The sequence below is a fragment of the Nuphar pumila genome, chromosome 8, assembly GCF_984573655.1.
Source record: "Nuphar pumila chromosome 8, dmNupPumi1.hap1.1, whole genome shotgun sequence".
NCBI lineage: Eukaryota > Viridiplantae > Streptophyta > Magnoliopsida > Nymphaeales > Nymphaeaceae > Nuphar > Nuphar pumila.
This window is the reverse complement of record NC_143256.1, coordinates 120,163,164-120,307,342: the sequence shown is the minus strand read 5'-3', so window position 1 is coordinate 120,307,342 and position 144,179 is coordinate 120,163,164. Positions and strand designations below refer to the sequence as shown.

The 144,179-nt window shown below is 37.0% G+C and overlaps 2 protein-coding genes across 2 annotated transcripts; one reads left to right on the top strand and one right to left on the bottom strand.

Annotated features, from left to right (window-relative positions):
• Nucleotides 1–25,610: 25,610 nt before the first annotated feature.
• Nucleotides 25,611–67,215, bottom strand: LOC149830430 (serine/threonine-protein phosphatase 7-like). The gene is made up of 5 exons (XM_090015811.1): nucleotides 66,729–67,215; nucleotides 61,528–62,022; nucleotides 55,102–55,248; nucleotides 26,963–27,070; nucleotides 25,611–25,958 (listed from the first exon to the last, which is right to left on the bottom strand). The coding sequence occupies exons 1-5, from the start codon at nucleotides 67,197–67,199 to the stop codon at nucleotides 25,881–25,883; spliced, it is 1,299 nt and encodes a 432-aa protein (XP_089871937.1). The 5' UTR covers nucleotides 67,200–67,215; the 3' UTR covers nucleotides 25,611–25,880.
• Nucleotides 67,216–69,641: 2,426 nt separating this feature from the next.
• LOC149830429 (OVARIAN TUMOR DOMAIN-containing deubiquitinating enzyme 5-like) lies at nucleotides 69,642–98,139 on the top strand. The gene is made up of 4 exons (XM_090015810.1): nucleotides 69,642–69,685; nucleotides 69,841–69,914; nucleotides 70,003–70,178; nucleotides 97,079–98,139. Exons 3-4 carry the CDS (start codon nucleotides 70,024–70,026, stop codon nucleotides 97,950–97,952), a joined length of 1,029 nt encoding a protein of 342 aa, XP_089871936.1. The 5' UTR covers nucleotides 69,642–69,685; nucleotides 69,841–69,914; nucleotides 70,003–70,023; the 3' UTR covers nucleotides 97,953–98,139.
• The last annotated feature ends 46,040 nt before the right edge of the window (nucleotides 98,140–144,179 follow it).

Below are 144,179 nucleotides of genomic sequence, written 5' to 3'. Positions count from 1 at the left end.
TATTCACTTTATTAAAAATATGATTTGAATGTAATTCATTCAATTAAAAAAAATGAATATTTTATCATCTAGTTTTAGCACTATATGTGTGTGTCTGTGCGCTTAGAGAATGGGTGTAGGCATGGTCATTCATCCACAAGGCCAAACTCGTACCATATTGGGCCCATTACCAATTACTGATCAGGAACCAGACCCACATGTCCACTCCTAATTTTGGCAGCGAGACGGCAGGTTTTTCTCCTATAAATGATCAAGTTATAGGTTTGTGATGCTTCAAACAAGTCCACACGTCATTGGATTTCATATTCTACTGAACCGACCCAATAAACCTTGTGGGGCCACTTCGATCAGACCCCATCTTGTCAGGTTATAATTGGGTTGGGATGCACCTAACCCCACAAATAACATCTCTCTCTCTCTCTCTCTTTGTTCATGGTTGTAACTATTCCAACGTAGTGCATACCTATGTCATGACCATCTTAGGTAGGGATGTCAACGGGTCGGTTCTAGTTCGGTCCTGATCCGTACTGATTCTAGTAGGACAGGACGTCATGAGTTTGAAACCCATGAGTACTAGCTTTTGCCCCGAGACTGAATCTGGGTAAGCCCCTCGATAGGCAAGAAGGTTTAGTGTTTTTTCTATTAAATTTTTTTTTCATGTTAATGAACTCGTTGAGAAAGGCGATATTTTCATGGTGATAAAAGGACATTAACATGTGGTTTTTCACGTTTAAGTAACGATAAAATTGCCATCCATATCGTCTAAGTATCTAACCCTGGAATTTTGCATCCCAAATTACCAAACTTCTTTTTCATTTATTTACTGAAGCTTGTGCATGTGGTTCTACGTGCAAGGGCACATCAATATGACTGGTGATGATTTTACTATTACCAACTGCTTTTCAGGTAAGAACCTTGTCCATATATGCCTGCCTGCATGAACACCGATGTGCAGATCAGAACAAGATTCTCTTTTGAATGGTCCTGCCCTTGTTTTCGTTATGTCCTCTTAGGACCTTTTAAAAATAGTACTTTCAAGTATTTTTGCTCGATCTGAACAGTTAGATGCACTGGCTGAGCCACATTGAGATCGGGGTAGGCCTGACCCAAAAATACTCTAATATCAGGTCAGGGGAGAGTCGAGTGGCAGCAGGCTTGGAGAGAAGGCGTTGATCCCTTTGTCTTAGGCTTGACCACTCCCACAGGGGAGAGGGTGGTGTATGTTCTCCCTCGATGATTCATTGAATCCCACATCTGTATTCGGGGGTCCGAATGAACGCCATGTATGTAAGCACATGGGGCTCTTATTCTCGTGTATGTTGACATCACTTAGCATCGGAGTTTGGTGCGGTTGCAAAGACTTAAGTACCATTTTTTGCTATTCTTGCCATAAAATGATGGTTTGAGAAAATGATAAAAAATGTCCATTCAAAAAAAGGGAAACAAACGGTTCAAAAAAAAGACAAACATGTCCTTCATCTAGAAAGTCGAGGATGATGTTGACTCTTCAAAGTCTACACAGCGAAACGAACCTTAGTCGGCGATCCGATGGTGAGTCAGCGATCCGATGGTGAGCCGACGATCCGATGGTGATTCGGCGAAACAAACCTGAACCATCAAAAATATCTGTTTGAACTTTTTGTTGTCATCTTCTTCTTTTTCTTCCTTCTCCATAAAATATTGTAAAACCCCCTCTCTCTCTAGAGAAGAAATCAAGGGAGGCAAAGAGTCGGCAATCCGATGGTGATTGTCATCCTCTTTCTACTTGTAGTGGTCGGAATGCTGCTCTCGTCCAGCTGGCAACCGACTGCGACGGCTCCTCCTCCGCCTTCGAGGGACACCTACAACTGAATCTTCCTCCAATACACCTACAATGAAGTACAGCCTCCGGCTTTCCCATCATGAACCCCAAGACTGCCATCGGAATAGTTGGTGACTACAGTCTGATCATGGTAAAGATCGTGCTCAAGGAGGCGGTGTTCGGCATCGCGATTTATGAAAATCGCGTGCACAAAAAAAATGGCAAATCGCAAAATCGAGTAGCAATTTATGAAAATCGCGTGGCAAAAAAATAAATAAATGGCAAATCGCTAGGTGATTTTCGTAAATAGCTATATCGAGTAGCGATTTACGAAAATCACGTAGCAAAAAAAATAAATGGCAAATCACTATATGATTTTCGTAAATCGCTATATCGAGTAGCGATTTACGAAAATCACGTAGCAAAAAAAATGACAAATCCCAAAATCGAGTAGCAAAAAAATAATTAAATGGTAAATCGCTATATGATTTTCGTAAATCGCTATATCAAGTAGCGATTTACGAAAGTCACGTAGCAAAAAAAAAATGGCAAATCACTATGTGATTTTTGTAAATCGCTATATCACGTAGCCATTTACAAAAATCACGTAGCGAAAAAATATCAAATCGCTAAATCGAGTAGCGATTTATGAAAATTGCGCAACAAAAAAAATGGCAAATTGAGTAGCGATTTATGAAAATCGCAAAGCGAAAAAAAAAACAGAAAATTTGTGGGAAAGAGTGTTACGAAAACCTCGAGTAAGAAACAACAAAAAAAAACATGAGCACCGCGATTAAACAAAATACTTTATTGCCCTTTTTCGATAGTTACAAGAGGGAAAGAAAAGGAAAATTTTATACAAGGCACCGGAACCCGCGACGGGGGGAGCCCCCGGACCCCCTCCTATAAGGGCAAAAACAATGAATCAGGCTCCACGACTCATTAAGTTGAATGATGCTACCCACACCGGGGGAGACCCCCAGACCCCCCTCTTGTAAGGGCAAAAACTCTGAATCAGGCTCCACAACTCATCAAGTTGAACGATGCTACAGTCAGTGTGCAGGTCAATCAGTGCTTGATGGAGCAATGTAGGATCGTCTGCTGGATGTGCACAGAAGCAGAAAGAGAAGGGAGAGAGAGTGAGAGGGTTGATGTTCATGGCCTTCTCCAGGGGGATTCCTTTCTCGGATAATCCTGCAGTGCAGGGACTGGGTCTTAAATAACCATCTTCGGGGTACTTAAGTCTTTACAACCACTCCTTTTCTAGAATCATCATTTTTTTTTGCACCAATGGAGGAAAGGGTACTTAAGTCTTTGCAATATCATCAAACTCCAACGCTAAGTGATGCTGACAAACATGGGGATACGAGCCGCACATGCTTACATACGTGGTGCTCTTTGGGACCCCCGAACATGAGATGTAGCTACCTGCCCTGTTCGGGGGGGGGGGGGGGGGGGGGGGAGAACATATAACCTGCTTCACCCAAAGGGTGTGTGGATGCCTTTAATTGGTGGGTTCCGTATGGGCTTGGGTGTTGATGACTGCACCCCCGAGGGGTTTACTTCACAAGGGGCAGGCCCATTATGTGACCTGGTTTCGGCGAGAGTTCCTCTTCATAAAAAAAAATACCACTTAATTATTTAAAAATTATTGTGAGTCATTGTGATATTAATCAGTGTTGTGAGAGGCGAACGCCTCATTACCTGAAGCGTACGCTTCAGAGGCGAAGCGCATGCTGAAGGTACTGAGGCGTTATAGTGAAGCGTCTGAGTCTTGAAGCGCACGCTTCACGTGCGCCTCGCATCGAGAAGCACTTCGCTTCTAAGGCGTAAGCATCAGCGTCACCAGGCCCGACCTCCACGCAGAGCTCAGCAATGAAAAAAATAACGCAAATTCTCTGCTAAACTTTAAAAAAATGCCAAAAAAGGAAATCTGCCTCATAAGACAGTATAAAATCCCCAAAAATCATACTGATTTTTGCTGAGCTTTGCAACTTCCAACTTTGAGGACGACGAAGAGCGAGTTCTGATACAGAAGGCACTCTGCCTACGTAATAAAAAAAATAACGCAAATTCTCTATTAAACTAAAAAATAACACCAGAAAAGGAAATCTGCCTCATGAAACACTAAAAATCCTCAAAAATCTTACGATTTTTGCTGAGGTCTGCAATCTCCAACTCTGAGGAAGACGACGAGTGAGTTCTGAATCTTCTTATACAGAAGGCGCACTACCTACGTAACAAAAAAAAATTGCAAATTTAAACTCAAAAAGAATGCCAAAAAAGGAAATCTCCCTCACGAAATCCCCAAAAATCTTACAATTTTTGCTGAGCTCTACAATCTCTAACTTCGAGGAAGACGGCGAGCGAGTTCTGAAACAGAAGGCGCTCTGCAGGAAAACCCCTTTTTCTTCTTCTGTTGCTTCTCCTTCTGGTGTTGCAAGAGAGGTTGAAAGAAGGCGGTGAAGTCCCGACGAAGGTTTTTGATTTCGAGATTTTCCAAGCAGGAGAGCAAGGAAGCGGCGTCCATCATTGATTGGAGATGCGAATTAGGGCAAGAACGATAGATTGAATCGATGATCAGAAGCTGCTTCTCCATCGAACCTCCACCCACCGGACATCCCATGCCGGTGGTTCTAAAGAGGGACAGGTCGAGCCTGTCGATGGTGCCGGAGATGAGGACGGTGTTGGCCCCCCGACCTTCCATCTTCTCTCAGTTTTCCCTTTCGTAAAAGGGGGAAACCAAAGGGCCTGCACCGTTTATAAGAGAGGGTGGAAAAAGAAAAAAAAAGAAAAGTAAAAGGAAAAAATGAAATAGAAAAAATAAGAAAAAAGGCCTGCACCGTTTATCATCTATGTTTTACGGTAAAATTATTAATAAAAATTCATTATTTTATTAATATTATATATTTTATTATTTTGATCATGAAGCTTAGGCTTCAATGCCTCGAGGCTTACGCCTCGCTTCATAACAGGCTCAACGCCTCACTTCGCCTCATGGCATTTAACAACCTTGATATTAATGCAACAAAAACGCTTTCTATGATACTTTTTTATATCTTTTATCTTTTCTTTATATGTTTACACATGCTTTAACATTTCTAATTGTTGATGTGCCGACGTTTTCCCTAGAAAAGAACAAAATCTTTTATTCTATCGTGAGATTTTCTTATATAGATTTTCCTGAGAAGAAATTTGTGCCATTAATGCATACTACATAGTATACGCGTATTTTTAAAATTTTCACAGCATTTTTATATTTATTTAAAAAAAAGTGCTGCTATTTTTGACAGACTGATTTGCTAGTAAAGGTCATATTCAGACTAAGATAACACATTCAATTCCTATTTTCATACTGAGAGTCAAGACACACAGCTTACGCCCTTGCAGAAACGGCACCTAATGAAGGTCCTGATTCTTTGCTGCCCTAAATGGAACGAAAGCACAGTTCTTGCGCATAACCAAACAAAGAAGTTGAAACTCAAACATGCATTTTTGTAACTTACATGACAGACAGCACTATGGCCACATTTGCTGTAATGACAACGAAAGCTGAAATCACTTGGTGGAAAACTGGATGTTTCAGATGACTTGAGGACTTGACAGTTTCCTCGAAGCTTCTCTTGTTTTATATTATTGGAAGGTTTCAGTCCTGTGACAATGAATGTGAATGTGAGAACTTGCAACAGACCATATGTGCTAACCTATACGGCTTAGATTATTCTAAACTCTCTCTCTCTCTCTCTCTCTCTCTCGCTCGCTCGCTCGCTATATATATATATATATATATAGTAACTAGAAATATGGCCATTTTCAAAAATCCAACCACGTGGATGTACTTGGCATGATGGATTTGCAAGGAATCAACCATTGGATCATGTATTTTTTATGAAAATTGTGATTTTTGAATGCTTGAATATTTATGAAGATTATGAGCCATTGATTTTAAAACCTTAAAAAATCACATTTATGCATCGAAATTGGATGATTCAAGAGCGGGTTTTCATAAATCTAAGCATGTAGATCACATCCGTACGGTTAGATTCAAGAGAAAAGGGCAAAAAATCCATGAAAATAGCGGTTCACAATTAGTTCTCATATTTTCAGTTCTCATATTCTAGTGATTTTATATATATATATATATATATATATATATATATATATATATATATATATATATGGTTGATCTAATTTTGAGCTAGTTATGTTAACATGAACAACGTTCAGATAATTTAAATGACCAATCCACTTGTAAAAAAGCCATAACATCTAATTTGAAAACGTATAATTAAATTTTGAGATAAAGTGAGTCCTTTATTTTATAAAAAAATTTAAAAGATAACAAGGTGTGCTTTAGTAAATTTCAAAGGTGAAAGTGACTTAATTTTTTTTACCTCAAAAATGTGAATATGTATTTCAAAAATAGCATTAATTTTGAAAGTATTTTGTCAGTTTCAATCAGTTGAGCAATGTTAACTTTAACATGACAAGTTTAAAGTTAGATAAAACACACACACACACACACACACACACACACACACATATATATATATATATATATATATATATATATATATATATATATATATATATATATATATATATATATAGGGATAATCCTGATCCCTATTTCGTTAGGTCACCATTAGGATCATCCAAAAATCATAGTTCTAGGTGTTTCATGCTCAATCAGAACCTTTAGATGTGTTTATCATTGTTTACTCAATGAAGAACGTGTATTTAATTAAGCATCCTTTTGCATAGATATGTACTTTAATGAAGTAAAAAAATCAATGATTAATATTATACTAAAATTTGATGATAAAATATTCACATTTTCTTATAATCAATTTGAAACAAAGCTTGTTTATTAATAAATAAGCAATGATAAACACATCTAACATTTTAGATAGAGCATAAAATACCTAAAACTATGATTTCTGGGTGGCCCTAAGGGTGATCTAACAAAAATGGGGGCAAGATGATTCTTGTTCTCATATATATATATATATATATATATATATATATATATATATATATATATATATATATATATATATATATATATATATATATATATATATATATATATATATAATTTGGTGTTATTGAAGGCACAAACTATTGAGTTGAAAATCATAGGTTTCAGCTTCATTGACTGAATCTGACCACATAGATGTATTAAGCATGTTCAGCATGGTTTGTTTGCTAAGGATCAAACTCGGATCATGTTAATGTGATCTAAAAAAATATATAATTTTTTGAGTTATAAAATTTTAATGCATTATGGGCTATTGATTCTTAAAGCTCTTAAAAAGCCTGTTAACATGTTACAATCACATGATTTAAAACTCATTTTCTATAAAACAAACCTTGTTGCTCACATCCGCTGATTTCCAAAAAAAATCTAAAAAATATGAAAAAAAAGTCTTAATAGTTTTGTGCCTTCAATAGCAATATATATATATATATATATATATATAGAGAGAGAGAGAGATATGTGCAGGTGAGAAATTGATAAGTGCTAAATGTGTTGGGCATGGTCTATTTAGGAAGAATCCGCACCTGGATCATGTGTTTTCGATGAAAAAAATGATATTTACAGCATCAAAATTTTAGAAAGATTTTGGACCGTTGATTTTTTGAAGCTTATAAAAACCCACCCATGTGTCGGAATCAAACACTTCAAGAGCTGATCCCTATAAAACCAAGTAAATAGATCACATGTACGGTCAGAATTTAAAAATAAAATGAAAAAACCCAAAAAAAATCATTTAGCTCGTATGATATCGCACCTACCCATTACTCTCTCTCTCTCTCTCTCTCTCTCTCTCTCTCTCTATATATATATATATATATATATATATATATACGGAAGTCAGTAGCAACCGAATAGATGTTGCCACTTGGATCTGAGTCATCCTTTTCAGGTCTATGCCGTGTGGATGAGGCATCTAAAGATGCAAGCAACTTTCTCTCATAGCTATCAACTATTTATGCATTTTTTCAAACAATAAACAGTCGAGAAAGGTATGTATGAAATAGTCATATGTTAACAAGGACTACCCAATGTGAATGCTGCTATAACTTCCAATAACATTAACCAGTTAAAACCATTGAATTCAATTCTAGTTGGAAGATAGACAGCGGTTGAAAAAAAAGCTGCGCATGTCTCCACCATTTCCGAACCCTTTAGTCAAGCCGACAATGTTTAAAAACTTGACATGTCTAAAAATTTTAGAAAAATATTCAAGATCGTTCAAGAAAATATCTTTATTCTCTCTTGGAATAATAATTCAACTCACGGAATTACCAGAGTGCTGTGCATATAGATTACACACAACTAATAAAAATGAAAGGTTGGACATATTTACAATTACTTATCGTGATTTTTTTTATATTCGATGATATCCCCTTGATTGTAGGAATAAAGTTAACACTTTGCCTTCATGGTCGATGATATCCCTTGATTGTAGCAATAAAGTTGACACTTTACCTTGATTGCTGATAACAACTCTAACCATTTAACGCATAACATGGTTATCAATATAACAAGGCTAACCATTTCCAGCCATTTCCTTGACTATCAATAACGCCTTGATAATAGATAACAAGGCTAATTGTTACCTTGACTATCGATAAAATGTACACGTGTACAGTAAAAATCTTTTATTCTCTCTCAAGTTGGAGTGTGCGGATTGAGAACACCCAACTTGGTTTTAAGACGAGTGAAATGATTAGTGCCAAGCGCCTTGGTGAAAAGGTCTACGCGAGAGAATGAATTATGTTTGAATTAGACCACTTCGAATTTTCTTCTGCACGATGTGGCAATCAATCTCGCTATGTTTGGCGCGCTCGTGATAAACTGGATTGGGGGCAATGTGAAGAGCTGCTTGGTTATCACAATGTAGCATCATGGTTTGAGAGTGATCAATGTCGAAGTCAACAACAGGTATTTGATCCATGTGAGTTCACAACATGCTAAAACCATGCATCAATGTTCGGCTTTGACCGATGACTGTGATATCGTAGACTGCTTTTTAATCTTTCAAGAAGCAGGGCTGTCCTCAATCATGATGCAATAACTGGATGTGAATCTACAAGTCATTGGGTAGGAGGCCCAGTCTGAATCACAGTAACCAACTACTTGAATCTTGCTGATGGACAACATTAGAATTTCTTGTCCTTGAGAACCCTTGATATATCAAAGACATTGCATGGCAGCATCCATATGAGGCTATCGCAGTTGACTGCTAAACTGACTTAAAATATTGATCGCAAAAATGATATTGGATTGAGTTATAGTAAGATATAACAACCGACCCACTAGGCATCTATATGGCCTTGGATCTTCCAACAAATCTCCATCTTTATTTCTGAGTTTGATATGTGATTCCATAGAAAATTGACTTGGCTTGGCTCCAAGGTAACCCATGTTCTGCAGGATATCAAGAGCATATTTTCGTTGAGATAAGAAAATATCAATTTTAGATCTTACAACTTCAATGCCGAGGAAATATTTTAGTCGCCCAAAGTCCTTTAATTAGAATTACTAATTGATTTGCTCGATGTATGTAATATCATCTCCTACAATGATGATGTTATCCACATAAACTAGAACGAAAATGTGTATTGCATAAATAGCTTTTGAAAAAAAAATGAATAATCAACTTTAGGATGGGCGAATCCTTCTTGAAGCAAATAGCATGAGAGCTTGGCAAACCAGTTTCTAGAGGATTGTTTGAGTCCGTACAATGATTTATGCAACTTGCAAACTTTATGCTCCCCCTGATAAGAAAAACCTGATGGCAAGTCCATATACACCTCTTCATCAAGGTCTTCATGAAGAAAGCCATTGTTAACATCTATTTGACAGATATGCTAATTTTTTATTGTTGTGATAGCTATTAAACATCACATTGTTACCAAATTAGCAACAGGAGCAAATGTCTTATTATAATCCAATCCTTTAATTTGGGTTTATCCCTTGGCCACGAGTCAAGCTTTATACCTTTCAATGGAGGCATCAGAGTGATGTTTAATTTTATACACTCATTTGCAACCAATAGGGTGTTTGTCCATGGGTAGATCCACAATCAACCAAGTGTTGTTCTCCTCTAACACCTTAATCTTTGAGGTCATAGCATCATGTCAATACTAGAACTTCATGGCATGGGAAAAGGTTTTGGGTTCTGAGTGTTACAAAATGGCACTTAAGAAGACATAGTGTCCTTTGTAAAAGTAATCATAACTTATAACTTTGGATAACTTATGATACATGTTGTGGACCTTCTCTCTTGTGTCGATCGATTAGAGTATGGGAGCAACCGTGTAACAGTCGTAGTCTTTGAGATACAGTGGTGGTTGACGAGTTCTTTCGGATCTTTAAAGATGAACTTGAGTTGGTTCAATGGCTCCATGATTGAGAGATTCAGAATTTGAATCAAGATGATTGGGATTAGGAAACTCACTAACTTGAATATCATTAGGTTCTTGAATCTCATGAGGCTGAGTCTCGAATATGGAGATGGGTAGGATACACCCTTCCCCTTTATCCGGATTGTTTTGATCTTGAAAGAGAAACACATTTTCATAAAACTTTACATCTTGACTAACAAAAATATTTTTTGTTTTAAGATCATATACTCGATAATCAACTTGACCATATGGATACCCTAGAAAAACTCATTTTCATGCACGATTATCAAATTTATAAGAGTGATGTATGTTATGAGCATAACACAGACATCTAAAAACACAAAAATGATCATAAATGTGATTCTTCCCATGAAGTAACTTGTAAGGGGTTTTGCCCATTAACGGTTTGGAAGAAATGCGATTAATGATGTATGCTACTGTTAAAATGCATTCTCCTCAAAATTTAATGGGTAAAAAGGCTTGAAATCTCAAGGCTCTCACAACATTAAGAAAATCTTTGTGCTTGAGCTCGATTACGCTATTTTGTTGGGGGGTCGCAATGCAACTACGTTGGTGTTCAACACCCTTTTTCTTTAAAAAATTTTGCATGTCATTTGAGAAAATTTTAGTTTCATTGACCGATCTGAGACTCAAAATTTTGCTATTGAATTAATTTTCAACAAGTAAAAAGAAATTTTTGATCTGGACTATGACTTTTGATTTATGCCGCATAAGATGAACCCATGTGGTTCTAGAATAGTCATCCACTATGGTCAAGAAATATTGTGCTTCAGATAATGAGTTCGTTTGATATCCTCCCCATATGCCATAATGGATTAACTGAAAAGATGTTAACGAAAAAATTGACCCGCTAGGAAAAGAAAGACAAGTTTTTATGGCCATATGACAGATATCACAATGATTATGAGGAATACAACCACATAATTTGCTATCATTTATAAGAGTTTGCAATATATTATTCTAAAGATGTCCAAGTCTTAAGTATAAGATATTGGAATAAAAAGATAAACTACTTAAGGAAAAATTATCATCGATCTCAAAAATATAAAGTTTATAATGTTGCATACCCACTCCAATCTTCCTCTTCCAGAGATGGTCCTGAAAAATACAATGATCATAATAAAAGAAAATGTTACATTTTAGGTCTTGAATTAATTTATTCACAGAAATAAGATTAAATCTAAATTCTGAAACAAAAAGAACATTTGAGAGAAGAAATTTTGGCACCAATCGAACACTACCCATGCGAGTCACATGTGTAGATAATTTGTTTGATAATTCAATAGGAGAAAAAATGGTGGGCTTTGGAAGCATTAGATTTGACAAAGAATTTGTAATATGGTCTGTCGTAGTCGTGTCTATGATCTAATTTTTGAGAGATATGGAGCAAACAAAAGAAGCATCAAGATTACCTGTTAGGCTAATAGCAAATGCTGATTTGAAATTACCTATTTTTATTGCAGCTAGTATTTGGTCAAGTTGTTTCTCTGTAAGTCATTTGGGGATTTGGATAGACATTGACTTGTTGCCTTCAGAAGACACAAAATTGGTGCTAGTCTGGCTTCATTGACAGGTGTTGGAGGGTGTACCAAATCGATTTTGAAATCCATAGAGGTGAAAACATTTAGCCTTCACATAATATAATTTTCTGCAATAATCGCATTTTGAATGAATACAATTTTTTCGATTTTTATTTGGATCTATGTTGATCTGAGCATTGGATTCGTTTGCGATTGTTGCCACCGGTTCTTGATTTTCCATGAACTTGCGATCATGTTGTCTTTCTTTCTGCACAAGTAGTGTGAAGGCTTTAGATATGTCTGTCAATGGTGTCATCAAGAGCAATTGGCTTCTTATGGCACTGTAGCTCTCATTCAATCTCATTAAAAATTATATAAGTCTTTCTCAATTTTGTTGCTAATTAATGGCCTTCACAGTTTTGCATGTGCACGGCGGAGTGGTCATGTATGTAGACAACTCATCCCATAGACTCTTCATTTTTGTGTAGTATGTTGTCACGGAGGTTTGCATCTACTTGAGATTTATAATTTTTAGTTGAATTTTATACATGCACGAAGCATTCGACTGAGAGAATCAGTCACAAAGTTTGGCTCATACTTCAGCAGTGGTTTCAACGTAGACAACACTTGAGAATAGATCTGGATGCAACAAGTTAAGTGGCCACAACATGATCATGTTGTTGCATCGTTCTTAGGTAGCAACAAATTTTATGAGAGAAGTCAATTTTGTGATGGATCAATCTACGAATCCAAACTTATTTTTCATAGATAATGTCATAGTCATAGCGCGACACCAATTGGTATTGTTGTCGTTGGTTAATGGTTGCAATACTAGAGCCATACTAGGGTTATTTGAGTGATTGAGAAAAAATGAGCTCTCAATTTCTTCAGGATTCTGGCTTGATACACTTTCAATTTCACTATCCATCATATCAAGATGTCACCTGAGTGCTCTGATACCATGAAAGAAAAATGAATTCAAGAATGCAAGAAAATATCTTTATTCTCTCTTGGAATAGTAATTCAACTCATGGAATTAGCATAGTGCTGGACATAAAGATTACTCCCAACTAAAAAAAAATGAAAGGTTGGATACATTTACAATGCACTACTTATCGTGATTTTTTTATATTGGATGATATCCCCTAGCAATAAAGTTAACACTTTACCTTCATTGTCGATGCTATCCCTTGATTGTAGCAATAAAGTTGACACTTTACCTTGATTGATGATAACAACTCTAACCATTTAACGCATAACAAGGTTGTCAATATAACAAGGCTACCCATTTCCAGCCATTTCCTTGACTATCGATAATGCCTTGATAATAGATAACAAGGCTAATTGTTACCTTGACTATCGATAAAATGTACACGTGTACAATAAAAATCTTTTAGTTGGTATTGACAAAGTGTACTCTTTTTTAGCATGAACCTCTCTCTCTCTCTCTCTCTCTCTCTCTCTCTCTATATATATATATATATATATATATATATATATATATATATATATATATATATATATATATATAGTAGGGGTGGCAAAATCTGACACGACCCGCCAACCCGCTTCTTAGCCGGGTTCGGGTTTGGCTTAAATGGGTTCGTGTCGTAAACGGGTCGACCCGCCTAACCCGTTTATTAAACGGGTCGGGTTCGTGTTGGGGGTATGCGAAGCCGCCAAGCCGGCTGACCCGTTTAATAAACGGGTTAGGCGGGCGGGTCAACCCGTTTACCCAAACCCGACCTGCCAACCCACCCACCAACCTGTTTATCTGACCCAACCCGTTTACCCGAACCCGACCCGCCAACCCACCCTCCAACCCGTTTACCCGACCTGACCTGTTTATTAAACGGGTTAACTGTGTCGTGTCGGGTTACCCATTTAATAAATGGGTCGGGTTCATGTTTGCCACAGCCGACCCGTTTAATAAACGGGTCGGGTTCGTGTTGAGGTATGCTGACCCGCCAACCCGACCCGATTGCCACCTCTAATCTAGAGTATCACATTGGGTAGGTTTGGCCACAAACAGAAATGGAACAACCAAGGGCCACACTATTTTGGTGTTTTGCGTGAGACCATGCCTTTAAAGCAATGTTGTCAAAATAGTATCGGCTATCGAATCATTCGGCCAACGATTCAGGTGAATCAGCCGATACCAATTCTTAAATAAAATTAAATTTAAGCATTTTTTATATTTATTAAAAATTAACCGATCCAGGTTAGTATAGTATCGATTTTCTGCCTATACCAATATTGCTTTAAAGTATTTGTTTGATTTAAAGTAAGCTTCATCTTTTGAAAAACACAGCGTCACCATCAAATCCTCACTGTAGACTTTGGTTTATAAATTGAGTAGCTTCTTACTTTAAACACCACATTTTCAATGCATCACGTCATCATCATTAAATCACCAGTACTTATTATCAGCTTAAATGGTAGTTTTTTTTATATTTAGAATGATGTATTCATACAATGATAATAGGATAGTAAAAATAACTGTTAACATCAAAGAATCCATGAATTATATATATTATTTGCACGATTAAGAGTGGCATGGCTGGAGAAAAAGGTTGGTTAATACCTCTTGCATGTTTTCTGTTAATATCCCAAGAAAATACTATTTCTTTTTTCACACTTTTTTATTAATCACGAGGAACCTCTACATTGGGCTCCACTAAGAGTGGTAAATCTCGAGAATAAAGTTGGCCCCACAATCGCACTCTTGGTAAGGTCACAGGCGTGCCCATTAGAAGACAACCTTGAGATGTTGAGGGTCTGTTTGATTGCTTGTTCAAGATTGGATAGAACAATAGAACAGAACAAACAGAACACATGTTAGTGCCCACGTCCACCCACACACACGGGACAAGATGGAACAAGATAACTTTGAAAAAAAAAAGTCCCCTCCGTCCTTGTCCAGTGCTGTCCACGAAAAGGCCAGGATATGGTGTCCTTGTCCTCCACTGTCCACCAATCAAACACCCCCTTAAGGTACAATATAACCAATTATTGTTCTCCAAAAAAGTTCATGGGTAGGTCCTATTATAACATGGACAAGGAAAGTTGACTGGGAACTTTAGTTGGGAGTTGTTTCTGATATGGGCAAAAAGTGTTTAGCTCAATCTATGAATATTGTTTGTTACTAGTCCTAATCTAATCAGGTTGATACATAATACAATCTTGAACCACAAAATCAGGATGTATGGTATTCTACAGCTGCCTAGCTTGATCAGTTGGACAATCTCATACTTAGTTGAGCTAAGTCGGCCAAATCGAGCCACCCCAATCAGCTCAACGCTAGATCCATCCTAATCATGCAGTTAGCAAACTGAAGATCTAATCTAAAACATCAAAAGGGATTTTGTCCAAAACTCCGACCCTGGTACACTATTTTAAATATTACCTTCTCTTTAGGGTGTAGGGGTCATGATGCAAGAGTGGAGTTGAAGACCCGGTTTAATAAGGATTCATTTGGATTTAATTTATATTTTAAATTTTTGTATCATTTGGTTCTTTTGTATTTAGATCATTTTAGTATTTGGTTCATTTGTAATAGTTATTCGATTATGTATTAAATTCAATATTCAGATTTTATTAGATTAGGATAAGTTTTATCTTTATTCGAAAGTTTATTTGAATTATAATTAGGAAATTTGTTATCTATTTATAGGTGAGGGGACCTCTGTACTGTTAAAAGTGAAGTTGAAATATGAAATTCAATTATTTTCTTATTTTTTAGTTATTCATTTATTTCCATAGTTAATTAGCATATAGTTCATTATCGAATCATGTGGGGTTCAAGAGAGACCCTCTTGTTCACTGCATTACACCACCATTTTTTTTCGGCCAAGAAAGTTGCGGTTTATTAACAAAAAAAAAATACAAGTCGACATGGAGGAGATCCTATGATACCACGGCATGCCATTTCAGCATCTGTACCCATGACACACTAGCTTAGTTCTATAAAATAATTATGTGATAATTTATATTAAATTAATTTATGAATTTGATTCTTTAAATTTATTTTGTATTTATATGATATTTAATATAACTTGTTATTAGTTATGTTAAATTAATTTATGAATTTGGTTCTTTGAATTTATTTTATATTGATATGATATTTAATATATATATATATATAGTGTTCTCGTACCCAGATTATTTTAAATTGCCGTGCCGTACCTTCCATACCCTCACCCAGTCATGAAGAATTCAATCATGATTTGTGTTCGAGCAGTGTTTATCCTCCTCAGATATTACCAGGGTAGCAAGGGATCGAGCTAATCCATTACATTCTTTAGTAACGGAACGGATGATCACTCTATTTTAGACATTATCTTCTGAATGTCGTTTCCCAAGTTATGTACTTGAATTCTTTCCTGCACTTTTTGAATGTTAGAGAGAGAGAGAGAGAGAGAGAGGGGGGGGGGGGTGTCACCACAACATTATTGGGAGGTAGCAGTTGGGGATTGAAAATTATGGATTGTACTGAATTCATATTTGGTGATGGAAGTAGGAAGAAAACTGAGGGAAGAGTCGCGGCTAATTAATGCATGCAGACTTGCTGACAAACTTCAGATGAATAGGTAAACCTTCTTCCACAAGGGTTGCAACCTTCCCCCTGTGGGGCATGTACGTGCTCCCTCCGTTCTTCCCATCCTGATCATCAGTCTTGAGAATGATCAAATTTCTTTTTTATTGGTTTTTCTTTCTAGAAATTTTCAAAGGAAACGCACCTAAATTTTTAAACTTATTAAAAATGCACCTAACTACTTTCAAGGTTAATTAAAAAGCAACAAAGTTCTCTTCGGTCTGGCTCTGCTTGTACTTATGATCGTTGTCCTGGCAGCGTAAAACTTTGTGTGGGCTTACCACTAATCTTCATTTACCAAAAGAATTATCTTTCTCTCTCTCTATTTCTAAGATCTAGGGTAAGGTGGTCGTCCTAACAGCATAAAACTTTGTGGGCTTACCACTAATCATTCATTTCCAAAAAGAAATCTCTCTCTCTCTCTCTCTCTCTCAAAGATCTAGGGTTTGCAAAGTTGCGGATCTCTATTAATTCTAAAATTTTACAAAAAATATTCTGGACGCTTTAATGGTGATCTGCTCCTAGATTTCTGGCTCTCAGTGGTTCCATACCGGTTAGTGCGATACGTGGGTTTGTATTGAACAGGCTTCTCTGATGTATTTTGAGAGTTGATGCTTTCTGTTTTTCTTTTTCCATCGGTTTATACTTTGTAGTCTTAGCTGGTTGGGAGAGAGCGGTGGACATCGGAACCAGTGGATGTGAGAAAGCTTAACAAAGAGAAAATGGGAGTTTTGAGCCTAAATTTGTGAATTTTAGGCTTTGGATTCAACTTGGGTTAATGATAACACAAAATAGACTTACAGGAATTTGCTTCTGATTAACGGCACAAAATCCTGGTGTGGTTTTAACAATTTCTAAATCTTTGGTTTTTTTATTATTGAAAAAATTTAGATGCGTTTTTTTTTTTGTAATTTTTTTCCTTTTTCAAATCAAGGAGAGGAACCCTAAAAGTCATCGTTCAGAGCAGTTTTTTTATGGGTTCACAAGCATTATGGTCTCACAGGTTTTCCATGATCACCAAGGACTGGAAAACTACCTTAGATTCAGAGACCTAATCATGCTGGCTAAGTCTGCCTTACTTATGATCGTTGTCCCAACAGTGTAAACCTGTGGCACACCCCTTACTTTCGCCAAACTTTGGCTGAGCAAGAGCTTCATTAATGCAAAGGGGAATGAAATGCTCCTTCCAGTGCATCAAATCCCTTGGGGCTTTTATACTCTTTCATCTAAGCAGAAAAGATATCACACTAGACGACTCTCTCTCTCTCTCTCTCTCTCTCTCTCTCTCTCTCTCTCTCTCTCTCTCTCTATATATATATATATATATATATATATATATATATATATAGGGGGTAATACATATGTGCTAAATGAAATATGTTAAATGGGGTTTCCAGGTTTATTTTATTTATTTTAATATTCTGACTATACAGATGATTTATGTACTTGATTTTATAGGGATCAATTCTTAAAGCATTCAATTCTGACACATGGACATATTTTTTTAAGGTTAAAAGAGTCAATTACCCAAAATTTTTATAAATTTTTGTGGCTCCAAAATATCATTTTTTCATCAAAAACACATGATTCAAGTATGAATTCTCAGTAAATCAACCATGCCAACACATTTATAGGGTCGAAACAGCAAAAAAAAATACCGAGAAAGCCAAAAAACTAATTTAGCATGTTTCATTTCGCACGGATGTATTTACCCTATAATTGATTCCTTTTAACTCTAGGAGGGTGTCGATGCTGCTAGGTTTATTTGAGCCTTGAATGAGGGCTAGAGCTTCAAAGAGCCCGAGCAAGTATTCTCTTCCACTTCCTTTTATTTATTTATTTGTGAATTTGCTTTCCTACTCACGGATCCTTGTTTGAGCCTTGAATGGGTCCACCTCTATAGAAGGCTTTTGAAGGTCAACTTTTTCAAGAAATCTCAACCATAGTCATAGTCAGATTATCCGTCATTGCTTAGGGAGAAACAGTTTGACCTCATCAGCGAGGAACTCGCAATTATTTGTAAAGAAGTCCGTTTTGTAAAAAAGAAAATTTCAAATAAAATCTTGTTTTTTTTTAGAATTTGGGTTATATATATATATATATATATATATATATATAGAGAGAGAGAGAGAGAGAGAGAGAACGGTCATGAAAATTGAAAAGGATAACAATATGATCCATGCATGTTGAACCTTCCAAAAGATTAAGACCTTGGTAATTATTTAGATAAAAAACTCAAAATAACAGGAAACAACCAAGACTTTGGATGCCACCTTATTAACACGTTGGTAAGTAAAGTCCAACGATCTAGAAGTTAAAAGAAGTCATGACTTCCTTCAGTAGACGCCATCCCATTGCTATTGTTTAATCTTGCCAGACTACTCTCTCTCTCTCTCTCTCTCTCTCTCTCTCTCTCTATATATATATATATATATATAGAGAGAGAGAGAGAGAGAGAGAGAGGAATTTGTTTTCATGAGGAGAAACCTTGGTGGAGACGGGTCAGACTAACATCGATTATTACGTTCTCTTGCATAGTGACTTCTATGATCCTGGTGCAGTTTCTCTGTGTAAATATCAAAAGTAAATAAATAAGTTTTCATATTATTTTGTATTATATATTTTCCCAAAATTTTCTACCGTAGAGATGACTCTTCTCTTAACAGTAGGAGGGTATGAACAATCTTAAATTTTTAATTTTTACTATACTTTTTTAAACTTGACCTTACATATGTGATCTAGATGGTCCGATTAGTAGGAGCCTTTTGGATCATTTGATTATGGCATATGAGCTTGGTTTTAAAGTTTCAAAAATTGATGACTTGGAATTTTTATCGGCTTAAAAACTCACAAAATCATAATTTTACAATGAAAAAACACTATCTAATGGTCAATTCCTAGCAAATGAATCATGTTGAATACATCTATGGGGTTAGATTTGCCAAACATGACATAAACATTAACAATTGGTACCATCCACACCATATGGAAAGGTAGGAAGAATCAATCTCTCTTTATATATATATATATATATATATATATATATATATATATATATATATATATATATACCAACCAAATATATTTGCTGGTATGAATCAAGATTTTCATAGGTCTTTTTGCAAATCTAACCATGCAGATGCATTCAGTGTGGTCCATTTGCTAGGAATATATTGTTGGATCATTGTAATCAGAGGACATGGCATTGGATAGAAATGATTGGAGGAGAAGGATTCATGTGGAGGACCCAGAATGATTTTCTTTTTTGGTTCATATCGCCGACCCCAATTGTTTTGGGATGAAGGCGTAGTTGTTGTTGTATTGTAATCAGATCAAAAAAAGTGATTTTTTATGCTTGAATATTTATGAAAATTTCCAGGCATTGATTTTGAACCCTTAGATGGTCTTTCTTATAAATCATAATTGGATGATCCAAGAGTGTGTTTCAATAAAACCAAGCATCTAGATCACATCCATGTAAAATTTTCAAAAAAAGTAAAAAAACCTATGAAAATCTTGGTTCATACCAGTAAACATATTTCAGTTTTTTTTATATATATATATATATATATATATATATATATATATATATATATATATATATATATATATATATAGGGTTAATATTTGGTGTCATTGAAGGCACCAAATTATATGGAATTATTGAGCTGAAAATCATAGGTTTTAGGTGTTTTTTTGTAAATTAAATTTTATGGATGAGATGAGTTTTGAATAAATATGATTGTAACACGTAAGCAAGTTTTGGAAGAGCTTCAAAATTTAACTGTCCACAATGCACTAAAATTTCATGACTCAAAAAAATCATATTATTAGATCAAAATAACATGATCTAAGGTTTGATCATTAGCAAGCAAACCTTTCTGAACACATCTATGTGATCAGACTGAGTTGATAAAGCTGAAACCTATGATTTTCAGCTCAATAGTTCTATATAATTTGGTGCCTTCAATGCGACCAAATACTGACTCATATATATGTGTGTATGTATTATGGCAAGAAACTTCTCCATGACCAACCACACATTGGCATGCCTTAGACCTCCTGTTTGCAAAACTCTGGGGTTCATCATTTTTCTCCAAGGAATACATTCAGTTTTGACTTTGCAACAAACCGTGCCCTTCCTTTTCCATGTGGGTTTTGAACACGTGACATCCCCATCAACTTGACTAAGACTTCTTCTGAGGAACCCTCGCCAAAGCAAGGAAAATGCTATGTGAAGCCCCACGACCACCCTGCCTTATGTAGCCCACCTCTGAAAGCTATGAACACCAGTGCACCAATAAGGTTTGATCCTATGTCTTCATCTCCATTCCCTCACAAACACCCTGCTGGCCACGCAGGGGACCCGTTGTGGTAACTTGATGGCATTTACAATTTGTCCCTACCAAATGAGTAGAACCCTTGTGATGATTAAGAAAAATTTTAATCCTTGTTTGGAACACTTTTTTAAATTAGAATATGTGAATTAGTTTTGGACCTCATTTTAATGTACAAATGAATCAACTGCCTCTTCTTGTCATCATCATTTCATTATCATGAAAGGCTGATTACCATTAGAACATCCTTTAGTAAAAAATGCCTACATGTTATGATCACTATGGTTATTATTATCATCAGCAGTTTTATCGTTAGATGTTTTAATCATCATTAACAACAAAGCAGCAGGCACAGTTAAACTAAGATCACTATATATCATCGATGGCAATATCATTATCATCATAAAAAGTATTATTATTTAATAAATTATCACCACAATCATTTTTTTTTTAGAGAGAGGATCACGTCAGAGGCACCTCCAAAGGTAGCACAATCAAAGGCACCTTGGATGTCGTTTATCTTAAAAATGAACGATGCCAAGTTTTGGATGTCGGATCAGGTCAGAGTATACTCTGATGGTAATACCGTTAGAGCTCCTTTGGGTGCCATTGATCTCTAGATGAACAGCATCCAAACCTGTACGGATGAGATGTCCATCACTTGGATGGGCCCCACCTTTTAATTTTACCCATGTCATTTGTGTTAAGGATGGATGGCATCTAAGCAATTTAAAATAAATGGCTCGTAATGAGTCCTATTTTCGGTTTGATGATTGTCGTTAGGGATGCACACGAGCCGAGCTTGGCAAGTTTAAGCTCGGCTCGCTCAGGTAAACTGGTCTCCCCGCTCAGCCTGAGCTTGAACCACTGGTGTTCAGGCTCGGCTCCTACCGAGCATCGAGTCGAGCACCACCCCTTGATGAGCGTCTTGTAGCTGGCATTTTTTGGGAAGAGTCGATTCATGAGGGACTCGGCATGGCTGGCAAAACTATGGTCATAGAGCGCTGATGTCGATCTCTAACTTGAAGGTATCGATCTCGCCAAACGGTGGCGGAGGATCAGCCGAAGGTAGAGCACTGCCTCTCATTTTCCGATGAAAGAGAGAGAAAGAGAAAGAGGAAAGGGGATCGAGGCGGAGTGGAGGCTCGAGGTAGGGTGGTGGTGGAGGCGAGATGGGAGACCAAGGCGGGATGAGGGGCTCGAGGTAGGGTGGGGGGTCAAGGCAAAGTGAGGGGTCAAGGCAGGACGGGGGGCTTGAGGTAGGGTGAGGTTCGAGTCGAGGCTGGGACTCGATGAGATGCAAGGTGGGGCAGGGCAGTGCGAGGTTTCTTAATATATATATTATTTTATATTATAAAAAATATAATATGAGCCAAGCTTTATCGAGCTCGGTAGGCCGATCAAGCTTGGTTCACTTGTTCGGTCGAGCCTTAGAGCGTAGTTCAAGCTCGGCTCATTTACGGGATGAGCCAAGCCTGAGCTTTACTGAACTGAGCTCGTTGTGCATCCCAGGTGTCCTCTCTCTCTCTCTCTCTCTCTCTCTCTCTCTCTCTCTCTCTCTCTCTCTCTCTCTCTCTCTCTCTCTCCGTGGCATCATTAATATATGGTTTATCAACAATGTGATGAAGCTCATATCAACCACAACAATGTCATGAGCATTATCATTAATCATCACATGACATCACCAACACTAACAATATCATGACCATTAATTGATATGATAAAGATGACCCTCAACACTACACCGCCATCACCATCATCCTCTTCATCAAATACGATTGCCAACAAATTTGAACATTATATAGTCACTAGAATAGGAGAACCATCATGTCAACCGGATTTTCATGAATTTTTTGTTCTTTTATTTTAAATATCACCATACGGATGTGAACTACATTCTTGGTTTTATAAAGACCAACTCTTGAATTATCCCATTATGACGAATAAATGAGGTCTTTTTAAGGCTTTAAAATCAATGGCTCGTAATCTTTATAAATATTCAAGCATTCAAAAATTGCATTTTTTATTGAAAATACATGATCCAACAGTTGGTTCCTAGCAAATTTACCTTGCCGAACACATTTACATGGCTGGATTTGCTAAAAACAGTGGGAAATGCCTATATTTTTAGTTCTCATACTATATATATATATACAAAAAATGATAGTACTGCATGGCAAATATGCCGTATTTTCTTAAAAAACCTATAATTTTCAATAGTCTCTCCATATTCAAAATCGCAAATATCTAAATTTAAAAAAAAATTTACCCTTCGCACGTGATTTTATAAATATATGTAAATTTTATATCAAATGTGGTTATTTTTTATATAATAGTCTCTTTTCTCCAATCTGTATCGCTTTGCTCCGATGTCAAAAATTTATAATTATTGAAAAGTTGAGACATCTGTAACTTTTTTGTTTTGAGTTAGACCAAAAAACTCATCTAGGATTCCTATTTTTTAGCTCCAAAATCAAAATAAAAGCATGCTCTCCAGACTGGAACATACGTGGTTATACCTTTTCTATATGTTCTATGCTATTTTTTACTTTCTTATGTTGAAAATTAAGAAAAATAAAAAAAATGACAAAGACATATCAAGATGTTAGCTTTCCAACGCCACCAAAATCACCTTGATCTAATGAGCGATGTGGAGAAATGTCATCCAAAAGATAAACTTTTCGATTATTCTAGTTTGCAGAGCATGCTTCTATTATGGTTTTGGAGCTAAAAAACAAAAACTCTAGAGGGGTCTTCGGCTCTAACTCAAAACTGAAAAGTTATAGGCTTATATCTCAGTTTTTCAACGACTATAAAAATGCAGGTTTTCAATATTGGAGCAGAGAGATACAAACCTAATAACAAAGATTATTCTACAGAAAATATATATGCAATTTTTCATATATCTTCTACGATTTTCTCTTAAATATATGTGATTTCCTTCTATATATGCAATTTTTGTATAGATTTTCTATCATTTCTTAAATATATATGATTTTTCTCCTAAACATATGATTTTCTTCTAAATATATGCAATTTTTTTATATATGTAATTTTCTTTTAAATATATACAAATTTTCTCCTAAATATATGTGATTTTCTTCTAAATATATAGAGTCTCTCCTATATATGTGATTTTTTATTCATAAAAATTATATATATTTAAGAGACAAATCACATATTTGAGAGAAAATAACATATTTAAGAGAAAAATCACATATATAAGAAAAAAAAGTGCATATATTTTGAAAGAAATCGCATGTTTAGGAGAAAAATCACATATATAGGAAGAAATCACATATATTTAAGAGAAAATCACACATATAAGAGAGAATCACATATATTTAAGAAAAAATGATAAAAAATATATGCAAAAATTATATATATATATATATATATATAAATAAATCACATATATTTAAGAAGAAGAAAATATATGTGAAAATCGCATATATATTTTTTGCAGAACAATCTGAATTCTCATGTTTGTATCTCTCTTCTCTAATATCAAAAATTTGTGTATTTATAGTCATTGAAAAGCTGAAACATAGTCATATAACTTTTTTTTTTTTTGATTCAGAGCTGAAAACTCCTCTAGAGTTCCTGTTTTTTAGCTATAAAATCCGAATAAAAGCATGCTCTGCAAATTGGAACAACTGAATAGTTTATCTTCCAGATGATGTTTCTCTCCATCGTTCATCAGATCAAAATGATCTTGGTAGCGTTGGAAAGCTAATGTCATGATCTATATCTATCTTTTTTTATGTTTCACGATTTTCAACACAAGTAGCTTAAAAATAGCATAGAAGTTGTGTTTATTTCTGTAGAGTATACTTCTATTTTAATTTTTGAGCTCAAAAATGAGAAAACCCTAGATGGGTTTTCAACTTTGACTCAAAACAAAAAAGTTATAGGCCTATGTCCCAATTTTTTAACGACTGTAAAAATGTAAGTTTTCGACATCGAAACAGAGAAATACTGACTTGAGAACAGAGATTGTTCAAAAAAAATAGTCATATATTTGAGAGAAAATTCACTTATATTTAGGAAAGCACATGCATGAAGGGTAAAAAGATCTTTTTAATTCTAGATATTTATGATTTTGGACATGAAAAAAATATAAAAAATTCCAAAGTTTTTAAAAAAATACATCAAACTACCCGTACAATATGATCATTTTATATATATATATATATATATATATATATATATATATATATATATATATATATATATATATATATAAAGAGAATAATGTGTAAGGTACATGCCATTTATCTCACATACCATCTTAGACCCTTTTAAAAAATTCAATTACATGTATTTTTTGCTTAATTCAAACTTATAAATGTGTTTATCATTACTTATTCACTAAGAACCGTACTTTGAATCAAATTAATTTAATAAGAATTCTCCCTTTTAATTAATCAAGTTTTTGGTGTATTTTATTTTTTTATTAAGCTAAAAACACGTAATCTGTAAGTTCAGGACGGTCCCAGACTCCTTTAAATATATATAACCCGTAATGTCGAACAGGTAGATTGTCAAATGAGAATCGGATGCACTTTCACATTAATTTTGCATAAAAACCCATATTACGCTTGTGCCACATCTCACCTTCGCATCTGAGATCCGAGGCTCTCAAACCCTGCCTTAATGATATCTTCTCAGGATTGTTCTACATTTTTTTTTGAAAAGGAAAAGAGTTGTAAAAAAATTTAGGTCATTGTATTAGATATTCCATCCATGATTGATTAATGATTAAAAAAATAACTTTCAGGCTACAAGGTTGTATGGTACCACATCCCACTTCTAAGGAAAAACAAATATATAAAAGTTTAAGTTTCACTGATAGACAATTAGACACCAAAATAAACTGATCCATTTATGCATAATTATGTACTCAACAGCTGGTCAAAAAAGATAAATACTCTGAAAATGATATAAATTATGCATTTGAGGTTTAACAAGGATACTTAAAACAGAATATTAATTAAACAGCTGCCGGGAACCCAAAAAAAAATCTAAGAAATCGGAGAGAGACAAAAACTACAAATGAAACACCCATTCCCATCCCAACAAAAGGACACAAGAATTACATAAAAACTACAAATGAAACACACCCATTCCCATCCCAACAAAAGGACACAAGAATTACATTTGAAGTACCATACAAAACTCTTAGCGTGCTAGCTCTGCTCCATTGATCCTAAATCGAGTTCTTCATCAGAGTCGATCACATCCTCATAATTATAATAAGCATTGCCCTGAACAATTTGCAAAAACAAGAGAGTCAACACAAGTAATTCAGAAAAATAACAAAACTAAACTATAATTGAATGATGTCATAGTAAGAAAGATGGAAATGAAAAGACAACCAACAATCAAATTCGCACTATCAATGGAAGACGCAAACTAAGCATTCACAGTAATCCCAATAAAACAAACAGATGGGATCATCCATCTAATACAGGTTGTCATTGAATTATGAAATGCTCTATGGAAGAAAGGCTACACCAAGGTTGCCAAACTAGGAAGCGAAAAAGGGAAAAGCAGAAGCGAGATCCAGCCATTTTAAAACTTAGGAAGAGGGAACGAAATGATCAATTTTAAAGTGAAATATGAATAAAAAATGAAGCAATATGGTAGCTGAATAGGAATCAAATAAAAACTAAAATAAAATTGATCATTCTTATATTTCATGATTTTTCATTAAAAGAGTTGATTTTTTGTTAAAATCTAACAATGATGGTTACCTACATCAAAATTGAGTGGAAGCATGAGAGAAAATACACGAAAAACATGAAAAAATGTGAGAAAAGCATATAGGAAGCATAGAAGAAGCGTAGGGGAATTGAGATTCCCAGGAAGTTTCAGAAGTGAAGAGTATCATGCTTCCGAAACGAGTTTATGAGAAGCGTGCTTCCCACCTACCAAAGAAGCTTTCGGTAACTCTGGGCTACACTCCACTTGCTCAGTGGCATTAAATAGACCAGTGACTATCAAAAGGAGCTGCTCGCAGCCATTGGTTTGTAGTTAAGTGCCTATGCAGTTTAACATCCATTGGTAACTGAATGACAAGATAACGATGAAAACAATCCTTGAGGAAAATTATGAAGCGAAACTATTGTCGAAGAAATGAAGAATCAACCATGATGCAAGCTTTCATAGTCCAAAAATATAAAACACATACAAATATATATCTGATAGCATAAAAAAGAAGCCAAACAACGATCTGGTTGATTGTTCACTATTCAAGAAAATAATTCACCTTTGGTCTGGGTCTAACAGCTTCAAAACTGTGGAAAACTGGAGTAGCAAAATCAGGAGCTTCCAGCAGGATATATGCTCCCATGTTATTGTATCTCTCTTCTGAAGCCTGAAACATTGGGAAAAAATGGTTAGGGCAAAAATTAAAATGAAACAGAAATCAGTATTAACAATAGAAATACAAGAAAACTGCTATCAAATGTAAATTTTTAGTCTAAGTTGGCACAAGGATTTGGTTGCAGGGTAGACTGCAAATTATAGCATTAGGAAGCTGTTTTCCTGCAATTCTGGCAAACTCTTTAACAGGCACATTACCCACTCTACTTTTCAGGCACAATTGCATGCTGCAATGAGGATTACAAGGTTGATACATGTTAAGACAAGCTTATAATATATATATATATATATATATATATATATATATATCCATATTATGTAAACCGAAATACCCTGTCAGGGGTATTTCAGTCATTTTAGTGTAATAGAAGTCAGCCCATTAGGGGCTGACTGTATAATTATTATTTTTGTTGTTTTATTTTTTGCTTTGGTGCTTTTGAATGGGACAGCTCCAACTAACTGTTGGAGGCTCCCTATCCCTTTTGCTGTTATAAATAGGACTTCAAGCCCTTGTAAAAAGTATTGCTTTCCGAGCATATTGTGGAATACAAAAGCATTTATTTTTTACCCTTGTGTGGGTGGTTGGATCAATCAATTAGTGTTCTTATTATTGGTTGATTGTGTTATTGTAAGTCCATAAGAGACTTGTTTTTACTTTTGTTCTTATTTCATTATGTGGTATCAGAGCATTGGTATCCTTGGGTTGTTATTCATTGGGAAAGGCCAAGAGAAGAATCGTGAGATTGGTGGAGCATTGGTTCGTGAGAGCATTGCATCGGAAAGCGCACCATTAAAGATCTCCTCAACAAAAGTCATGCTACATTCCCTCTCTCATTATTGTAAAAATATCGAATAAAAGAAAAGTGATCGTCTTCGTTCTCATAAGACTCAATGATACTAACTATGTGATGTGGGCATCCATAGTGAAACATAAAATATAGGAAAAGTGTATACGGGGTTTGGTTGATGGGACCGAAAGAGAGCCCAAACTAATACTTACTAAGATTGAAAACAGAAAGGAAGTGGATCTTCAAGGAGAATAGATGTCTAAGGCCATCACCGAAATATGAGAAAAAAATGAAAAGAGTAGAAGATGGGTCATTCTAAAATAATTGGATGGCTCATCAATAGTGTTGACATCAAAAAATACTCTAGCTTAGCGAAATTTGACTTTGTTAGTGACGCATGAAAGAATCTTAAAGATATGAATAGTCTCAAGGATATTGCTCACATATGCAATGCGCAAAATAAAGTGAGAACTATGACCCAAGGAGAGATGAACATTAAGAAATATTATAATGTTCTCTCTCTTCTTTGGGATGAATTGACTCTTCTAGAGCCAAAATGGCATTGCCCCCAAGATGTAAAACTTTGTGAAAAACAAATTAAAACGGGACATTTCTATCAATTTGTTAATGAATTTAGACTCAAATTTGAAGGGACCAAATCGGTTTTTCTTCATAGAGGAGGTGTACCTACCATAGTTAAAACTTTTGAAGAGTTAACTATGGAGGAAAATAGGTTAAAAAAAAGTATCATCTTCAAAAGATGAAGAATTCATGCTTGCTATGTCAAAACCCCAAAATCACACTAGGAGTTATAAACCACCTCACTTTATAAGAAATGATGAGAATGAAAGAAATTTCAATAACTATGGAAGAAGTCAAAATGATAAAAGAGGAGATCATGAATACAAAAAGAGTGGCAAAATAATGTTATCATTGTTATGAGTCGAGACATATCAAACATTTTTGCCCCAAAAGAAGGAAAGAAGATTAAAAAGATGAAAAGAAGGTGGTTTCGTTGAGACCATCTTTTAAAAGAAATTATATAGACAACTCAAAATGCATCGGCTCATTAGCCTTGGCACAACTCATGGAGGCACTACAACTACAACAACAACAACAACAACAACAACAACTACGCCTTCATCCCAAAACAATTGGGGTCAGCGATATGAACCAAAAAAGAAATTCATTTTGGGTCTTCCACATGAATCCTTTTCCTCCAATCATTTCTATCCAATGCCATGTCCTCGGTGAGGTTCAAAGCATTCATATCCTTTCCTATCATCTCCATCCAAGTCTTCCTAGGCCTACCCCGACCTCTTTTAACTAATATATTTTCCCATTTCTCCAACCTTCTAACTGGAGCATCATTAGGCCTTCGTCGAATATGTCCAAACCACTGTAAATGATTCTCTCGCATCTTATTTTCAATGGGTGCAACACAGAGTTACCGGAAGCGCCTAGGCAAAAGAAGAAGCGCGCTTCCGCGAAGCGCGAAACGTCGCGCTTCCGAAGCGTGAGGGGAAGCGTCCCCCTTTTATGGGAAGCGCGCTTCCCTTTTATGGGAAGTGCGTCCCCCTTTTATGGGAAACGCGCTTCCCATAAATGGGAAGCTCGTTTCCCCCACGCTTCCCCCTCGCTTCCCCCATTTTTTCATTTTTCGCTTCCCCCTCACTTCCGGTTCGCTTCCGGTTCGCTTCCTAGGTCGCTTCCGAAACGGTTCAGAATTTTCTTCTAAGTGGTCCCACGCTTCCCCGCTTCCTAAATTTTTTAAAGTGCCTCGCTTCCCGCTCCCGCTTCCCGTATCGCTTCCCGCTCCCGCTTCCTCGACTGGTAACTCTGGTGCAACACCTACCTTCTTACGTATCTCCTCGTTCCGAATCTTATCTTTTATTGTATTTCCACACATCCATCTAAGCATTCGCATCTCAGCTACACTCATTTTTTGAATATGATGTCTCTTGGCAGCCCAACATTCCGTACCATATAGTAAAGCGGGTCTAATAGTCGTCCTATAAAACTTTCCCTTCAACCGCAATGGCATTCTACGATCGCGCAGCACTCCAGTTGCACTTTTTCATTTCATCCACCCAACCTTTATCCTATGATTTACATCTCCATCAATTTCTCCATACTTTTGAATGATGGATCCCAAATATTTGAAATAATCATTCAACGGTATTTCTTGCTCACCAAGCTTCACTACACTCCCATCACTACTTTGTTGCTTACTAAACCGACATTCCATATATTCAGTCTTACTCTTACTCAACTTAAAACCTCTAGCTTCCAATGTCTGTCTCCATAATTCTAACTTAGCATTAACCCCAGCTCTAGACTCATCAATCAAAACAATATCATCAGTAAACAACATACACCACGGTACATTTTCTTGAATTGATCTCGTAAGCTCATCCATCACTATCGCAAATAGGAAAGGGCTTAAAGCAGATCCTTGATGTAACCCAACCGTTACTACAACTAATGTTCAAAAATTAAGTTTTTTCCTTCTCAAGTGCGGCCATATCTACAAGTGGTGACCCCGATAAGACTTCTTGGATTCTTGATTTCAGTGCTTCTTTCCATATGACCTCAAATGAGTCCATATTATCAGAATGTCATACTAACCCAAATGATTCTTATGTTTCAACCACCAATGAAACTTTCTTAAAAATTAAAAGTTTTGGAGCTTTTAAAAACAATAAACTTTCTTTATACCAAATATTATAGTACCAAAATTGAATTTAAACTTATCTGATTTCCAAATTGTATATCATGGATGTAAAATTTTGTTTTCATCTAATGATTGTTTGATACAGGATCTCCAATCCGAAAAGTCGATTGGGTGAGGCCATAGAAGAGGACACCTCCATGTTATGGACAATCTTGAATTATCAAAACATATTTTTTATAATTTTGTGAAAAAGAAAGATATAGAAAATTGGCACAAAAGACTAAGAAATCTTAGTGTATCCAAATTACATTTGTTTTCATTTCTTACAAGTTATGAAGAAAGGGATTTTGTTTGTGAAGATTGCATCCTTGGTAAAATGAAATCCTTACCCTTTGGGCCTAGTCATTCTATATCTAAACATCCATTTGAGTTGGAACATTCGGATATATGGGACTGGCTTCAGTTATATCCAAAGGAGCAGTATCTTATTATGTTGTGTTTGTGGATGGATGATTATAGTAGATACTCTTGGATATATTTTCTTTAACACAAATCTGAAGTATTTGATTGTTTTAAAAAATTTATTGTTATACAAAGACTATATTTAAAACCAATATTAAAATCTTTAGAACCGATTCTGGAGGAGAATTTGTGTCAAAGGAGTTCACAAATTATCTTAACTTACATGAGATTATTCATTAAAAATCATGTCTTTATATTCCTTAACAAAATGGACTAGTCGAAAGAAAGCAGACATATTATTAAGACTACTAGAACACTTCTTATATCAAAGAATGTTTTAATAATGTTTTGGGCCGAAGCCGCTCTTACAACGGTTTATTTGATAAACAGAATCCCTTCAAAAACCATTAAAAATATTTCTCCTATTGAAAAATTATTTAAAACATCTCCTGATTATAAAAGGTTGAGTCTTTGGTTGTAAATGCTTTATTCTTACTAACAGAAATGACATTTTTTTCTCAAAAGCAATTTTTTGTGTTTTTCTATGCTATGTCGAAAATCAAATGGGATATAGATGTTATGAAATTAAAATGAACAAATTATATGTTTCACGAAATGTTATTTTTCTTGAAAACAAAAATGGATTTGGTAAAGAGAAAATACAAGAACATTGTAACTATTCATTTCTTTTCGACCTTATCAATGAGCATGAAAGATGTGAAAACATTCATGATATGCATGAGAGTGGCAATCAGAACACTCATGATGCACATGGGAATGTAAATGAGGGTCTCCTATCTCATAATGAAATTCAAACCTATACTCGATGTACCGAAGACCATCCACCATGTGCTTTATAAAGATATTCTCAAAATCACGATACAGATTTCTCTAGTATTAGAAAATTCATGAAAATCTCAAAGGCTCCTAGTAGATTCACATCTTATAACCCTTTTGAACCTAAATATAGAGTTTGTTTAATGGCTATACACTCATATGTAGAACCATTATCTTATCATGATACTAAAAACCATCAAGAATAGATTAAAGCATTGAATAATGAATTAAAAGCTTTAGAAAAGGCAAAACCTTGGAAAATTCAAACATTACCTAAAGGAAGGAAAACTATAGGATATAGATGGCTCTATAAGATAAAAACTAAAAGTGATAGGACATTAGAAAGATATAAAGTTAGGTTTGTAGCTAAATGATATAGTCAAGAATATGGAATATACTATGACGAGACATTTGCTCCAATCACTCGAATCCACTATTATAACCCTTATTTTTATAGCATCAATTAAAAAATGGTTAATCTTTCAAATAGATGTAAAAAATGCATTTTTGAATGGTAATCTCAATGAAAAAGTTTACATGGATCCCTCGTGAGGTTTAAATTTAGCACATAGAAAAAAAATCGGTTACGAAAAGCATTGTATGGTCTAAAGCAAGCCCCTAAGGTTTGGAATGATCGATTTAGTAGTCTTATGACACAACTTCACTCTAAATCTTGTTATACCGCCACTACATTATTTGTTAAGTCTTTCAATGTAGGAATGGTGATATTACTTCTCTACGTAAATGATATGATTATCACACGAGGTGATAAGCAGGAAGTTAGTCATATCAAAGATGTGCTCAAAGTTATCTTTGATACGATAGATCTTGGTTTTTTACAGTATTTTCTTGGAATAGAGTGGCTTACTCACCTCATGGTTATTTGTTATCACAAACTAAGTATGCAGCAGAGTGTAAAGAATCCTTACAAACAATCAAGTTTTCAAATAACTTGATACTTCAAATACTCAAAACACAAAATAAATGCACATTGTTTATAAGCTTTACCCCACAAAAGAAGTGCAATAAATGCATAGTGTTTATAAGCTTTACACCAGAAAAGAAGTGCAATAAATGCATAGTATTCATAAGCTTAAGGAGACAACTCCTTACTATAATACATTTCTTTAATGGGCCCACATAGCCCTTATTTATAAGCATATTTAAAGAGTTGTTGGGCTATTCCCAACGGCTCTTAATAGAGACGTTGGGAATCAGCCCAACGTCTATCTTTTAAACTGTGTACAACAGTCAGTGGTTGACTGTTGTACATTGTACACAATCAGCCACTGACTGCGTACAGAAATATTACATAAAAAGGAAAAATAAGAAATGAAAAAGATTACAAAAATAAGAAAAAATAAAAAAGAGAAATTACAATCATATTCAAAAACATGAATATGCGTAAAATGTAGAAATGACTAAAATACTCCTACAGCTAATACAAGAAATATATATTTTTATATATATAAGTAGATGAATACATGTAGATATATATGAAATATATATATATATATGTATATGTATCTTCTTTTATATATAGAAAATACATTGTCGTTTGAATTACAATTTAACACCCCCCCTCAAACTTAGGGCAAGATGACCGAAAGATTGCCAAGGAGGAAATTGAACCGCGGAGCACACAAAGCTTTGGTGAAGAAATTTGTCAACTGATATTCTGAAGTTACATATGGAAGATCTATAACTCCTTTCAGATACGCTTCCCGAAGATAGTGACAGTCCATCTCAATGTGTTTAGTCCGCTTATGAAAAATATGATTTTTGGCAATGTATATTACACTTTTGTTATCACAACATAGCTTGGTGGGCCCTTCTATTGAAATCCCCATGTCTTCTAATAGTTGATGAATCCATACAATTTCTATGGTAGTAGTCGTCATGGCACGATATTTAACTTTTGTTGAGGATAGAGACAATTTTTGTTGATTCTTATATTTCCATGAAATCAGTGAGTCTCCTAAAAACACACAAAAATCAGTGGTGAAGTGACGGTTATTTGGGTCACCTCTTCAGTCAGAGTCAGTATAAGCAATTAATTTTAATTCAGAAGAAAATATAAGAATACTCCCTTTATATATCTCACAATCCGTAAGATGGCATTCATGTGAACTGATGTTGGAACTGACTTCCAGTATGAACTGCATGAGAGATATTTGGTCTAGTAATACTCAGATACATCAAAAATCCCACAAGTTGTCTGTAAGGGGTGGGATCGGAGAGAGGAATATCATCATCAATCTTCATTTTGGCTCCTACTATAGCAGGAGTTTCACAAACCTTATCATCCGTAATACATGATCTGTCAATAATCTCAGAGGCAAGCTTAGTTTGAGATAAAAAATACCCTCTATGAGAGTATGCTACTTCAATACCCAAAAAATAAGTTAGAAATCCCAAATCGGACATTTCAAGCATATCATTCAAAATTGATTTTATGCTTTTAACCTCTTTATAATCACTTCTGGTTATAAGCATATCATCCACATATAAGAGCAAAATGACAACCCTTGCATTGGTTTTTCTAACAAATAAGGCAATGTCAATGAAACAGAAAAAAAAACCATTTTCTAACATTACGGAGTTAAATCTATCATACCAAGACTTGGGGGCTTGTTTTAAACCATAAAGTACTTTTCGAAGGCGAAGCACTTTCCCTTTTGGAGTCTCCATTCCTGATTGAGCATCTATATATACCTCTCCATTCATATCATCATTTAGGAAGGCGTTTTTAACATCCATTTGATAGATGTTTCATTTGTTGATTGAGGCAACGGTAATGAGACATCGAACAATGATCATTCAGGTCATAGGGGCAAAAGTTTCTTCATAGTCAATCTCGTATTCTTGACTATATCCCTTTGCAACTAATCGAGCTTTATATCTCTCAAGAGATCCATCACTCTTAATTTTTACCTTAAATACCCATCTACACTCTATTTTTTTTACCCTTAGGAAGATCTTGAAACTCCCATGTCTTTGCCCGGTTGAGAGATGAAAGCTCACATTCCATTGCTTTCAGTCATTCATCATTCTTTTTGGCTTCTTCAAAGTTTCTGGGTTCTATATAGGAATGAATGGCGCTAAGGCAGACTCTATGTTTAGGAGTAAATGAGTCATATGAAATAAACCTAGAAGGCATCTTTCTACTTCTCTCAATTCTTCGTAGGTTTTCATCATTTGTTGAATTGGAACTACTAGGTTCACTGAATTTTTCAATTGCACTCTTAAAATTGTTTCTATCTCTATGGGTATATGTTATAGGATCTCTCAATGCTCCTTCATTTCTATGTTGGGAGATAGGTGGATGGGAAGAGCCATCTTCTTTATCATTGACGTCATTATGAATGAAATCGTCATCACTATCATCATCATGTGCTAACATTTCAAATAAAAAAGAGTAATCCATGTTTTCTTCAAAGGGTTCACTCCTTTCAAAACCATTAACATTTTCCAGAAAACTCATATTTCTGAAAACATATAGCTTGTCATTCTTAATATCATAACAACAAAACCCTTTTCGGGTTTCAGAATATCCAAGAAAAGTGCAGGCAATGGCTTTTGCTGAAAGCTTGTCATTCTTGTCAGTAAGAATGAAGCATTTACAACCGAAAAATCTCAACCGACTATAATCGAGTTCTTTGGTATGCAATTTTTCAAAAGGTAAGATATTGTTCAAGTTTTTATAAGGTAGCCGATTTATCAGATAGACAGATGCTAAAGTCGCTTCAGCCCAAAAACCTTTTGGGATGTTTTGAGAAACAATTAATGTTCGAGTTGTCTCTATTATATGTCTATGCTTCCTTTCGGCTAATCCATTTTGTTGAGGGGTTTTCGGACAAGATTTTTGGTGAAGAATATCATGACTTTCAAGATAATTTTTGAATTCACTTGAAAGGTATTCTCCACCAGAGTCAGTTCTAAAAATTTTTAGGTTCCCATTAAATTGATTTTTAATCATCATATGATAGGTTTTAAAAATAAAAAAAACTTCATATTTGTGCTTTAAGAAAATAAATTCAACAATATCTCGTGTAGTCGTCAACAAAAATGACATAATATACAAAGTCTCCTTTTGATAGGATGGGTGTCGGTCCCAATACATCCGAATGGATAATTTCAAAAGGTCTTGTTGTAAACATAGATCTTTGACAAAAAGGCAATTTTTTCATTTTTCCAAGAATACAGTCGTTACAAGTGAAATCACTTCTACATAGACTTTTAACAAAAGGTAAATGAGAATTTTTTGCAATATTTGGATGTCCAAGTCTCTTGTGTCACACATTAATATTCTTTTGTTGGACAACATTACAAAATGGGTTCTTTGGAATTTGAAGGGAATCGACATAGTATAGATCGTCCTTCCTAGAGCCTTCCACAATCAATCTCTTGGACCGGCAATCTTGTATCTAACATTTGTTAGATGAAAACTTTATATCACACCCATGATCCGAAAGTTGAGAAACGGAAAGCAAATTTAAGTTTAATTTAGGTATAAATCTAATTTTTAGGAATAAAGAACCCTTGTTTTTCAAAATTTCCTATTCCTTTTACTTCAAGAGATGTTCCATCCGCGATTGAAACAAAAAATGGAGAGGTATTTTTTGAGTATTCGGAAAAAGAACTAAAACTCGGGGTTATGTGAAAAGAAGCACCTGAATTTAAAAGCCAAGAGGTCTTACCAGGAGGAGAAGAGGTTGACATGGTGGCTCCGGAAATAGCCCTTTTTAGAAGAGGTTAAAGTGCATCTACAATTTGTTGCAATGAGAGCGTTCCATTTGAAGATGACGAGCACTCTTCCTTTTGAGGTTGGGATGTAGTAGTCATGGCAAGTAACTTTTTTCATTTTGGGAAAATAGGCTTGATGTGCCCCGGTTCCTTACAAAAATGGCATAAAAGCTTGTTATAATCCTTCTTCCCTCCTTGTCCGCTTGAGTTTTGATTCTTGAAGTGAGGAGGCTTGTAGATCCTTAAGTTGCTCCTCAGTCTTGAGATGGCATTAACTCCTTCATTTTCTTTATTATTGGAAGGTGTAGCTAGAACACTTGGGTTGTTCTTGCTTATACCCATACGAGTCTCTTCCCCACTTAGTTTAGTAATTACATCTTCAAGAGAGGGGGAAGTGAAGGCGGATAAAAGAGAAGACCGGATTTGTTCAAATTCAGGCCTAAGCCCATTCAAAAAATTAAAAAATCTATCTTCTTTCAATTGTTTATGACGAAGCTCTATGGCTTCTCCACTCCACTTGGGTTCGAGCATAGCAAGTTCATCCCAAATAAAAGAGAGTTCGGCAAAATACTCTCTTATAGTCATCTCTGCTTGATTAAGATTTAGCGCCCTCTTTTGGAGGTAATATTTATGGGACAAGTCCCTAGAGGTGTACATCTTCTCAAGGTACTCCCACGCTTGAGAAGCCTTTTTAAACTTGATAATATTGGCGTTGATTCTTGTTTCTACGAATGAGAAAATCCATGAGAGGATTTTAAAATTCCTCATCTCCTATTCATAATGCTTTTTGGTGTAGTCTTCAAGAGCCTTGGCTCTTTCTTCGCCTTCAAGAATTTTTATTTCTCCTTTCTCCATCAAGGTTATCTTTGGCTCTGGTTCGAGAATTGCGGCTTGGACATAGCCCCAAAGCCTTTTTTCCTTTAATATGAGCCTTCATGTTTCCGACCCAAACGTGATAGTTGGACCCATTAAGTTTGAAGCCGAGAGAAAAATGAGAATTTTTCACCCATTAGAGAGGAGAGATGATGAAAAAGAATACGTACCACAAAGGATTTTTAGACCTTTCTTGATAGAAGAGTCTTCTAAAATATTGGATGAACAAGAGGATCCACTCCAATCACCAAAAAATCGAGGGCACGCTTTTCGAGGCACTCAAAAAAGTGAGAATCCACACGATCTTTCTTTCTTCAACCATGCTCTGATACCATATAAAGAATCCTGAAAACAATCAAGTTTTCAAATAACTTGATACTTCAAATACTCAAGACACAAAATAAATGCATAGTGTTTATAAGCTTTACACCACAAAAGAAGTGCAATAAATGCACATTATTTATAAGCTTAAGGATACAACTCCTTACTGTAATACATTTCTTCAATGGGCTCACATAGCCCTTATTTATAAGCATACTTAAAGAGTCGTTGGGCTATTCCCAACGGCTCTTAATAGAGACATTGGGAATCAGCCCAACGTCTATCTTTTAAACTGTGTACAACAGTCAGTGGCTGACTATTGTACACTGTATACAGCCACTGACTGTGTATAGAAATATTACATAAAAAGAAAAAATAAAAAATAAAAAAAATTACAAAAGTAAGAAAAAATAAAAAAGAGGAATTGCAATCATATTAAAAAACATGAATATGCGTAAAATGTAGAAACGACTAAAATACTCCTATAGCTAATACAAGAAATATAGATTTTTATATATATAAGTAGATGGATACATGTAGTTCATATATATATATATATATATATATATATATATATATATATATATATATCTTCTTTTATATATAGAAAATACATTGTCTTTTGAATTACAATTTAACACAGAGATCGCTGAACGGTCAAGACTTTCATATGAAAACGAGTTGGCACTCCAGAGGTCATCAATGCAAAGATGATGAAAGATAATGGGGAACCTCTGAAGGATCCAACTTCATATAGACAAATGATTGGAGCTTTGTTTTATCTCTCTATTACTCGTCCAGTTATTTCTCATGCAATTCATTCTATTAGTCAATTTCAGCATGCTCCAACTATAGTACATATGAGTGTTGTAATGAGAATTATTAGAAATTCTATTAATTATGGGTTATTTATTTCATCCGCTTCCCCGTTAGAAGTTATTGCATTTTCTGATTCTAATTGGGGAGAGGATGTGAATGATAGATGCTCAACCACTAGATACTGTGTTTTTGTAGACGAATCTCTAATTTCATGGAGATGAAAAAGCAGCAGAAGGTGAGCCTCTTTTCCACTGAAATAAGGTAGTGTGTCATGGCGACAACTACGTCTGAGTTAGTATGGTTGAGACAGTTAATTAGAAGATTTGAGAATCCACATTGCAAAACCCTCAAGATTATGTTGTGACAACAAGAGCATAGTATACATTGCAAGCAATCATACATTCAATGATAGGACCAAACACATTGAAATAGATTGCCACCACGTTCGGGAAGAATTTCTGAAGAAAATCATCACGTTACCTTATGTTTCATCTGAGTATCAACTGGCAGATTTATTCACTAAAATGCTCCTGTCACCTAGATTTCACTTCTTACTTGGCAAACTCTCGGTTGTTACGCCTTGAGTTTGAGGGAGGGTGTTAAGACAAGCTTCTAATATATATCTATATGTGTATATATATATATATGTCTATATTATGTAAACCAAAGGGGTATTTCGATCATTTTAGTCTATAATAGAAGTCAACCCGTTGGTAGCAGCCCAACCCCTATCCCTTTTGCTGTTATAAATAGGGCTTCAAGCCCTTGTAAAAAGTATTGCTTTCTAAGCATATTGTGGAATACAAAAGCATTTATTTTTTACCCTTGTGTGGGTTGCTGGATCAATCAATTAGTGTTATTATTGGTTGATTGTGTTATTGTAAGTCCATAAGAGACACTTGTTTTGCTTTTGTTCTTATTTCATTACACTACACACCAACTAGTTGTGAGGTGATAACTACAAATACACGCGTATGAGGGGGATATGGGAGCTAAAGAATAGGGATAGCAGTGGACTAGGACATGGGAAGGGGACAAGGTATCCACCACTGCCCGCCTCAAAAATTTTTCCTCCATCCCCGCCTTCATTCCCACACAGGTTTTGATTTTAACCTCCATCCCCAGTCCAAACGGGGCGAGACGGGGCAGGGCCTTAGTTGACAAAGGCGCTAGGCGGAGCCTAGGCTATGAGCCCCTAAAAAGACTAGGTGAGGCCTAGGTGATACCCCAAATAAAAAAAAATTTAATCATACAAAATATGTAAACAAACTACTAAAATTAATAACAAACATGTATACAACATAAAATCAATCAACAATAAGCAATAGACAAATAATAACATGTTGTCGAACACTTTAAAACAATTATATTACATAAAAGCAATCAAATAGATAACTCATACACTTATAGATTATATATGAACTAAGTATACATGTATGTATATATAATATAAACACAAAATATTATAAATTTATAATATATGTTTATGATAAGTTAATATATATAATCATATATATTTACATAGAAAACATGTATATGTGTGTGCAACCGCGCATCAGACCGAGAGATTACATCGACTAGGCTCCACCTTTGACAACTAAGCAAAGGGGTGAAAGGAGAAAAAAAATAAGGTAAAAAAGAAAAACAAAAGAAAAAAAATAAGAGAATAAAAAAAACTTTTGCGGCGGGAGGAAGAAGAAAAAAATAAAGAAAGAAAAGAGACAAAAAAAATTAAACATGATAACTTGTCCCTGCGACTTAGGCATGGACAACCTAGGCAGCCTAGGTAAAAGAAACAGGGCCCTGCCGCCTAGACCCATAAGCCTAGGCAGTGGCCCTACGCCTAGCCAGCTTAGGCATTGCTTTTGACAACTAAGGGTGGGGCCCCGTTTCTCCAATCCTTTTGCGATTGTTGTCTTCCGCCATTAAAGGAAGGAGATGAAAGAAATGGAAACTCGTGTGACTCGTTAGATGAAGGAGAGATGAGAGATTCAAGAAAGGGTTTCACGTTAGGGTTAGGAATATATATATATATAGGATTTTATAATATGTATAAGGGTATAATAGTAATTTTGTTAATGAGGATCAAGGACGGGACGAGGTGGAGGCAAGGGTAAGTCTATCCCCACCTCCATCCCCGCACGGGCTATTCTCCGTTTCATGTCCTCCATCCCCGGTCCAAACGGGGTGAGGCGGGGCAAGGCCCTGTTTCCCCCCCAATTGTAACGCCCCAAAATTTCGACTTGTGATTTCGAAAACCTTATCGAAAAACCTTTCAAAGATTTAAAGTTTTATATTTAAAAACAACAGCGGAAGACATTTAGAAAGGAACACAAGTCAACAATCCTGGGTACGTTAGCTGAAAAATCATCATTCACATGTACAACATCTTAAAGGAATTTAAGAAATAAGACAATCGATTAAAATCTGCAGTTTATTACAAAATGAGCATTTTATTCCAAAGTTTAATAAATCTAAGAAAAACTCCAAAAAGTCCCAAAGCTAAGCCGTCAGCAGAAAGAAGATGAATCTTGATCCATGTTGCACCACGCCATCGGCTGCCCGTAAGGTCCTACTCCTCACCTGCCCATGAAATGGGTCAGTTTTACAACAAACCAGTAGGTGCACGAACAGATAAGTAGAATGAAAATAAAACAAGATATTCATGAGATAAGCAGTTATTATATTTAAGCAATTAAAACAATTGTAATCTATTCTAACAAATGTAATAAGTGCAAAGAGAAGCAGTGTGAGTCTCAGTCATCTATATCTATTCATGAATATATTATTTAAGTTCTGATATTAACTGGCCTGTGGGTACGCACAGACGCGAAACGTAGAAACAGCCGAGACCAATCCGGGGGTTTATTATGTCAGGTGTTTTCATTAACCCGGATGGCTGACTGAGTCCGCTCCTAAGGGGACGGTCAGTGACCAAGAGAGTAAATCCCCAAAGGCATTCGTGGCCCATGGATGCATCCAACTTCTGCAGAAGTGCCTGGGAGTTACCACCTAGGATAATTTACGGTAATCCCAATGCCCCTAACTCCGATGACTGGGGAAAACCGAGTCTTTTGCTCGTGGGGTGGTTGTTAACAACCTGTTCATCGGAGTCTTTGTACCATCCATCCTCTCCCTTGATGAACCGTGAAGATCGGATGGGTACGACGGGGGTTTCTTAACCGTCGTCCCATCCTATATGCTCTGGTCCATTAGACCCACTCGAGCATCTTGCCTGTGAAGGCGAAATGGTCACCATTTTATATGATCTCAGCATTTTGCTAATAGCATTCATCGAGGTTGCCACAACCTCATCATCCCACCATCGTAACCCACATGGGACATACTTGTCCAAAAGTACGATCGTACCTTCCTAGAGGTACAACTACGATGGAAGGGCAACATAATGGTATATGATTCTTTTGGTTCCTATATGACATGTTTTGCTTTTCTGAGCAATTGGCCTGTGGAGGCCGATATTACCATATCAAAAATCAGCAAAGTATAGATTTCACCCTTCAATTACCCTCCATGATCTTACATAAAATTCATACCGTACCTGCCTTAAGGTTTGGTTATAATGGCAATTGCAGTGGTTTTGAGTCTCTTCACAAAATCTATCTTAAGTATGCAGTTTCAAAGGAACAAGCATGCATAATAGACAATTATGAGTTAAGTAATTGTACACGTAAACAGGCATGCCAAGTAAACTACTTGATTTTTTTCTAGAATGAGTCTACCCAAAGAATTTACATTATGCAATTTCAAAAGAATCACACAGAGTAAAACATGGATCAACACATACTTCTTCAGATACGCAAATATGCAAAAATAATTATTCTATCTCAGAAGTCTTATTTTATTTAGTTCATATACACTATTCGTGCGACTTTCCCCTACCTCGGGATGTCTTGCAGCTGCGTGCGTCTACGCGTGTAGATGATACGAGGCTCGGGCCGCGGAGCCAGAGCGAGGGTCCGATGCGAGGTCTGCAACAGTGCTAAGTTAATAATAATGCGGAGCAAAAGAAGGACAATCCTGTCTATAGGAAAAAGAGAGGCAGCAGAGGTGTGCCCCTGCTGGCCGAAAACAGACAAGCGGTGGGAGAACAAGCCCCAGCCTAAACATAGCGCAGTGGCAGGGGGTCACCCCTGCCGACGGCCACCAAGTGGCAGGGGCTGAGCCCCTGCCGACAGCAAAGGATGGCAGGGGGCCAGCCCCTGCCGGAAGCACAGGTCGGCAGGGGCCAACCCCTGCCGCCAGCACGAAGTGGCAGGGGCTGAGCCCCCTGCCGACAACACAGGTCGGCAAGGGCCAGCCCTGCCGACAGCACCAGACGGCAGGGGCCCAGCCCCTGCCGAAGGCACAGGTCGGCAGGGGCCAACCCCTGCCGACAGCACGAAGTGGCAGGGGCTGAGCCCCTGCCGACAATACAGGTCGGCAAGGGCCACCCCTGCCGACAGCACCAGACGGCAGGGGGCCCAGCCCCTGCCGAAGGCACAGGTCGGCAGGGGCCAACCCCTGCCGACAGCACGCAGTGGCAGGGGCTGAGCCCCTGCCGACAATACAGGTCGGCAAGGGCCACCCCTGCCGACAGCACCAGACGGCAAGGGGCCCAGCCCCTGCTGAAGGCACAGGTCGGCAGGGGCCAACCCCTGCCGACAGCACGCAGTGGCAGCAAAAAGGGGTGCCGCAGGGGCCACCGGTCCCCTGCCGGCACTCCGGCGATTCGCAGAGGGAGACGGGGACGACAGGGGCCGCGTAGGCCACCTGTCGGGGCCATGGCGACACAGAGAGGCGGTGGGAGGCCGCGGCAGTGGCTGTGAGCCACCTGCCGGCCTCCCGGCGAGGTGACAGGGAGGGGGGTCGCAGGGGCCTCAGGTCCCCTGCCGACACCCCGGCGATCCCCAGCGAGAGAAGGGGACGACAGGGGCTGCGTAAGCCACCTATCGGGGCCCCGATGGTACAGGGAGGCAGTTGGAGGCCTGCGGCAGCGGCTGTGAGCCTGCCGGCCTCCCGGCGAGGTGACAAGGAGGGGGGTGAGGAAGAAAAGAGGGAGGAGAAGAGAAGAACGGCGTACCTGGGGGGGGTGGTTCCCGGCGTCGGCGGCAGGCGCAGCAGGGAAGGAGACCGGCGCGGGGGAGGAAGCTCGAGAGGGCTGCGAGACTCCCCTCGCCCTCCGACCTCTCTCTTAAAGGCGAAGGGGGGCACCGGAAGGGGAAACCCCTGGTGGGTTTCCCAAATCCTCCCGCAAGAGAAGGGGGAGAAGGGGGGGGGGAGAGCGGCGCTCGGGACCCTGCGTCGGGTTACGCAAAACCCTAACAATAAAAAGGGGCCCGGGTCGGGTCCGGACCCGACCCGGCCCGGGTCCAAACAGTTTTTTTTTTTTTAAATGGGATTTTACACCAATCCACTGCCATCCCTACTAAAGAGTAATTGTCGGTAGTTTGGTCCATTAAGGAAACAATTAGGGAGACATTAGGGTTGAGCATCCTATTTAAAGCTCTTGTAATAAGTTTGCAAGCAATGAGAAGAAAAGAGTTCTTAGGGAAATCCTCCACCTCAAATGAGGGATTGCATGTTGTCATCTTCACGGTATCCACTCACCGCCGGCCAGCCTCGTGCCACTGCCACACACACCTTGCCATTGCAGGTGCACACACGCACTGCTGTTGTGTCATGCATGCACAGCCTGCCGCCAGGGTGCCACGCGCAATTCTGTGCACCGGTACCTTATCTGTCACATATACACCCTGCTGTGTGCAGGGCCGTCCTCACGCTTCTGCGCACACTGCACCCCTGAGCATTGCCCCCTGTGATGCATCAGCAACCTACCTGCTCACATGCTCTTGCCCATGCAAACCCCACCTCTCGCCTGCCCCATGTGCATGCAGTGTACCCTCCATCATTTGGCTCAGCTGACACACCACTGTTTAGGCTGAGACGCTCAGCATTTGAGGTCTCACACGCAGCATCAGAACAGCTTGTATCAGGGTACGTCCACATTCCTAAACATGGTAAACTATCATGCCTGTAATAAGAAGAATACAAACCCTGCCCAGCAGCCAGCATTTTGTGTTTAGATCCCATGATAGTCTTCGTCAAGGTATAGAGTCATTACTGCAATCTTTCACTAAAAGGTTATCATATAGCCGGTTCACTCGACTTCTAAGTTTGTTTATGGCAGACATATAACCAACATTTTTCCCCCATAAAATTCTAAAAAAGTATCATGTGTGCTGCTAGGGATGTAGAGGAGTTGAGCTTGAGCCTGTGCTGTTTAAGCTGGGTTTGTACTTTAATACTAGACTTGAGCTGCTTTTTCATTATATATATATATGGCCACTAGAATATGAGAACAAGAGTGTGAACCAAGATTTTAATGGGTTTTTTTTGTTTTTTCTTAAATCTGACCGTATGAATGTGATCTACATGCTTAGTTTTAAAGGGACCGGCTCTTGAATAAGAAATGTAAATACTCTCTCTCTCTCTCTCTCTCTCTCTCTCTCTATATATATATATATATATATATATATATATATATATATATATATATATATATATGCACAAAGCATAAGCTGCCAAGAACTAGTTCAGAAGTACTGCATCTGATGGGAAGAATGTAACATAAACAAGTTGAACTAGGATGATGTGCACCCCAAGTGAGGATATAGATCCAACAGGAACCAAAATTTCAACTTGAATCCCATTTATCCAATCCAGTTTTGATGCATATGGGTTAGGTCAGGTTGGACCATAGTAGGTATAGTTGTCATGAGATATGCGGAAATATAAAGAGTGCTATAAGCACTTTAATGTCCAAAAGAGACAATAGCCAAGTCCACTAAGGAACAACACATACACAAGCCTTGAGAAACGCAAAATATAAAAGCCTCTTTATTGATAAAGAGAGAGAGAGCTCTCAAGCATGAAGATAATACAAAGGGGTTCACCCCTATTTATACAAAGAGAAATGAGAGGAAGGGAGGCCACATGGCCTCAAAAAGAGAGCCAAAAGGGGGCTCCCATGGAGTCGTTGGGAGCCCCCAACGGTCACAATTGTGACCATTGGGGGGGCAACGACTCTATGGTGGGCCCCTTAAGTGGCTAAAAAAGAAAGAAAATAAAAAAAGAAAAATAAAATAAATATAAAAAATAAAAAGAGAAGAAAAACAAGTACCCCTATCGGGTATTATGTGAAATGACCATAATACCCTTATCGGGTATTTTATATATATATATATATATATATATATATATATATATATATATATATATATATATATATTAACACCCTCCCTCAAACTTTACGGGGAGATGACGGAAAGTTTGTCAAGAAGAAACATGAAGCGGAGAGCAAGAAAGGCTTTAGTAAAGAAGTCTGCCAACTGATATTCTGAAGTAACATATGGAAGAGTAATTGTTCCTTATAAAAATTTCTCCCGAACATAATGACAGTCCATCTCGATATGTTTGGTGCGCTCATGGAATGTGTGATTGCTTGCAATATATATGACACTCTTGTTGTCACAACATAGCTTTGAAGCTCCAACAATAGCAACCCCCATGTCTTTGAGAAGACTGTGAAGCCAAACTAGTTTCATTGTTGTGGTTGTCATAGTCTGGTATTCAGCTTCAGTAGAAGATAGCGAGACTTTTTGTTGCTTCTTGCATCTCCAGGCAATTAAGGAATCTCCTAAAAAGACAAAAAAAATAGTAGTTGAGATTCTATCATTAAGGTTACCTCCCCAATTAGCATCAGTATAAGCAAGAAGGTTTAATGAAGAAGATGATGATAGAAATAGCCCCTTATTTATAGTGTTTTTGATGTATCAGATGACTCGGAGCACGATGTTCATATGCACAGTTGTAGGAGCATGCTGAAATTGGCTTGCAGAGTGAACCGCATGAGCGATGTCGGGTCTGGTGATTGTTAGGTAAGTGAGAGATCTAATGAGTTGTCTGTAGGGTGTGGGATCTTCTAGAAGAACCCCGTCCTCCAGCCTTAATTTGGCATTAATGACCTCTGGAATCTCTACTTTTTTATCATCTGAAATGTCAGACTGAGTATATATATCTACAGCAAGCTTCATCTGTGACAAAATATATCGTCTAGGAGAATATGCCACTTTAATACCAAGAAAATATCTAAATAAGCTTAAATCAGACATGTCAAAATTATTTTTTAACATAGTTTTAACATCAATAATACTATTTTGATCATTCTCAGTGATAATCATGTCATCAACATAAAGTAATAAGATAATAATGCTAGTACCTGCACTTTTAACAAAGAGAGCAATGTCAGTATAACATGAGTAAAATTCTAATTTAACCATGATATCACTAAAACGATCATACCAAGCCATGGGGGCTTGTTTAAGACCATATAAGGCGTTTAAGAGTTTAAGGGTTTGACCTTGTCCAATATTAATTCTGAGTGGTGGATCCATATATACTTCTTCGTTTAAATTCTCATTTAGAAAATTTAGAAAAGCATTTTTCACATCGAGTTGATATATAGGTCATTTTTTGGTTGATGCGACAGCTATTAGAGTTCTGACACTAGTCATTTAGGCTACAGGAGCGAATGTTTCCTCATAGTCGATTTCATATTCTTGCGAATATCCCTTCACTACTAACCTGACTTTATATCTTTCTAAGGATCCATCGCTTTTAGTTTTAACTTTAAAGACCCAACGACATCCAATAGGTTTTTTATGTGGAGGGAGTTTGACTATTTCCCAAGTACTAGCTTTTTTTAGCGCTTCTAATTCTATTTTCATTGCTTCAACCCAATGTGGTAGAGTTTTAGCTTGATTATAATGAGCGGGTTCATGATATGAATGTAAGGTTATCAAACATGCCCGATAATTGGGTGCTAAAGACTCATAGGATACAAACCTATTAGGTAGTATTGATTCTCTCGAAGAGTATCGAATGGAGGGCTCTTCTGAAGATTCGAAAATTTGAGAGTATTTCTCTAAGGCACTGATGCAGTGGTGATGGTCGACTGCAATGAATCTGCTGGCTGGATGAGGAAATGTGACTCTCACGTTCAGCAATGGGCAGAAATAAGAGAAACTGTCACCCAAAATGGTGGTGACTGTGTTAAACCTCCTTTTATTGAAATAGAGAACTCCAATGAACGAATTCAGTGTTGAATGATAAATGAAACTAACAAACAATGCAAAGGAATGAGACAATAGGAAAAAAAAAGTAAAGAAAATGCTGGAATGAAAAAGGTTGCTGCCAAGGAATCAATCTGAATGTTCTCCGCCTGCGCACAAAACCCTAGAGGGGTTTTAAAGACTTTTGGTTGGATTCGGGTAGCTGGTCCGGCCCCGGACCCGATGCTGCTCTGGCCTGCTATTGGATCTGGAGCGGTCCGACCCATAATCTCTATGCTTGCCTGGCATTAGTACATAGTGGTACCTCCCCTCCACGTTTTGGAACCAGTATCGGAATTGGATCCACTGCTTGGATCCAATTCCCAAAGTGCAAATCCAGTCCCCTACGTGAGTCACGCGGTACGAACCCAAGCCCATCCTGCTCTGCATCATTCTCCCCTGGTTGGGAAAAAGTCGACTCCGACGACTTGTTGTTCTTACAGTAAGCACTTAGATCAGGCACAGTAAATGTAGGAGAAGAATGCCAATTTTTTTGGGGGGTAGCTCAAGGAGGTAAGATCGGTCTAGTAGGTTCGCGAGCCGGGGCAACCCGGTCTCCTTTGTGGGAAGGAGAACTATCCTGTGACCCTCAAAGACAAATGTGTACGTATTCCTACGGCCATCATGGATGGTCTTACGGTCAAACTGCCAAGGACGTCCCCATAGGATGTGACACGCACTCATGGGCGCCACGTCACACCACACTTCATCGTAGTAATGCTCCCCCATAGAGAACCGAACTAGACAACGCAGGGTGATGGGCACCTCATTGCCTTTCTTTAACCATGCCATTTTATAAGGTTGGGACAATTTTTCTGTTTTTAGGTTCAAGATGGACACGACACTCTCGGACACCATATTCTCGCACGCTCCAGTATCAATGATAACATCACACGCACGCCCCTCACAGTTACACCGGGTTCTAAAAATATTATTTCGTAACCATTTTGTGGGGGCCGACTCTCGGGATGTGGTCAACACATGACGAATGGTTAACAAATTTTCGATGCTGCCATCGAACTCTATGACTTTCACCTCGTCATTCCCCTCAACAAGCGACTCACCCTCGCTCTCACTATCGGACGCAGACTCAACAATGCCCTCTGCTAGATGAGTGTTCTTATTCATGGTGGGACACTTGGATGCAATATGACCTAACTCTTGACACCTAAAACAACGAACAATGGACTCATTGGGCTTACCCTTGGATCTGGTGTGGTACGCAGGTCCAGATTGATCGGGTTTGCTAGGGTCGACTCCTTGGGTGGACTTTGAGCCTTCTTTCCAAGGGGAGCTCGCTCCCCTGATTGGGAAACTCAACTTGAGTTGACTGGACTGATTACTACGGGATGTCCTATGTTCCTGCCTCATTTTCAGTTTCTCCTCTACATTCATAGCATAACTACTTGCCTGATCCAGTGACTCGACTGTGATACAACTGAAGTCGTCAGAAATATACCTCGTGACCTGCTGGCGGGCGGTCTCCTCGATCTGCACTCGTAGGGAAAGGCGATGGAACTCCGCAGTGTAATCCGCCACAGTATTGGTGCCTTGACGCAGGGTCAGGTACTCCTTGTAGGCTCTCTCGGCGTGATCTGACGGCACGAACTTAGACTGCATCAACCGCTGCATCTCTTCCCAAGTCTGTACACGCTCTAATCCCTGTCGCTCCCTCGACCGCTGCATCTCAACCCACCATGTCTGCGCTAGGCCTCTCAACCGAGTAGAGGCTAGGGAGACATGACGGTGCTCGGCGACATCGTGGTAGTCGAAGAAGAATTGGACGGCATATGACCAATCAAAGAACTGCTCTGCATCGAACCGGCCTGCGAACTCTGGAAGCTCTAACTTCACCCCATACGTGGAGAGGCGCTCTGGTGCTCTCTGTTGTCGGGCCCCTACCATTCCTGCAAGATACTCGTTCCAAAAAATGTCGTTGTCCCGTACTGCTTCATCGCCCTCTGTGCGGTACTGTTGCCTGGATGTTGTCGAACTCCACCGATGGGTGGTCGATGCTCTGGTCGCGCCGGTCCCTGTTGAATCTGTCGCGGCCTGGTTAGCCCGCGGGTGGGGGCCAACTGTGGTTGGCGTTGTTGTATCGGGATGTAAGGGGGTCCTACTAAAGGTGGACAGGTTTGTTGGATCTCGGCCTCTACGTGGGTAGGAATGGGGTAAAACGGGTTTGGGTTATGACAAGGGTGTTGGACCTGGGTTTGGATCGGTAATGGATTAATGGGTTGGTTTGGGTTCGGGTATCTAGCTGGGTTGGTATAGGACTGAGATAATTCGCCCGATTGGATATGGATCGGGCCTAATCCTAGACTATTCGTCGGACCCAGATTTGGATAGGTTGGATCAAGAATTGAGTTGTGGGGGTAAGAGGCGTGGTTTGAACTCAATCCACGATCCATACGATTATGGGTCTGGTTTTGACCCGGCTCAAAATCAAGCTCGAGCTCTGCCCGGGTCCGATACAAGTTTGGGTCGGTATAGGATCCATTTTGGGGTTCAAAAGTAACGGGTTGGGTCGGATTTGTAAGAAACTGCGAACCGAACCCAACTAGGTAGGCTGGATAGGAGGGTGTGAGACCAGAACCCGCTCCCGAGAACCCAAAGGGTGGTCCTCGATAACCGGGTCCGGACCCAATTAACATAGGATCCAGACCGAACCCTAAGAGGTCAGGCCCATTCCAAGCAAAATCAGCCCCCCGAACCTGCGGTTGGGTTGCGACATTTCCCCCGCGCGCAGGTGCTGGGAAAATCGACAGACCCTCCCCCGCCCGGGGTACGCCTGGTGCGACGGCTGCCTGACTGGGTAGCACAGCCGGGCCACGCGGGCCGTGCCTGCCCTGCAACCCCTGCTGCGTGGGTCGGTGCCAGGAAGGCGCACCCAAACTGCGGTTGGGGAGCCCCTCTTCAGTCCGGTCTGGCATCATGCTCGGGCCACGCGTGTCGTGCCCGACCTGCAGCCCCTGCTGCGTGAGTCGGTGCCAGGCAGGCGCACCCAAATGGCCACTGGGACCCCCCTCTCCCCCCAACCGAGTGGTTACCCCACCACAGGGCATCAGCGGTACCTCGGGGTGGGGCGACGTGAGGTCGGCGTACCTGCGCAGCTCCATTCCTGCATTTTCTGGTGGTGCGGCAGTCTGAACAGCTGGTTGGGTTGGATCGTCAGCCACCGCTTCCACGAGGACGACAATGTTGCCGCCCCTAACCAGCTCCATTTGCTGTGTAGAAGGCGTGGGAGTCGCTGTCGGTGATTCGATCCTCGCAACCCTATCTTCGACCCCATCAAGTCGGCGTGATATTCCGGCCACGTCACGGCTGATACGCAACACGTTCTCTTGCATCTTCGTCATCACTTCCATCATCCGCAGCATCGGATCTGCGTTGTCGGCATCTTCCTGCTCGATCGTCGTTGCTGGATCGCCCCTTACCTCCGAAGCCATCTTGCGTATGAGGGGAAATGTGATGGCTCTGATACCACTTTGATGCAGTGGTGATGGTCGGCTGCAATGAATCTGCTGGCTGGATGAGGAAATGTGACTCACGTTCAGCAATGGGCAGAAATAAGAGAAACAGTCACCCAAAATGGTGGTGACTGTGTTAAACCTCCTTTTATTGAAATAGAGAACTCCAATGAACGAATACAATGTTGAATGATAAATGAAACTAACAAACAATGCAAAGGAATAAGACAATAGGAAAAAAAAAGTAAAGAAAATGCTGGAACGAAAAAGGTTGTTGCCAAGGAATCAATCTGAATGTTCTCCGCCTGCGTACAAAACCCTAGAGGGGTTTTAAAGACTTTTGGCTGGATCCGGGTAGCGGGTCTGGCCCCGGACCCGATGTTGATGCTGCTTTGGCCTGCTGTTGGATCTGGAGCGGTCCGACCCATAATCTCTATGCTTGCCTGGCATTGGTACACAGTGGTACCTCCCCTCCACGTTTTGGAACCAGTATCGAAATTGGATCCACTGCTTGGATCCAATTCCCAAAGTGCAAATCTAGTCCCCTACGTGAGTCACGCGGTATAAACCCAAGCCCATCCTGCTCTGCATCAGGCACTAATAGGCCTTTCTTGATCTCTTCGGGTGTAAACATTAATGTTTTCACTACTAGAACCATTACTTGGTGGTGACACATCAAGATTGGACACATCACAAGTGTCTTCTATATTTTCAAGATGATTCATAGAATCATCATTTATGTCATCAACAAGATCATGTAAAAACGTATAATCACTTTCATTTGATTTTTTGATTTTTTGATTTTTTCATTTTTTCAAAACCATTCTCATCTTCTAAGAAAGTTACATCTTTTGAAACATATAACTTGTCATTTTTTAAATCAAAACACCTATAGCCTTTTTTATTTTCCCTATAACCTAGAAAAACACATTCGATTGCCTTCGGAGACAACTTATCTCTCTTATGTAAGAAAACAAAGCATTTACAACAAAAAATGTGAAGGCGATTGAAATCCGGAGAGAATTTAAAAAGTTTTTCATAAGGAGAGACATTCTTTAATTTTGAGAAAGGCATTCTATTGATTAGGTATGTTGAGGTTAAGATGGTTTCGGCCCCAAAAAAATCGGAATATTTCTAGAGACAAGCAATGTTCTAGTGGTTTTTATAATATGCCTATGTTTTCTTTTTGCTGGTCTGTTTTGTTGTGGAGTTCTATGGCATGATTTTTTGTGACAAAATCCATTATTAGTTAAATAATTTTGGAATTCATTAGATAAGTATTCACCACCGGAATCGGTTCTCAAAATGGATATATTACTTTGAAATTGATTTTGAATTTTTATATGAAATTCTTTAAAAAAGGAAAACACTTTCGATTTTTTACTAAGAAAATATATCCAAACATATCGAGTAAAGTCATCAATGAAAGTGACATAGTAGGAGTAACCCCCTTTAGACATGACCGGAGAAAGACACCAAACATCTGAGTGCACCAATTCAAAGGGTCTTAAAGAAAGAAAAGTTCTAGTTGGAAAAGGAATAGACTTCATTTTTCCAAAAATACAATCTTTGCAATTAATGTCTTTTTCCTTACAAAATTTGTTTCCAAATGAAAAAAGATATATTTTTGAATAGCTTGGATGACCAAGCCTTTTAGGACAAGTTTCAATATTTTTTTCTTGGACATAAGAACAAAAATAATTTGTAAGAAGGTTTAGATGATCCATATAGTAGAGGTCCCCCTTCCTATAGCCTTACCCAATCCGCTTCCCGGACCAGAGATCCTGCACAAAGCAACCATTAGATGAGAAAGATATTTCACATCCATGGTCGGCAATTTAGAAGACCGAAAAAAGGATTTAATTTAGTTTTGAAACAACTCTAACTTTTGGAACAAAAAGATTTTGTGAATTTTTTGAGTTAAGAGTTCCAATACTAGAAATTTTCAAAAAGGTTTCATCGGTCGTAGAAACACAAGAGCCTTTTGAATTTGTGCAAACATCGACTAAGGCATTTTCATGAGGGGTCATATGGAAAGATGCTCCGGAGTCTAAGATTCAAGAGTACGTATCGGGTGATGATGTAGACGAAATGGCCGCACTCGACGTGGAGGAAGTAGCTTTAAGGATTTGTTAAAGAAACATGGATATTTGACCAAGGGTCTCTTTGAGGTCATCATTCTTGCCTTCATCTTCTTTGGTGGTAGATTCTTCAAGAGAGGCCACCTTAGGTTTGAAAGCTCCATTGAGCTTTGGGCAAGCGGGTTTAATGTGACCCGACTCATAACAATGATGACAAACAATCATTTTTCTTCCTCTATTGTAGTTTCCTTGTTTACCAAAGTGGGGGGGGGGGGAGTTATAGGTTTTTACATTGTTGCCGGGTTTGGATACGGCAAAGACTTCATCAACATCCTTACTCATGTCAAGCCTTGTTTCTTCTTGAGTGATTTCAGCAATGACATCCTCTATTGGAGGAAAAATAGATTTATAGAGAAGTGATGACCTCACTTGCTCAAATTCGGGACGCAACCCAAATAAAAAATTGAACAATCGATCTTTTTTCATTTGCTTTTGTCTTAATTTGACATCTTCCATAGCAACCCATTTTGGCTCTAAAAGAGCCAACTCATCCCATAGTGGATTTAAAGCACTATAGTAATCTTGAATGCTTGAATCACCTTGTTTGGTGGTTCTAATTTTTTCTTGCAAAAAATATGCTCTTGCAAGATCCTTTTAGGTATACATACCCTTCATAAAAAACCAAGCCTCATTGGCCCTGCGAAATTTAGCTATATTATCACATACCTTGAGCTCGACATTGTTCATGAACCAAGCAAGGATTTTTGCATGATTGTTTTCCGAATCTTCAACGTCTTTTTGATGATTTTCAATAGCTTTGAGGCGAGCATCTCCTTCAAGAGCCTTTTCTTGACCACCTTCGATCTTTGTGAGCTCCAATCTAGGTTCCGGAATAGAACCCATAACATACCCCCAAATTTCTTACCTTTGCGGTTGTTTTCCATAGTCGAAGCCCACATCATGTAGTTCTTTCCATTGAGTTTGAAGGATAGGTCGATTTTTGCTTCCATAATGCCACCAAGAAGTGAGAAGAAGGGAGACAATAGATGAGACATATATGTACCAGGCTTTTTCCTCTAAGAACCGAGTGGCTCTGATACCATGTAATGAGATATGCGGAAATATAAAGAGTGTTATAAGCACTTGTAATGTCCTGCAATGGACAACCAAAAGAGACAATAGCCAAGTCCACTAAAGGACAACATATACACAAGCCTTGAGAAAGGCAAAATATAAAAGCCTCTTTATTGATAAAGAGAGAAAGAGCTCTAAAGCATGAAGAAAATACAAAGGGGTTCACCCCTATTTATACAAAGAGAAATGAGAGGAAGGGAGGCCACGTGACCTCAAAAGAAGAGCCAAAAAGGGGCGCCCATGGAGTCGTTGGGAGCCCCCAACGGTTATAATTGTGACCGTTGGAGGCCCCAACGACTCTATGGTGGGGCCCCTTAAGTGGCTAAAAAAGAAAGAAAATAAATACAAAAAATAAAAAGAGAAGAAAAACAAGTACCCCTATCGGCTACCGTGTGAAATGACCATAATACCCCTATCGGGTATTGTATATATATATATATATATATATATATATATATATATATATATATATATGTGTGTGTGTGTGTGTGTGTGTGTGTGTGTACAAATACATATTTTAACAATAGTATCCACTGATAACCATACATGACACATCCACCCTCGCCTTTCATTGATAAATTCATTTTCAGGATGGAATGGAAACCAAAGATTAGCACATAGAGGCAATATTGTGGCAAGATAAAAAACCTGAAACTGCGGGTAATCTGGAGCACTGAAAAGTGTGATCAGCTTTCCTGATTGTACTTCATGATCAATTGTATAACCCTTCTGCATCTCTGCAAGTTCAGGACGTTTCTCTCTTGCATCAGGACCTTCATGGGACCTAATAATCAACTGCATTTCCAACAATCAGCTATCTATCTGGACTTAGTAACAGTGATTACTAAAAGAATTAAAAGAAGAGAGAAAGACACATATAGTAGTTTGAAAATTCTAGTAAATAAGTTGAAAACAATATGAGCACCAGTAAGCATTAAAACTTAATCATATGAGCAAATACAGTTTTGCATGAAAAATCGATTCTAAAGTACAATCAACATGTAGAATAAAGTGTCATAACTTAAATTTGGAATCTGCAGCTGCCAATGAGACATATAGGGATCTATACAACACGTTACAACTAAATTGATCTTAAGTTTCCAAGGAACCAGAGATATTACATGCTCATCAAGTTTGAGATGAACAGAAAATTTTACATTCCCAAGCATATGTATATTTTTTGCTGATTGTGGGGTAATGAAATGTAGAGAAAAGAGTTTAGTGGGAATTCAACTGTGCTGATACTTTGAAATGAATATGTTTTATCATGATCAAATAGGAAAACATATATTCCTCTATGATATGGTCAATGTAAAAACATGATTCTAATGGAAGTACTCAAAACATAGAGGTTTCTTGGGATACTGCTGCACTTCAGTGTAACTTTTCTCTTTTCTCTTCTTTTTTTTTGTTCAGAATACTATGCTATATTCACAGAAAATATGCTATTTCCTGGTGCAAACTTTTGAGAGGGAAAAAAAGCACAAAGCAATGAATATGGTCATTTTGGAGCAAAGCCCATTACAGCAAATACATTGCACTGTTCTCAGAAAAGAGGAGAGTATAATGGCTGATTAAATCAACAACAAATATGCCAAAAAGACAAAAGGAAAGTTGCTGGCCGTGGGATTCATATTGTGAGTTCTTAATCACATGCAACCAGAAAATTGGAGCAGAATGCTTGACAAGGATTGCACAGGACTACCAACTCAAGGGGTGGACACTAGGTTAGGAAGCCATCAAGTATTGGGTAGCCAAACCAGTTTCTGGATCCAAACCTGAGAAGACCAGGCCCCAGCATCACCCAATAACTTGGTGAATTAAATTTGGTTTACATGACAACTCAGACTTCATACCAGATATCAAAATATCTGGCCCTCAGTCAAATTAAAAGAACCTAAGAAAAGTTCATCAAAATCCATAAGCCAACTCCTTGCCCCTCAATAATATCCTTTGGTTCGACATTGCCCAAGCCAGCAGTTCAACTGGGTGGGTATGTGCCTAGGGTTGGAACCAAACCCAAAAGGACACAGCCTATTGTTGGAAAGTGAGGATCTCCACATTCACCTGTGCAGGAAAGAGAAAAACGAGAAGAAGAAGAAGAGGCTGCAAAAACTCGTTCTTTTAACTCCAGCGTGTTTTACATTCTATAAGAGGTTTAATATATAACTATTACATAACCTTTTTAGGGTACTAAAATACCCTCTAATAATATACGAATTTACAACAGACATCCATCACTTTGGATCTGGATCCGATCCATTACAGAAATCGGGTCCAGACCCGACTTAAATTAGAGAACCAAAAACGACTTCTTTTCAGCCTCCCTCAAGTTGTGCATGATCCTGGACCATGAACAACTTGCCTTTTAGAAACCAGAATTTGTCTTTCGTCAGTCCTTTGGTAAATATATCTGCAACTTGCTCTTCAGTTCGCACAAACATAGGTTCAATCTCTTTCTCTTCAACCTTCTTTCTGACGAAATGTTGATCAATCTCAATATGCTTTGCTCGACTGTGATAGATGGGGTTAAAGGACATATTGATGGCACTTTGATTATCACACAACAGGAGTGAACGAACAATCGGTTCTCCCATCTCTGTTAAGAGATGTCTTATCCATGTAGCCTCAGCAGTCGCAGCAGCCATCGATATGTACTCTGCCTCTGTACTTGACCTAGCGACTGCCTTTTGCTTTCTACTACTCCAAGAGACCATGTTGGATCCAATGAAACTACAATAACCAGATACAAACCGTCGTTCAACTGGGTCACCCGCCCAATCAGCATCAGCATATATAATGATTTCATGACCACCTTTATTTAATTCACTTTTCCTGTACACCAGCCCATCACCAATTGTACCCTTTAGATAACGAAGTATTCGCTTAACTGCCTCCATGTGCGATGTATGAGGTTCATGCATAAACTGAGATACTTGATTTACCGAATAGACTATGTCAGGTTTGGTAAAGGTCAGATAGTGTAACATGCCCACGATGTTGCGATATCTAGTGGGATCCTTATATAGATCTCCTTCTTTGGAACTCAATTTTTGATGGACGATGCTTGGAGTTGCCAATGGCTTATAATCTTCCATGCCTGCTCTACTAAGAATATTCATCGTGTATTTGTGTTGAGTAAGAGTAAGTGTATCACACGTTTTATCAACTTCTACTCCAAGAAAATATCGCAGATCATCGAGATCTTTCATTTTGAATCTCTGATTTAATATATTCTTTACCTCCTCAATATGATTTTTGTAGTTCCCTGTGATGATAATATCATCGACGTATATTAGCAGAAGAGTGGTTACATCTCGTTCATTGTAGATGAATAATGAGTGATCTAGAAGAGACCGAGAGAAACCGTGCTTCTGTATTTCCAACGAAAAACTCTCGAACCAGGACCGAGAAGCTTGCTTCAATCCATATAAAGCTCTTTTCAACTTGCATACATAATGATTGGCATCTTGTTCTGCATACCCGATGGGTTGTTCCATATATACCTCCTCTTTTAGGTCTCCATGTAAAAATGCATTTTTAACATCTAGCTGGCTCAACGTCCATCCATGTTAAATGGCAAGACCCAACACAATACGAATGGTTCCCATCTTAACAACGGGGCTGAAGGTTTCATCAAAATCTTGTCATTGTTCTTGTGTGAACCCTTTGGCTACAAGTCTAGCTTTATACCTTTCAATGCTCCCATCTGGTTTATATTTTATCTTGTATACCCATCTCGACCCAACTACATTCCTGTCAAGTGGTCTAGGCACAATTTCCTAGGTACCACATTCATGTAAAGCTTTCATCTCTTCATTCATTGCTTCGATCCATCTTCTAGAGTTGGCAGCTTGATAAAAAGTGAGAGGCTCATCCTCTTTATTTATGGATGTTAGGAACTGTTGAAAATCCAATGAAAATTTTTTATAACTAACCCACCTGTCAAGCGGATGTCGGGCCCGCGTGGATCTTATGATGTTGTCCAACATATGTGGAGCGGAAGTAGAAGGACCAGAATCATTATCACAAGAAGTGGATGAGGGTGCTTGCTCTTTTTCTCGCCGGGTGTATACAATACCTTTATACTTTACTGGCTCCAAGTTTTGTGTGGTAACCTCTTTTGTTTGGGGTATATTTGATGACTCCTGACATATTTCCTTCTGGCTGCAATCTGCAGGACAATCTTCTCTAGCATTAGAGAAGAGTTCTGAATTTAACCATGGATCGTACACCTCAACACTTGGACCTGAACTAGCAATATGAGAACTTGGATCAACAGGCTGATTGTCAAAGTTCATCTCGTCAAAAACGACATTCCTCGATATTTTGACACGTTTGCTCAATGGATCATAACACTTATACCCCTTATAGTCTTCAGCATATCCCACGAACCTGCATTTCAATGCTTTATCCTGAAACTTATTTCTCAATGAGTTGTCAACGTGAGCATAGCAAACACATCCAAACACACGTAATTCATGATACCCGGTTTGAGATCTAAGCAAGTCAGGGTTTATCAGGTTTGGGTATTGCCAAGTACCTGATGGGCCACCCAGATACCCACCTTACCCCATTCTTTGAGTATGAGTACTTCACGAAGGCCCCACAGTAGAAGTTCCAACAATTGCATGCCTAACAACTCAGCTCAGTATTCGTCATTAAAAATGTTGAAAAAAGTGAAACATCTGCATAGCATTTGTAACTTAAAATAGTGAAACTGTCTGATCGAGAAACAAAACCAAAACCATCACCTATTTGATTGTGGCATTGTGCAAACAACAGCCAATATGAATGTAAGTCCCCTATAATCACAAAAGAAAAGTGTTTCCACGAGAAGGAAGGAAGGCGAGCACATAAACAAGTGACGAGTGCTAACTTATAAACATAAAACCTTCATGATCAAGGGAGGAAAACAAGGAACCCACTTCAGGGTAGTGTTTACTTTCATATCGCATGTCTTGTCTAGTAAAGAGTTCCTGGGTAGTGTTTACTTTCATATTGCATGGCTTGTCCCCAATCCACTGCCAAGAACTTGTAACTATTTTGTCTAGCAGAACCCACACTTCATGTATGGAACACTCAACTTAAAGCATCGTTGCTTTGCTGTATTGGTTTTCATAAACCCATGAGTTGATTGTAATGGTTTTTATAAACTCATTTGTTGATTGAGGAAGAACAAGGAAGAATGGATGGAAGAAAAAAGCAAGAAACAGGGAGGAACAAGAAAAAGAAATATCTGTCACATGGTATCTAATGGTATAAAAGTGGACGCAGGCCTCTGAATAAGAGATGTATCTACAAGAAATCATCCCTCATTAGACACTCAAGTTACATGTACATCGCACTATGCATTTTCAAGTAAAACAGATAGTATGGATGAGTTTAGCATGGTTCATTTAGTACAAATCATCCTTTCACCTAATATGTGGATGTTGAGGGACTTTCTATAGTTAGATTTTGGTGCAATCCAAGTCATTCTCTTCTATTCTTGAATAAAATACATTTATTGGTTTGATGTGTACTCGGAAAAAAATGAACATGTTAAGGCCATCAATGCACATAAAAATTACAAAATTAATGAGATAATACATATTCGTACATAAAGTTTTTGGCATGGATGTGCACACCATAAATTTAGAATAATGAATAGCATCCCATTACTTAGGATTTCTTAAGTAAATTTAACAGATCGAGCTGGACTGAACGAAGATAACAAACATGTGAGTACCAAAGAAGGCCAATTCCAAGCTGCGACCTATAGATGGAGAGATTCTTGATGATTGCATAGTGTATAGGCAGTCGGTCAAGAGTTTGATTTACTTTAGCATCTCTAGATTGGATATTAAATTTGCATTACATGATGTGAGTCAGTTGACGACTGCATTAACATCAGTACATCTAGTAGCTATCATTCAATAAATTAAGAATGCAATGCACTGTGTTATTCTTCTCATCAACTTCATCATTAGAGTTGAGATTTGGAGGCTCTCGTATAGATAGACACTCTATTACTCGCTTTTATATTTATCATGGGGACTCACTGGTTTCTTGCAAGAATAAGTAGCAAAGAATTGCATTGTCTACTACAGAAGCAGAATACAGGGTCATGATACAGTCTATTGTATGGATTATTTGGCTTCACTGGTTTCTTGAGGATATGAGATGGAAATCAATGGGAGTGTTTGACTTATGAGTACACCAAACACATTGATATAGATTGTCACTTCACTAGAGAAGAATACTTGAATGGGACCATGTACTTGACATACATTGGTTCAGCCCAACAAACCGTGGATATGATCACAAAGAGTTTGTCTACTTCTTAGTTTTATACATTTCTCCACAAGCTTTAGATGATATTCTAAACCTCATATGAAGCTTGAGGGAGAGTGTAGAAATACACTGTATCATAGTGCTTGTGCAATATTTGTATAGTCTACTTAGGGATATTGCTGCAATTTTTTGCTTATGTAGAATAGTGATGTCCTTTGTCTGCCCCCCCTTTTTGTGTATAATATAGTTAAATGTACAGGGACATTTTGGACATAGATTTTATCCTTTAGAGGGATCAACCCTAATCAAATATGATGTAACCCTAATGCTGAATAGAATATGCAATTTCTTTTTGCTATCATTGAGTTCTTTCCCTCCCCATTCATATAGGATCATGCTAATATAATATATATTAAGTGGTTGGAGGGTTATGATTCTTTTGCCACGCTATATAGAACCTTCAAGGCAGAAAAAGATACAATGCACATGCTATCCCACAATCTCTACTATGAAAACAAATGAAAAACCATAGATAAAAAACTACCCTAATGGGTTAAAATCTAGAACAAAGAACAGTCTCTAATTGAAACAACAAGACAACTACATCCATATATTTTAAAACCTACGAGATGCTTGCCTTTCATGGAAATTCAAAAAACAAGGACCTCCGAAACTAAGGATGTAATCTAGTTGATTTACAGCAAACTGATCTGTATTTCTAGCAGAAAGAAATAAAAGGGGTAGAAAGTTTAAGTGCCTATGGGTTAACAGTAACAGAAAATTACTAATTCCACTTACCCTCAGATTGTTCTTTTTTAGGAACTGCTCTGTACAGTCTGGACCCCATAGAAGACCAATGCCTCTCTCTTTATTTGGTGAAAGGCCTGAGCTCGTTGATGGATCTGACCATAATACATCACCAGGAATCAAGTTCAGACCCTCCCAAGGAGGATCAAGAACCGTTCTCCTTGCCCTAGATAATTCCTCGATACTACCAAGGGTCAGGGACTTAAGATTAACATTAGAAATTATTTTACGTCCCTTCTTTGACTTTGCCCTCTTTGAAGAATCAAATCCAATGCTGCGGAACAGACCTCCATGAGAGGTATATACACTGCCAGCTATGAGAGAAGCCAAAGGGAGGCCTTCAAAGCATCCCAAACATTTTCTGTATACATGTTTCCCCTGGTCACCATACTTAGCCATTACCTCTTTCTCAAAGCCATAGACTGATGTGCAATATTTAGACTCATGATTACCACGAAGAAGGAATACCCTTAGGGGTAAAAGAATCTGCATACATCAACAGAAACAAAAATGTCAATAGAGACACACACAAAAGGATATAACATGAGCAATGGAGTCACCAATGCATCAATAATTCAATAAAAGCATTCAAACTCCAAAGGGCTCTGCAAAATTTAAAGTGAAGCAAGCAAGCAATATTGTTAAAAACGCTCCTCAATGCGCAAAAGGCGTGCCTCGCCTTGAGGCAAGGCCCTTTGTGCCTTCAGGCGCTAGCCTAAGGCATAAATGCCCTGAGGCGTACGCCTCATATGCTATGAGGTGTGCGCCTCAGGGCGAGGCATGCCTCAAGCATGAGGCACGCGCCTCATATATATCGGGTCAAATGGGGGCTTTTGACCCAATTTTGGAGGTAAATAGAGGAGGCCCCGATGGCTACCCTCGTCTCTCTGCTCTCCCTATCCTTGCTCTCTTGTCTCTGCTCTATCGCCTCTCTTTTTTGCAGTCTCTCTGCCAAAAAGAAGAAGAAGAAGAAAAAGAGGCCAAGAGGTACTCTCTCTCTCTCATTAAAAAGAAAATGCACACCTTGATGTTCCTCATATATTCTATAATATATATGCTTTGGTGCTAAGGTGACTTGTAAGTTTGTAACACATCATTGTAATGTTGGGTAGTTGTTGCCCCTTTTGCATTAATGAAAGGAACATACCCTGATTGTATCCCACATACCCTTAAAGATTTTTTTTATTTATTTGTAATTTTATATATTTTTATAGTTTTTTTTTTCAGTTTTCAAAACAAAAAATTTGAGGCTTACGCTTTACGCCTCGCCTCTTTTCACAACATTGCAAGCAAGTATATCTTATCCAATTTAGTTGTGAGTTATATCTCTAATATTAACTCCGCATAGTACATACACTACCTAATGAGTAGTCCAGATGGTCATCCCATGACATGATAATGAAAATCTTCAACATTCCAATGCCTTGACATGGATCAAAGAAAAGGATAAATGAAAAACTAGCTCATCACAAAGTATTAGAAAAATCCATGTTCTTGTCAACAGAACTCCTGTATTTTGTAAGTATGGTATGCCTATTAGGGCATCTTTAGTTTTTCTCGTCTTTATTGCTTAGGGTTACTATTTTTTCTCTTTTTGTTCTTTATGCATTCACTAAAATATTCATTCATTTTTAAGAGACTTTCTTCATCCACGTGGCATCATTTCTCAATGTTTTTGAACTCCTTGAAATGTTAGCAAAGATTAACCATCAGAGTTTTTGTATCGTACATATCCAACATCCATCACAAGGGTAACAAATTTCATGTTTGGGTCCCATTTTGAATCCACAACCCTATTCATTCCCATCTGTTTTTGAGAAAAACAATGACTGAGAAAATATTTTTTTTATAAAAGGGCAGTTTTAACAGAACTAAACATGAAAAATTGAAGTAATATTCAAACCTATTCATTATTATCACCCTTTATATTTTGGACTTTAGAGGGTTTACATGATCTTGGGAAGAACATGCATTCAGATTCCTGAGAGTTTTTCAAAAGAGGCCTTTTGAATTTGCTCATTATCATTGGTGCCCAAGTATATAGTCCTTGCATCATTTATGATGAGAATGCTATTTAGAGGATGCATGCTTGTTCTTTTTTGTCCAATTGAAGGAGATTTAGGAATTCAGCAGGTGGCAGTAAGCATCTTGTGTACTCTGTTTGAACAAAAATAGGCCCAGAAACATGCGTTTAGAAGATGGCATTAGAGTGGCATCTTTGATCCTAGATAGGCGGATGTTTCTTATTCAGTACAAGGCAAACTTGGGAGCATGGAAAAAGTGGGGCTGATCACATAATCAAACTCTTTAAATTAGCAGTTCCTTGATGGTAGCATGTCGTTGCTAGAATCTCGAATTGATGAAAAGCTCAGTTTCAGAAACATTACAGCCAAAGGGTACAAGCTGACTAGAAGCATTCCACAAACAAAAGATAAGGTGACGTAAAAACTCCCTCAAACACAATTGTAGACCACATCTTAGTTGTCAAAAGCGGCAACTAGGCGCCGCCTAGGCGGGATAGCGCAAAGCCACTGCCTAGACTTATGGGTCTAGGCAAAAAGGCTCTGTTTTCCCGTCTAGGCTGCAGGGACATGGTTGTCATTTTTTTTACTCCTTTCAGTCTTGTTCTTCCTCTTGCCTCATACGCTTTTTTTCTTCTTCTTCTTCTTCTTCTTTTCTTTTTCTTTTTTACCTTTTTATTATTTTTTTTCCTTCCTCTTCCTTTCACCTCTCCACCTTCTTCTCTTTTTCTTCCTCTTCCTTTTCTTCTTCCTTTTTTTCTTCTTCTTCTTTTTTCTTCCTTTCTCCCCTTTTCTTTTTTTTCTTTTTCCCTTTTCTTTTTTCCTTCTTATTTTTTTCTTTTTTCTTCTTCTTGCGCCTCTCACCCCTCCACTCTTCTTTTTTTCTTCCTCTTCTTCTTTTCCTTACTTTCTCCCAACCCACTTTTTTTCCTTTTTTTATTTTTGTTCTTTACATGTATGCTTGTGTTTTTCACATATATACAATGTTTTTTCAGTGCACACGCACACACATGTGTGTGTGTGTGTGTGTTTATGTTCAATGTTATACGATTTTATGAATTTTGTGATATGTTACACTGAATTACACACTTCATTCATAGTTACAACAATATGTTTGTTATTAAATTTAATTATTTATTGTAATATTTTTGTTTTTCTTGATGTTTTATTTTTTTAGTCTAGCCTAGGCTCCGACTAGCACTTTTGGCAACAAAGGACCACATGGGCTAATAAATTGCAAATGATGACTAACTCCAAGAAAATGCCTAAAGACTAACAAATGCTGACATGGGATGAACAGCTCAATGGCAATCCTCTATTATGTAATGCTTTACAACTGTTGATGGATCTGCTCCAACAGCACATCAGAAACTGATCAAATTTTGCCCTGCCAAGGACTGGTAATCTTTGGGATGAGAAGTGAGCCTTCACTAAAGTGGTAACAAACTAATTCTATCTGGCCTTTAAATGATACCAATGCAATAGAGGACAAACTGGCCTCTTCTCGCTTTATTAATTTGGACCTTACTTTAGTATTGAAAAAGATGAGTAAAGAAGCACTTTCATCGGTTCTCTTGGAGCAAACTTTGCAAGATGTTTCTGCCAGAACGAACAAGCCATGGAGTGGGAAAATGTGATTATCCAGAAAATAAAGCTTCCTTGGCGAAGAAAAGAAGAAATTAGAGGTCTTATCGTGAACAATCTAAAGAAGGCCAGCAGGAGGACTTGCATACCAACTTGACCATAACCAACATCAGCATTGCTAAGTAACACTTATAGAGGCCATAACCAGCATCATGAGTAGAAAAGGAAAATACAGACAGAAATAGGAAATGATCGCTCCTACAGACAACTCAAGATTGCAGAAAATTATAAGCCAAGTCACCCCAATGCAAGAGTTCAAGCAAAGTGGAGGGGATATGACATATCCTCACTTCTGTGAGAGCCCTAACCAGACAGAACTGTTCACAGGTCCAGCATTTTACTGCTCTAGATTTCTAAAGTTCTCAAACTGAGAGCTACAGTGTAACCAGACTTCTTTTGTTATGGTCACCGACTGCTAAAATGGTAACTAAAGTTATTAATTAAAGTCCCACATCACAAGATTAACAACTTGGTCCTTGATTTCTTTCCAATTTGACACTAGTAACTCTTCCTTGTTAATCTTCATACAGCACTGAAATGGAACACTCTCTCTTCTTCAATCCACAACAGGAATTCGAAATAAGAAATAGCACAAGAGCAAATGTTGAGGAAGAATCAATGCTCATACAGATCTAATTAGGTAACAAGATTCCCCCCAGCAATGTTAGCTAGGGAAGAATAACCTCTCTGTACATCACCATACAAATCTGCAAAATAGTCCAATCCACTGCATGATAAGTACCATTTCTACATTATTGCCACACTACCTCCCAACAGAACTCTAGAATTCGGACATTTCTCCACCTTGTCATCCCTGCTCACTAACTCCCATCTCTCAAACAATAAACAACCACATAAATTCAACAACTCGATCATGCTTTCTGTTCCAGACAAGGTAACATCATCCAAATTTCGAGTATGCTAATTCAAGTATTCAAGAAGCTACTTTGCCTGCATCTCTAATTCCAAACAAAAGCTGCATTCAACCAATAGACAAATAAGCATCTCTTAAGACCTAAGCATCTCTCTCTCTCTCTCTCTCTCTCTCTCTCTCTCTCTCTCTCTCTCTCTCTCTCTCTCTCTCTCTCTCTCTCTCTCTCTCTCATTTCCGTCAAATTCCGGTTCTGGTTCATAAAATCTTGGTGGATGTTTATGCGATCCTGTGTATGCATCTTAGTGATCTCCCGCTCCCTCGTGCTGACGCTCCTCCTCTTTTGCCAGCTGCTCCTGAGTGAGCCCGTTTTGTCTGTCTGATGTTTTTTTCTCTTCTGCTTTCTTTTATTTGCTTTGGCTTTTGCTCTTGTTCAACATTTTGTTGATCTTTATGAGTGGTAATGTTCTCTCTCTCTCTCTTATATATATATAACCAACGATTAAGATGAAAAAAAAAACGTGAAAAAACAAACATCACATTTCAAGATCAACTAACAACCAAATAAACAAATAAAAAGAAAACCAATTATGAACACAGAGTACAAGAAAATAAGAAAATATAGAAAAGAATGGGATTTGTTTCTTCACACTTGCCTTCCACGCCAACAGAAGCAAGAAAACCTCCAAACCCCAAGCGCCCCTGTCAACGTAATCGCCATTGAAGACGTAGTACCGATCGTCGGAAGGCGGCCCCGCCTCCCGCAGAAGAAAGAGGAGGTCGTGCAGCTGCCCGTGGACATCGCCGACGACCACTACCCCGCGATCGCTACCGCCGTCGGAGGCGATGTCGATCCTCACGCAGTTGGGCTCGGCATGGAGGATCTTCGACGCCGTCAAGACGATCCGGTCGAGGACGGGGACCGGGAGGACGGAGGGGAAGTCGGAGGGGGCCATGTTCCTGGAGGACCACTCCAGGATGAGGGAGAAATTCTCGACCCACTCTAGGGTTAGGGCGCCATCGGACGGCCATGAGAGGGGGGTCTGGACCGGTCGACTCTGGGCGGTGGCGGTCGGACTCGGAGGGCGGAGCTCCGCCGGCTCCGACGAGCCTTCCGTTGTGCACATCCCGTCCTCGTTTTTTCCCCTTTTTTCTTCTTTGGATTCTTCTCAAATTCTACCTTTAATTTCGTATGTTTCGTTTTTCTTAAAGTTTGAAATTTGGATGACCGCGCTTTTGTGTATTTGTAAAGCTACTTTTTTAAAGGTTGAAATTGAATTTAAATCAGGCAAACCCAACCCAAGAAAGAAACCTCTCTCTCTATTCCCACAAATCTAGTGAGGAAGAAACTAGAAAGGAAGAAGGCAACGAAGTTGTTTTTGTGTGACGATGAGGACGGGGATTGGTAGTTGGATGGATTGGAGCGTGTCATAGTATGGATAGGGCTGTCAATGGGTCCGGTTTGTATCGGATACCCAACTCAGCCTGAACCCGAATTCTCCGGTATGAACATGAAAAGTGCCAAACTGAATATACTCGGGTTGACCCGAACCCGACCTAAGCAATATGCGGGCTGGGTTTGAGTCATGATTTTTGTCGGGTACTCGACCCAACTCTAGTATTTTATTTATATTTTTAATAAAAATAAGTTTCTAAATTTATGAGTGTTCAGATTTGAAAATCTATTTTTATGACCCGAACCAAAAAATCCAATAAAACGTCCATTGAAGAGGTTTGTAAGGGCTTTTCATTAAGGAGGTTTTATTTGTATCCTTGCACCCCTCTGTTCAGGCTCAACTTGTTTACAACAAAAGAGCTGCTCTTGCCGGCTATACAAACTGATCACTTAAGAGTTGGTGAAGAGCCAAACTAAGCTGAGTCAGCGGCTGCTTGGCTTGTTTACCAGCTCCATGAAAGTGTGGATATCGATGTCCTCCTTTGTGCACAATGAAGTGGGGGATCCCTGAGGATGATATGGGCTGGGTTCACAAACTCTCAAAGCAATCGGGTGTATCATGGCCCATGTAGTCATGGTGATACTTCATGAACCAACTTGTGCGACCACCCATACACACAACAGCTTAGCCCTAATGGGTCACCTTTTACTAAGCCTATGACTCATAATATTACAGATACCTCAAAAGGTCCTTTATTTTGGAGTTATAGGTGAAGGTCACTTGCCACTTAAATCTCTCAAGAGTTTTCTAAATATGTTGCAAGGACAAAACAGCATGGTTATTATACCTTACAACTACTTCAAAGTTCAAACTCTTTTTTTTTGTTTCTTTTTGGTATTTACACGGAGAGACCTAGCTGCGTTGGCTCCGCCTACCATACTTACGACCACTGTCTTGACAACGTAAAACTCACTAACTTGAGTCTTAATTGGGTCTTCTTATTTATTACCATACTCGGACCTTATAGGGTTTGGTATGGGTTGGCTCTAGGGATGACAATGGACTGGAGTGGATGCGGGCGGACAAGGTCTCCACCCCTGGCCCAACTCAAAATTCTATCATCCATCACCGCCTTTATCTTTGCACGGGTTTTGATTTTAACGTCCATCCCCGCCTCCATCCCAGTTTCATGTCCTCCATTCTCGGTCCAAATGGGGCGAAGTGGGATGAGACTCCGCTTTCCTTGATCCACTGCTTTCCCTAAAGGAGGAGGTTGAACTGTGTCGAAGGGTATTTTAATTATTTTACTAATGGAGATAGGTGACAGGGCATAGGATCGCATAAGTCCATCCCCGCATCTATCCCTGCATGAGTTTTTATTTATCCCCCATTCCTACATCCATCCCAGGTCCAAACGACACAAGGTGGGGTGGGACCCCGTTTTCCCCTGGTCCACTGCCATCCCTATTCGGGTCCCCGTAAACTCGACCCATTGACACCTCTACACATGAGGGGACTCTATATCATAGTGACAAATATCACGAGATTTATGAAAATCTCATGATAATATCGCGAGAAATTGCCTGAAAGTTTAAAACTCTATTTCTTGTAAGATTTTCAAATATCGTGAGATTTATTAAAAAAACATAAACATCATAATTTAAATATGATATTTATGTTTTAAACGGCTATTTATTGCAATTTAAACGTGATATTAATAAATTTTATTAATACTTTCTTATAAAAAATCCTTTATATATTTTTAATTTATTTTTTATTGCCAAGATTTTGCCCAAAAAAATGTGAGATTTATGGATTTTTTTTCAATTTCTAGCGAGTTTTTGAAAAACGAGAATTTGACGATAAAAACTTTTGTCACTATGCTCTATATATCATTTTAAACGCTATAATGATAAGGTGTCTGTGGTCGCCACACTTAGAAACGTGCTTGCAATCGATACCTTAAAGTAAAAAAAGATAATATGGTAATTTACACACGACTACCAATAGTTTAGCACTGGCAAACCCTATTTGAGAATAAGTTTTCTATTTTGTGAGAATTTTATAATTTAAGAAAGAGTAGGCGTGTTTTTGTAAATTGTTTTTTACAAATAAAAAAAAGATCGGGAACGCGGGGCCAGGCGTCGTCTCCGTGGAATCCCATCATCCGTCTTCGAGCATCATCTTCTACAACGAGCGTCGTCCGTCGCTGGGAGGTGAGTCTCTCTCTCTGCGCTAGGGTTCCAAGGAACCCAGAGAGTCTCGCTCTCTTTCTCTCTCATCTCTCTCTGCTATAGGGTTTAAAGAAACACAGAGAGGAAGGATTGGAGGGAGAGAGTCTCGATCTGACTCTTCCCTCTCTATGCTCCAGGGTTTGAAGAAAGCCAGAGAGGAAGAAACGGAGGGAGAGAGGGATCTGACATTAGATATTGGAACAGGGGAAAGGTAACCTTCTACTTTCCTCCTGCCCATCCACAGGGAAGGTTTTTTCTCTTCCTCCTCTTCTTCATCGTCGTTCTCTGCTCTTTTTCAGGTATCTCTGACAAGTCTCTCAATGGAGTCGAGAAACGGGGCCACCTATCCTTCCGATGTCGAACACTTTCACCTCTCAGACAACCTAGAATCACAGAGCCAAGTTTCTGAGAAGGTTGCTGATGACCCACTTGAAACTAAGGAAGAAAACCTCGAACAAGTGCTCTCCAGGCACAAGTATTCTTACAATTGCTCTTCATATTTCCCTATTCACAGTTCACACATCTATATTCATCACATTGTGAGCCTTTCTGGAAGTATGTTCATGTTTATGCTCTGTTGGTTCCCATCTTATAATACGTTTATCTATCATCGTATCATGTTTCTTCACATCTATTTTTTTTTGCAGTATACCAACATAGTGCCATTTGGATTTCCCTTTCACTTTTTCTCTCCAACATGGTCGTTTGCTTGTGCTTTCTTTTGGTTGATTGTAGTTTGAGGAATAACATCAAAGGTTCTCTGTTTTTTCCTTTTCTTGTTTTATTGTTGGTTGGTTGCGGCATTGCACTTTCACAATTGAGTTATTATTTCTGATTGTGGGTATTGATGCCTATCCGAACATGTTTGAAGAAGGTGCTTTTTTATTTTGGTATGTGTTGCTGGATAAGTTGATATCTGGGGTGTCTTTGACAAGAAAACATAGCGCAATTTTCAGATGTTACATACGCGTATTTCACCGAATAAGGAATAAGATATACTTTATGGCATCGAACAAGCTGAACAAACATTTTTCAGTTCCATATAAAGCTAGACGAAGGGTGAACAGCCAAAGGGATTTATTGTGCCGGTTGTGAGCTTCATGAAGGGTGTTGTTTGGTGTGGCTTGCATAATTTTTTATCATTTAAGGATACTTGATCCTGTCCTTCATTGTTAAATCTCAAATAGCTTTGCTACCATGTATAAATCACTTGAAGTCCAACAGCTATTTTCTGCCACAACTGTTGTGAAAATACAATGATTTGTAATCAATGCAAGCAAAGAACTTGATGAATATGAAAAGAAAAATGATCTAAGACCATGTTATAAGTGCAGGAAAGATATCATGGTTTCTATTCTTATATGAGCATAACTTCATGATACGAGAAAATAATGCATCTCGATTGTTTATGTTAGTTAGATTTGTTATATGAAAATGCTAATTCTTTTATTGCAATCTTCTTGATGCCCTACTTTTACATTTAGTTTTCTTACTGGATGTATCTAATGTGTTTGGCAAGCTGCTCTAGAGGTAAAAAGGTCAGGGCTCATGGCAGGTACCAAAGTTAACTTGGGAAAGTATTGTCATTGACTCATTGCTTGGGCATGCGTTTATTCTCTTGCAATTTTTTGTTATTTTTGCTGAGATTTTCTTTCCTCTTTTGCTAATGGAAAAGGACAATGTTCCTATTTTATTGCTAAACCTTTGTCTTCTATTGTTTGGGTATTTTGATGAACCAACATGCTAAGAACAATGGGATATGCTTGAAATGAAATGAGGATCTTCCAAACACGAACTAAGATCCGTAAGAAAGAGTGTCTTAAAAGGACACTTAAGCATAACCCTTAAAAGGGTATAAAAGGAAACAAATATATATATATATATATATATATATATATATATATATATATATATATATATATATATATATATATATATATATATTCTTTATTGAAGCTGGACAACCTAATGCTTAAGAAGCATTGGAATTATTTTACAAGAGGGGCTGCACCCTTATATATACAAGCTTGAAAAAGGGAAGAAGAGGAGAGCTCTTAAGGAGCTCTCCTTGTAGCCGTTGGAATGGTCAAACGGTTAGAAATGTAACCGTTGGACCATTCCAATAGTTACCTTTCTAGTTAAGTTCCAAGTGGAACTTAACTAGATAAGGTTAGTCTAGTTCTATTAGAACTAGACACTAAAAAATACAAAAATAAATACAGAAAATACAATTAAATTACAAAAAAATATAGATATAATAATAATATTTATATTATTATTATATCTATATGTTTTACATTTTAACACTCCCCCTCAAACTTACGGTACAATGAGCGAAAGTTTGTCTAAGAGAAAGTGAAAACGAGGAGCAGTGAGAGGCTTTGTAAAGAAATCTGCTAACTGATATTCTCAAGTAACATATGGCAGATCAATTGTCCCATGTAGATATTCCTCTCTGACGTAGTGACAATCCATTTCGATGTGTTTGGTGCGTTCGTGGAATGTTCTGTTACTTGCAATGTAGATCATACTTTTGTTGTCACAACACATTTGTGAAGCTTTTGCTGCTTTAGCTCCCATGTCAGCAAGCTGATGTCGAAGCCAAACTACTTTCATGGTCGTGGTTGCCATGACTCTGTATTCAGCTTCAGTGGATGATAGAGAGACCTTATGCTGCCTTTTGCACCTCCACGAGATTAATGATTCACCTAAGAAGACACAAAAACCAGTGGTTGTGTCTGTTATTGGGATCACCTCCCCAATCAACATCAGTATATGCAATTAAATCAAGAGAGGAGCAGGAAGACAAGAAAAGTCCCCGTGAAAGAGAGGATTGGATGTATCTGATAATACGCATGACTGCTCCCATATGAACAGAGGTGGGAGCGTGCTGAAACTGACTTGCTGTGTCAACAACATGTGCTATGTCTAGTCTGATAATGTATAGATAGGAAAGTGCTTCGACAAGCTGTCTGTAAGGGGTATGATCTGCAAGAAGTTCTCCATCATCAATCTTCATTTTAACATTGACAACTTCTGGAGTGTCTACTTTCTTGTCATTAGTAATACCAGACCTGAAAACAATGTCAAGAACAAATTTAGTTTGTGACAATAAGTATCCTCTAGGAGAATAGACAACTTCAATGCCTAAAAAATATCTCAATAAGCCTAAACCAGTCATTTTAAAGTGAGATTTAAGAAGTGTTTTGATCGTTTCAACTCCCTATTTATCGCTTTCGGTGATGATCATATCATCCACATAGAGAAGAAGCACAACGATTCCTGTATTAGAATTCTTAATAAACAAAGCAGTGTGAGTTAAACAAAATTGAAACCCAATATCAATCATATCACGACTAAACTTATCATACCAAGCTTTTGGTGCTTGTTTAACTCCATAAAGAGCTTTTTCTAAGCGAAGGACTTTACCCTTAGGAATATTGAAACCTGAAGGGGGTTCTATGTATACTTCTTCAACTAGCTTTGCATTTAGAAATGCATTTTTGACATTCATTTGGAAGATGGACCATTTTTTGATGGAGGCTAAGGTAATTAAGGTTCTGACTGTTGTCACGCGAGCCACAGGGGCAAATGTTTCTTCATAATCAATGCCATATTCTTGGGCATGCCCTTTGGCTACTAATCGGGCTTTATATCTTTCAAGAGTGCCATCACTTTTAGTTTTAATTTTATAAACCCAACGACATCCTATAGTTTTCTTGACTGGAGGAAGATCTTGAATATTCCATGTAGAAGCCTTTTCGAGTGCATCTAATTCAGCTTTCATGGTTTCTATCCATTTGACATCATTTTTTGCTTGAAAATATGTAGGTTCTTCATATGAGTGAATTAATGCAATGACTGCCCTATACGTAGGTGAAAAGGACTCGTATGACACAAACTTTTCTGGAGGCCTCGAGACTCGGGATGACCGTCTAGTTGGAATGTCAGAATATCTTTTAAGTGCAGTTTGAAGATTAGGCTCTCGTCGCCTGGAATACTGTATACTAGTGTCTCTATGAACTTCTTCATTGTCAACATTATGATCAAGATCAATAATTCCTTGATCATTATCAAAGTTATAGTCAAGATCATATTCATCAGATTTTGATGTCAGATCTAACAAAAAAGAGTACTCAGTGACTTACTTTGGTTTTTTCAAAATCAAAGAAGCTATCTTTTTTTGAGAAAGGAAACATTTCTAGACACATATAATCTATTATTTTTGAAGTCAAAACACCTATAACCTTTTTGATTTTCAGCATACCCTAAAAAGGCACAGGAAATCGCACAAGGAGAAAGTTTATCATTTTTGTCGGTAAATATGAAACACTTGCATTCAAATATTCTCAGTCGAGTAATCTAGAGAAACGTTCATAAGTTTTTCAATGAATTATATTTTGCAAAGAATAAGATGACATCCTATTAATTAGATATGTGACAGTTAAGGCAACTTCTACCCAAAAATCTTTCGGGACTTGATTTGCTATTAATAAAGTCCTAGTAGTTTCCACAATATGACTATGTTTATGTTCTGCCAGCCCATTTTGTTGAGGTGTGTATGGACATGACCTTTGATGTGTGATGCCATGTAAATTAAGATAATTTTTAAAATTTGTGGATAAAAATTCTCTCCCCGAATCCATGCAAAAAATAATAATATCATTTTGAAACTTGTTTTTAACCATATTATGAAATGTTTGAAAGTATGAAAATACTTCAGACTTATGTTTAAGAAAGTAAATCCATGTATGTAAGAAAAAATCATCGACAAAAAATAACGTAATAAACAAGTCCTCCTTTAGAAATTACTGGTGTAGGACCCCAAACATTCGAGTGTACTAATTCAAGTGGTCTTGAAGAGATAAAAGTTCTGTTCTGAAATGGTAATCTTTTCATTTTGCCAAGAATACAATCTTTACAATCAAATGATTCAAAGCTACAAAATTTCCCTAGATTTGAAAATTGTTGGATTTTGGCTATATGTGGATGACCAAGACTTTTATGCCATAGTTCCAACTCAATTTTCTGAATGTTATGGCAAAAGGCATTCTTCGGCATTTCCAAAAAATCCATGTAATAGAGTCCTCCTTCTCTATGGCCTTCCTCAATCAGCTTTCCTGACTGGCGATCCTGAACCCAGGAACCATGAGAAGAAAATGAAATATTACATCCATAATCAGATATTTGAGATACAGATAAAATATTTAAATTTAATTTAGGAACTTCTGGGATAAAAAAATTCTTAGTTTTATGAATTTTTTTAAAATTTTCTATTCCTTCTATTTCAAGAGAAGTTCCATCAGCTGTAAAAACTTTTGACACACTTGTTTTATTTTTAACACATTCGGATAGACTTTGATTATTTGAGGTCATATGGAAAGAATCACCAGATTCAAGGAGCCAAGGAAAGTTACCTGAATCGAAAAAAGATGAGGCAGCTGCGCCAGTTGAAGCTTCAGATGAAGAGGAGGCTCCTTTGATGGGAGGTTGGAGAATCTCCATTAATTGAGCCATGAAAACTGATGCATCCTGATCTTTGTGCTTCGATCCAGCTATCAAGTTTCTTTTCTCTTTCAGCTCCTTAAGCTTGGGACAATGTGGCCTGTAGTGTCCAGGTTCATGACAATGATGGCAAATAACATTTTTCTTGTCATAGTCACCATTTTGTCGGTTAAAATGAGGAGGTTTATAAGATCGTACATGATTCCTCGGTCTAGATACAACTAGCATAAAATCATCTTCAGTCTTTGGAGTATTTTTCTTGATTCTGTTTTCCTTCATAGTTAATTCCTCTATAGTATCGACAATAGAGAAAACTTTTCCCCGATGAAGAAGGGCCCACTTAGTCGACTCGAATTCTGGTCTTAGACCATTTACAAATTGATAAAAGTGCTCCATGTCAAGTTGCTTTTGTCGGAGCTCAATGTCCTCGGGACGATGCCATTTTGGCTCTAAAATAGACAATTCATCTCAAAGTTCCGATAGTTCATTATAGTATTCACGTATAGTTTTATCACCTTGGGTCATTGATCTCACTCTTTATTGAAAATTGCACACATGTGCAATATCTTTTAGGAAATACATATTCTTGAGATATTCTCATGCCTTATCGGCATGCTCAAACTTGGCTAGACTAGAGCATTTCTTTATGTCAACACTACTAATTAGCGATGACATAATTTTAACTTGCGCTATTCGCCGTTCCTTCCAACTTTTTTCAAAGTTGGCTAAGGCTTTGCTTTTCTCCTTTTCGGTTAAGAGAATTTCTTTATCACCTTCCATTTTTTGTGAAGACAAGTTTAGGTTCCGAATCAGAACCATCTACTATGCCCCATAATCCTTTTCTCTGTATGTAATACTTCATTATTGAAGCCCACATTACATAATTTGTGTCGCTTAGCTTCATGGGTATGATGGTGATTTTATCTTGATCATCCATCTATTACAAAGGTGATAAAAGGAGAAAGGAAAAGAAATAAAGATGAAGAGAGGGTAAAAGAGAACAAACACAAGATTTTGATGCAACGAGCCTTCCTCTTTTCTCCTTCTTTCAAAGGGAGCTTCAAAGAACCCAACCAAGGTGATAAAACACCTTTGTCAGCTTGGCACGAAAAACGAGGCAAGAAATTCTCACGACGTAGGATGAACCTTGCTTTGATACCATGAAATGAGGATCTTCCAAACACGAACTAAGATCCGTAAGAAAGAGTGTCTTAAAAGGACACTTAAGCATAACCCTTAAAAGGGTATAAAAGGAAACCAAAAAGAATAAAATATATTCTTTATTGAAGCTGGAGAACCTAATGCTCAAGAAGCATTGGAATTATTTTACAAGAGGGGCTGCACCCCTATATATACAAGTTTGAAAAAGGAAAGAAGAGGAGAGCTCTCCTTGTAGCCGTTGTCCAACGTTAGAAATGTAACCGTTGGACCATTCCAACAGTTACCTTTCTAGTTAAGTTCCAAGTGGAACTTAACTAGATAAGGTTAGTCTAGTTCTATTAGAACTAGACACTAAAAAATACAAAAATAAATACAGAAAAATAAAATAAAATTACAGAAAAATATAGATATAATAATAATATTTATATTATTATTATATCTATATGTTCTACATTTTAACAATGCTGGCATATCTTACTGGATAAGTGGGAACATTTCAATGTCTTAAAGATCCATTATTGTCTTTTTCATCACAAATTCATAAGTTTTTAGTATCGTCTTATCATGATAAATTCATAGTTTTTCTCTTAAGTTGATAAGAACTGGAGGAAGAGTGCGCTAATATTTCAAAACTTTACCTACAAAGACACATTTTTGAGATGGTTGTTGTAGTGGCAGAATTATTGGGAGAGGAAATAAAATTGTGAACTTGTGAAGCAATGTGAGAAATGGAAACAAAAAGCAAGGGTTTTAAGGCGTCAGTGAAGAGGAAAGTAAAATTGTGAAGCAATATGAGAAATCACAAATGGAAGCGAGAAGCAAGGGTTTATTAGGTTTATGCAATGCGAGAAGCTGGAAGTGTCTTAAGAAAATGCTTAGGATGACTAGGTAGTTATTTTTTTGTCTTTGGAATATTCTTATGCATTAAAAATGTTCTTTTTAGTTTTTGTTATATAGTAATAGAGTTAGTCTATTATACATAAACTAGTTATAAATGGGGCAAGACAACGGGCTGAGAGGTTCATGGGTAGCTCATGGCCCGGCCCGTATAGGTCGAGCCTGGGCTTAGTTTTTGGAAAAAGGCCTGACCCTAACCAAGCTTAAACCCGACGAAATCTCGGGTGGGGCTGGGCCAGCCCGCGGCTAACGGACTGGCCGGTGGGCTTTAGCCTTTATATATATATAATAGGGTCAAGTATGTGATTCAAAAAATGTATTCATCTTGGATCTAATTTTTTTTTGTATTTTCCAATTTTTCACTAAAGAAACATATGCATTCAAGGAAATAAATGTAAGGTGACTTGTAACTCGACCCTATCCGACCCGAATTAAACCCATGGGCCAAACGGGCAGGCCATGGGCTTTGTAGTAGACCTGGGCCCGACCCGGTAAGTCAGCGGGTCATGCTTGACCAGGCTCGGCCCATCAACATCCCGGTCAAACCCATCCACTAACCGGGCTGGGCCAGCTTGGCCTGCTGGTTGTCCAGTCCTAGTTATAATGATGAAAATGAGTATGGATATCTGAATTTTAGAAAACTATTTTATTTACTAATGCAACAATTAAGATTGTAAAAAGCTTATCAAAACTTGGTTCGACTGGGCCCAAGATAAGATGCGTATCGATCTTATGATAATGCAAAAAATTAATTTTTTAATAAAAAAGCAAAACTTTCTAAAAAAAAAAAAATCTAAACAGTTAATAATGTAAGAAACAATGACATTAACTACAAACCTGATCTTAATATCACATATCAAACAATTATGAACTACATAAAATATCGAAATTCAAGATAATATACTATATGTGTATGAAATTATGCATATTTCACAAGAAAAATGCAAATTACGAAGTAGAATGTAGTGCAACAAAACTATTCTGACAAGTCAAAAGATACATTAAATGATTGAATAGTGCATGTTTACATAAGCAAAAAGAAAATCACAAACTACACAAAGTGTTTTTCAATACTTAAAATTTTATAATGTTTTTTATTCTTTTACCTCTAAGCTTAAAACTAGTACTAAAGTACTATGGTAACTAAACTAATCCACCAAGATCTTCCTTTTTGGAAGGTTTGGTTTGTACCACTGTCACTGATATCGATGATATTTTGAAAATATCACGAGAAATACTAATATTTTAAGGTAACCAATATTAAGGGTAATATATTGCGATATTTTCAAAATATCGCCAGAAGACAATATCGTGATATTTTTGGGAAAAACTCTTTTTTTATTTATTTTAAGTCTGCATTTCCTGTTTTTTGTTTCTTTTATATTTTAAAACCTTTAAAACACATTTCTTTATATTTTTGGAAGAAAACAATTCAAAACTTATTTTTTTCTTAGTTTTTTTGTTATTTATCTTCTTTTTAAGTTTTTAAACTCCCGAGATTTATTAACTTTTGAAAATCTCTCTGAGAAATACCCTCGTCAAGAAATTACCTTTAACGATAAAGGTGACTATGGTTTGTACATAAAAGGGTTGGGGGATAGCAAATGTCAGACAAAGAATAATGAGTGAAAAGCAATTGGCTGGGAGAGAGAGAGACCTCCCACCATAGTTTGCAATCCTTCCGACTGAATGGAATTAAGGACTTGTGCCAGCCTTTGCCAACCCGATGGACTTGTGAAGTGGCATGATAAAAGAATTCATTCCATAATTGAGATTGAGGCAGGAAGGCCTTGGTCTCCACTGGTTGGCCACATTGTATAATGACTTCAACAAATCAAGATTTTCTCAACTAGTTGAGACTTTGGCTATGAATGACAAATGCATCGTAACCTGGTGCTATTGACTGATGCTGTCTATGTCTATAGCACAAGGGAAGGGTATTGATGAAAAATGTAATGAAATAGTGGAAAATACAAAAACAATTCCACTAAGGGCTTTACAAGATTACAATCACAAAAGTGCATAGGCACAAACCAATGCCATTAAGGGCTTACAAGTTCTCAATCACAATGTGCATAACATTAAGTGCACAAAACAAGGGGCAACGACACAAGCACTAAGTGCATATAAAACATTAAGGAACTAAATAGAAAAACACAAAATGTAAAAGATATTCATCTTTATTGAGCATAAATGCTTAAGAGAAGCATTAACACATGAGGGGGGAACAAAGCCCCTTTATATACACATTACAAGAGAGAGAGACCAAATGGGAGCTCCCAATAGAGTCGTATATTTATGACTGTTGGAGCGCATCCAACGACTCTATGGTCAAAAGACCATATATCCCTTTCTTAAAAGGAAAAATTACAAAAAAGAAAAAATAAATAGAAAAGGGAAAAACTATTCCTAATGAACCGTCTCTATTACATGAGAAAAATAACAAAAATACCCCTAGAAGATATTTACCTATATATATATATATACTCCTCCTCAAACTTATGATGTGATATACCAAAAGTTTAGAAATACAACAAAGAATCAATGGGAAGGATCTAAGTCATTAAATGCCTTTATTGGTGATCATTCCCAAACACATGCATTGACTATCTCCATCTTCACGACATGATGCATCAAAGATGTCCTTTCTTAATCTATCACATCTTTAAGATCCTGAAGAGAGAACCAAAATCTTTCAACTACACAAGAAAAATATCTTGCTCAATAGTTATAAAGTTTTAAAACCAATATATTTTAGAACATGAATATAATTTTCAAACAAAGTAGTAATAATTTTTAGAAACATTAGATAATCATTAAGAAAGACAAGATGGGTATTCCTCAAGGATGGATTTTTATGAAATCGAACCATAATTATAAAATCAACATATTTTTCAAGAAAGCATAACATTGACCATAAGAAAATTAGATCATTAAAGAACATATGATTCATTAAGAAGAGATAAATAATTATGCATAAATAATATCCTAAGCATTTCAATCATGCATATAATAAAAAAGAGGTCTAAAAAAAGAGTTAATTAACTTCGTGCATGCAATAATTTGAAAAAGATAATCAATATGAAACACATATATATCCAACATGCAATTAAAACATATTTAATGCACATAAGACAACAATAAAAATAACTATTTTTATCAATAAAATGTACATAAAATGCATGATTTTAATGTAAAGAATCAAATAGCCTTCAATTAGGAACAAAAAGTATCCACCAATATCAAGTGGACAACACACTAAGTGTTTTTGTAAGGAACACACTCTCAATACCCATAAAGGGGCACACACAAGAAGGTTTACAATATAAAGAATAAGATTTTATTAAACATCACAAGTATGCAAAAAATGCTTGAAATTTTTATCCATAAACATCTTCCCTAAAAAAAAATGTAGTAAAAGATTAAAAATTTTAAGGACAAATTTTAAAAAAAACCACATAACAAAGAGAATGATATTTGCAAATCAATAATAGTTTGACCACCACAAGCAATCGCTTCACTAGGCCTCCAAACCTCAAACATCAAGTGTATCAATGACTTGAACAAGAGCATATTCATCATGCCACTAAAGGGCCAAAGACACACACGAAGGTGTGTATAAACATCTCTTGTCTACATATAATGACACTTAAAAACAAGTGTATCAACGACTAGAATAAGAGCATAATGCTAACGATGGGCTACAATCACACACGAAAGTATGAATAAACAACTCTTATCTACATATAATGACACTTAGATAGGAGGCATAATAGGAGGAAACACAAAAAGTAAGAGAGCTTGTAATGAAAACACACTAATGTTATCAATAAAATATTAATTTTAATAATCTTTAGAAACACCATGGTTTAAAAAATAGATAGCCATTATAGATAAACAAAGTTACAAGCATCCATAATAACAATGGTCATACAATAAATGAGAGATACAACAATCCAAGCCACACAACGATCATGAATCCTTCACGAAACACAAACTCGAACCAAAGATTCCCAAGACCCAAAGAGACAAAATGCTAAGAATTTCTTGGCTCTGATACCATGTAATTAAATAGTGGAAAGTACAAAAACAATGCCACTAAGGGCTTTACAAGATTATGATTACAAAAGTGCATAGGCACAAACCAATGCCATTAAGGGCTTACAAGTTCGCAATCACAATGTGCATAAACACAAGTCCACTATAAGACAAAATAATAGCCAACAAGGGGAAACAACACAAGCACTAAGTGCATATAAAACATTAAGAAACTAAATAGAAAAACACAAAAATGTGAAAACTATTCATCTTTATTGAGCACAAATGCTTAAGAGAAGCATTAACAAATGAGGGAAAACAAAGCCCTTTTATATTCACATTATTACAAGGGAGAGAGACCAAATGGGAGCTCCCAATAGAGTCATTGAGAGCTACCAAGAGTCATATTTATGACCTCCAACGACTCTATGGTCAAATGACTATAGAGCCCTTGCTTAAAAGGGCAAATTACAAAAAAGAAAAAATAAATAAAAAAGGAAAAACTGTTCCTAATGAACAATCCCTATTACATGAGTAAAATGACAAAAATACCCATAGAGGATATATATATATATATACACACACACACAAGTACATCTTAACAAAAAGATCATCAAGCCTCAATGTAATGGATATTGCCAACTGCAATTATTTGGATGTACAACTGTCTTAGCAAGTTCTTTTTTTTTTTGCATAAATTTGACCCTGTAGGTATGATCTATGTGTTCTGTTTTGTGAGGATCAACATTTGGATCACAGGATTCTAACATGTGGGGGGGTTTCTTCATCATCCAAAAGTCAACTGCCATAAATACTTCTAGGTTTCTTGACTTATGAGAATATATTTTTCCATAAAGAAAACATAATCTATATGTTGTGTTTTTCAAAGAAAACAAAGTCTTTGTGTCAAGAAGTTTTGAAGCATTTTGTGACCATTGATCTTTTTGGATTGCCAGAAAACACACTCACATGTCAGAATCTAGCAATCTAAATGCTGGTCCTTATAAAACAGACCATGTAGATCATATCTACAAGATCAGATCACATTTACCCAGAAAACAAAATAATAATTTGCTAAGTCATTTGTACATCTAAACGATTCTAGAAAATCTCTCTCTCTCTCTCCCTTATATGTCTGTGTGTGTGTGAGAGAGAGAGAGAGAGAGAGAGAGAGAGAGAGAGTATACTGTACCTTCTAGTAGAAATATCCTGTTTCTTCATGATTTCATGATTTTTTTGTGTATTAATCCCTATGGATATGATCTGAATGGTTTGTTTAGTCAAAAACAAGTTTTAGATTTCTGATTGCATTTTATAAGTAGATTTTTTTAAGGGTTTCAAATATCAACTGTCCACGATGCATCAAAATTTTCACAATTGATTGCATCGAAACCACACAATCTGAAGTGCATTTCTTAGTACATGGACCATATTGAATACATTTGTGTGGTCAAATTGATCAATGAAGCTTGCACCTTTGAGTTTCAGCTTTAGAATACAGTATTTTAGTACTTTACAATGTAGCCAATATTTTCCTTATATATATATGTACACTTCCGTTAGATTTCGTGATTTCCTTTTTGTTAATGATCTTGACGTGAATATTTTTATGCTTGTGGTGGAGGTATTTGTCTTACCCCTCTAATAAAAACACAAATTGAAAGTGCAGTAGGATCGAGGCAACGAGCACTAGAGGGGGGGTGAATAGTGCTTTTAAAAATTGTCTGCGGAATATAAACAGATTTTGCAATTTGAAAAGCAAACACACAAAGGAACACAAGAATTTATCCTGATTCGGTCTTTCCCGACCTACATCCAGTCCCCAAGCAAAACCCGCTTGAGATTTTCACTATCAACCTTGTGTAACTATAAGATCATACAGAGCAAATCTGATCCCACTTTCAGTAACACACCTACTGAAAGCAAACAACTCCTTTAAACCAAGGAGTCCTTTTTACAGAAAAATAAGTAACAACTTACAAAACAACCTATGAGCCATTCTTTTGAATGCAAATGACATGCAATTGACTTTTGAGGTTTTAGAAATACTCTACTCACAAATTCACTGTCTCTCAAAGGAATTTGAGTGAAAAACTGAAGTGAAAAATATCACGTGAGTGAGAAAATAAATATGAGTAAAAAACAAAGAGTAATTGATTCAAATTGATTGAATTGAAGTTGTTTTGAGTGTAAAATGCACTCATATTTATAGTTGAAAGTTTCCATACGTTGAGGGTATGAAAGGGTGTCAAAACAGTCCAATTTGAACGATCAAAACGTTTGAAAAATGAAAAGATACGCCTTTTTGAAGTTTCAGGAAAAATGACAAAATTAGTCGACTGAAACAGTAGTTAGTCGACTAATAGTTAGTTATTAGTAGACCGACAATTATCGTCAGTCGACTGATCTGTTTATCGAGCCGTTTGAAAATCTGAAGATTTGAAACTTAGTCGACTAGAGATAAAATTAGTCGACTGATAATATCATCAGTAGACTGAAAAACCTTTGAGTCGACTGCTGCTAAAATCTTCTGAAAAACATACATTCTGTCCGGTCGACTGATAAAAACATTAGTCGACTGCTGCTAAATTTTCAGAAAACACATGTTCTGTCCAGTCGACTGATAAAGTCATTAGTCTACTGCTGCTAAATTTTTCAGAAAACACACCTTATGTCCAGTCGACTGATAAAACCTTCGGTCGACTAATTTGACAAAAATGACTTTTTAGAAAATATGACGCGAAAGGATTAGTCGACTGGTGAGTCTATTGGTCGACTAATAAACACGAAAATTTAAGAAAAGAGTTTTCTAAAAAGATTTTCATGAGGGGTTCTTTTAGAAAAGTTTTTCTAAAGATTTTTTAGGTGAAATGCAATCAAAATATGCACTCTAAGTAAGGCTCTTACAAGAATCTAAGACTATTAATGAATTTAACATTTGCACACTAGTCTTCAAAGATTCTTCATCGAATTCTTCAATGTCTTCATTGCCTTAGCTGAAATGCTGTTAATTTCACTTGCTCATCATCAAAACCTTGTACTTGAAGTATCATGTACGACTTCAGTGGCGTAACAATCTCCCCCTTTTTTATGATGACAAACTTAATTAAAGATGAAGCATTTAGATGCATAGATGGAGATTTTTACTCCCCCTATCAATATGCTGCAAAACATTAAAAGTTAGTACATTTAAAGTACATATATCACATATTGATTGGTTTGCATTTTCATTCATCATGTAAGATCTCCTGTAATTTCAATTTTTATCTTTTTCTCCCCCTTTGTCAGAATAAAAAATACAAGGGCAGAAATAACATAAGCACAATGGAGATACAAGTTTTTTAAAATATTAAAACCCATAAAGTATCAAAGTTTAGTAAAGACAGAACATAAAGATCATAAAAGTGAGTTGAGCAAGTCCTTGATTGCAGTAACATTTTTCTGAATTGAAGAAAGTTGTTGAGTCACATCTTCACGAAAAGTGCGTTGATGCAGCTTCAAAGCTTACAGTCGCTGCAAAAATTCATCATTGTCTTGACTTGTAAAAAATTTCTTTCTTTTTGCTTGAGATGAAGATGTCGCAGAAGATGGTGATGGTTCAGAAATTGATGGTTCAGTAGGATCAGATGGTTTAGTTTGATCAACATTTAAAGGAGGCAGATATTTAATTTTCATTCTTTTAAAAATTGTTTGATCAAAGAACTCCTTTTGCTTAATATATTTTTCATTTGTTAAAGGAACTTTGAAATGTCTGAAAATACGAGTTAGAAGACATCCATAAGGAAGAAATGGTTTTTGTTTCCACAAATTAGTAAAATACACATTGGCCCAATTTACAGAAATATTTTCAAATAAAACATAAAGAGCCGTAGATAGATCTGTGGAATAGTAATCAAAAGAACCAGTTTTAGGTAGAACATTGTGGGCAAGGATTCATCCAGCAATGCGTGCACGAGTTTGAAGATTAGTATTTTTGAAAGGAGGGCAGTGAGGTGCTCCTGGAAGAAGAATTTGTTCAAAAATTCTCTCATCATTCAGTTCAACAGTATTGAAAAGAGTGTCTGAAGATGGAATTTCTAGGATTTCTCCAAGTAGTTTATAATCAAACTCGATTTCAACATCACGAACAAGAGAGGACAAAACTCCAGTTTCATGATCAAAATGTAAATTCGTATAAAACAAGTGAATAAAAAAAGGATAGTGAAGAGTATCTGCACATGCATCAAAAAGATGTGAAATTCCTGGAAATAATTCTCTTATTTTGTAACGAGAAAACAGGTGAAACAATACATTTCGGCCTGGTAAAATAGGTAGTGCAGAAATCGATCCAAAAGTATCATATAAAAGAGGATTTTAAAGTAATCTGAGAGAAAATCCATGTCTTGAAGGTGTAAGAGGAAGAGAACCTAAACCTTTTGCAGATGCAGACTTCGAACAAGGCATGGTAAAAAAAAACAGATTCACCTAAAAAAAATAGTTGCAGAGAATGATATTGACTTCCAAATGACGTCCGGCAGAAGGAAGATATTGTCCGGCGTCGTGCAACAGAAATAGAGGATACGGTGGCTGACGACGGGTGAGAAGGCTGCCACAAGGGGATTCCGGCGATGACTGAAGATACACGTCACAGCAAGAGGATTCCGGCGAGATCTGAAGATGCGTCGTTTACTGCAAGAGGATTCCGGCGTTCCCTATCACGGCCAGAAAATTCCGGCGTCTCCCTGTCACGGCAAGAAAATCCCGGCGAGGATAGGTTCGAACGACACTCCGAGGGTTTTTCGGAAGAGAGAGAGGGTTTCGTTCCTTAAAAAAAAAAACGAAAAGGTGCAAAAGTGAAACAATGCCAAAAAAAAAAAACGGGTGTTTTAAAAAAAATCCAAGGGGTATCGGGTCCCTTCAGTTAAAATTTTTTAAAAAATTTTTAGTCGACTAAAATTTTATCGGTCGACTAAGAATGGTGCGATTCATTTTAAAAATTTTAAAACATCAGTCGACTAGAAATTTTATCGGTCGACTAATATAGTGCGATTTTGAGATTTTGTTCAAAAATCAACATTTTTATGAATCCAAAAACGAGCAAATGCCTAGTTCTCTCCTAATTCTCATAAAATATTCATTTTTAAGTGGTTTAGTGAAGATATCGGCATGTTGTTCTTTAGTGGAAATAAAATTTAACGAAATATCTCCTTTTAACACATGATCTCTTAAGAAATGATGTCTAATTTCAATATGCTTAGTTCTTGAGTGCTGAACAGGATTTTTCGAAACATTTATAGCACTAGTGTTATCACAATAAATAGTTGTTGTGGAGTAATTCAAACCAAAATCTTTTAAGGTCTGTTGCCGCTATATATTCTACTTCAGTTGTTGAGAGTGACACTGAATTTTGCTTTTTACTAAACCAAGAGACTAAGGAATTTCCTAAGAAATGACAAGTTCCGCTAGTACTCTTGCGATCAGTTTTACTTCCTGCAAAATCTGCATCACTATATGAAACTAAAACAAAGGAAGATGATTTTGGGTAAAACAAACCGAAATCTGAAGTATCTTTCAAATAACGAAGAATTTGTTTTACTGTAGTTAAATGAGATTCCTTTGGATTAACTTGAAATCTTGCACACATACAAACACTAAACATTATATCAGGTCGACTAGCAGTTAAGTATAATAGAGATCCGATCATACCTCTGTAGAGCTTAGTATCTACACTTTTACCATTTTCATCTTTATCAAGAGAAGTAGTTGTACTCATAGGATTTCTTCTTGATTTCGATGAGTCCATCCCAAATCTCTTGAGAAGTTCTTTTGTATACTTAGCCTGATAGATGAAGATTCCTTCTTCAGTTTGCTTTATTTGAAGTCTAAGGAAGTAGTTTAATTCGCCCATCAAGCTCATTTCAAACTCTTCCTGCATAGCTTTAGCAAATTCTTTACAAAGAGAATCATTAGTAGAACCAAATATTATGTCATCAACATAAATTTGCACAATAAGAATATCTGAATTAAGATTTTTAATAAATAAAGTGGAGTCTACCCGACCAATGGAAAAACCAGATTGTTTTAGAAAATTTCGTAGTCTTTCATACCACGCTCTTGGTGTTTGTTTAAGTTCATACAAAGCTCTTTTTAATTTGTAGACTTTTTCTGGATATTTCTCATTTTCAAAGCCTGGAGGTTGCTCTACATAAACTTCTTCATTAATGTGTCCATTTAAGAATGCACTCTTAACATCAATTTGATATAACTTGAAGTTCATGTAACTAGCAAAAGCAAGCATCATACGAATTGGCTCCAATCGAGCCACTGGTGCATAGGTTTCATCAAAATCTATGCCTTCTTCTTGATTATAGCCTTGTGCTACTAGCCTTGCTTTGTTACGAATGACTTCACCATTTTTGTCCAGCTTATTTCGGAAGACCCATCTTGTTCCAATTACTGGATGATCCTTTGGTCTATCAACTAGATCCCAAACATCATTCCTAGTAAATTGGTTAAGTTCTTTAGACATGGCCAAAAGCCAAAATTCATCATCACAAGCCTCATTGATATTCTTTGGTTCTATTTTAGATATAAAAGCAACATTTGCAATATATTTTTCTAATTGCCTTCTAATTTGGACACCACTCTTTATTTCTCCAATAACTTGTTCATGTGGATGATTGAGAACTTCTTTCCAAACTGGTTGAAGAAGAATATTTTCTTGAGAAGTATTCTCTATCAAGGGTTCTTCTTGAAGTATTACTTCTTCTCATTCGCTTAGAGGTATAACCCGCTCATAATTCTCATCAAATGCTACATGTAAAGATTCTTCAATGCAAGATGTTCTTTTATTAAAAATACGATAAGCTTTACTTCTAGAAGAATATCCAAGAAATATTGATTCATCTTATTTTGAATCAAACTTATTAAGATCATCTTTGGTATTTAACAAGAAACATTTACTATCAAAAATTTTGAAATATGAGATCTTTGGTATACGATCATAATACAATTCAAAACATGTTTTATGTAAGATTGGTCGAATAAGAACACAGTTTAAAACATAACATGTTGTATTTATTGCTTCAGCCCAAAAGTATTTTGGTAAATTTTTATCTTGAAGCATGGTTCTAGCACATTCTTGTAAAGTTCTATTCTTTCTTTCAACAACTCCATTTTGTGGAGCCGCTCTAGGAAAAGCAAAGTTGTGAGATATACCATGTAAATCACAATACTTTAGAAAAGATTCATTTTCAAATTCACCACCATGATCACTACGAATTTTAATTATAGATGTAGATTTTTCATTTGTAATTCTTCTACAAAATTTAGAAAATTCAGAAAAAGCATCAATTTTGCTTTTTAGAAAAATCACCCATGTAAATCGAGAATAATCATCTACTATAACAAAAGCATACTTGCTATCATTCAAACTTTGAATTCTAGATGGTCCAAATAGATCTAAATGTAAAAGTTCAAGATGACGTTTTGTTGAAACTATATTTTTTGCTTTAAAAGAACTCTTGATTTGTTTACCCCTTTCGCAAGCATCACATAAGTGATCTTTCTTATATGGTATTCTAGGTAGGCCTCTTACAATATCATTCTTGGATAACTTGGAAATAATTTTAAAGTTAACATGTCCAAGTCTCTTGTGCCATAACCATTGAATTTCATTTGAAACAATAAGACATTTTTCATTAAAAGTGGGTAACTCATCTAGATAAAGTTCATACACATTGTTCCTTCTTTTACCTTTAAAAATGATCTTTTTAGATTGAAAATCAGAAATTAAGCATAAATCATTTTAAAAAGAAACATGAAAACCTTTATCACATAATTGACTAATAGATAATAAATTATGCATTAAACCATATACTAAAAGAACATTTTCTATCAGGGGAAATTTTGGATTACCAATATTACCAATACCTATTACTTTTCCCTTGTTATTGTCACCAAAGGTGACGGTTCCTCCATTCTTATTTTGAAGGGTGGAAAATAACTCCGGCCTTCCAGTCATATGTTTGGAACAACCACTGTCCAATATCCATTTGCTCCTTATATTGTGTACCTACAACAAAATTAGAAGACAGAGCATTTGACCCCTTTTTATTTTTGGGTCTATGAGAGTTAGTCTTAGGAACCCATATCCATTTGGATTTTGGTTTCCTTTGATAAAAAGTATTCTTTCTATAACAAGCTTTAACATTTCTAGAGTAATCATGTCTAGGCTTATAAGCATTATAAGTTCCATGATTAGATGCATTTCTACTAGAAAATTTAGTTCTTTGAACAAATGGTTGAGAATATTGTCTTTGATTTTTCACAACATAGTTTGGTCTATTTTGAATATCAAAGAAACTATATCCCAATCCGGTTTTATTAACCGAGCATCTTTGAGAACCAAGAAGTCTTTCTAGATTCTCTTGACCATTTGTGAATTTGGTCACTATAGAAAGAAGATCATTTGATTTTTCTTTTAGACTAGTTATTTTTTTTGTAAGAGATTGGTTCTAATTCCAATTTCTTTTATCTCAAATGCTTGGCAAGAATTTTCCTTCTTGAGATCTTATATCTCAAGTAATACTTTATTTTGAGAGTCAAGAGTTAAATTTTCAGTTTTTAACTCTTTATTTTTAGAACTTAGACTCTTAAATTTAGCATATAAATCATTAAATGCTTCTAATAACTCATCATAGTCAAATTGACTTACCGAATCTTCTTGTGCTACAAAACACATGTTGGCGACTTCTTCATCGGAAGAGGAGTCACTATCATCCCAACATGCTTGAAATGCCTTTTTCTTCTTGAATTGGTCCTTGAGCTTAATTTTGAGAGGAGGACAATCTTTCTTGATATGTCCAGCCTTTTTGCAATTAAAACACTTGACTTCATTGGGATCCGCTTTCTTTACCTTTCTTTGAAATCTTCCCTTTTTGATGAATCTTCTGAATTGCCTTGTGATGAGGGCAATATCTTCATCTTCATCTTCTTCTGAATTTTCAGAGTCAGAAGTAGCCTTAAAAGCAAGAGATTTCTTCTTAGGTTCTTCTTCTTGTCTGTCTTGAAGTTGGACTTCATATGCCATTAGGTTACCAACCAAATCTTCAAGAGTGAGAGTGTTTAAATCATTTGCCTCTTCAATAGCAGTGGTTTTTCTCTCCCATTCAGGAGTTAAACATCTTAGGATCTTTCTGACTAAATCCATATGTGAATATTCCAAGGGATTTCAGAGTGTTAGTTATATCGGTCATTCTTGTTACCATGTCCGATATAGATTCATTTTGCTTCATTTTAAACAATTCAAATTTATGAACTAAAGAAGCAATTTTAGATTCCTTTACCTTTGATGTACCTTCGTGAGTCACGAGAAGAGTATGCTAGATTTCATTTGCTGTAGAGTATTGAGAGATACGATTGAACTCTACCTTGTCAACGACACAATACAATGCATTCATCGCCTTGACATTAAGTGAAGCAGTCTTCTTCTGTTCATCATTCCATCGGCTGAAATCAGTTGATGGAGTTTGGTATTTATCTGAAACAACTCTCCAAATATCGAGATCCATGAATTGTAAGAATATTGTCATTCTCACTTTCCAGTATCCATAGTTTGTTCCGTCAAAGAGAGGAGGACGAATAGAGGAGCATCCTTCTTTGTGCTGAGATGTTGTAGTTGTCATGCTAGATGATGATCAAATCAAAATAATAACCAACCTGCTCTAATACCAAATGAAAGTGCAGTAGGATCGAGGTAACGAGCACTAGAGGGGGTGAATAGTGCTTTTAAAAATTGTCTGCGGAATATAAACGGATTTTGCAATTTGAAAAGCAAACACACAAGGGAACACAAGAATTTATCCTGGTTCGGTCTTTCCCGACCTACATCCAGTCCCCAAGCAAAACCCGCTTCAGATTTCCACTATCAACCTTGTGTAACTACAAGATTATACAGACCAAATCTGATCCCACTTTCAGTAACACACCTACTGAAAGCAAACAACTCTTTTAAACCAAGGAGTCCTTTTTACAGAAAAATAAGTAACAACTTACAAAACAACCTATGAGCCCTTCTTTTGAATGCAAATGAGATGCAATTGGCTTTTGAGGTTTTAGAAATACTCTACTCACGAATTCACTGTCTCTCAAAGGAATTTGAGTGAAAAACTGAAGTTAAAAATATCACGTGAGTGAGAAAATGAATATGAGTAAAAAACAAAGAGTAATTGATTCAAATTGATTGAATTGAAGTTGTTTTGAGTGTAAAATGCACTCATATTTATAGTTGAAAGTTTTCATACGTTGAGGGTATGAAAGGGTGTCAAAACAGTCCAATTTGAACGATCAAAACGTTTGAAAAATGAAAAGACACGCCTTTTTGAAGTTTCAGGAAAAACGACAAAATTAGTCGACTGAAACAGTAGTTAGTCGACTAATAGTTAGTTATTAGTAGACTGACAATTATCGTCGGTCGACTGATCTGTTTATCGAGCCGTTTGAAAATCTGAAGATTTGAAACTTAGTCGATTAGAGATAAAATTAGTCGACTGATAATATCATCAGTAGACTGAAAAACCTTTCAGTCGACTGCTGCTAAAATCTTCTGAAAAACATACATTCTGTCCGGTCGACTGTTAAAAACATTAGTCGACTGCTGTTAAATTTTTAGAAAACACATGTTCTGTCCAGTCGACTGATAAAGTCATTAGTCGACTGCTGTTAAATTTTTCAGAAAACACACATTATGTCCAGTCGACTGATAAAACCTTCTGTCGACTAATTTGACAAAAATGACTTTTTAGAAAATATGGTGCGAAACGATTAGTTGATTGGTGAGTCTATTGGTCGACTAATAAACACGAAAATTTTAAAAAAAAGGTTTTTAAAAAAGATTTTCATGAGGGGTTCTTTTAGAAAAGTTTTTCTAAAGACTTTTTAGGTGAAATGCAATCGAAATATGCACTCTAAGTAAAGCTCTTACATGAATCTAAGACTTTTAATGAATTTAACATTTGCACACTAGTCTTCAAAGATTCTTCATCAAATTCTTCAATGTCTTCATTGCCTTAGCTGAAATGCAGTTAATTTCACTTGCTCATCATCAAAACCTTGTACTTGAAGTATCATGTATGGCTTCAGTGGCGTAACACAAATTTGTAATCAATGAATCATATAATTTTGCACACCCTGCGCCCTATCCTTTTACTAAATTTGTGCACATGCTGTGTCCATATTTCTGTCAGTGTCACAGTTTCTAGTTATGTAGTTATTGGCTTGCCTTTAGAACTGAAGGATATATGGTAGAAAAGTGTGAAGGTGGGAAGCTATTTATGAAGCAGAATTAAGAAAGATAACTCTTCAACATATGACGAACTAGGACGCTTAAAACCTTAGGAGATTTTTTGGGTGAGGAAAAGGAAATGACTTGGTTGCGGAATAAATATCATGTGTGCTTAAAATGAAGTTGCATTTTGGTTCCACAACTTGAAAAATAATTGCAGTATATATATGTATGTATATACATGAGATGGGTGTATCATCAAACACCCATCTCGTCCGAGGAATGTGCGCCCTTGGTCGCGCAGCACACATTTTTTTTTTTTTATGTTTTGGGACTTTTAGCAGATGTCCTGGACTGCCGCTAAAGGTCGGGTTTCTGCCAGACCTTTAGTGGCTGCTAAATGTAAAAAAAAAAGCAAAAAACAAACAGATGTGCTGGGTGCATCCGATGTTACTCTCAATGTGTGTATATATAATGAGAGAGAGAGAGAGAGAGAGAGAGAGAGAGAGAGAGAGAGAGAGAGAGATTATTTCAAATTGTTTTTGGATTTGAATCATATTCAGATTAATATTGTAAGTCGGATCAGATACAATTTCAGACCAAGCCTATATAGTTGGATCTGGTTCAGGTTCAGCGTTGGATTATGATATACTGTACGCATTTCGGATTCTGTTTGTATCTGAAATAATCCAACCTGAAACCGATCTAGTTTCATGGCTACATATACCAATAGGCGCAAATATTATTGTTTGCTTCCCATGTTTCTCCAATAATTTGTGTTTGTTCCTTATTACATGATAATTCAGAGTGTTTTTTTGTACTGATTTAGTAGTCAGTGTCTCATGCACTGAATCATTTGATGGAGCCTCAAGAGCATGAAAGATGAACTTTGGTTGTTGATGAGCATGACATGTGCCTTACCTAGGGCTCCCTTGGTGAACGTTTTGATGGAGCTTTTTGAACTTGAAAGCTGGGTTTTGGTGGTTGCTGGTGAGCAAGATATATGCCCTACCAATCTGTTAGGCTCACTTGGTGAACTTTTTGATGGAGCTTTTAGTGCTTGAAAGCTGAATTTTGGTGGTTATTGGTGGGCATAATATATGCCTGCTTAGGCTCACTTGGTGAACTTTTGACAGCATAGTATTCAGTGTACTATAGTTGAATGTGATCGGCAATGGCTATCACTTGATAATGTAAAGGCTTCAACATCAACAGGAGGTACAGAACAAATAATTAAGGAAATTATTTATTGTATTTCAAAAGGTATATTTCAGATATGTCACAATTTATGCATGCTCTGCATTGAATAATTAGATACTGAAAATTTTGACTAAAATGAGAGGTTATCGAATACACGTGCTCACAGAAACATATAACTTGTGAACCATACAACCAAATGTGAATATCATGCTGACATGGACTACCAAGGTCAGCTTCCTGGTTGCTAACAATCAACCACCATTGGAAAAAAGGTCCATGTATCATCTGCATAATTTGGTGATGATTTAGTACAGGTAGGGGTGGGCATTGGGCCGGGCCCGTTTACTAACGGTCTGGGTTTTGGCCCCGTTCTTAACGGGCTCGGGTTTGAAGAGAAACCCATGGCCCAGCCCATTGACCCAATGGGCCAATGTGAAGCGGCCGACCGGGCCGGGTCCGGTCCGGTCCGGTCCAGCCCAATCCTAAAATGCATAAATGCTTGACTGAAATTATGGGTTAATGAGAGAATATCAAGTTCCTATGCAACTAATTCCTAATTAGTGCAACCAATTAGGTAAACAGTTATAGTTAACAAATAGCAAGTTCCCATGCAACTAATTAGGTAAATAATAATAATTATTCAAGTTACCATGTAATAGTTAATTTTTAATTTGTTTATATTTATAAAAAATTAATAAATAACTCAGGCCCATCGGGCCCGCCTGGTAGCCAGTGGGCCAGCCCGAGCCCAGCCCACATATATAACGGGCTGGGTTTCGGCCTGGTACCTAACGGGCCTGGGCCTAAAATCATGGCCCAAACCCGGCCCATGTCGGGCCGGGTCGGCTTGGCCCGTTGGGCCGCCGGGCTGGTTGCCCACTCCTTTTTTGTATGTTATTTTCATATAATGAGAAGGGAACACGATCTCCCCATTGGGAATCGTTGGAATAGAAGAAACAGCAACCTCATTCACTTCTATAGAAAAGAAAGTCTAAATATCACAAACCACATGATACGAAGAACCCAAAAAAAACTGCCAAAATCTCATATTTCGCACCTACCACAAAAATATCATTCAAACTCAAATCATTATTCTTATAGATTAACAAATTGGCAGAGATGGACAAAATATCAAAATCCTATGTCACAGGGACTCTCCAACTAGGTGCGTCGCACCCGCACCTGATGCGGTCAACCTGACCCTGGGTGCAGTCAACGCACCCAGGGTCATTTCTGTCCAACTTTTGGACTTTATATATATATATATATATATATATATATATATATATATATATATATATATATATATATATATATATATATATATACCCGCACCCAAGTTTTTTGAAAGTGCTGCACACCCGCACCCACACCCATGTGACATAGTCAAAAACATAAAGAATAAAAAAGACCCTAAGCAATGCATGAGAAAACAATCCTTGATGGGTATCATCAACCGTGGAGAGAGAGAGAGAGAGAGAGAGAGAGAGAGAGAGAGAGAGAGAGAGAGAGAGAGAGAGAGTTAATGGAAGGCTATGTCACATAGGTGCAGGTGTGAAGGGTGCAACACTGCAATTTTAAAAAACTTGGGTGCGGGGGTGCAGATTTATAAATATAAATATAAATATTTATATTTATATATTTACATGCATATGTATATATATATATGTGTGTGTGTGTGTAATATAGATAAAGTTGGACTTGGTTAGGGTTAATGGTGTCCAAATTCGAACAAAAATGGACCCCAATAAGGTTGACCACACTTGATATTACAAAAGGTGTCCTAGTGTCCACCTGCACCAATGCCAGTGGGACATGGGTGTGTTGCCCTTTGAGAAGTATCCATGTTACATAGATGGAAGGCCAAAGGTGGCATTGGGGAGAGGAAGAGATGCCAAAGGTGATGTTGGCAGAGAGAGAGAGAGAGAGAGAGAGAGAGAGAGAGAGAGAGAGAGAGAGAGAGAGAGAGAGGCATTAAATACCATTGGCAGGAATAGGATTTGCAAGTGTGAGGGTACATGAAAGGTCATGTGACTTTTGAGAGAGAGAGAGAGAGCAAGGGAGAGTTTAATGGGGAAAACCGAATAAATATGGCATGGGTTTATTGTGTAAGAGAGAGTGCTTTAATTAGGGAAGGTAAACATGTATTATGTAGCACTTAAGGAGTGTTGAAATTCACTAAATTCCTATTGATTGAGAAGTTGTTCGTTCATTTTGAAGTTTGGGCATCTTCCCAAAGATTGGGCTATATATATATATATATATGATGGTTCTGTTACCATGATACAATACAGTGTTACACACTCTTGTTTGTATAAATCTAACCACCAAATGGTAAATTTAACCGTACAGATGCATTTAGAATGGTTTATTTACTATGTTAGAAGGTTTTATCATGTCTAATATATCATTTAATCATATTTTTGAGACACTGAAAATCAACTCCTCACAATTCATGAAAATAAGGAGAAATGATATAAAACATCATATTTCAGTCAACTTTAACACATGGAAATAGTAAACAGAACATGTTAAACATGAGCCAAGGGTTAGCTTTTGCATTTGGAGCTTAGATCTATGAAAATAAAGTGTAAAAACATAGAAGCACCTATATATATATGTATATATATATGCTACAATTGATTGTACCTACAATTGAGTTGGAATCTCATGATGCTAGTTGTTTTGACTCAATCTAACCTCGTAGATTTAGTAGAAATCGAATCTTGGATCATGTTTTTTCGACAAAAAACATGTTTTTATGAGTCGGAAAAAAATCCATACATTCATAACTGTTGATTTTTGGATTGTTGGTTCAAATCAAATCGGATGGCATCGAGCCGGAAAACATGTATACAGGTCGGATTCCAGCGATCTAAAAGCCGGTTCCCACTAAATAAAACATGTAGATGTGACCAAAAAACCAAAAAAAAGCGGAGCAATTGCTTTGCTAAGTTGATTGTATTTACAATCTACTGTGGCAAAGTTTAACCCAGCCTACCACGATTGTAGCAAATATAGATCCTATACACGTGCACACACACACACACACGTGTATGTATGTACATATGGATTTTGTATGCTGGATATTCTATACTCTGGTTCAACTCCTTTCCTGTAATTTTATTATGGGGATACGTTAGAAATGAAGTTATTGGCTTTACACATTTCTTATTAGTTTCATTCGAAGCATAACTCTTTGATGTTTGTCACGTGGAGCTCCTTTTTGGTGGAATTTGTTCACTGGTAGGACGAATACTGTGCTATGTTTTCCTTGAATCTTGTTTTAAGAATGTCACGTTCTGCTCCAGGAAAGAAATCTCTGAGCTTCAAAACAAGGAAATGGAGATGAAAAAGGCAGCCGCTAGAGGCAGCAAAGCTGAACAGAAGGCCAGGAAGAAGCAGGTAGAGGAGGAGATTTCTAGACTTTCTTCAAAACTCAGTGCCAGGCACTCACAGGAACTTGCATCTTTGGGCTACAAAAGCAAGGAAGGTACTGAGACCAGCAGCATTGACAGTCTGGTGAGGGCCATAGCAGGTGTTTCTGTCAATAATAGTCATGCTGATTCTGCCAAACCTAGCAAGACTTTAAGGCGGAAAGAGAAAAGGGCCCAGCAAGAAGCAGCACGGGAGCAGCGAATACAAGAAGAGCAGAGCAACATTATCAGTGACCGGATGATTGAGAATGAAAAATTGGAGAAAAAACTCGAGCCGCTAGGCCTGACCACAAATGAAATCAAGCCAGATGGTCACTGCCTTTACCGAGCTGTGGAGGATCAACTCTCACTGCATGGCAGTTCCTTCAGATACACATACCAAGAACTTCGAGTAATGTCTGCAGCGTATATGAGGGAGCATGTGGCAGAGTTCCTCCCATTTTTCCTTTCGGAGAATAAGTTAGAAACAAGTTCTGAGGGTTCACTCTCTGAGAAATTTGACAAATACTGTACCGAAGTGGAGTCAACAGCAGCTTGGGGAGGGCAACTTGAACTCAGTGCGCTCATGCATTGTTTGAGAAAACACATCATCATATTTTCTGGGTCTTTTCCTGATGTTGAGATGGGAAGGGAGTATAAAACAGATGGGAGCGAGTCCTCTAACCCAAGCATCATGTTGTCATATCACAAGCATGCTTTCGGTCTCGGTGAGCACTATAATTCGGTTGTCCCCATCTCTATTGGATAAACTTAATTCCCTTGAACCATCGTCTTTCTTCTTCTCACATGTTATGTATTTTTGTTATATGTCATCCCATGAGCATATTTTTGGCATTCAGTGGGTCAAAAAAGAGATGTATGATGCTATATAAGGATTAAAATTGCATTAGACAATGTAGAAGTTTTGTAGCTTGCAAAAGGTCTATTTGCTTTCACATACTGTTTTTTGTTGCTTTTAGACAATCAGGTTTTATTAGGTTTGGTAGACCATGTGCCATAGCATGATCCATTTAAACAAGCATTCTATGAGTTGTATTCTTCTGTCTTATCATATGGGAATGCAAATTGATTTTTCTTGTGGGGTATGATTCAAATATGAAGTTTGCTTTAAGGAGCTTCTAGTGGAGAACAGATCCAGTGTTGCAGGCCTGATTAATGTCAAATTCTTCGAGTCACTGAACATAACATCAATTTCTCTAAAACACTGGTATGTTCACATTTTTAGGAAGACAATTGTTATTACTTATAGCGATACAAGCTATTTTTGAAATTCAATTTTTTTAGCGATTTCAAATTAAAATCATTGTTAATTTTATCATTTTTTAAATCACTGATCTGTGCAATGCCTAGGAAAAAAGACGTTTTTAACAATGACTACGGATACAGTAGGACTGGGAAACTGAGGCAAGTTGCTCATGGCCTGGCTCATGTTTGGCTCGTAAACAGATCATTCGAACTGGGCGTGAAAGCCAAACTTGAACAAAAAGTTTGCGTCTCAGCTGGGCTTGTGTAGGTTCGTTAACTAGTAATAAATATAGTTTACATATGGTTCATATCATAGTGTTTGTGTCCAATATCTTGGAAGCAACAGGACAGTTCAAATCCTATTGCTTACAACTTTGAAACAGTGTATTTATTTTGTAAATGAGCCAGTTTGATTTGGCTTGGTGGGTTTAGAGTCCAATTCCACAGTTTCAGCATGACTTTTTTTTGGTAAACGAGCCAGCTCATGCTTGGCTCAGTTAGCTCTGGCTTGCCATGAGTACCAGCTTGGCTTAGCTCGCGACAAGAATGAACTGAGCATGAGTGTCCTCTGGTTTGGCTCCTTTACCAGCCTGCAAGCCTGAGCTTGGCTTGGTTCTCCGCAAGAATGAGCCATGGAATTCGGCTTGTTTACCATCCCTAGTACACGGGGTGCAGGGAGGACACTTGCGCTTTGGGGGCCCGAGTATCTTTCGGATTTCTCATGGATCATGCCTCCTAGTATTAAGGTTTCTCCTTCATGTGCTATCCTCCTAGTATGAAGGAGTAATAGCAAGAAGTATGATACTTGCAGTCCAAGAGATGTTCTTCGTTGTTAGGTCTTACGAGCCCACATTTCCTACATGCGAATAAGTGCTTGTTTACAGATAATCTGCTCATCATAGAGCTAAAGCCATAAACCATTCAACCAATTTCTGTGCACTAATTTGTGAGCGCGCTGACCCAGTTCCTGAAGAATGCCAGAGCTAGAACAAAGTTCCCCATTTTGTGAAACCTCAATGGTTGAACTCGGTCACTTCGTCAAGCTCTTGTAGTGGAGTGTAGATGATCACTCTATGCTTGTCATCTACTCTTGATCCTTGCATAATATATACCCTGAAAACAGATACCCCTAGGATATCACATTGAACAATTTAGCCAACTCTGCATCATTCACCTTTGTATATCTTGCAAGCATTATACCCCAAGATGAAACATTCTTCCATGGCATTTGATCAATCACAAATCATGCCCTCTTCCGATCATGGTAAGCAATTAAGCAACAAGATCAGCACTTTAAGATTCAGCTTTTAAGCCAACATTTCATCAATAATTGGCAAGTCAAGTTTTTGGGCAAATCTTGATCATAGCCCTTCTATGTATTTGTCAAGTGTATCCATTTAGATTATGCCCTTCTATAATTTTTGTCAATAAGTTTGTTTGCATGATCTAGTGAAAAAATAAAGCCCAACTCTCACCTGCATATCATAACATGAAAAGAGATAGGAGATTTTCAATAATAAATCAAATAATATACAATCGTCTTGATCCTTCTGATCCCAGATTATGGTTCAAAACTACAGAACAATGCTATGCATGTACATAGAGGTTAGTTCTTTTTTTTTTGGATTTATAACCCGAAGAAACTGCACCAAGCAAGAAGACCTAGTCGTGCTGGCTCAGCCTGCCATACCTACGGTCGTCGTGCTGGCAGAGTAAAACTTTGAGGCTACAACCCCTGCTCCCGGGGCTTATGCTACTAGTTGGCTTGCGCAGAGGGGTGACGCCCATGAAAATCAAACCCTGACTGCAGGTCTAGCAGCCATGGCCCCAACCCACTATGCCAACCCCCCTTTCGGCACATGGGAGATAGTTGGTTGCACCAATTTCTAATTTTCCTCATATGTGGGTGATACTGTCATGATTGAGATGTACATTAAGGTTGTAAATGATAGCTGTAACTTTCTTGTTACTATATTTTATCTTTCCTAGTATTTTTATTATCTGATTGGGAAGTTAGGACAATTAGAGACAGTGGCGTAGCTAGGATTCATGTGAGGGGGGGGGGGGGGGGGCAAACAGGGGTGTAGCAAAAAAAAATTTTATTTGTGTGATAGTCGGGGGTTTGGGGGGCAGCGCCCCGAAAAATTTTTTTTGAGATAAAATAAAAAATGGCTACAATTATTAATAAAAATCTATTTCATATAGACAAATCAAACTGTTTGCTGCAGTCAGGGCTGGGCTACAAAAATGGATAAAAATCTATTTCATATGGAATCAGGGCTGGGCTAGGACTGGGCTTTTAAAAAAAATTTTAACTGTTTCGGGATTGATTAGAGAGGCAAGAATCTCCCTAGATATGATCATATTGGCAGATTAGTAAGGAGTTACTATTTTTGTGAGCTCTACCACCAGTAGTGGGCACTACAGGAAATACGGGTTTTGCTGGCGCACCTCGGAGGTGTAAAAGAGTTTTTACTGGCGCAGAAATCAACTATGCCAGTGAAAAAGTTTCTCTGGCACAGAAAATAGAGAGCCATTGAAAAGAGTTTTTGCTGGCGCAAATTACTTGGAGCTAGGAAAAATTTGGTTTCGCTGGCGCAGCTCCAGCTTGCACCATTTCTTACATGCAAGCGTGCGGAAGGAGATCAGTAGGACTACTGATATTAAGGTTTTTGGTTGGGTTCCTTTGGGCGTTATGAATCTTCTCTCATCTCTTTGCTAAATTGGGTTGATACTTAGGATTTTTTTATTTATTTAGATTTTTGATTGTTTGCTGCTTTTGGATTTTCTGACTTTGGGACTTTTGAATTCTCTACTAAAATGAATTTTCTGTTTTTTTTTTTAATGATTTTATCTCTGATGGTGCATTGCTGTATTTGTGGTCCGCTAGTGGGTTACGACCACATCACTACATGAGGCTTGGCGAAATGACCTCTTCTGTTAGTGTCCTGGTGATATCATTTTAGTCTATCTGATTTAGACTTTCAGAGTTTGCTTGCCTGTTCGGCTATTTTCTATCAGCCTTTGACTTACGTAGATATGATATTGTTATAATGCTAGTTGTGAGTTGTTCACAAGCTGTCTTGTTGTTCACTTTATTGTTATTGGAATTCATGTGATGACTAATGACTATTGACTAAGTTAGTAGTTACCTTGAATCATGTTGTATAGTTCTGTTTTTTAGGAGAATATAGTTATTTATTCTTGAATGATGAGTTAGAATTTATCATTTATGTAATGACTATACATGATATTTCTGGTGCATATTTGCGCCAGCAAAAAATTGTATTTCCTGGCAGTGTAAAGTTGCGTCAGGAAACACATTACTGATGATACCTTTTTTGGTGCTACGGCTGTCGTATTCTTGCACCAACAAAGGTTTTTAGTGGCCTTATTAGTGCACTAATAAGCCCATATTTCTTAGTGTGCATGTATAGATTTGAATGTACCTTCATATTTGAATTTAAGTAAAAGGAAGATTTTCACTCCATTCATCATACATTCTCTATCTTTTATCGTCTTTTACTTTGGTTCTGCTCTTATCATGGTATCAGAGCAAGATACTTGAGACAATTAACCATGGCTTACAGTCAATCCAATATCACACCGCCATCGGATTCTAATATCAACAATCCTGATCCAGCTAGCAGCCCATATTATCTTCACCATTTGGACAACCCTAGTGCAACTCTGGTGTCGCAGCCCCTCATGGGAGACAACCACTCGATACGGAAGAGAGCAATGTCCATGGCCTAGAGTGCCAAAAATAAAATGGTGTTTGTTGATGGGTCACTCACAAAACCTGCTTAACATCCTTCATTGGTTACCTCGTGGGAAGGATCCAATAACCTGGTGCTGTCATGGATCCTCAATTCGTTCCACAAGGACCTAATCGACAGTGTAATCTATGAAAGCACGACAATTGAGGTATGGTTTAACTTGAGTGAAAGATTTAGTCAATCTAACACTCTTCACATATACCAAATTCAACAAGAGATTATAAATCTCAAACTATTGCACTCTTCTGTTGGTATTTACTTAACCAAACTCAAAGGGTTGTGGGATGAGTTAAGCTCTTATATAGCATTGCCTATTAGCATAAACAACGTGATAACACTACTTACCAGATGCTGCTATGGTCGATCCAATTGAACCTTTGGTAAAGCTGAGTTGTCAGTGTTCTTCTCAGCCAATCGATACCCTCAATGAACCCAGACTGCCAAGTTGAAAGGCGAGCAAGACCCTAGAACCCAGAGACTAAGAATGAAACCCAATAACCACATATGAACTCATCAAGCATCTATGGAGGTCTCCTTAGTGGGAGATGAGTGTGGGTTACATGCATCCTATGTCACATGGGTGCGGGTGCGGGGATTCGGCACTTCCAAAAAACCCGGGTGCGGGGGTGCGGCAGGGGCAAAAATGTAATATATATATATATATATATATATATATATATATATATATATATATATATATATATATATATATAAAGGGGTCGCTGTTCCCCCCCCCCCCCCAGGTTTTTCTGCTGACAGCAGCTGTCTGTCAGCAGTTGACAGCTGCTGTCAGCAGACTTTTTTAAAAAAAAAAAAAATCGCTGTTTCTCTCTGCTGACAGTTGAATTTTTTTTAAAACAAACTGACAACAGTTGTCAGCCCTGACAGATAGCTGCTGTCAGCAGAATTTTTTTTTTAAAAAAATCGCAGCCCATTTCATAGGGCAAATTTTAAAAAAATAAAAATAAAAAAAGGACCTAAATGATCCTGGGTGCGGTCAACGCACCCAGGATCGGGTTGACCGCACCCGGTGCCGCATCCGCACTCACACGCGCACCCGCGTCGAGTCGCGTTGACGCGGGTGCAGCACTCTGCTAGCCGAATCCCTGTGACATAGCATGCATCACATAAATGCATATTGAATGTGAACCTTTCTCATTCTCATAACAAACCTCACTCTTATGATGTCCCTTGGTGTGCCCGTGTCAAACCGGGTCACATCCGGTTGGATGCATATTGAATGTGAACATTTCTCATTCTCATAACAAACCTCACTCTTATGATGTCCCTTGGTGTGCCCGTGTCAAACCGGGTCACATCCGGTTGGACTTGATCCAAAAGTTCAACATTCTCCCACTGGACCTATTGACACAAAAAAACACATAATCGTGGTTCTTTACCGTTATCTTGATTCAATTTTTATGTGAGATCATATGTTATACTGAATCACAATAATGAATCATACGAGTCATGAAGATGAACACCTCTTTATGAGATGACAATTTCATGCACTACAATATCATTCATTTTAAGTGTTTAGCATGTTAAGATTACCTTTATGAATAAGTTGGTCTTTGACCCATTCTATTGATCATTTTAATGTTATTATGTTACTCTCTCTTCTCAAAATGAGAGACATTTTATACATAATCAATAATGCACAATATCATAGAAAGTAAATTTAGTTTCATAAATGTGATTATATAAAATCATAATATATTATGTTATATCAAAGGGAATCAAATAGACCCATCCTCATTACATGTTGAGAATACAATATCGATGCTAGCCCTTTAGTAAGATGATCCACAATCATTTATTTTGTACTAATTGTATCAATATGCAATAAATGATTATTTATTTTTTCTTTAATAACATTTTTTTTAAACTCTATGTGTTTATACGAAGTGAAGCTCATGTTGTTATTTAAGAAAGAGACAACAACTTCATTATCACAAAAGATCTTCAATGGCCTCTCAATAAAATTAACGATACTAAGATCCATAATGGAGTTTCTGATCTATATGGCCTGAGACAAAGTTTTGTATAGAGCAATAAATTTTGCCTCCATGGTGTGAGCTACAGTTGTAGACTTTTTTCTGCTTCTCCATGAGGTGAGACCACCTGCCAATAGAAAGATGTATCCAGTAGTAGATTTTCTATTGTCGAGACATCCTCCTAAGTCTGCATCATAGTATCCAACGATTTCTAAATAATCAATCCTTCTGTAGGTTAACACATAAACTTTCGTTTCTTGTAAATAACACTTGACCTTCTTCACAACTTTCTAATATGCAATATCTGGATTAGACTGATATCTACCAAATATTCTAACACTAAATGCGATGTCTAGTCGTGTGCAAGTCTGCATATATTGTAAACTCCTAATTGTCGAAGCATACAAGACTTTTGCCATCTGAGCCTTTTGATTATCATATTGAGGATAATTCTTTAGACTCATTTTATCCCTTTTTACTATGTGTGCCAAACCAGGAAAGCAATTCTCTATCTTATATCTTTTATGAATTTTAAGAATATAGGATCTCTGAGAGAAATTGAGTACACCCTTAGTTCTATCATGACAGATCTCAATTCTAAGAAAATACCCATGTGATTCATATCAAAATGAGAAAAAAAAAATCTTTTATCTTATGTACACGATTCAAATAATTAGTTGCAAAACAAATATCATCAATATACAAAACCAAAATTATGAACTTGTTCCCACTAGCCTTAAGATATATACACTCATCAACAACGTTTTCAGTGAATTAAAAATTCAAAATCACCTGATTGAATTTTTTATATCACTAGTGGGAGACTTGTTTAAGTCTATAGATTGATTTCTTCAATTTGCAAACTAATTTGTTTGAATCATTTACATTAAAACCAAGAGATTGTTGCATATATACATCCTCTTTGAGATCTTCATTCAGGAAAGTCATTTTCACGTTCATTTGATATAACTCCAATTCAAAATGAGCTACGTGGGCCATGATTATTCTCAACGATTCTTTACTTGAGTCAAGAAAAAAGGTTTCATTATCATCGTTGCCCTTTATTTGAGTGAAGCCCTTTACAACTAGCCTAACCTTGTACTTCTTCACCATTCTTTTAGAGTCTATTTTTTTCTTAAAGATCTATTATAATCAACGAATATAACTCTATCAGGTCGAGGTACTAGATGCCACACTTAGTTCTTTGCCATAGAGTGCAACTCTTCTTTCATGACATTGATTCAATGTGTCAATTTATTACTTTTAATGGCTTCTGCAAAGGTTAAGGGATCATCATCAATATCTATGAAATCATTGGATTTTTGCAAATATATTACATAGTCATGATGAATAGCAGCTTTTCTGACCCTTGTGGACCTCTATACAGGAGCTATAGGTCATTCAAAATGAACCTTTGGATCTTATTATTATTGTTTATCCTCATCAACAACTTGTTCTACTTGAGATTGATCGTCATTGATTGTATTTTTTCTAATATTATCCAAAGTGACTATGATAAAAAAACTGAGGCTTTTTTCTTCGTAGATATGGAAATTGAACCCTGCAATTTCTCAAATACATGACTTTGAGGTGCATCTATCTCAATAAAAATATTTTCAAGAAATTTTGTTTTATCTGTTTTCACTATTTGTGGTGTATGAGATGGACAATAAAATCTAAGGCGCTTTGATTTTTCGCGATAACGAATGAAAAATCCACTCGTTGTCCTAGGATCAAAGGATTTTATATATTGGTTATACAATTTAGTTTTAGTCGGACAATCCTATATGCGCATATAAGATAAAGAAGATTTTCTACCTGTTCATAACTCATAAGGAGTCTTTTAAACAACTTTAGTAGGAACCTTATTTAATATGTGTATAACTATCTTTGTGGGTAATGGATTGTTTCTAATCAGATAGGAAGTAGTTCCACAAAGAGATCCTTACGGAACTACTTCCTATCTGATTAGAAACAATCCATTACCCAACTTGTTTGTTTGTGTCTTGGTCTAGAACCAACTCTACATGACTAGGTTTGGCCTACTCTGCAAATGTTTTGTTCTTACATTCAAATGGGCTTGACCAGGTCTCTTTCGACCATTCAAAACTTAATCAACCTTACATCACTGACATCAACTGATACTGGTCCAAATACTCTTGGATAGGAGTTCATGATCAGACATATTGCTGGTTGCAACTACAAAAAAGAATTCATGGGAAGTCATGCATTGATTTTGTTGAAATGTAGCATGACCAGATTTGGCCCTACCGATAGGGATGCAAATGGTTCCAATTTGATCGGATCCAAAACAGCCAAAAATTGCAAAAACTTCGTCTTGGATCCGACCCATTTGCATCCCTACTACAGGTTATAGGATAGGATGATCTAGGCTTACGAGACCCACATTGGTAGCTGTAGCATTGACTCCCATAGTGAAGATGATGAATCTCATTGAAGCTGTTGATAATGAAATGTAACTCACAACTGCTATGATGTGGAAATTACTGCCTTACAATAATGTCTGATATACACAGTTTGTTCAATGAAGTACAAAACATTTGGCATCCAAGGTGAACCTGCTAAATACTGACCAAGTCAGTGGAGATTGAGTTCTCTTCTGGTTAGGTATGACTAAGTTGCAGTAATAATTTGTGCCTCATAAATAGCTCTCACAGGCCATGTGAAGCCAACTGCAGACTTTAGGTAGGCTTACTCCAATGTGGACATCTATCTACTTCATATTGACATGGGTAATTCATGTATAGGCCCACCAGACCACTTGAAACTAAACGTTTTAAGCTGAAAACGATTTGGAGTTAAGGACCTAATCCACCACATTTGACACGGCATTGAATCTTAGATAGATGCAGACCCATAAGGGGTCAAGGTTGGCTTAAATTATGTTCATATGCTTTCTAATTTCCTAAATGTCATAACCATCGTGTAATGCCATGCATGCGCCAAAGGTAGGAAATATACACTATTTCAGGTCATTGGTCAAAAATCCTTTTGAAAAGATAAGTTTTTTTAAAGATTGTTTCTTATCTTCCAAAATTGATGTCTACTTTGTTATCGATCGAGCTAACAAAGTCGCAGCCCAATTTTGACCAATCATATTCTAAGGATTTTCGTCTAAATGTCTGTTTTCTTGAAACAATAATGCCTTTTATCCAAATCTATTAGATCTTTATCAAAGACATTTTTGGCATGTTTTCAAGCTTTTCACCGAAATGAAGTGTTAAAGAGGACATAAAAAATCACATTTTTTCATAAAAAATACACGATCCAATGGTTGATTCCTAGCAAATTCATCCTGCCAAGCACATCCACATGGTTGAATTTGCAAACAAAAGTATTGAAAATGTCCATATTTTTAATTCTCATATTTCAGTCAAAATATTTTAGTGATATATATATATATATATATATATATATATATATATATATATATATATATATATATATATGCCCAACCTGTTGGTGTATCATGTTGAGATCAACATTCTACATTTTTTTGATAGTCAAAGGGAAAACCCCACTATCACCATCCGCAAATTGGCTGGCCTCCATTTGGTAAAACCCTTGAAGTCCCATCGAGAAGTACATTCAACTTCAACCTTGCAGAAAGGGACCCACACGAACTTGTGACGTTTTGTCACTATAAAAAACTTAAGTTTTACTAATGCAGCATTTGCGTTGGTAAAACCTTTTACTGGTGCAACAACTTTGCCAGTAGGTGCGCCAGTAAAAGCCTCACTAGTAGAGCTTTTTCTGGCGCAATTTACATTCGCCAGTAAATTACAATTTTATTGGCGCAACTTTTGCACCAGCGAAACTAGTTTTCACTAGCTCAAACAAGAGCTAGTGAAACCTTTTTACGGGCACAATATAAGCACCAGTAAAGATGGCAAATAGAAAAATGCCTTGTGCCAAGAAAATACCTTTACTGGTGCAGTATTAGCGCCCGTAAAAACTTTACTGATACAGTTACATAGTGCTTCGGTAAAAGTGATAAACATAAAAAAAATTTATATAAAAATAAGGCACGCCTTACCACATTATCATTATCAACACATTGGCTCTAAGCCATGCTTGACTTTTCTTTGAAAAGATCAATAAGACTTATAAGTGGTGGTGATGATTTTAAAAACAATAATTTTTAAATCAAGAACTGCGCACCAAATAATAATTTAAAATCTAGTTCTTGCATTCGTTGCAAAGTAACAAGTCGGATCGTCTCCACAGAGAACATAATTTAGGCAAAAAATAACTCACTGAGCTTAACTTTATTAATAATTGAGAAAATAAAATTACACTATTTCTTAATTACAAGCTAATACAAATAAAAAAGAAAAAAATAATAATAAAAATCCTAATTATGCTCGGCCCTCAAATAAATTCTAGGGAGCTTTAAGAGAATAGTCTGACACGTCACCTTAGCCCACCCTCTTCCTTATGCTGGCACAATAGGGACCTGTAATATATAAAAATAAAAAGCCAAGGGAACTACTACCCAAAGGGTTTACAAAATTAATAAAACTATGTTAAGGGAAACAAATACAAGGTTTACAAAATTTTGGAAAACTAAATTAAAAAGGGACCTTCCCTATTCTAAACAATTACTCAGGTATATGCAACTAAATAAGAGATGATAAACAATTAGTTAAATAGACTAAATTAAAAGAGAACTAAATTAAAGAGACAATAAAAATTAATCAACTAAACTACGAAACAAACTACAATTACCAATTGATAGGAAAATCGATTATTCTAATTTAAAACTAAACTATCTAAATTATCTAACTTAACTAGATGCAATTAATTAGTAAAAATGTGAATAACTACTTTATGTTGAAATTAACAAGAATCAAAACTACTACTAACTACCTAAGTTAACTAATCAAGAAACAAGAAATAGCTAACTAATTTACTAACCAACTAATTACCAAGGAAGACTAACCGACTAACAAGAATCAAAACTAACTAACATACTAAATAAAAGGAAATAATAACAAACTAATTAACTAAGCTTTCTGTACTCAAATACACATCTAACTTTAACCATCTGGAAATAAAGAATAAAAACTATACTAAGTATCTACTCTAATTAAATAATCAAATGAATTAAAACTAAAGAAAACAAGAATCGGCTATAACAATTTTAACTATTCTATGCAAAGCAAAGTCAAACCTTAATTCAAACTAATTAACATGAATCAATTAAAACTAACTTACTAAAGTAAACTATTCTTCTACAACAAAACATGATAAAAAAAGTAATGAAAACTATTCTAAAAAAAACTCGATAATTGAAATAAAAAAAATCAACTAATCTATTTTAGTCTAGTCTAATTTAAACAACTAATCTAATTTATTCTAATACACTTAAACTCACTAAGTCTGATTTAATTACTGTAGAAACAGAAATAAACATGAATTATAATTGCAAAATAAATGAAAATTAATCACTATCTAAATTTGGCTATTAATTAAGAATTCAATTAAAAAATGATAATTATATAAAACATCTATTTTCTAATCTAATTAATTTAATCAACATGCTAGAAGTGAACTAATGTGATTAACAACTGATAAATACATAAATTAAATCTAATTTACTCGACTTAATTAAAAGAAGTAATTAATTAATCTACTTATTCTACTGATTTCTAATTTAAACAAATAATTGAAGAAAAAATAATTAAAACAATTAAAAAAAATCAAGAACATGAATTAAACAATAACTAAACTAATCTAATATTGAAAATATGCAAGAACTACTCAGATCTAATCACAAAAAAATAAAAATAAATAAAAAAGATTTACAAAAACCCTTAATCGACTATTTTATTTTAATACAAAAAATAAAGAACATGATCTAAATTAAATCTAACCTAAATTTGAACCTAATTGAACTAAAAACCATTAAAATATTGAAAATATCCTAATTTAAACCTAACAATTTCAAGGAAAATAATAAAATATGCTGATAAACATTAAAAATTTTAAAAACCTAATTTTGCCTAATTTATTTTTTAGAAAAACCTATATCTAAAAATCAAGGAACTTAGATCTGATCTAAATCTACTCTAAGCTTAATCTAATCAAAGCAAAATTAAAAATATACTATGCTATGAATTTATACATACAAATTTTACAGACCAGAACTTTCTCGACATGCCTTTTCTGTTAAGTTCTTTGACCTAGACGACTTAAGACTCAAACAAAACACTACCAAGAAAATGATCAGACCACATAAACATATTCTAGACACTAAATAACACCTAATATAAAAAACTCAAAACAAAAACAAAAAAGAAAAGCGGTCAAGATTGAGTTCTTTATACAAAATAAGGCTTTAAAGACCGAAAAGTAAAATCAGGGAGGAAGGCACACCTCAAGGGCTGCTCGACAAATGTGGGGGTAGAAGAGAACGGACTTACATCTTGGTTTTCATACCCCAAGCATCCTTTTTATCGCGGAAATCTTTTTTTGACTGCAGTAGATTGGAGACTGAGTTAACAAAGAGGGAGATCGATGGTGGAGAAAAGAGATCAGTCAGTTGTAAAGGGAGAGTTTTCACAATCGTCCGATCATGAAGGTAGATAGTGATTCACACCAAATTTGCATTAAAGCCTCTAGTCGTGTATACATGCAACAAAAACAAAACCAAAACAACAAAAAAAAATACAAAAATAATGGAGAGGAAGAAGATCAAAAATCGTAGGCGAGGAAGAACAAGAGGGAAGAAAAAGAAGTTAGAAAGCAAAACAGAAGAAAGGGTTTGAGAGAGAGGGTGACATGAAACCCTAAGGTAAAAAAATTAACAATGGCTGAAAATTTCCCTTTTATAAAAATAATTTCTAAAAATTATAAAATAGGTTCCGATTTTAACTTTTTCCAAAATAGTACTCGAAACCTTTTAAAATTGCTAAAAAATGCTTTTGTTATTTTTAAAAAGGATTTTTCTAAAAGTATTCATGTGTGGATCTTGAATTTGGGTTTAAGAAGACATGTGGACCAGATCCCAATGCTACTTGCAATATTTTGGATTGGATTTGGATCTGATTCGCATAAGTACGAACCTAATTTCTCAAAAAATGCTCTAACTTCCTCATTTTAACTCTAATTCTGATGAAATTTGAACTATAGCTTTTTCACACCTAAAACAACATAAACATGAGTTTTTATCCTTGAAAATATATATAAATATATAAATTATTATTAAAAAAGATGTGTATTTCATGCATCATCAAATGCCCCCATGCTTGAATGTTTGCTAATCCCGAGCAAACTAAATCTAAACTACTATGCTAAGAAACAAGAAATAAATGATGCATGAATTCAAAAACAAATAATAAATAAATTTTAAATCACTTTCGTAGAAATCACGGTTGCATTTGGTGCATGAAACAAGCCATTTAAACCCCTGGGTTATCCCAGTAGACGAGTAAGGTCTCATGAGGGTTTGCAGTGATGCTACCCACAAACATCTCTGTCACGCATAAGTATAATTTTTTTAAAAAGCATTAGGCAATTAAGAAATTTGTTTAAACAGATATTTCATGCAATTACATTCTCATAATATATTTAGAGTTTACATGCCTCCATAGTAGAAAAACTATTTCTTTCACTTTTCTAAAAATTGCAATCATCTATGCTTTTTTCTCAGAAAATCAAGTATAATCATGTTATTGTTTATTTATCATCACTTGTATGTTTTTTGCACAGTTTTCTTTTCATAAGTATTTCTAAGCAATGAATTTTTTATCAACTTCTCATTCTTTTTTATTTTTTTAAAGTTAAACATTATATTAATTTTCAGGTTTTCGTGACCCATGTAGCGAGCTTTGGGTTAGTAACTCCCATGCCAGACGACCTTGGGGCACCAGATACAAAGTATCTCTCGAACTTAATTACTCAAGTCACTAGACCTTCAATTTTTCTAGTTTACGCATAACTTTCTTCTTATTGTGTGTAATGTCAACATCTATTAGGCTCTTTATAAAGTCCATGTAATAGGCTTTCAGGTCAGTGGCTCCCAAACTTGATGGCTCTAAGGCACCAAGTGTAAACACTCTTCAGGCTTTACTTGCTCGAACCAAATAGGCCACATATGTCGACTAGATAAAGAAGTGATTTCCTTCGTTATCCTTTTCAACATCGGAAGCAAATACTTCAACTTGTATCTAAGAACAGTTGCTAAGGGACAATCAAGATATCAAATAAATTAAACATATGCCTTTTTTTCTATGAAGCTCTTATTTCTTTATATTGTTCATTTGCTTAGTTTTTCAAAAACATACTGTGCATAGTCATATTTGTGATTAAAAAAAAACTCTAACATTCATATATAATCTTTTCTTTGAAATCCACATAAATAATCACTCCTAGGTTAGTTTCAGATTTTTTTTTCATGTGGAGCTTAAAATTCTCTAAAATGTCAGATTATGTAAAAACATTCATATATGCTTAAAACTTGTTTCTTAACATCCTAATTTTATGAGTTTTTATAAAAAACAGATACATGTACAAAAAAATTTTTGGGTGCGCATCTCATACCCTCCCCATGCTTGAATGACACTGTCCCTAGTGACACACAAAAATGCAACATGCAGATGCAAATACACACTTAAGAGCATGAAGAATTAAATATAGGAGAAAGGAAGGATACAACCTCATTATATGGAGAGCCTCTTGAGCTGATAGTTGTCGTGTCCTCGCACCACCATCACGCATATACAAATGCATGATTTTCTGCTGGTCTGGCAAATGATATGCTTCTGTAAAAGTGCCATGTGTCATGTAACCTAAAACTCATAACACTAAAGCACAAAAGATTAAAGCATAGATGCATGACAAAATAATCAAAAGAAAATAAAAAGCAAAGCAGAAAATGAAGAATAAATGAAAAATCAAATTCTACTCCTACTATGTACATATGGTACACGATTTCTGCTCAGATCCTATTCTTGTGCGAGATCCATGACCTCGCGTTTGCCTTCTTGTGAGACATTTGAAATGTAGGGCTTGAGTCTTTGCCCATTGACTTTGAGAACACCCTTTGTACGAGGGTCGTACAGGTCACAACACCATGCAGAAACACTCCCTCCACCCAATACAGTCTATCCCATTTCCATCTAAGTTTTCCTGAAAAGTGTTGGAGACGAGAGTTAAAAAGCCATACTTTTTGACCGGGCTCGATCTCTTTTATGATGATATGCTTATCATGAAATGCTTTGGTTCGAGCTTTATAAATCTTGGCACTCTCATATGCCTCGTTCCATAGTTCTTCAAGCTCACTCAACTGTAATCGCCACTCTTTACCAGCCCGAGTCATGTCAAAATTGAACTTTGTGATCGCCTAGTAGGCCCTATGTTCCAATTCTACAGGGAGGTGGCATGCTTTCCCAAATAGTAAGCGATATTGTGACATACCAATAGGGGTCTTGAAAGAAGTTTGGTAGGTTCACAATGCATCATCAAGTGGCTGGGACCAATCCTTTCGGTCTGGCCGAACTATTTTCTTAAGGATCCTCTTAATCTCCCTATTTGAAACCTCTACTTGTCCACTGGTCTAAGGATGATAAGGAGTGATAAACTTATGATGCACATAATACCTTCTCAAAAGAGAGGCAATATGCACATTTCTAAAGTGTTTTTCACCATCACTGACCATAGCCCGTGGCACCCCAAGCTGACTAAAGATATTGTGCTTAATAAACTTAAGCACTACTTTATGATCATTGGTCTTGGTTGCCACTGCCTCGACCCACTTGAAAACATAATCTACCACCACAAGAATATAAATATTGCCAAATGATGACGGGAATGAGCCTATAAAGTCAATACCCTAAATATCAAATACTTCAACTATGAGTATGAGGAGTAAGGACATCATGTCCCTCCAAGACATGTTTCATGACTGCTGACAATGAAGCCTAAAAAAATCATGGGCATCCTTGTGGAGGATAGGCCAATAAAATCCAGACTGCAAGACTTTGGCTGCAATTTTTCAACTACTAAAGTGGCCTCCACAAGCAGGAGTATAACAAAAATTCAGGATAGATTCATGTTCCTCTTCTGGGACACACCTCTGATTACCTGGTCCACACAATATTTGAATAATTCTGGGTCATCCCAGTAGTATGACCTAACCTGCGATAAGAAACGATCTCTCTTATGCTTACCCCAATGTGCAGGTAACTGTATGGTCACTAGATAATTCGCAATATCAACAAACCATGGTAATTGAAAAGATCCGACTGTCATAATATGCTCATCGAGAAAAAAATCACTGATTGACTTCCGATCTATCGTAGAATCCACAATCAGTCTGGAAAAATGGTTGGCTATTATATTTTCACTACCTTATCTCAAATCTCGAGATTAAATTCTTGTAGTATCAAGACCCACCGAATGAGTCATGGTTTATGTTTTTCTTGTTTAGCAAATACTTCAATGCCGCATGATCAGAATAAACAACCACTTTAGAGCCTAACGAATACGACCTAAATTTGTCCAATACAAAAACTACTATGAGCAACTCTTTCTCCATCGTAGTGTAATTCATTTGGGTATCAAAAAGGGTTCTGCTTGCGTAGTAAATCATATAGGGCTTTCTATCGATCCTCTCTCCTAAAATAGCTCATATGGCATAATCAGATGCATCACACATTATTTTAAAAGGGAGTGTCCAATCGGGGGACCTCAAAATCGGTGTAGTGGTCAAAGCTGCCTTAAGCGTGTCAAATGCTTCCCTGCACTCCTTATCAAAATCAAAGGGCTGGTTCTTAGCCAATAATGTGCACAATGATCATGAAATTTTACTGAAATCCTTAATGAACCGTCGATAAAATCTGGCATGCCCAAAAAATGATCGAACCTATCTCACAGTAGTAGGTGGAGTTAATCGTGAAATCGAATCCACCTTGGCTTGGTCTATCTCAATTCCTCTTTTAGATACAATGTGCCCAAGCACAATCCCTTCCTAAACCATAAAATGACTCTTTTTCCAACTGAGCACGAGATTTGTCTCCAAACAACGTTTGAGTACTCTTGTCAGCTTGTGAAGACAATAATCAAAAGAAGAGTCATACATTAAAAAATCATTCATAAAAAACTCCATCACGTCATCCACCATATCAGAGAAGATCACCATCATACACATCTAAAAAGTAGCTGGGGCATTGCAAAACCCAAAAGACATGCGTCGAAAGGCAAATGTGCCATAGAGACAAGTAAATGTAGTCTTTTCTTGGTTGTTAGGGTGCACAACTACTTGGTTGTACCCTGAATAGCCATTCAAGAAACAAAAGTATCTTTCTAAGATTTAATCAATGAAGGGCAATGAGAAGTAGTCCTTCCTCGTTGCTGCATTGAGCTTTTTGTAATCGATATAGACTCACCACCCTGTCGTGGTCCTCATAAGAATACTTTTCCCTTTCTCATTTTCAACAACTGTGAGTCCAGATTTCTTAGGGACTGCTTGAATTGGGCTCACCCAAGGACTATCGGAGATAGGGTAGATTATTCCTGCATCAAGCCACTTGAGCACTTCTTTCTTCACCACTTCCTTCATATTCGGGTTCAATCTCCTTTGCATGTCTCGCACATGTTTAAATCCTTCTCCACATTGAATCCTGTGCATGCAAAATGATGGATCAATCCTTCTGAGAGCATCTACCGCCTACCCTATTGCTGCTTTATGTTCTTGCAAAACATCTATTAATCTTTTTTATTGATCCTCAATGAGGTATGCAGAGATGATGACGGGCAACATGCAATTATCTCTAAGATATGCATATTTGAGTGAAACCGATAAGGGCTTCAACTCAAGCTCTGGGGGATACTCAATCGAAGACCGGGCTGAGTCTTGGCTAAAGCAAGGAGAGGCTCAAAACATCCTCTCCAGGGAAGGGTACTAGACACCACGGTAGACACATCTACAAAGTCTCTATCTATGTTATCTTCTACTGTATAATACATATCAAGTGGATCACTACATAACAACAAGTCTGAGTCTTCTTTCAGCAATTCTTGAGCAATATCTATATAGAAACAAGACTCATCAATGGCGTGTCCTATGACAACATTAAAGATATTCAGTCTCATATTCTTGTTGCCAACGGATAAGTCCATTGCTCCAGTACGACAATTAATACACGCATTGGCCGTTGCAAAAAATGGTCGGCCTAAAATAATCAGAGTGTGTTGATAGTCGGCCTCCACGTCCAAGATTATGAAGTCGACTGGAAAATAGAACTCATCGACCTTGATTAGCATGTTCTCTAGGATTCTTCCTGAAACCTTGACAGAACAATTTGCTAGTTGTAGGGTCATAGGTGTCAGCTTCATTTCTCCTAACCCAAAAGAATCGTAGAAATATCCGGGTAAGATATTCATGCTAGCCCCTAGATCTAACAATGTTCGCTCGATTTTGATATTTCCAATAACACATGAAATGATCTGGGCACCATGATCTTTGAGCTTGGGTGGAGTTTGGTGCTAAAGCACCGAACTCATCTGCTCGGTCAGGAGAACCTTGGTAGAAACTTTGCATCTAGATTTACGCTTTTGTGTGCAAAGCTCCTTCAGAAATTTGGCGTATGCCGAAACTTGCTGAATGACATCTAACAATGGAAGGTTAATCTGCACTCGCTTGAATACTTTAAGCATGTCTTGCATCTTCACCCCTTGCTTGCTAATGCCAACGAAAGATTCTAACACTTAAGGATAGGCTGGATTAGAGACATATGCTGGGGGTTACTCTTCCTGCTGAGGTGACTCACCTCTATCCTTTCTTTTATCGGGGGTAGACGACTGAGCTGAAGTAGAGGGCACGGTCTTGTTGGGCTCATCTATCGTCTGTCTCGGGGCTGCATGACACTCTCATCCACTCCTAAGAGCCATCATTGTCTTAGCCTGTGGTTGATGAAAATCTGTCATATGCAGGCCAAACATAGGATCCTTGCCCTTGGGGTTCATAATAGGTTAGTTGGGTAAATTACTCTAAGTTCTCCGCGTTAGGGCCTCTGCTAATTGTCCCATTTCATTCTCTCCCAGGTCTTATGGAATTGCTCAACCTCTAGCTCTGAGAAGCTAGTGATGACTCGCCTGAACTGGTTAGTACAACCTATGGGAAAATATTTCTTTAGAAACTCCTTCTGCATATGATCCCAGAACTCTATTTCTATAAAATCTAAGGACTTGAACAAATACTTGGCCTTGTCCTTCAATGAGAACAAGAAAATGGTTAATTTCAAAGCATCGTTCCCGAAATTTTGGATTTTCACGCTAGAACATATTTTGAGAAACTCATCAAGGTGCCTATAGGGATCTTCATGACTAAGGTCATAAAAAGATAATAACATTTGGATTACGCTGGTCTTAATCTCATATTTCGATGCACCTACATCTGATCTCCTGATGCAAAATGCCTGGGTGTATTCCGTGGGCACGAAGTACTCCCTCATAGGGTGTGTAGGAGCAACAAGTGCCATGCCACCCATTTCTCTTGGACCTCAAGAAAAATGAATTATTCTCTTGGGATCATTGACAAAGGGATGCAACAGGTTACTCAAAGTCCTACGCCCTTGCATACACTGGTGCCTGGACCAAGTATGTACACAAAACTAATCTAATAAAAAAAATCAAACTACGGTAAACAAACGAAAATGAACCTATATGTACTTACTATATTAAAACCTGAATCTATCTAACTATGTTAGAAACTAACTATACAGATATTAATAAAGCAAAAAAGTGAACTATTTGCCTTTCGCCGTTCCTCAACAATAATGCCAAAAATTTGGTGATGATTTTGAAAACAATAATTTTTAAATCAAGAACTGCGCACCAAATAATAATTTAAAATCTAGTTCTTGCACTCGTTGCAAAGTAGCAAGTCAAATCGTCTCCATAGGGAACAAAACTTAGGAAAAAATAACTCATTGAGCTTAACTTTATTAATAACTGAGAAAATAAAATTACACTATTTCTTAATTACAAGCTAATAGAAATAAAAAGGGAACAAAAATAATAAAAATTCTAATTATGCTCGAGCTCTCAAATGAATTCTAGGGAGCTTTAAGAGAATAGTCTGACACGTCCACCTTTACCTACCCTCCTCTTTATGCTGACACAATAGGGACCTGTAATATATAAAAATAAAAAGCCAAGGAAACTACTATCCAAAGGGTTTACAAAATTAATAAAACTATGTTAAGGGAACCAAATACAAGGTTTACAAAATTTTGGAAAACTAAATTAAAAAGGGACTTTCCCTATTCTAAACAATTACTCAGGTATATTAAACTAAATAAGAGATGATAAACAATTAGTTAAATAGACTAAATTAAAAGAGAACTAAACTAAAGAGAATAAAAATTAATCAACTAAACTACGAAACAAACTACAATTACCAACTGATAGGAAAATCGATTATTCTAATTTAAAACTAAACTATCTAAATTATCTAACTTAACTAGATGCAATTAATTAGTAAAAACGTGAATAACTACTTTATGCTGAAATTAACAAGAATCAAAACTACTACTAACTACCTAAGTTAACTAATCAAGAAACAAGAAATAGCTAACTAATTTACTAACCAACTAATTACCAAGGAAGTCTAACCGACTAACAAGAATCAAAACTAACTAACATACTAAATAAAAGGAAATAATAACAAACTAATTAACTAAGCTTTCTGTACTGAAATACACATCTAACTTTAACCATCTGGAAATAAAGAATAAAAAGTATACTATGTATCTACTCTAATTAAATAATCAAATGAATTAAAACTAAAGAAAACAAGAATCGGCTATAACAATTCTGACTATTCTATGCAAAGCAAAGTCAAACCTTAATTCAAACTAATTAACATGAATCAATTAAAACTAACTTACTAAAGTAAACTATTCTTCTACAACAAAACGTGAAAAAAAAAGTAATGAAAACTATTCTAAAAAAAAACTCGATAATTGAAATAAAAAAAAATCAACTAATCTATTTTAGTCTAGTCTAATTTAAACAACTAATCTAATTTATTCTAATACACTTAAACTCACTAAGACTTATTTAATTACTGTAAAAACAGAAATAAACGTGAATTATAATTGCAAAATAAATGAAAATTAATCACTATCTAAATTTGGCTATTAATTAAGAATTCAATTAAAAAATGATGATTATACAAAACATCTATTTTCTAATCTAATTAATTTAATCAACATACTAGAAGTGAACGAATGTGATTAACTACTGATAAATACATAAATTAAATCTAATTTACTCAACTTAATTAAAAGAATTAATTAGTTAATCTACTTATTCTACCGATTTCTAATTTAAACAAATAATTGAAGAAAAATTAGTTAAAGTAATTAAACAAAATCAAGAACATGAATTAAACAATAACTAAACTAATCTAATACTGAAAATATGCAAGGACTACTCATATCTAATCACAAAAATTAAAAAGAAATAAAAAAGATTTACAAAAAACCCTTAATCAACTATTTTATTTTAATCTAAATAATTAATCTAATAAATACCAAAAATAAAGAACACGATCTAAATTAAATCTAACCTAAATTTGAACCTAACTGAACGAAAAACCATAAAAATACTGAAAATATCTTAATTTAAACCTAACAATTTAAAAATAAAATAAAATATGTTGAAAACATTAAAAATTGACAAAACCTATTTTTTCCTAATTTATTTTTTAGAAAAACCTAAATTTAAAAATCAAGAAACTTAGATTTGATCTAAATCTACTCTAAACTTAATCTAATCAAAGCAAAATTAAAAATATACTATGCTACGAATCTATACATACAAATTTTACAAACCAAAACTTTTTCGATGGGCCTTTTTGGTTAAGTTCTTTGACCTAGACGACTCAAGACTCAAACGAAACACCACCATGAAAATGATCAGACTACATAAACGTATTATAGACACTAAATAACACCTAATACAAAAAATTCAAAACAAAACGAAAAAGAAAAGAGGCCAAGATTGAGTTCTTTATACAAAATAAAGGTTTAAAGACCGAAAAGTAGAGAGGGAGAGGAAAACCCAACTCAAGGGCTGCGTGACAAATGTAGGGCTAGAGGAGAGTGAACTTACACCTTAGTTTTCATACCACAAATATCATTTTTATCGCTGAAATCTATTTTTGACTGTTGAAGACCGAGTTGACGAAGAGGGAGATTGATGGTGGAGAAAAGAGATCGGTCAGTTCCAAAAGAAGAGTTTTCTCGACCGGCCAATCGTGAAGGTAGATGGTGATTTGCACCAAATCCGAGTTAAAGCCTCCAGCCGTGTATAACTTCAACAAAAAAACAACCAAAATAACGAAAAGAAACAAAAAAAACAGTAGTGGAAAAGAAGATTTAAAATCATAGGCAAAAAAGAACAAGGGAGAAAAAGAAGAAGTAAGAAAGCATAAAGGAAGAAAGAGTTTGGGAGAAAGGATGGCATGAAACCACAGAGGAAGACAATGAACAATGGCTGAAAAATTTTCTTTTATAAAAATAATTTTTAAAAATTATAAAATAGGTTCCTATTTTAACTATTTCCAAAATAGTACTCAAAACCTTCTAAAATTGCTAAAAAATGCCTGTGCCATTTTCAAAAAAGATTTTTCTAAAAGTATTCACGTGTGGATCTTGGATTTGGATTTAAGAGGACATGTAGACCAGATCTCAATGCTACTTGCACAATTTTGGATTGGATCTGAATCCAGTTCGCAGCGGTATAAACCTGATTTATAAGAAAATGCTCTAACTTTCTTGTTTTAACTCCGATTCTGATGAAATTCGAACCATAGCTCATTCGTATTTAAAACAACATAAACATGAGTTTTTATCCTTAAAAATACATATAAATGCATAAATTATTAATAAAAAAGATATGCATTTTATGCATCATCAAGTGGTCTTCCCACAAACTCTTTTTTTCTTTTTTTTTTTTAGGAAAAAAGTCACCCACAAAATTCGAACAGCAGACCTTACGCATATGATCAACCTTTAATGTTAGCCAATAATCACTCAAGACTCTTTATTCATATTTTTTTATATTTACACTGAGAAACCACCCTTAGGATCATAGACCTAACTTGGTAAAGATGTTACCAACCTTTAATGTTAGCCATAACTGTAGGAATGTGATCTACATGCTTGGTTTTATATGATCATTATTATCTTATTTATTGGGTTAACAACATTAGCATTATCAGCACATTGACTCTAAGCCATGCTTGTCTTATGAGTGGTCTTCCCAGACTCTTTTTTTCTTTTCTTTTGTAGGGAAAGGGTCACCCACAAAATTCGAACAGTAGACGTTAGGCATATCAACCTTTAATGTTAGCCAATAACCACCAAAGACTTCTTATTATTCTTTTTTTTTTTTTGATATTTACATGAAAAAACCACCCTTAGGACCATAATCCAACAGCGCTGGCTTTGCCTGCCGTCACTGTCCTGACAATGTAAACTCCGTGGCTTACCCCTTGCCCCAAGAGAGTCAACATGTCACGGCCATCTCTTGGCTGGTTCCTGGGGTGACACCCATGGAATTTGAACCAAGACCACCCGCCTAGCGGCCTGGGCCTCATCCCACTGCGCCAAACCCCTTTGGGGAGACTCCTTATTCTTTTTTCACAGCACGTATCATGTTGGAAGTGGCATGTAGACACAGTCAATCAGGCATATGGTATTGGAACCCGTATCCGAATTCCCGGGTATGGGCAAGGAAAGTGCTGAACTGAATAATATTTGGGCTGATCCAAACCCGACCCGAAAAATATGCAGGCCAGGTTTGGGTCATGAGTTTTGCTGGATACCCAACCCGACCTGAGTATATTTTGATCTTTGCAAAAAGGTTTATAAGGTCAACAGATAATCCCTAGCGGTAAATGATAAGAGCAGGCAAAATGATGGTTCTACCATCACAAGAGTACCATTTTGGAAAAAGTAAACAGGGCAGGAAGTTTTTTGTAAAAGCACTCGTCAAGGAAGCAAAATCCTGTTAAAAAATGCTTTGTGCCGGAAAATGGCCGGCCCAAAAAATGGCCAGCAAATTTTTTTTTTCAGATTGTTTTTCAATTTCTGGCCGTTTTTTGATTAGCTGTCGGATGGAAAATGACCAACCAAATTTGTTTATATTTTTTCCTATTTTTCACAAATTTTAAAATTTTTCACTTTTCAACCATTTTTGGCCGCAAAATGGCTGGATTGGTACGCACCTTGGCGGGTGGTACCAGTCCGGCCATTTTCGGTCAGTGCTGGACAAAATGGCCGGTCAATTTCTTTCAATTTTTCCTATAATTTTATTTTTTCACTCGGTCTGTTTTTCGACCAACCACCAGCGGGAAAATGGCCCGACCCATATTTTTTTTCCTATTTTTTCCTCTTTTTTTTTCATATTTTTTGACTTTTTGGCCATTTTTAGTCCGCCACCCGCCCAAAAAATGGTTGGACTGGTGGGCGATAACAGCTAACCATTTTGCAGCGAGCGTTAAAAAGTAGCATGAAACGGAAAGTGAGATACGGCAAGTGATCATGCAAGTGCATGCGAAACTAAAAAAACAGCATGGAAAGCAAATAAGAAATAATGTGAAAACAAGTACAAAATGATATAGGATCAACATACAAACTTGTTATAAAGAAATTGTTAATTTTAATATAAAAATGTAAGAAGCTAAAAGAAAGCAACAAAAAGTGAGAAACATTAAGAAAGCAAGATGGGATCCATATGAAAAACAAGAGGAAAGCGAGTTTCTCATATTTTGAAGGCGAGTTTCTTAGTTCTTTTTCTTTTTTGGGATAAGCGAGGAGTTTTATGCTTCCAAAGTGTATGCTTTGGGAGAAGCAAGCATCCCCATTTAGCAAGAAGCTTTGCTTATTGCATCGATTTCATGCTTTGGTGAACATGGTTAAAGCCATTGCACCATTACTGGACCATGAAAATAGAAAAGGCCAATATAGTAACCCTACTTCGTGATTGACTCATCTCGGACAAGATCTTGACTTACCGGTGGTGTTCTCACAAATTCCATGAACTTTTTTTTTTTTGAAAGGCAAGCGGGGTTAGGCGGACCCATACCAGAACAACAGCCGCCCATGTGACAGAGGAATTCAATCCTGGGCCTTCAGCTTGACACAAGACCCCGCTTACCACATGGGATAACCACCTCAATGGTAAAATCTATGTACTTTAACCAATGGGTGCTCGGCATGCCAATTTGTAGCTTTGACCGTCTCTCTTGGGTGTGATCGTCCATCTCTCTCTCTCTCTCTCTCGAACCACTTCTCTCTTTCGGAGAGGGCTGATCGACCCTCTCTCTCCCTCTTGGGTATTGTCAACCACCCCTCTCTCTTTTTGAGATGGAGTTGATCAATCCTCTCTCTCTCCTCTCTATCTTATGATCAATCCTTCCTCTCTCTCTCTCTCTTAATTTTCTCACATTTTCTATTCCATTTTTCTTATACTAAGTGAGAATTTTTTATTTACAAAAGTTATCATATCAAAACTTCTCATGCACAAAATTTTCATTTTTTATGAGAATCTTTCTTGCTTTCAAACATGTCTTTAATGCTCTTGCTTAACCAATGTTGGAAAGATCTATATCTCTCATGCACGCACTTCAATGTTGGAAATGATATGTGAGAGCCACAGTGACAAATCGTTTAAAACGGCAAAATACCGGCAGCCAAATTCTTGTGGACAATTATTTATTTTCTTGTATTTTTATTTGCAAAATATCAATGGAACATAAATTAAAATAAAAATGTAAAAATAAAATTGTCTAATTTTTTTGAAAGCTAGCTGAAGAAACATAAGTATCACGATAAAGTCGTGACACTTTACGACTAAGGATGGCAGTGGATCGGGGGAAAACGGGGCCCTCCCCAAGCTCGTCCTGTTTGGACCGGGGATGAAGCACATGAAACAAGGATGGAGTTTAAAATCAAAACCCGCTTAGGGATGAAGGCGGAGATGGACTTACACTTTTCCCCGATCCAATTAGTAAAATGCTAAAATACATTTTTGGGATGACAGTGGACCGAGGGAAAACAGGATCCCGCCCTGCCTCGCCCCGTTTGGATCGAGGATGGAGGTTAAAAGTAAAAACCGTAGAGGATGGAGAGCAGAATTTTGATATGGAGCCGGGGTGGAGATCTTATCCCTTGCCTCTGCCCCGGTTCACTTCCATCCCTAGTTATGACGAAAGATGAGCTAATGGAATCAGGTATGCAAACAGACAGGATCCAGAATGCCACTTTTATGATTTTTGGTTGTTTCGATCTGATCCAGATCCAACTTTCTTATGTATTTGGCTGATCCTGATTCGTTTGCATTCCTAAATGGAATTATGTGAAACGCCCAATAAGCTGTCAATCTTTGACCGATGATTTGTACATGAGTGGGTCTCACTGACCCGGTTTTCAAAGTCTGGGTGCGCCCACAGATAGTAGACAACCCAAAACCACAACCAGTGAACCAAACTTTAGAAGAAAACAAGGAACCCATTCAAATAAAGTAGAAACCCAAAGGCATCCAGTTTCCTCTGAACAGATGGCCAATATTAAGACAACCAAAAAGTAGACATGGACAAAACTGACATAAACTATGCAGGACGGTTGGATCCGGTGCAATCACATTACACACTGCTGCGAGATGAAATACAGCAGTACGCCAAAGAGTGCAATGTGGTTGGACCTGATTATGACATGTTACCCAATTAGCAGAAAAGGAATTCAACAAAAAAAAGTTTTTCTGTAATGTCTGTGACTGGAACCGCTAACCAAACAGAGAGAATATCTAGAGGCCGTGCCCGTGAATAGGGCATGGTAAATGAGCCAACTTAAGGCATTCAAGTTCGGTTCCATCTTGTAGTGAGTCAAGCTAATGATGATCCTGGGCTAAACGAACATAGCTTGTTTTTTTTAAAAGACATACATTGTTTCAAAGCTGAAAGTAATATAGAAACATAGACAATTAGCAATGACATCAATTATTTTCCATGGTGCTTATCACTTAGAATCTTAAGCTATAAGTGAAGTGAAAGCAAGGAAACAGAGTGCTAAAAAGTAGTATGAATCAGGAAGCTAGTTACAATTATGAAGCGATTATGCAAGTGCATAAAAAATGAAAAGAAAACACCGATAAAGCAATATGAAGCATGAGTGAAAGCAAACAGAAAATAACAAAATGAGAGACACTTTACATAAAATCAACAATGCACAAAATCATAGAAAATTAATTTAGTTTCATTAATGTGATCATATATAACCATAGTGTATTGTCATATATAAGAAGAAATCAAATAGACTCATCCTTATTACATCTTGAGAATATAATCTCGGTGCTAGCCCTTTAAGAGGATCCACAATCATTTTCTTTGTGCCGATTGTATCAATACATACTAAATGATTCTCAGTCATTTCTTTAACAACAAAGTACTTTAACTCCATGCGTTAACATGAGGTAAAACTCGTATTGTTAATTGAAAAGAACACGATAACTTCATTATCACATAATATCATTAGTGACCTCTTAATAGAGTCCACTATACCAAGACCCACAATGAAGTTTCTGACACACATGGCTTAAGACCAAGTTACATATACTACAATAAATTTTGCTTTCATGGTGTGAGCTGCAGTTGTAGACTGCTTTTCACTTCTCCATGAGACAATACCACCTGTTAATAAAAAGACGTACCTAGTAGTAGGCTTTCTACTGTCAAGACATCCTCATAAGTCCTCATCAAAGTATCCAACGACCTCTAGGTAGTCAACCTTTTTATAGGTTAACATATAGTCTTCCGTTTCTTGCAAATAACTCACGACCTTTTTTGTCACCTTCCAGTGTGCAACGCCTGGATTAGACTGATATTTACATGCATTCCAAGAGCGAATACGATATCTGGTCATGTAGGTCTGCACATATTTCAAACTTTCAACTACCGAAACGTACAAGACGTTTGTCATCTGAGCCTTCTCATTATCATCTTGAAAATAGTCCTTTAGGCTCAATTTTTCTCCTTTTACTATGAGTGCAGATCCAGGAAAATAATTTTCATTCCCATATCTTTTAATAATCTTAAGGATATATGATTTCTTGGAAAAACCAAGGACACCCTTAGTTGTATAACAATCAATTTCAATGTTGAAGACATATGCAACCTCACTTATGTTCTTCATATTAAATTGAGAAAAAAAAATCTTTTATCTCATATAGCATACTCAAATTATTAGTTGCAAGAAAAATATCATCAACATACAAAACTAGAATTATGAACTTACTTACACTAGCCTTAAAGTATATGCACTGATCAACAATGTTTTTAGTGAATCTAAAATTCAAAATCACTTGATAAATTTTTTTATACCACTGGAGGGAGGCTTGTTTAAGCTACAGATTGATTTTTTTCAATTTGCAAACTAAGTTATTCAAGTCATCTATACTGAAACTAGAAAGTCGTTGCATATATACCTCCTCTTCCAGATCCCCATTGAGGAAAGTCATTTTCACATCCATTTAATGTAGCTCTAAGTCAAAATCAGCTACGATGCCATAATTAATTTCAATGATTCCTTAGCTGAGACAGAAGAAAAAGTTTTATTATAATAAATGCCCTTCATCTGTGTGGATCCTTTTACAGTGAGCCTAGACTTGCACATCTTCACTCGTTCTTTGGAATTTGGTTTTGTCTTAAAGACTCACTTTCATACAATAAATTTTACTCCTTTAGGTTGATGTACTAAATCTCATACTTGGTTATTTGTCATAGAAACAAGTTCTTTCGTAGCATTGATTTAATGTGAAGATTTATCACTATTAATGACTTTTGTAAAGGTTAAGGAATCATCATCAATATTTATAAAATCATTGGCCTTTTGTAAATACACCACATAGTCTGGATGGATAGCAGATTTCTTGGTCCTTGTGAACCTCCATACAGGTGGTTCAAATTGAATATCTGCATCCTGTTGTTGTTGTATATCCTTATCAATAACTTGTTTTACTTGGGATTGATGTTTATTGATTGAATTTTTTATAATATCATCTAAAGAGACAATGAATCTTGCATTTTTTCAAATTCAAAACTTCAAAATGCATCTATCCCAATAAAAATATTTTCAAAAAATCTTATTTTATTTGTTTTCACTATTTGTGGTGTATGAGATTAACAATAAAACCTAAAGCCATTTGATCTTTTTAGATAACCAATGAAAAATTCAGTAGTCATCCTAAGATCAAAGGATTTTATATGTGGGTTATATAATTTAGCTTCAGCTAGACATTCCCATATGTACATATATAATAAAGAAGGTTTTTTACCAGTCCATAACTCAAAAGGAGTGTTTTGGACAGTCTTCGTAGGTACCTTGTTCAATATGTGCACAGTTGTCCTAAGAGCTTTACCCTATAATGTCAAGAAAATGTTTGAGTGATTTAACAACGCTCAAACCATTTTCTTAAGTGTTTAGATCATCTCAAGACCTTCAATAGTAAACCATTGATAAAGAATTTATAAAAAAAAACTTGAGATTTGTTCTGACAGTTTTCTAGAACCATTTGAAGAAATCAGGTGAGAAGCCATCAAGACTAACAACTTTAAGTTTTGATGATTCCCAAACAACTTCTTCAACATCAAGAGAGAAGGGAGCCTCAAGGTTGCAGACCGAATTGGGAGGGAGCTTTCAGAATAATTTGGGAGATAGGTAGCCACCAGACTCTGAAGTAGCATAAAATAATGCTTTATAGAAGTCAATTACAACATGAAGGATCTCCTCTGCAGTGAAGATGGATTCCTGGATGCAAATATGTTTGATGTAGTTCATCCTCTTACGTTCTAAAGCAAAGCTATGAAAAAACTGGCGTTGTTGTCTCTTGATTACAACCACAAATTTCTGGTTCACTGGGTCATTTAAATTCTTCCTTGACAAGATATTCTTTTATGAGATTGATTAATTTAGAGAAGCACTCAACATGGGATACCAATGACTAGTCCAGTTCATTGCAACTAAGGTCTTTCAATTATGCTTCCCATCCTCTTATCAGAACAAATTTTGCTGGCTTGTTTTTTTTTGAGAGCAATTGTTTAATAGATCACAAACGAGTTTTTGAGAAATCGTAAACCCCAACCACACACCTTGAAATGGCATTACCAAGTAACATTTAATAAGGTCATAGAGCGCAACCACCATTCCTAGAAATAATTGTCCCCTATAGAGACTGGTTGGATAGCAAAATGGCGATGCCACATGAGCAGTATACCCCCAGTAGTTCTCCTTGTGGGTTTGATGGAGCTCTAAATATTATGGATGAGCGATAGGACTATCACTTTTAATTTGGACTCGACAAAGGCACATTCTTTGATCCAATTAGTAAGAAATAACCACTTATAGGGGTAGTTCAAACCCGAAATATTTCATATGAGACAGATAAGTGCAAGGAGAGCTTTCAAACTCTGAAAGAGAAGCTTATGATGACTCTAATATTGACTTTGGCATCCATAATTGATGGATTTGTGGTCTATACAGATGCCTCAATTACATGTCTGAGAAGTGTCATGATGTAGCATGGAAAGGTTATAGCCTACACATTTCGACAACTAAAGGTCCATGAGAGAAACTATCCCACGTATGATCTAGAGTTGGCTGTCATCGTATTTGCAGTGAAGATTTGACGACACTATCTATATGCGGAGCAATTTGACGTATTCACAGATCATAAGAGTCTGAAATGTCTATTCTCAGAGAAAGCATTGAACATGAACCCACAACAATGACTAAAGTTTATCAAAGACTATGAGTGTACCATCTTATATAATCCATGAAAGGCCAACATCATGACAAATGCTTTGAGTCAAAAGGCTGGTATCACTTCAGCTAATTTCTAGGAAGAGGGTGAAAACTATTAGAAGACCTTGTTGATTGTAGACCTTTTTTGCTGATTTTAGAGCTATTCGGTTATCTAGTTTGACAATTCAACCAAAGTTTATTATCAAGATAATTGAAGCACAAAAGAAAGATCCTTATTGAGAAAAGCTAAAAGCAGTCGTTCAGCAGGAGCATACATCTTTTAGACTGAAAGAGGATAGGTGTATATGGATGAAATAGCGAATTTGAGTATCGAATGACCCTAAATTAAGGAAAAAGTTATTGAAGGAGGCACACAGATCCAAGTACACTAGACATCTGAGTAGTACAAAGATGTATAAAGACCTACAATAGAGGTATTGGTAGAATGGTATTAAACAGGAGATTACAAGGTCAATAGTGTTGAATAGATCTTTGGATGCTCTTATAATATATCATGGATTATATATAACAAGCTCCATTGACTTGTATGACCAGGTATGTATCAAAATGTTGACTTGTCAGTAGATCAAGATCAAGCATCAGAGACCTAGTACTATGATGCAACAGATAAAGATCCCACTATGAAAATGAAAGAAAGTTATGATAGATTTTGTGGTGGGTTTACCTAGGACCTGACGTCATTACAATGCGATTTGGGTGATCATCGATAGACTTACCAAATCAACACACTTTCTATCCATTCACATCAACCATGCATTGGAGAGTTTAATAAAGTTGTATATCCGAGAGATTGCACGACTGTAGAGGGTATCGACCTCTATCATATCAGATCGAGATCGTCGTTTCACTTCACAATTTTTGGGATAACTATAAAAGGCCTTGAGTACTAAGTTGAAGTTCAATATGACCTTCCATCTCCAAACAGACGGACAGTCGGAGCGAACTATACAAACACTTAAGAACATATTGCGAGCTTGCGTACTCAACTAAAAGGGTGATTAGGACTAGGGGTGGCAATCGGGTCGGGTTGGCGGGTCAGCATACCTCAACCCGAACCCGACCCGTTTATTAAACGGGTCGGTTGTGACAAACACGAACCCGACCCGTTTATTAAACGGGTAACTCAACACGACCCGCCAACCCGCTTAATAAACTGGTTGTGTCGGGTAAACGAGTTGGCAGATTAGAGGGTTGACCCGCCTGCCTAACCTGTTTATTAAACGGGTCAACCGGCTTGGCGGGTTGTCATACCTCTAACACGAACCCGACCCGTTTAATAAACGGGTTAGGCGGGTCGACCCGTTTATTAAATGGGTTCATTTTTGCCCAACCCGAACCCGCCTAAGAGGCGGGTTGGCGGGTCGTGTCAGGTTTTGCCACCCCTAATTAGGACATGCACACAACATTGGCCAAAATTTGCTTATAATAGCTACCATGCTAGTATTGAGATAACACCCTATGAGGTTTTATGATTGCAGTCATGAAGAAGGATGAGACCTTTGAAACGATCTCCTAAAAACCATAGGATATGACATTACAGACTTGGCACTAAAAGTATGGGCAAGCCACTTCAGCTTGCGCAAAAAAGTGAGAATGGAGAATAATTTGTGTGAAAGATCGTCATAAAGTGACTTTATCTGATCGGGAGGGATGAAGCACCCAAACACATGTAGTATTTCAGGTAGAGAGATGTTAAGATTGTCTTTTCGTTTTATGCAACCTGAGTTTTCCTTTCTTGTCTTTGGAAAGGTTTGCTTTCCCTTTCTTTATGTTTACTGCCTCTCATGGCTGAGCTATATAGAGCCCTTTGTATTGCTAGTTTAAGATATAAAAAAAGATTACTCTGGTTGTACCGTGGATGTAGGCCATACTGGCCGAACCACGTAAAGTCTTCTTCTTCATTTCTTTGTTATGTTTCTTTATTCTTCATGGTATCAAAGCATATGTTGGATAATCTGGGCTCTGTGTTTGTGGGTTTGCGATTCAGATTGATGCAGATTTGACTTCTTTGTAACCTGCTTTTTCTATCGTGTTTAGAACTGCATTTTCTATAGAACGTGAGGTCGTTGCTTCTGTGTACAACATCTTCGTGAGCCTATATTCTTGATCCGTGCCTTCTGCAGATTGTGTGTCTGTTATGTTTGGAGTGATCTAGGTTGCTGGTGTCACCAAACGACTGCATATTGCCTCATGCTGATAGTTGTTGATTGTTGGACTTTCTGTGATCACTAGTATCGTCTGCTGCTTATCCGAGATCTGAATACCATCTGCCTTTTATCGCTGAAGGTCTTTGTGCATCTATTGTTGTTTTACCATTAAGGGGCAACAAGTGCAGTCTGAACAATGGGTTATGCTGGTGAAGCCTAGCAGATCAGTTAGATGGGCTATTGTGTTGCAATTTTTTTTTTGTTATCAGATCATCATCATGGCGGATCAACACTATGAAAATTTTAGTCAATCTTCATCCAGCATGACTGTTTTCGTGCACGAACAAGTCAGTCCTAGCTCTAAAATCACATCCATATTGTTAAATGGGACTAACTACATTGCTTGGTCTAAGGTCGTTATGCTCTATTTTAGTGGCAAATCTAAAACTTGATTTTATAACCAGAAAAATTGTTAATCCCGGAACGTTAGATCCAAAATATGATGATTGGAAATCCAATAATGACTTAGTTATGTCATGGTTACTTAACTCTATGGAACCAAAAATATATTGCTGAAGGTTTTTTGTTTCTTAATACTGCTGAAGATGTTTGGCGGTCAACTAGTGAACTGTATGAAGAACAATATAATATTGCCTGAATGTATCAGTTGTCTCGAGGCATACATGGTTTAAAAAAGGGTGATCTTCCTCTCAGTGAGTACTTTAGTAAAATGTGTATGATGTGGGATGAATTGGACTCCTATTCTCCTACTATCACTGATCTTCGGCTTCTCCATAAAGCCAAAGAGCAAGAACGCATTTTCAATTACTCGCTGGCCTTAGATCTGATTTTGAACAAATGAGAAGTCAGATCCTTATGAATTATGAGCTTCCTTCATTAAACTATGTCTTTGCTACTCTTATGAGAGAAGAATCAAGAAGGAAAGTTATGAACCACGTTAGCATAATTGAAACTCCTGATAAGACTGTCTTCAGTGTTAAAACAAAATCCTTGAAAATTCTTGATGATCGTGGAAAGGGTAAAAACAAGAAATGGTTCTGCACTCATTGCAAAAAAGAGGGACATTCACGTGAGCGATGTTGGGTTCTACATGGTCAACCTGGCACTAAAAAACAAAAAAAGAAATAGGTGCATGCTGCTATAGAACAAAGATCTGATAACACTCAAGCTTTAGACAAAATCTTTGATCTTCTCAAATCTTTAAAAGATGGACAGACCGAAACTCCTTTCTCTCATTCTGCCATATCCTCTTCAAATAAAGATATATCTTCCAACTCTTATGATACTTGGATAATTGATAGTGGAGCTTCAAAACATATTGCAAAAAATGTTTCTCTTCTTGAAGATTTCAGTTATGATCATGGAAAAAGACTTGTTACTGTTGCCAATGGAAAAGTCGTTCAAGTGGAAGGAGTTGGAAAAATACACTTCTTTAACAATTAGTTTGTTTCCAAAGTTCTTTACATTCCTCAGTTTTACATCAAACTTGTTGTCTATTGCCAGAATAGTTGAAGACTTCGATTGCACTGTCACATTTTCTTCAACTAATGTATTATTTTAGGACCGCAAGACGAGGAGAATGATTGGTGAAGGAAAAAAGTTCATGGGCTTTATATTCTATAGCAAAACTGTGGAAGTTTCATGTCAAGGGGAGAAGAAAGTAAATCATGGTATCTTCGGCTTGAACATCCATCCAATTATGCTCTTGAAAGCTTATTTTCTGGTCATAAGTTTGATTGCAATAATTGTGATATTTGTAGACTTGCAAAATTATCACGCCATCCTTTTCCTAATTCAGAGACGGTTTCTTCTTGCATGTTTGAATTGATTCATTCTGATGTGTGGGGACCAATCCCCATTGACTCATATTCTGGTTTTCAATATTATGTGACCTTTATAGATGATTTCTCCAAACTTACTTGGATATATTTGTTAAAAACAAAAAATGAAGTGCTTTCTAAATTCAAGGAGTTTTACAGGTTTGTTGAGACTCAATATGGAGCCAAAATTAAAGCTATTCGGTCTGATAATGGAACTGAATTTACAAATCAGTTCTTTGAGTTTTTTTGCCAAAGAAAATGGCATTGACCATCAATTTTCTTGTGTTGGAACACCTCAACAAAATGGAGTCGGCGAACAAAAAAATAGGCATCTATTGGAAAAAAAATCGTGCCTTACTTTTTCAAATGAATGTTCCTAAATACTTCTGGAGTGATGATGTTCTTACTGCTTGCTATCTGATGAACATGCTTCTTAGTAAACTTCTTGAAGGAAAATCTCTGATGGAAATTCTCAAAGGAAGAAAATTGAGTCTTAGTCATCTTAAGACTTTTGGATGTTCTGAGTTTGTATCCACCAGCCCATATGAAAAAGACAAATTGACTCCTCGTGCTATTAAGTGCCTTTTTTTAGAATATTCTTCATCCAAAAAAGGATATATATGCTATGATGTTACTCATAGTCGTTTATATATCTCTAGAGACACTACAAGAAAAACCCTTATTAGCGACGGATTTTTGCGACAGATTTTTTCCGTCGCAAATTAGCGACGGACTTAGTGAGAGAACATTATCTGTCGCCAATCTTTGAAATATTTTTGAAATTAGCGACTATATAAATTTTGTCTCAAATCCATCGCTAATTATCGACAGATCGACGACAAAAAATTTTCACTGCAAAACTGTAGGAAATTAGCGACGGAAAAATTCCCTCGCTAAATCTGTCGCTAATTTTCGATTTAAACCGTCCCACCTAAGGCGCAAAATTTTCCCTCTCTCCCCCGTTCGAAATTTAAATTGATGTTCGATTTAAACCGAGCCTCGTGCTCCCGCTGGTCGATGAAGCCGAGCCTCATGCTCGCCACAGTAAGGCTCACTGGACGATCCTGCCGGACGATGTCGACTGCCGCGACTGTCGTCACCCAACTCCGACGCAACAGAGGAGGGCAGAGGAATCTTGATGAAGGGCGTGCGGATTGCGGGGCGACCGTTCTACCTGGACATGCAGGCGACGTCGCCGGTGGACCCGCGGGTGCTGGACGCAATGCTGCCCTTCTTCACTGGCCATTTCGGCAACCCCCATCCCGCACTCACCTCTACGGCTGAAAGTCGGACGAGGCGGTCGAGCGCGCCAGGGAGCAGGTCGCTTCCACGCCACCTACCTCCCCGTCGGCTCTGACGACCTCCTCGACCGCCTCCGCGACGCCATCCGCCCCGACACCAACCTCGTCTCCGTCATGGCCGTCAACAACGAGATCGGTCCATTCCGACCTCTGCGAGACCCAATCGGAGATCTTGGGGTCGAGGGAGTACGACTTGCTGGGATCTGGTGGTGGGTCGTCCTCCTCCTTCGTCGCCGCCAACGAATCGCTCTAAGTCCAGCTTATTGCTGCCGGAATACCTCCCGGCAGCGAGCAATTTTTTTTTTTAATTTTTTTTTAAAATTTAGCGACAAATTAGTGACATATATTATTCGTCGCTAATTTAAAATAGCAAAGGACTCGCGACGGATATTATCCATCGCTAATTTAAAATAGTGACAGACTCGCGACAGATCATTTCCGTCGCTAATCCATCACAAATTAGCGACAGATTAGCGACAAATAAGTTTTGTCGCTACTTAGCGTCGAAAAATTTGCGATGAAAGCTAACCGTCTCTAATCCGACGCTAATCCATCGCTAAACTGTTTAGCGACGAATTAGCGATGGATTAGCGACGGATTTAGGTCGTCGCTAATCCACATGTTTCTTATAGTGAGATGTAATTAGCTTTGATGAAGTTACTCCCTAATTTTCAGAAAACTTTGATAAATCTAAAAAACTTCATCAGGGGGAGATGATATCAAGTATATTTGATTCTATTATGCTTCCTAATGTTAGTCCTTTTGATGATGTGATACCAGTTGAAGCCGGCAACACTGAAGCTATAACCCATATTCAACCAAGTGATATCCAAGCTACACAGTCAAGTGATTCATTCAATCAGTCGAAGGAGCAATCTGTAAGAAGATAAGAGAGAACTACTAGGCCACCGATCTATCTTAGAGATTTTGTCACTTACATGACAATTGGACATCCTATTGAAAAATGCATTGGTTACAACAATCTCTCAAAAAGGTATGTTGCTTTTCTTAGTTCAATTGTGCAAGAACCCGCCACCTTTAATGAGGCAAAAAGTTAGGATATTTGGGTTAAAGCTATGATGGAACAATTATAGGCCTTAAATAAAAATGAAACTTAGGAAATTTGTAAGCTACCCAAAGATAAAAAGGCTGTAGGATGTTGATGGGTCTATAAAACAAAATATAAGAGTGATGGTACTATAGAGCGCTTTAAGGCTCGCTTAGTGGCCAAGGGATTTACTCAAACCTATGGTGTTGATTATGAAGAAACGTTTGCTCCAGTGGAAAAAATGAATAGTCTTCCGATTCTTTTGTTTGTGGCTTGCAATTATAATTAGAAAATGTCCCAGCTTGATGTTAAAAATGCTTTTCTTCAAGGAGATCTAGAAGAAGAAGTTTATATGCAGTTACCTCTTGGACACCCCCAAGAGGGAAATCCAAAACTTGCTTGCAAATTAAAGAAGGCTATCTATGGGTTAAAACAATCTCCACGAGCTTGGTATCTTAAACTCAGTCTTGCTCTTGAGAAAAAAGGTTTCAAAAAGTGCATTTCTGATAATTCTCTCTTTGTTCTTAAAAATCGTCATAATGTCACTGTTGTATTGGTATATGTTGATAATATTATAATAACAGGAAATGATGATAATGAAATTCTTAATACCAAGAAGTACCTTCATAAAGCCTTTGATATTAAAGACTTAAGAAAATTAATGTACTTTCTTGGAATAGAAGTTGCCTACTCTAAAGAAGGCATTTTTCTATCTCAAAGAAATTATGCCTTGAACCTTTTCAAAGAAACATGTAAAACTGGATCTAAGCCTGTGGATACTCCTATTGAGACTAATGCTAAGTTCGATATTGATGAAGAAAGTCTTTCAAAAGGAGATGTTGAACAATTTCAGAGGCTATTTGAAAAACTTATATATCTTACTAAGACAAGACCAGATCTTACCTATGCTGTCAGCGTTATTAGTCAATATATGCATGACCCAAAGCCATGCCATGTCAACACTATTGACCATATTCTCAGATACATCAAAAGTAGTCCTGGGTAGGGTATTCTTTATACCAGAAATAACCATCATAAAAATTGAAGGCTACTCTGACGCAGACTGGGGGGGTCTTCAGACAGAAAGTCTACCACATGATATTGTATTTTTGTTGGAGGAAATATTACTTGTTGGAAAAGCAAAAAATAAAACACGATTTCAAGATCCAACGCTGAGTCCGAATATCGTGCAATGGCCTCTACTACTTGTGAACTGATATGGATCAAGTCTTTTCTCACTGAATTGGGAGTTAGCATTGAAATGCCAATAAATATGTATTGTGATAACAAGTCAGCTATTCATATTGCTGCCAATCCAATTTTTCATGAAAGAATGAAGCACATCGAGATTGACTGCCACTACATCAGAGAAAAAATTCAAAAAAAAGAAATATGTACTCCTTTCACCAAGAGTCAAGATCAGCTTGCTGATGCTCTCACTAAGGGATTAAGTCGTGCATAATTTAAAACCATCTTGAGTAAGTGGGGTTGTTTTGATATACATTCCCCACTTAAGGTAGAGTGTTAAGATTGTCTTTCTGTTTTGTGCAACCTGAGTTTTCCTTTCTTGTCTTTGGAAAGATTTGCTTTCCCTTTCTTTATGTTTATCGCCTCTTATGGCTGGGCCATATAAAACCCTTTGCATTGTTGGTTTAAGATATAAAAAAAGATTACTCTGTTTATACCGTGGATGTAAGCCATACTGGCCGAACCACGTAAAGTCTTTTTCGTTTCTTTGTTCGTTTCTTTGTTATATTTTTTTATTCTTCAAGAGAGCCCCTCAACATCAGCTAATCTTCCAACAGGAGTAGAGGTTTGGAGCGACCAAGCATTGTCGAGAAAGATGCCGCTAGAAAGAGTCAAGTGTGTATCAGACTCTTAAAGGCAAGGTGGGGACAAAGAAAAAGGTGGGTGGGACAAATTAAACAGATTGGTTTTACAGGAAAAAGGGAGGAATCAACAAGACAAAAGGGTCCTAAGTAGGAGAATGAAGGGGAGATAACATGAGGAACCCAAGAAGAGAAAAAAGAGATGGGGAAAGCGAGGAAGAAAATGCAATGGAACTCTCTAGTATGATGTACAAATTAATGCCTTACAATAATGTCTGATGTGCACAGTTGGTCTGTGTATGCACTACCAAACATTTGGCTTTCAAGATGCATGTGCCAAGTGTCAGTGGAGACTCAGTTTTCTTCTTGGTTCAGTTTGACTGAGTTGCACTAATTAATAATCTGTGCCTAATAAATAACTCTCACAGGACATGTGAAGCCTACTGCATACTCATGTCAGGCTTTCTCCAATGTGGACATCTGTCTACCCTATAAATTAAAAGGTGAGCAACTGGTTCATGTCTAGGCCCACCAGATCTCTTAAATCTAAAACATTTAAGCTGAAAATGATTTGGAGGTAAAACCTAAACCATGGATCCTAGATGCAGGTCCATATATAAGGGTCAAGTTTGGGTTAACTTGTGTTAAGATCTCACCCAAAGTGAAGCTTTTTAAATCTCCTTAATGTCATAATTAAACATCTTTTAAATATTGAATATGTAAGTTTTTTTAATTATATATTGACCTTGGTCATTTTTTTTTAGATTTACAACATGAAGAACACCCTGCACGAGGACCTGGTTGTGCTGGCTCAACCTGCCATACCAATGGTCGTGCTGTGAACAGCATAAAATTCTGAGGCTAGGACCCTGCCCTCGGAGCCTATGCAATGCGTTGACTTGAGCAGGAAGTTGATGCCCATGAGAATCGAACCTTGACTGTCCGTCTAACAACCAAGATCCCCACCCCACTATGCCAACCCCCCTTGGGGCACCTTGGTCAGACTTGAAAGGAAGCAATCGAAGGTGATATATATAAATGATTTTAAAATAACTGAAATTGTACATAGGAAAGAATGAACAAATATGGTTCATAAAACTGAACCTATATATAGTTGGGTAAGGCGTGATGATGAGGATAATGACAATGATCACATATAATCATTGATTAAACCCATCAATCTATTAAGACAACATTGGATGTACTTCTTTAAGTAAGATATACCATATTTACTAAAAACCATATTATATTATATAACATAAGATGAGATGGATACATCGGTAGATGTGATTATATACAAATTTTTTGTGAGAATCCGGACAAGGAGGCAGGTATGCATAAAAAATATTTATTGTTTAAATAATATTTCTTAGTAGTCACGTATAGACAAATACATTTATGAATAACAATAACTAAAAAAGTTGCAAATACATAAATAGGTAGAAAAAGACTTACACTCAGTATTGAGAAAAATACAAAACAATTGGTATTAGCAGAAATAAGAAATCAAAGTGAATTATTGGTGTGTGACGAGAGAGTCGTAGCAAATCCATGCATCACATGACACAAACTAAGATATATGCATAATAATGCCTCTCTCTCTCTCCACACACACCTTGTAGATGTGTTTATCTTTCATGATCACTAGAAAACATGTTTTGCATCAAATTGTTTCAATGAGAAGCTATTTTTTATTAAAATAGTTTTTTTGTAATATGGTCGGCTGGTTTTATATTTTTAAAACCCATTTAAATACAATAGATTGTTTTTTTTTTGTTTGAAAGGCTGGGGTTAGACAGCAACATATGCTGAAATATTGGATCATATGTAATTATTGGAATAATTGTTGTAAACTCAAATGATTGATATGCAAGCCTGATAACTTATATGTTGTTCTATATCTATGTGAATCTATGAACTTTTGCTTGCATTGTATTATTTGGTATAATTATATTGCACACTTTGGAGGCGTTTGCATGTAACAGAATTGGGGTGCCGCGGCACCCCCCTTTCGTGGATTCCTCTGCCGCAAAAATGAAATCGAACCTCTTCACGGGAACTGTTTTCATAAAAAATCTACAATCAGAGTGTAAAAATGATACGCCCATCAAGGGTTTTTCACCATAACTATGGATTTCACTGTTTGTTTTGTCACTATGGGCCCTGCGGAAACACACCCATCGATGGGTTTTCGCAGAAACAACCCACTTTTCGTGACACACAAAAACGCCCTTTGAGTGTACCGTTGCACCTGACCACTGCAGGGATATAACCAGTGGCAAACTAAAGTGTGCAATGTGATTGCACCTGATCTACCATCGGTTGGATCACCCATTGACTTGCCTATTGGGGCTAGGGAACCCATTAAGCGACCGTTTTTCCTAAGCAGTTTTTATGTCATAAAAAATAGAAGAACAAACATGCAAATGGATATATTCTATTGATAATACTCAATTGATTTGATTCCTTTTATTAGATAGATGAAGCATTTGGCAAGGGTCAATGTGGACTCCAATACAAGCCGATCTAAGGAAGAAACTAAGAAAAAGTTAGAAAACCAAGGCAGATAAGAAAAATAACTTCTTTCATAAAAGAGTCATTTTCCAATGTGAAAAGGAAAGCTTAATGCTTGCAATAAATCAAGGACTTGTACAAGTGTAGTTACATCTCTTTATTGTAAAGGTTGATATTAGAAGATAAGAATAAAGTTGTAAAACTCAAAAATTCATGGGATTCTAAGACCCTGTAATGTTGTACCGTGGGGGGTTGTTTGATAGCTTGTTCAGGATTGGATGAAATGAACAATCAGAATGAAACACAATATTGGTTCTGTTTATTCCGTTATGTGTTCCAAGTCCAACAAATGTCCGTTGTTTGATGGGAAAGAATGAAGAAGAAGAAGTAACCTTAATCAATGACAAAAAAACCTAATCAAGAAAAAGAAACCCTAATCAATAAAATCACACAAAAACCTAATCTATGAAAATCAAACAAAAACCCTTAATCTAAGAAAACCTCACATATGAAAATCTAAAAATGTACTAAAAAGAAATTTGATTCAAAACCTAATAGAAGAAGAAAGAAGAAAGAAGAAAGAAGAAAGAAGAAAAAATAAGAATAAGAACCCGGCGCCTCGAGTCGCCCCGACGGTAGCCTTGCATCGCCTTGATGGTGGCTTCATCCCTAGAGTCGATGACCTTGGCGCCGGTGACCCCCTGGTTCCCTGCTTCTTGTAACAAGAGGAAGGGTGTTATGAAAATAACACATTTTTAAGGATGCTGCCAACACCATTTCTAGCGTCCATCGCATCCATGATGTTTGTTGAAATCACCGTCTCTCGTATTCATTTCGTCCCATTTTGGGTGGGTGATGGTGATTCAACCGTACCTTGAATCTATTAGTGCATCTCTTCTCCTCTCCTAATGGTTCATAAAGAGAGAGAACTCATTCGTTGGACGTAGATCTTAATGACCGAACCACGTAAATCTTCTTGTGTGACTACCGATTTTTTTATTCTTATTTCTTGATGTCGTTACCGATATTGTTCTCTTAATGATCTTTTATTCTCGCGTGAACATTGCCTATCGTGGTTGCCGATATTTTGCTCTTGTTGCCGTCTGTGGTTATTGATTTTCTGTTGTGAACATCAAAATAGTTTACTTTTCACAATTATCCAGTGCTAATCACCAAATTATTAAAGGAAAAGAAGTAGGGTTGTCAACCAATTGAGTATGGGTTAGATGACCAAGTCTGAATGTGATCAGCCAATTTGGATAAAGCAATTAAGCAAAATCAGATTCAGATTCTGTATGCAGTTACGCATTTGATATGAAGCAAATCTGAATCGTCTGATAATCCAACCTGATTACATATAAATTAAGTCTGATTAGCTAATAAGATTTGGTATTTGCCTTTTTCATTGGAATCCGAATCTGACCATGCTAGACGCGACCTGCTGGATTGTTGTGGCCCATATCTGATCTACAGATAGAGCATACTTCAGAGCTATCGGTGCTCTGGTTCCTGACTTTGCATGCTGGAGAGTAGGGATGGCAGTGGACCGGAGGGAAACGGGGTCCTGCCCTGCCTCGCTCCGTTTAGACCAGGAATGGAGGACATGAAAGGAGGATGGAGGTTAAAATCAAAACCCCTGCAAGGATGGACTTATGCTTTCCCCCGCCTTGCTCCGCCCCACCCCGTCCCCAATCGTTCTTTAGGGACGGAGAAGGAATGAAGCACTCAAACACTCAACAGCCTTGAAACCAGGTCTACAACAACAACATCAGCTGATCGTCCGAAAGGAGTGGAGGTTTGGTGCGACAAAGCATTGTCGAGAATTAAAGATACCTCGAGAAAGAGAGTTAAGTGTATCTAGGGGTGGCAATTTCTGACACGACCCGCCAACCCGCCTCTTAGGCGGGTTTGGGTTGGGCTTAAGCCAACCCGTTTAATAAACGGGTCGACCCGCGTAACCCGTTTATTAAACAGGTCGGGTTCGGGTTGGGGGTATGCCAACCCGCCAACCCGGCTGGCCCGTTTAATAAACGGGTTAGGCGGGTGGGTCAACCTGCCAACCTGCCAACCCGACCCGTCAACCCGACCCGCCAACCTGCCAACCCGATCCGTCAACCCGTCAACCCGACCCGCCAACCTGAAAACCCGTTTACCCGACCCACCCCATTTATTAAATGGGTTGGCGGGTTGTGTCGGGTTATCCGTTTATTAAACGGATTGGGTTCGAGTTGAGGTATGCTGACCCACCAACCCGCCAACCCGCCAACCCGCCAACCCGACCCGATTGCCACCCCTAAGTGTATCAGACTTTTAAAGGCAAGGTGGGGAAGTGGGTGGGACAAAACAGATTGGTTCTACAAGGAAAAGGAATCAACAAGACAAAAGGGTCCCAAGTAGGAGAATGAAGGAGAAATAACATAAGGAACCCAAGAAGAGAGAGAGAAGAGATGGGGGGAAGCGAGGAAGAGAATGCAATGGAACTCTCTAGTATGATGTACAAATTAATGCCTTACAATAATGTCTAATGTGCACAGTTGGTCTGTGTATGCACTGCCAAACATTTGGCTTCCAAGATGCATGTGCTAAGTGTCAGTGGAGACTGAGTTCTCTTCTTGGTTCAGTTTAACTAAGTTGCACTAATAATCTGTGCCTCATAAATAACTCTCACAGGACATGTGAAGCCTACTGCATTCTACTGTCAGGCTTTCTCCAATGTGGACATCTGTCTACCCTATAAATTAAAAGGTGAGCAACTGGTTCATGTCTAGTCCCACCAGATCACTTAAATCTAAAACATTTAAGCTGAAAATGATTTGGAGATAAGACCTAAACCAACAAGTTGACACTGCATTGGATCCTAGATGCAGGCCCATATATAAGGGTCAAGTTTGGGTTAACTTATGTTAAGATTTCACCCAAAGTGAAGCTTTTTAAATCTACTAAATGTCATTAATTAAACATCTTTTAAATATTAAATATGTAAGTTTTTTTAATTATATATTGGCCTTGGTCATTTTTTTTTTAGATTTACAACATGAAGAAACTGCACCCGGCACGAAAACCTGGTCGTGCTGGCTCAACCTGCCATACCAATGGTCGTGATGTGAACAGCGTAAAATTCTGAGGCTAGGACCCTACCCTCGGAGCCTATGCGATGCGTTGACTTGAGCAGAAAGTTGACGCCCATGAGAATCGAACCTTGACTGTTCATCTAATAACCAAGACCCCCACCCGACTATGCCAAACCCCCTTGGGGCACCTTGGTCAGACTTGAAAGGAAGCAATCGAAGGTGATATGAATGATTTTAAAGTAACTGAAATTGTACATAGGAAAGAATGAACAAATATGGTTCATAAAACTGAACCTATATAGTTTAGGTAAGGCGTGATGATGATGATGATAATGATAATGACAATGATCACATATTATCATTGATTAAACCTATTAAGACAAGGTTGGATGTACTCCAAACTTTAGATGTACTTCTTAAGTAAGATATACCATATATATTTAATACAAAAAATATTATATTATATAACATAAGATGAGATGGATACATTGGTAGATGTACAAAATTTTTGTGAGAAGTAGGACAAGGAGGCATGTATGCATAAAAAATATTTAATTTTTAAATAATATTGCTTAGTAGTCACGTTTAAACAAATATATTTATGAATAAGCATAACTAAAAAAGTTGCAAATATATAAATAGGTAGTAAAAGACTTACACTAAATATTGAGAAATATACAAAACAATTGGTATTAGCAGATGATATAAGAAATCAAAGTGCGTTTATGGTGTGTGACGAAATAGTCGTAGCAAATCCATGCATCCCATTACACAAACTATGATATAGGAATAATAATCTCTCTCTCTCTCTCTCTCCGCACACATCTTTTAGATGTGTTTTATCTTTCATGATCACTACAAAACATGCTCTGCATCAAATTGTTTCAATGAGAAACTGGTTTTATATTTCTAAAAACCGTTTAAATATAACAAACATTTTTTTGTTTGAAAGGCAAGCTGGGGTTAGGCAGACTCCTACCAGATATCTCTTAAGCCTCATGTGGAAGAGGGATTCGAACCTTGGCTTACCACACGACAAATTTCTTATTCTTATACAAGTTGCCAACAAAATAATCTACAAGGACAACAATTGCATTTATGTTGAACGGACAGTATATATATATCTTACTTAATGTTACAAGTGAATCATGAATTAGTGAATGTTACATTGCATTCCATACTAGGGGTGTCAACGGGTTGGGTTTGGTTTGGACCCAGGTAGTACCAAACTTGGACCTGGTTTTTTGGGTATGGTATGGGATCTAGTCCTGAGTCTAATTGGGTTTATTATAAGAAAAATTATACCTGACTCAATAAGAACTACATGAACCAGACCCACCAAAATTTCT

Excerpts from the sequence above, each read along its gene's own strand:
- LOC149830430 (XM_090015811.1), bottom strand. The coding sequence starts at position 67,199 with ATGTGCACAACGGAAGGCTCGTCGGAGCCGGCGGAGCTCCGCCCTCCG. Across the intron at positions 62,023-66,728 it reads TGCTTCTGTTGGCGTGGAAG|ATTCTTTTACCCCTAAGGGT; the intron begins GCAAGTGTGAAG and ends TGATGTATGCAG. Across the intron at positions 55,249-61,527 it reads TAAAAAAGAACAATCTGAGG|TTGATTATTAGGTCCCATGA; the intron begins GTAAGTGGAATT and ends TTGGAAATGCAG.
- LOC149830429 (XM_090015810.1), top strand. The coding sequence starts at position 70,024 with ATGGAGTCGAGAAACGGGGCCACCTATCCTTCCGATGTCGAACACTTT. Across the intron at positions 70,179-97,078 it reads CAAGTGCTCTCCAGGCACAA|GAAAGAAATCTCTGAGCTTC; the intron begins GTATTCTTACAA and ends GTTCTGCTCCAG.